General features: G+C 39.2%; 1 protein-coding gene across 4 annotated transcripts; it reads right to left on the bottom strand.

Annotated features, from left to right (window-relative positions):
• Positions 1 to 16,897: 16,897 nt before the first annotated feature.
• MTAP (methylthioadenosine phosphorylase) lies at positions 16,898 to 98,530 on the bottom strand. Of its 4 annotated transcripts, none has more exons than XM_054256725.2 (8): positions 98,385 to 98,530; positions 87,330 to 87,437; positions 86,127 to 86,185; positions 84,716 to 84,883; positions 61,717 to 61,819; positions 46,759 to 46,998; positions 41,876 to 41,998; positions 16,898 to 29,183 (listed from the first exon to the last, which is right to left on the bottom strand). In XM_054256725.2, the coding sequence occupies exons 1-8, from the start codon at positions 98,415 to 98,417 to the stop codon at positions 29,043 to 29,045; spliced, it is 975 nt and encodes a 324-aa protein (XP_054112700.1). In that variant the 5' UTR covers positions 98,418 to 98,530; the 3' UTR covers positions 16,898 to 29,042. The 4 variants fall into 4 exon arrangements, with proteins under 4 accessions (XP_054112700.1, XP_035162587.1, XP_054112702.1 ...); XM_035306696.3 differs by having other exon boundaries at positions 87,351 to 87,437; XM_054256727.2 differs by lacking the exon at positions 16,898 to 29,183 and adding an exon at positions 36,004 to 39,601.
• Between the last annotated feature and the right edge of the window lie 16,029 nt (positions 98,531 to 114,559).

Raw genomic sequence — 114,559 nt, 5'->3', positions numbered from 1 at the left:
GACGCTAGCTTTGCAGGTGGGAATGGTAGTATCTGTGGCACTGGAGGAAACTGTTTTATCTCCAGATCAATTCTAAAACATGCTTCAGTGTGTCTTTCCTAGTGGCTTAGCCTTGACCCTGTACTTCTGTTCCTCCTAGTTGATTTTGTGAGCTATTGCAATATCTGTTTAGTGAATTAGTTTTTTGCTTAACTCAGCTGGAGATGGCACCTGTTCCTTGCCTGTAAGAATCCAGACTGAGAGCTATTTCTTATACATTTTACTTAGGGATTTCATGTGAACTTAACATGTTGCCTCATTTCCACTTTTGAACACTGTAATGCTTGTCATATTTTCCTTTTTGTTTTTTCTAGCAGCTAGAAAATTCAGAAACAAATTTAGAACTTGATCATAACATAGAGAGTAATTTCTACAATCAGTCAAATTAGCTTACTTACCTTTGTTTTTCTTCAGTTTTAAAATTATTTGTATTGTGATGGCATTGGCTATAAAGAGCCTTCGAGAAAATGTCACAAGCTTCTTCAGGCCCATATGGGTTCCTCATATTCTCATTCTTCTTTGTGGCCAACCCTTGAGACTCAGTTTTTTCCTTTGCCCTTATAGCTGCTATTATCAAAAACAAACAAACAAACAAACAAAGAAACTCCCATTTTTAAACTTCTATCCTATTGTCCTTTTTTTTTCTTTCAACTCCTACACCTGGCAAAGGACGTTGAGGTAGCCTCCGTAGCCCTTTCTTTGATTCCTAATAAAAGCTCATTTATGGGTTTTATAGTTAATAATCATAGAAAAAACTAGCAAAATACAAGTAGCCAAGAATCTAAAATGTGGCAGTTTTGTGTGCCTGATGTCTGATTCTTTATAAGATAGTCAAAGTGTCATTAGGATTCTGTATCCCTTTTAATTTTCAAGTTTCATTAATCTTCCTCCAGTGCTATTAAAATTGGTTTAGTTATGAAATACTAAAAAAAAATTAAAAGGCTTATCTCTTCAAACTTTTTAATTGGAATTGTATTGGATAGTTTATATTAAGGATAAAAGATTTTTTTAACTTTAGCCTTTCCATCTATGAAGACCTCTGTTTATTTAGGTTATCTTTAGTATCTTTTTCTTTTGTGAATGTGTGCTTTGGTATTTTCTTTCCAACTTTTGTTTTAGGTTTGGGGGTACATGTGCAAGTGTGTTACATTGCTAAACTGTGTGTCATGGGGTTTGGTGTACAGATTATAACATCACTCATGTAATAAGCATAGTACCTAAGAGGTAGTTTTTCGATCCTCACCCTTCTCTCACTCTGCATCCTCAAGTGGGCCTTGGCATCAGTTGTTCCCTTTTTCGTATCCATGTGTACTCAATGTTTAGCTCCTGCTTATAAGTGAGAAACTGGTTTTCTGTTCTTTAGTTTACTTAGGATAATAGTCTCCAGCTATAGCCTTGCTGCTGCAAAAGACATTGTTTTGTTCTTTCTTACAGCTGCGTAGTATTCCATGGTGTATATATATCTTTTTTTTTTTTAATCCATTTCACTGTTGATGGGCATCAATGTTGATTCCATGTCTTTGCTATTGTGAATAGTGCTAGTGATGAACATATCCATGCATGAGTCTTTATGGTTCAACAGTTCATATTCTTTTAGGTATATACTCAGTAATGGGATTGCTGGGTTGAATGGTAGTTCTGTTTTCAAATTCTTTGAGAAATCTCCAAACTGCTTTCCACAGTGGCTGAACTAATTTACATTCCCACCAGCAGTGTATTAGTGTTCCATTTTCCCTGCAATCTCACTGGCTTCTGTTATTTTTTGACTTTTTAATAGCCATTCTGAGTGGTGTAATGTGGTATTTCATTGCAGTTTTGATTTGCATTTGTTTAATGATTAGTGATGTTGAGCATTTCTGTCATATGCTTGTGGGCTACAGGCATATCTTCTTTAAAAAAGTGTCTGTTCATCTCCTCTGCCCATTAAAAAAATTTTTTTTCCCTTGTTCATTTAAGTTCCTTACAGATTCTGGATATTAGACCCTTGTCAGATGCATAACTTACAAATATTTTCTCCCATTCTTTAGGTTGTCTATTTAATCTTTTGATAGTTTCTTTTGCTGTGAAAAAGCTCTTTAGTTTAATTAGGTCCCATTTGTCCACTTTTTTGTTGCAATTGCTTTTGGAGTCTTCCTGATGATACATTTGCCAGGGCCTATGTCTATAATGGTATTTCCTAGGTTTTCTTCTAGGGTTTTTATAGTTCCAGGTTTTACATTTAAGTCTTTAATGCATCTTGAGTTAATTTTTGTATATGGTATAAGGGGTCCAGTTTCGATCTTCTGCATATGGCTAGCTAATTATTCCAGCACCATTTATTAAATAGAGAGTCCTTTCCCTATTGCTTGTTTTTGTCAATTTTGTCAAAGATCAGGTGATTGTAGGTGTGCAGCTTTATTTCTGGGTTCTCTAAGCTGTTCTGTTGATTTGTGTTTCTGTTTTTGTACCCGTACCAACATGGTTTGTTTCTGTGTTCCCAACCAAATCTCATCTTGAATTGTAATTCCCATACCCAAGTGTCAAGGCAGGACCAGGTGGAGATAATTGGATGGAGGTGGTTTCCCCATGCTGTTCTCGAGATAATGAGTGAGTCTCACAAGATCTGATGGTTTTATAAGCAGCTGGCATGCCCCCTACTTGCACTCACTGTCCTGCCACCCTGTGATGAAAATGTCTTGCTTCCACCTCACCTTCAACTGTGATTGTAAGTTTCCTGAGGCCTCCCAAGCCATGCTGAGCTGTGAGTCAACTGAACCGCTTTCCTTTATAAATTATCCAATCTTGGAAAGTTCTTTACAGCAGTACGAAAATAGACTAATACAAGTATCATGCTATTTTGATTACTGTTGCCTTGTAGTATAGTTTGAAATCAGGTAGCTTCAGCTTTGTTCATTTTGCTTAGGCTTGCTTTGGTTATTCTGTTTTTTTTTTTTTTTATATTCTGTATGAATTTTAGAATTTTTTTTCTAATTCTGTGAAAAATGTCATTGGCAGTTGGATAAGAATAGCATTAATCTGTAAATTGCTTTGGACAGTATGGCTATTTTAATGGTGTTGAAAGAAATGCAAATTATTGGGCTCCACCCCAGCCCTACTAAATCAGAATTTTAGGGATGGTGCCCAACCTCTTATCATTATATTGGTGTATAAATGATTCAAAGAAAAGCTTTCTCCCACAGTATTCTTTGGAAATAATTGCATAAAATTAGAATTATTCCTAAGATGTATGATATACTTTCCCTATAAAATCTCTGGGTGGGCCTGGCTGGATTTTGTTGTTTCCTGGCATGAACTGTTTTTCTTTTTAAAAGATGTAATATATATATAGAGAAAAGCACATAAAATTTATATATATGTATACTATGAATCATAAATAAGCATTTATAAAGCAAACATCAGCTTAACTATCATCAGATTGAGAGAGAGAACAGTTCTCATACCCTGAAAGCCACAATCACCATATATTCTTTCTCTATCATAACCCTTTTCCTCCCCTTTTAGGGTTAGTATAATCCTGAATATTATGATAGTTGTTCCCTTACTTTTCTACAGTTTTACTAACTGTATATGCAACCTTGAATATAGTTTTGCCTATTTGGGGACTTGATATAAAGGGAATCATGCAATTTTATCGACTAGGTGGTTTGTTTCCCCCGAAGTTAATATGTTGAAACCTTAAGCTCCAATGAGATGGTATTCAAAGGTGGGAACTTTGGGAGGTAACCAGGTTTAGAGAGGTCATGAAGGTGGAACCCCCGTGATGGGATTATTCTTGTAAGAAGAGAGGGAAACTAGAGTTTACTAGTGGCTATGGGAGGCTACCGCAAAAAGTCTACAAGCCAAAAAGTGGGGCTCCACTACAGACCAGATCTGCCAACACTTTATCTTGGACTTCCCAGTCTTTAGAACTGTGAGAAATAAATATTTGTTGTTTAAGCCAATCAGCCTATAGTATTTTTACTATAAGTAGCTTGAATTGACTAAGCTATGTAATTTGTATTACAAAGTGTCTTACTTTTTGTCACTTAACATTATGCTTGAATGGTTCAGCCACATTGTTGCACAAGCTCTACTCTGATTTTAATTGATGTTATTATTCCATTATATAAGTATACTACAATCATTTATCTATTTTGAGCATTGTGTTGTGTCCATTTTGGGGCAATTAAAACAAAGCATCTATCACCATTTTAATATATGTGTTGGTGTATCCAACACAAATTCATGCATTTCAAATTTCAGGGAATTTCCATTAGCAATTGATCCCTCCTCAGCTCTAAAGGTACCCTTTAATATATGGCCTATGTTTAATAATGGAATTCTCTCAAGTACTTTTCTTTTAAAGTGAGCATTATGTAATTTTTTTTCAGTAAGGATGTTGAAGAGACATTTCAGGATAAAAAAACTTCTTGCAATTTTTTTCAGAGGTGTGGATGTGAAGACATCCATTAGAATCCACTAAGTCCTGAGATTAGTTTGCAATACTGCAGCCTTAGCTTGATGATAACCTTTCCACAGCCCTCTGGACATAAAAACCAAAGCTCCCACATGACCTTCACAACAGCCCCCTGTGGCATAGAGGCTCACAACACAGAGCTGCCACTTCCTGTGTGGGTTCTCGGGTGTGGGTATGCTCTGGTCTCCTACTTTCATCCCCAGCGTCCTATTGCAGGCCACACTAGGTATTGCTGATAGCCTGTTTCCCTACCTGTATACTAGAGAGTTGCGTATTGTTTGCTCAGACCAGCTGTAATCTGGCTACATAAGAAGTTTTGTTTTGTTTTTTTGGTTTTTTTTTTGCTATTTAGTGGCCAAACAGATGTTCTCCAATGAGGTCTGAAACTCTTTCAAGTTTGTCTTTCCTTGGGTACTCTTTCCTCATATTTTACAGTTGATATTTAATCACAGGTACTAAGTCTGATATTTAGACTACTGTGGGGTTTCTGTCTCCTAACTGGATTTAGACTGCCACAGTAAGCTTATCTTCAATATAGTTGGATAATGTCACATTATTTTCTCCAAGTGGTTATATCAATTTATGCTCTCACAAACACTGTATGAAGTCTTGACACTCCACATCTTTGTCCAAACTTGGAGTTGTCAGACTTATTTTTTTGTTCAACTGATGAGGTGTACAGGTATGTGGTGTTTTAAATTTTCATTTCTCTTATCACTAAAAAAAGTTGAACATTTATTAATATAGTGATTGGCCATGCAGAGTTTCTCATTTGTCAAACTGACTATTTAAGTGTTTTACTCCCTTTTCTAATTGATTGTCTGCCTTTTTGTCAGTGATTTGTAAGGGTGTTTTTGGATATTCTGGATACCAGTTTTTTTTTTCCAGTTATAAATAGTACATATATCTTCTCCTGCCCTGTAACTTATTTTTAAATGTATCCTCCTTATTTTCTACTTCATTAACTTAATTGTTTTTCTTCCTAAATCATTTCTTGAGTTTGGGGACTCACATCTTAATTTTTTGTTTTTCTTTTTAAACATAAGCATTAAAAAGTATAAATTTCCCTCTGAACATAATTGGCTGCATCTCCTAGTTTGATAGAAAATCAAAATTTCCAGTGACACTTTATTCTTTGATATATGAATTATTTAAAAGTGTATTTCATAACTTCGAAATAAGATTATCAAAATTATTTTTTACTATTAAATATTAATTTTGTATTATAATTAGAGGATAAAAACTCAGTATTACCTAAAAATTTCTTGAGACAATGAGTTCCAAAACATCAGTTCTTGTAAATGTACCATATGTCCTTGAGAGAATGTATACAGATATTTTCTGATTCTTGCATATAAAATGTTTACTTAATCAAGTTTGATAATTATGTTGTTCAAATCTCCTATATCCAAACTTAAGCTCTCTGACACATCAATTTCTAAGAGAGAAAAATAGAAATCTCACGTATATTATGGTTTTTGTAAAGTTCTCCATAGAATTCTGTGTTGAATATGTAGATCAGTTACAATACTGCCAACCTAACAATTTAATATTAACTTTTCTGATCAATAAACATAGGATGTTTCTCTACTTATTTAGATATTCTTTAATTTCAACAATGTTTTATAGTTTTGAGAGTAAAACTTTTTTAAGATTATAGCAAAACTCACATAATGTAAAATTTATCATCCTAACAATTTTTAAGCAAACAGTTTAGCAACAGAGGTAAGCATGCAAATGTGGTATAAAATAAAGTATTATCTAACCTTAAAAAGGATTTGCTTCTTTTATAGTTGTTGGTCTTATGTTTAAGTTTTCAATCCATTTTGAGTTAACTTTTGTATATGGTGGTAAGAGTCCAACTTCATTCTTTTGCATTTGCATTAAAAAGGAAGAAAATCCTTTTTAAGGTTGAATAATATTTTGTACTACATTTGTATGCTACACTTGCTGCTAAAGGAAGGAAATACATTTTAAGATTAAAAGATATTTTATTTTATACTACATTTGCATATAAATTGCATTTTCTTTATTAGTCCATCTCTTGATGAACATCCATAGGTTGGCTCTTAACAATGCTCCTGGGAACAAATGGAGGGGTGGAGCAAGATGGCGGTTTAGGAGCAACTCAGGATTGCAGATCCCAGTGGAAGCACATAGGGTGAGTGGATGCTGCACTTCCAGATGGATCTTTATTGCCCACAGACCAGGAGATCCCCAGGCAGAGGAGCCCCACGGGTCACCAGCATGGCTGATTTGGCCAGCGTGGCTGTTTTGCCCATGCCCTGGTGCAGTGGTTCTCCGTACAAAACATATTGCTCTGGTTGTCCTTTTAAGCTGGCAATTAGAGCTGTGGAAAGGCAGATTCACCCATTCATCTGATTAAACAGGAGACTCAAACAGGGAGCCAGGCCAGGAGATTCTCAGGCAAAAAAGCACCATGAATCTCAGCACCATTGTTTCAGCTGGCACAGTGGGTCACCGCATGGGAAATCACACAGATCCCGGCACCTTCTCAGCAGGTGACTGGAACACCTGGGAGAGAGTCAGCCATTCAACTTAAAAAAAAAAAAGCCGAGCTAGAGAGCCAGGTAATCAGGCTTGGCGGGTTCCACTCCCCACAAAAACAAAAACCAAAACCCAGCAATTGGAAACACTTTGGGTTGAGAGTTTCACGACAACCACAGCTGAACCTGGGACAGTGCAGGTCTGTGGGGAGGGTCGTCTGCCAATACTGAGGCACTCCACCCCTATGGAGGTAGTCCGCCATTGCTGAGGCAGCATGCCATTGCCAAGGCAGCCTGCCATAACAGAGAGAGTCCACCATTGCAGAGGCGGGCCACCATTGCCAAGGCAGTTCTAACCACACACATATAAACAGGACTGCAGAAAAGTTCACACGGCAGCTGGGCAGAGCCCACAGCAGCTCAGCAAAGCCTCTGCAGGCAGACAATGACTAGGCTGCCTCTTTGCTGGTCAGGGCAGCCCCGAAAAAAAAGGCAGCAGCACAATGGAAACTCATAAATAAAGCCCTAACTCCTCAGGACCGAGCACTCCTGGGGGAAAAAACAGGGGGTTTATGAGTTCTGCTGCAGCAGACTTAAACGTACCTGCCTAGCAGCTCTGAATGAACAACAGAGCTCACAGATCAGCACTTGAGCTGCTATAAAGGACAGACTGTCTCCTCAAGTAGCTCCCTGACCCCCGTATATCCAAAGAGTCATCTCACAAAGAACTGATCAGACTAACATTTGGCAGGCATCATTCTGGGACAAAGATAGCAGAAGAAAAAACTGGTAGCAACCCTTACTGTTCTGCAGCTGCTGCAGGTGATCCCCAGGCAAGCAGGGCCTGGAGTGGACCTCAGCAGTCCTAAAGCAGAGGGCCCAGACTGTTACAAGGAAAACTAAGAAACAGAAATAACGTCATCATCAACAATCTGGATGTCCACTCAGAGACCCAATCTGAAACTCAGCAACTACAAAGACGACACATGGATAAATCCACAAAGATGGAAAGAAACCAGCACAAAAAGGAGGAAAACACCCAAAACCAGAACACCTCTCCTCCAACAATGGATCACAACTCCTCACCAGCAAGGGAACAAAGCTGGATGGAGAATGAGTGTGATGAAATGACAGAATCAGACTTCAGAAGGTGGGTAATGAGAAACTTCCATGAGCTAAAAGAACATGTTCTAACTCAATGCAAAGAAACTAAGAACCTTGCAAAAAGATTTGACGAAATGATAACAAAATGAACAACTTAGAGAGGAATATAAGTGAATTGATGGAGCTAAAAAACACAACACGAGAACTTCACGAAGCATGCACAAGTTTCAACAGCTGAATTGACCAAGCAGAAGAAAGGATATCAGAGGTTGAAGATCAAATTAATGAAATAAAATGAGAAGGCAAGATTAGAGAAAAAAGCGCAAAAAAAAAATGAACAAAGTCTCCAAGAAATATGGGACTATGTGAAAAGACCTAACCTACCTACCTTTGATAGGTGTACCTGAATGTGATGAAGAGAATGAATCCAAGCTGTAAAATACTCTTCAAGATATTATCCAGGAAAACTTCCCCAACCTAGCAAGGCAGGCCAATATTCAAGTCCAGGAAATACAGAGAATACCACAAAGATATTCCTCAAGAAGAGCAACCCCAAGGCACATAATCATCAGATTCACCAGGTTGAAATGAAGGAGAAAATGCTAAGGGCAGCCAGAGAGAAAGGTCGGGTCACCCACAAAGGGAAGCCCATCAGACTCAAAGCAGATCTCTCACAGAAACCCTACAAGCCAGAAGAGAGTGGGGGCCAATATTCAACAACCTTAAAGAAAAAAACTTTCAACACAGAATTTCATTTCCAGTCAAACTGAGCTTCATAAGTGAAGGAAAAATAAAATCCTTTACCAACAAGCAAGAACTCAGAGATTTTGTTACCACCAGGCCTGCTTTACAAGAGCTCCTGAAAGAGGCACTACACATAGAAAGGAATAACCAGTACCAGCCACCGCAAAAACATACCAAATGGTAAAGAGCATAAACAAAATGAAGAATCTGCATCAACTAACGAGCAAAACAGCCAGCTAGTATCAAAATGGCAGTATCAAATTCACACATAACAATATTAACCCTTAATGTAAATGGGCTAAATGCACCAATCAAAAGACACAGACTGGCAAATTTGATAAAAAGCCAAAACCCATCGGTGTGCTGTATCCAGGAAACCCATCTCATATGCAAGGATACACAAAGGCTCAAAATAAAGGGATCGAGGAACATTTACTTAGCCAATGGAGAGAAAAAAAAAAAAAAAGCAGGAGTTGCAATTCTTGTCTCTGATAAAATAGACTTTAAAGCAACAAAGATCAAAAGAGACAAAGAAGGACTTTACATAACGGTAAAAGGATTGATATAACAAGAAGAGCTAATGATCCTAAATATATACGGACCCAATACAGGAGCACCCAGATACATAAGGCAAGTTCTTAATGACTTACAAAGAGACTTAGACTCCCATACAATAATAGTGGGAGACTTTAACACTCCACTGTCAATATTAGACAGATCAACCAGACAGAAAATTAACAAGGATATCTAGGACTTGAACTCAGACCTGGAACAAGCAAACCTGATAGACATTTACAGAACTCTCCACCCCAAATCCACAGAATATACATTCTTCTCAGCACCACATCATGCCTGCTCTAAAATTGGCCACATAAATGGAATTAAATCACTCCTCAGCAAATGCAAAAGAACGGAAAACATAACAAACAGTCTCTCAGACCACAGTGCAATCACGTTAGAACTCAGAATTCAGAAATTAACTCAGAACCGCACAGCTTCATAAAAACTGAACAAATGGTTCTTGAATGTTGACTGGATAAACAATGAAATGAAGGCAGAAATAAAGAAGTTCATCGAAACCAATGAGAATGAAGACACAACATACCAGAATCTCTGGGACACATTTAAAGCAGTCTCTGGAGGAAAATATATACCAGTAAGTACCCACATGAGAAGAAAGGTGACATCCAAAATGTATACCCTATCGTCAAAATTGAAAGAGCTAGAGAAGCAAGATCAAAAAAACTCAAAACCTAGCAGAAGACAAGAAATAACTAAGATCAGAGCAGAACTGAAGGAGATAGAGACACAAAAAACCCTTCAAAAAAAATCAATAAATCCAGGAGCTGGTTTTTCTAAAAGATCAACAAAATAGACCAATAATCAGATTAATTAAAAAAAAAGAAAAAATAACCAAATAGATGCAATAAAAAACAATAAAGGGGAAACAACCACAGATTCCACAGAAATACAAACCATCATCAGAGAATATTACAAAGAACTCTATGCACATAAATTAGTAAACCTGTAAGAAATGGATAAATTCTTGAACACCTGCCTTCTCCCAAGTCTAAACCAGGAAGAAGTTGAAACCCTCAATAGACCAATTACAAGATCTGAAGTTGAGTCAGCAATTAAGAGCCTACCACACAATAAAAGCCCAGGTCCAGATGGGTTCACAGCCGAATTCTACCAGACACACAAAGAGGAGCTGTTACCATTCCTTCTGAAACTATTCCAAATAATCCAAAAAGAGGGAATCCTTCCCAAATCATTTTATGAGAACAACATCATCCTGATACCAAAACCCGGCAGAGACTCAACAAGAAAGAAAACTTCAGGCCAATATCCATGATGAACATAGACACAAAAATCTTCAATAAAATATTGGCAAGCCAAATGCAACAGCACATCAAGAAGCTTATCCACTATTATCAAGGAGGCTTCATCCCGGGGATGCAAGGCTGGTTCAACATATTCAATTCTGTAAATGTAATTCACCACATAAACAGAACCAAAGACAAAAACCACATGATTATCTCAATTGATGCAGAGAAGGCCTTTGACAAAATTCAACAGCACTTTATGCTAAAAACCCTCAATAAACTCGGTATCGATGGAACGTATCTCAAAGTAATAAAAGCTATTTATGACAAACCAACAGCCAATATCATACTGAATGGGAAAAAACTGGAAGCATTCCCTTTGAAATCTGGCACTAGACAAGGATGCCCTCTTTCACCACTCCTATTCAATATAGTTCTGGAAGTTCTAGCCAGAGCAATCAGGCAAGAAAAAGAAATAAAGGGTATTCAAATAGGAAAGGTGGAAGCCAAATTGTCTCTATTTGCAGACGACATGATAGTATACCTAGAAGACCCCATCACCTCAGCCCAAAAACTCCTGAAACTGATAAGCAACTTCAGCAAAGTCTCAGGATATCAAATCAATGTGCAAAAATCACAAGCATTCGTCTACACCAATAACAGACTTAAAGAAAGCCAAATCAAGAACAAACTGCCATTCACAATTGCTACAAAAAGAATAAAATACCTTGGAATACAACTCACAAGGAACGTAAGGGACCTCTTCAAGGAGAACTACAAACCACTGCTCAATGAAATAAGAGATGACACAAACGATTGAGAAACATTCCATGTTCATGGTTAGGAAGAATCAATAGCATGAAAATGGCCATACTGCCCAAAGTAATTTACAGAGTCAACGCCATCCCCATCAAGCTACCAATGACCTTGTTCACAGAACTGAAAAAAACCACCTTAAACTTCATATGGAACCAAAAGAGAGCCCACATAGCCAAGTCAATTCTAAGCAAAAAGAATACAGCAAGGCCGGGCGCGGTGGCTCAAGCCTGTAATCCCAGCACTTTGGGAGGCCGAGGCGGGTGGATCACGAGGTCAACAGATCGAGACCATCCTGGTCAACATGGTGAAACCCCGTCTCTACTAAAAATTACAAAAAATTAGCTGGGCATGGTGGCGCGTGCCTGTAATCCCAGCTACTCAGGAGGCTGAGGCAGGAGAATTGCCTGAACCCAGGGGGCGGAGGTTGCGGTGAGCCGAGATTGCGCCATTGCACTCCAGCCTGGGTAACAAGAGCGAAACTCCGTCTCAAAAAAAAAAAAAAAAAAAAGAATACAGCAGGAGGCATCACACTACCGGACTTCAAACTATACTACAAGGCTACAGTAATCAAAACAGCATGGGACTGGTACCAAAACAGAGATAGACCAATGGAACAGAACAGAGGCCTCGGAGGCAACACAATGTATCTACAACCATATGATCTTTGATAAACCTGACAAAATCAAGCAATGGGGAAAGGATTCCCTGTTTAATAAATGGTGTTGGAAAAACTGGCTAGCCATGGACAGAAAGCAGAAACTGGACCCCTTCCTGACACCTCACGCTAAAATTAACTCCAGATGGATTAAAGACTTAAACATAAGACCTAACAGCATAAAAACCCTAGAAGAAAATCTAGGCAAAACCATTCAGGACATAGGAGTAGGCAAGGACTTCATGAACAAAACACCAAAAGCATTGGCAACAAAAGCCAAAACAGACAAATGGGATCTAATCAAACCCCACAGCTTCTGCATGGCAAAAGAAACAGTCTTTAGAGTGAACTGGCAACCAACAGAATGGGAAAAAATTTTTGTAGTCTACCCATTTGACAAAGGGCTGATATACAGAATTTATAAAGAACTCAAACAGATTTACAGGAAAAAAACAAACAAGCCCATTCAAAAGTGGGCAAAGGATATGAACAGACTTTACAAAAGAAGACATACATGAGGCTAGCAAATATATGAAAAAATGCTTATCATCACTGGTCATGAGAGAAATGCAAATCAAAACTACACTGACATACCATGTCACGCCAGTTAGAATGGTGATTATTAAAAAATCTGGAGACAACAGACGCTGGATATGATGTGGAGAAATAGGAACACTTTTACACTGCTGGTGGGAGTGTAAATTAGTTCGACCATTGTGGAAGACAGTGTGGTGATTCCTCAAGGACCTAGAAATAGAAATTCCATTTGACTCAGCAATCCCATTACTGGGTATATACCCAAAGGACTATAAATCGTTCTACTATAAGGACACATGCACACGAATGTTCATTGCAGCACTGTTTACAACAGCAAAGACCTGGAACCAACCGAAATGTCCATCAATGATAGACTGGACAGGGACAATATGGCACATATACACCATGGAATATTATGCAGCAATCAAAAACGATGAGTTCGTGTCCTTTGTAGGGACATGAATGAACCTGGAAACCATCATTCTCAGCAAACTGACACAAGAACAGAAGATGAAATACCACATGTTCTCGCTCATAGACGAGGGTGTTGAACAATGAGAACACATGGACACAGGGAGGGGAGCACTACACACAGGGGTCTGTTGTGGGGAGGGACAGAGGGGAGTGGGGAGTTGGGGAGAGATAGTATGGGGAGAAATGCGAGATATAGGTGAAGGGGAGGAAGGCAGCAAATCACACTGCCACATGTGTACCTACGCAACTATCTTGCATGTTCTTCACATGTACCCCAAAACCTAAAATGCAACAAAAAAGAAAAGAATGGAGGTATCTTGAGTGAATGATCAATGGTGTGTTAAGGTGAAGACTAACATAAAAGACAACTTCTATTTTCAGCATTATAGCAGAATAGTCTCCCACTCAAAGCCACAAATATTGTAAATAAAATGTGAGGAAACTTCAAAAAGTTCATGGAAATCAGAAAAAAAATGGAACTAAAAGGCTAAAACATAAAATATTGTAACTGTACTTGGATATAGGGAAATTTAGAAATAAGAAATAAAAATATATTAAAAAAATAATGCTCCCATAAATATGGGTGTGCAAATATTTCTTCAAGATCCTGATTTCAATTATTTTAGAAACATACCCAAAGGTGTGATTGCTGAATCATATGGTATTTCTATGTTTAATTTTTCAGAAAACTCCATACTGCTTTTCATAGTGGCTGCATCATATTATATTTTCAATAAAAGTGTAGAAGGGTCCCAATTTTTCCACATCTAAAGTAACATTTATTTTCTGTTTTTGTTTTTGATAGTAGCCATTGTAATGGGTGTGAAGTGATATCTCAATGTGGTTTTGATTTCTATTTCTCTAATAATTACTGATGTCAAGCAGCAATGCATGTTTGTTGGTTATGTGCATATTATCCTTGAAAAATAACTATTCAACTCTTCTGCCTACTTTTTAATTGGATTATTTGTTGTGGCATTACAAGAGTTCTTTTTATATTCTTTTAAATTGGATAATTTGTTGTAACATTATAAGAGTTCTTTTAATCCCTTATCAGATACATGGGTTGCAAGTGCTTTTTCTCATTCCACAGGCTGCTGTTTTACTTTGTTGATTGTGTCCTTTCATGCACACAAGTTTTAAAGTTTGATATAGTGCCATTTGTCTATTTTGGCTTTTGTTGCCTGTGCTTTTAATGTCATATCCACAAAAATAATGCTAAAGTTAATGTCATAAATCTTTCCCCATATGTTTTCTTCCTTCTAGTGCTTTTATAGTTGCTGGTTTTGTGTATAAGTTTTTAATCCATTTTGAGTTAATTTTTGTATGTGATGGTAAGAGTCCAACTTCATTCTTTTGCGTTTGCATATCCAGTTTTCACAACAGCATTTGTTAAAGAAACTGTCTTTTGCCTGAGTGATTTTGGTACCCTTGTTGAAGATCACGTGACCGTATATACAAGCATTTAATTCTGGGCTCTCCATTCCTTTCCATTTGTCAATACGTTTGTCTTTATGCCAGTACCATAGTGTTTTGATTATTATAGTTTTGTAATACATTTTGAGATCAGGAATTTTCAGACTTCCAACTTCTCTCTTTTTCAAAATTGCTTTGGCTTCTGAAGGTCCTTTGAGATTTAACTGAAATTTTAGGATGGACTTTTATGTTTCTGCAAAAAAAAAAGAATGCCATGGGGATTTTTAGAGGGATTGTGTTGAGTCTGTTAGATCACTTTGCATAGTACTGACATCTTAACAATATTAAGTCTTATAGGGTATGAACACTAAGTGTCTTTCCATTTATTTGTGTCATCTTTAATTTCTTTCAGCAATGTTTTGTAGTTTTCAGTGGACAAGCAGAGTGTATGTTTTTCACTTTTGTTAAGTTTATTCCTAAGTATTTTATTGCTTTTTATAATATTTATAGTAAATAGGATTATAATTTCATTTTGGATTGTTCATTGGAAATGCATGAGAATACAATTGAGTTTTGTATATTAATATGGTATCTTACAACCTTGTTGAACTTGTTTATTAGTTCTAGTTGTTGTTGAGTGGATTCTATAGGATTTTGTAAATACTGTATAAGATTATGTTGTCTGGGAATATAGAAATAGTTTTACTTATTTTCCAACTTAAATGGCCTTTTTTTCTTTTTGCTGCCTAATTTCTGTCTTAGTCTTGCTGTAACTAAATACTACAAACTGGATTATCTACAATAAACAGAGGTTTATTTAGCTTATGGGTCTGGAGGCTGGGAAGTCCAAGAGCATGGCACTGGTATCTGGTGAGGGCCTTCTTGCTATATCATGATATGGCAAAAGGCATCACACGGTGAGACAGAACAAGTGTGCTAACTTCCTCTTCTTATAAAGTCACCAATTCCTTTATGGGGGTTCCACCTTGACGACTTCATCTAATCCTAATTACATCCTAAAAACTCTACCTCCAAATACCATCAATATGTAAAGTTAGAAATTAAGTTTCCAACTAACTGAATTTGGGGCACACATTCAAACCATACCTACTTCCCTGGCTATTAACAGAACCTTTAGTGTTATGGTAAATAAAGTGATGACAGTTAACATCTTTGCCTTTTTTGCTGATCTTAGAGGGAAAATATCCAGTCTTTGATTATAAAATATGATGCTAACTGTGGGTTTTTAACAATTATTCTTTATCAGATTAAGACATTTCCCATCTATTTCTAGTTTATTGAGTGTTTCCGTCACAAAACAGTGTTGGCTTTTGGCAAGTGCCTTTTCTATAGCTATTGACATGATCACATAGATTGGGTTTTGGTTTCAGTTTTTTTTATTCTGTCGCCTTTATTAAATTAATTCACTTTTGGGTCTTAAGCCAACCTTGCATTCCCGGGATAAACCTACTGGGTCATGTATAAAATTATTTTTATATGTGCTGGATTCAGTTTGCAAGAGTTTTGTTTAGGCATTTTGCATCCATATTTATAAGATATTAGGTCAGTAATTTATTTTCCTTGTGATGTCCTTGTCTGATTCTGTCATCAGGATACTACTGGCCTTCTAACATGAGTGGAAAGTGTTCCCTCCTTTTCTATTTTTTGGAAAAGTGTAAATAAAATTGGTATTAAATATTCTATATATATTTAGAATTCAGTGTGAGGCCATCTAGGCTTGGGTTTTTATTATGGGTAGTGTTTTTATCACTAATTTAATCTTACCCCTTGTTATAGATCTACTCAGATTGTCTCTTCCTTCTTGAATCAGCTCTAGTAGTTTGTGTGTTTCTAAAAATTAGTCCATTTCATTTAGGATGTCTAATTTGTTGGCATATAATTGTTTGTAGTACTCTTTTACAATCCTTTTTATTCCTGTAAGATTAGTAGTGATGTCCTCATTTCATTTCTAATTCTAGCAATTTGAATCCTATCTCTCTTAACAGATTTAGCTAAAATTTTGTCAATTTTGTTGTTACTTTTTTAAAAAACAGATTTTGTTTTCATTTGCTCTTTTGTTTTTATATTCTTTATTTCATTAACTTTAATAAATGATTTAATTTCTTCCTCTTGCTTTCATTTATTTTGCTCCTTTTGCCACAGTATCTTAAAGTGGAAGGTTCAGTTATTGATATTCTTCTTTCTTAACATAGGTATTTGTAGCTATAAATTTCTCTTACAACACTGCTTTTGCTAAAACCTGCTACACAGGTTTTAGTATGTGTTTTCATCACAGAGTACTTTCTAATTTCTCTTTTGATTTATTCTGACCCATTTGTTCTTAAGAAGTATGTTGTTTAATTTATACATACTTTTGAATTTTTCAATTTTCCTTCTGTTACTGATTTGTAGTTTTTTCCATGTGACTGGAAAACATTTTACAGTACTTCCATTATTTTAATCTTTTAATTATTTCTATATTCCATACTTTAAATTTATTTAAGTTTGTTTGATGGTCTATGGTTAATTCTAGATAATAATCCACGTATACTTAAACATGTATATTCTGCTTTATTCCTTGGAGTGTTCTATAAATATTTCTTAGGTCTAATTGGTGTATAATTTTGTTCAAGTATTCAATTTTCTTGTTGATATTCAGATTAATTGTTCTATTCATTACTGAAAGTGAGGCACTGAAATCACCAACTATTTGGCAGTAGCCAAGATGGATGACTAGAAGCAGCTAAGGTATGTGGCCCTCACAGAGAGGAACAGAAGGGGCGAGTAAATACAGTAACTTCAATGGAAATATCCAGGTTCCTGTACTAGGACTAATTAAGGAAACAACTTGACCCACAGAGAATGAGGAAAAGCAAGTCAAGACAATGACCCACCGAGGAGCGACATGGAGTCAGGGGAATTTTCCCTGCCCAGGGATGCGTGAGTGGATGAGTGACCCTGGAAACCCATGCTTCTCCTACAGATCTTTGTAATTCATAAGAATTCATGGGAGACTGCCTCATGAATCCATTCTACCAGAGCCTTCAGTCTGATATGCAGAACTATATTAAGTCTGGCAGAGCAGCCATTCAAGCACACATGGAGCCTTGGGAGCCTTACATACCTGGGCTTCCTGGCAAAAGTGGCTGAAGCTCAATCAAAACAGGAGGTTAAACTCCCATCGGTACCCCTAGGAAAGGTGCTTAATCCAGAGGGCTGAGCAGTGACATGCTGCAGGCCCCACTTCTACAGCACTTTGCAGTATAAGACCCATTGGCTTGGAACTCAGACCTGTCACCAGTATTAGTTTTACGCCTCCCTGAGACAGAGCTCCCAGGGGAAAGGTGGGCTACTAATCGTTGTTGTTTCATAAATTCAGCCATTGTTGCCTTAGGGATCTAGGGAATCTGAAGCAACTAGGGACTAGAGCACTCCCTCAGCATAGCCCAGCAACTCTATGGAGAAGTTGGCAGACTGCTTGTTTACATGGATACCAAATCCTGTTTCTCTTCACTGGGCAAAACCTCCTAACCCTGGTTGTTTTCTAGCTGACGGTGGTTTCAAATCTCTCTGGGATGGAGTTTCCAGAAGGAGAGGTGGGCCATCATCTTTGTTTTTTTGTCAACTTAACCATTCTTGTCTTTGGGCTTTGGAGGAAGGTGATCAGGGGCTGGAGCGGATCCTCAGCAAAGCACAGCTGTTCTGTAAAAAAACATGGTCAGACTGCTTTTTAAAGCAGGGCCCCAATCCTGTCCCTCCTTAATGGGCAAGACCTCCTGATTGGGGTCTCCAGTAACCTCCTATAGGTGCATTTGGGCTGGCAACAGGTCTGTACCTCCCTGATGAAGGTACCCACAGTGAAGGACAGGCTGCCATCTTTGCTTTTTTGCAGTCTTCACCATTGATACTTTCAGGTAAATATTTCTGGAAAATATAAGGTGAATAGAGACTAGAGTGGACCCCGAGCATGCCACAGCAGCCCTATGGAAAAGTGGCCAGACTATTACGTGAGCACCTGTTCCTTCCCATGTCTCCTCACTTGGTGGGTCCTCCAGGCCCAGCCCTCCAGCCACCACCCCACTGGGGCTGTTGAGCCAGTGGCAGTTCTGTAAGTCCCTGGACAAAGTTCCCGGTGGGAGGGGTGGGTTGCCATAATGTCTTGCAGCCTTTGCAACATTGCTGTTTCCAGGCTTGGGGAGTCTGCAGGGACCAGAAGCTGGTCTGGGCCCTCAACACAGAGCAACCACCTCACAGAAAATTGGTCCAACTATTCATGCAAATCTGGTCCTCATTTCTCTCAATGGCAGAGTCGCCTGACCTGGAACTCTAGCACAACCACCCTGCCCTTGTGTGATCACCTCAATGAGAGGCAGCCTAGTATTTCTCTGAAAAGGAAATCCTAGAGCCAACACACAACCCTTCTACCACTACAGTTGCAGTGGTAGTCCTAACAGCCCTCAGACTTGGGAAGCAACAAAGGGCCTAGTCATTATACTGGCACCTCTGGCACACCAGAGCCACCAAATGAAGAGGAGTCCAGCTCCTTTTCCTGAGGAACCCCCAGCCTTACTCTTCACCAGACAGGGCCCCCCACTTACAAATGCAGAACAGTTGTCCCACCCACAGCTGAACATATCTCTTGTTGTAGCCCAGAGTTTCCCTGAGGAAGGCTCTCAGATGTATGATAGCCCCTCTGCCACTGCCACAGTAACACTTCTATCCCTGCTGCCCTTGGTCTGGGGAAGATACAAAGAACCTGAAGGCTACACCCAAGTTTACAGCATGCCATACCCACCATACAGAAAAGAAACCAATCTTTCCTCCCTGTGAGCCTTTGAACCCCTGCTCTCCAACAAGTGGAATCCCAGGCTCAGGCCAGCAGTGCAGCCACTCACCACACTGCCTCAACACTTCCAGTAATGATGGCTCTGTGTTTCATGGAGCCTCCAGGGAAACCAAAAGGCTCTCTGCCACTGCCTCTGCAGTGGAACAGCCCTTGATACCCTCAGACTAACAAAGGAACAAAGATCTTAAGTGCCCTATCCACACCTCCAACATGCCGGAGTTGACACAAGGAGAGAAGGCCAATCTATCTCCTGTGGGTCTCATCCATCCTCCTGCTCATTGCCAGACAGGATACCCCCAGCTTGGGCCCACATCATAGACCATCTATCCTGGGCTGATTGTACTGAGTGATTGCTGACCTGCATCTCTGGGGTGGAGCCCCCACCAGGAGACAAGCAAAAGACCCTTGGCCACAGCCACTACTGAAGTCTCTTCCTCTGCTGCCTTCAAGTTGGGGAGGGAACATAAATCTTGAGATCACCCCAGAGCTGTGTTATGAGGCTCAGGAGCAGCAAGCCACTATCTACAGCCAGTACTCAAGAGGGAAAGGAGCCCACACTTTCAGATCCTTGAGAGGAACCATGACTACAGCTTTGAGGAAATATAGGGGAGCCATAAAAATGAGCAAGATTCTACCAACTCACCAGTACACCAATGCACCACCTACTGGATCAGACCCCAGAACCTCAACACCAAAAACACCTCACTAATATATCCCCTTGTGAAACCAAAGACAAGAAGTCAACTACAAACAATGACCCCACACAAAGCATTGGCCCTGTGAAAACATCCAGAAAAGTCTATCAACAGCATTCAATCTATATTGTAGTTAAAGGAACACCCCCATGCAGAGATGAGACAGAACCAGTGCAAGAACTCCAGTAACTCAAATGGTCAGAGAGTCATGTCCTCCAAGTGATCACATCAATTCTCCAGCAAGGATTCCTAACCAGGCTGAGCTGGCTGAAATGACAGAAATAGAATTGAGAACATGGATAGGAAAAAAGATCATTAAGATTCAGGAAAATGGTAAAACACAATCCAAAGAAACTAAGATTAGAATAAAATGATACAGGAGCTGAAAGGAAAAATGCCAGTAAAAAAAAGAACTTACCAGATCTGACAGAGCTGAAAAACACACTACAAGAATTTCACAATGCAACTCCAGGTATTAACAGTGGAACAGAACAAACTGAGGAAAGTGTCATGAAATTGAAGACTGGCTCACTGAAATAAGACAGACAAAAATAAATAAAAATAATGAAAAGGAATGAAGAAAACTTCTGAGAAATGTGGGATTATATAAAGATGCCAAATCTACGAATCACTGGCATCCCTGAAAGAGATGAGGAGAAAGCAAACAACACGGAAAACATATTTCAAGATATCATCCATGAAAACTTCCCCAACCTTGCTAGATAGGACAATAGTCAAATTCAGGAAATACATAGTACCCCTTCAAGATTTTACACAAGAAGATCATCTTGAAGATGCATAATCCTCAGATTTTCCATGACTGAAATTAAAGAAAGAATGTTAAAGGAAGGTAACTACAAAGGGAGCCTCATCAGGTTAACAGCAGACCTCTCAGCTGAAACCCTAGAAGCCAGAAGAGATTCAACAGTCAAAGAAAAATCTTCAACTAAGAATTTGATATCCAATGAAACTAAGCTTCCTAAACAAAGGAGAAATAAGGTATGTTACAGATAAACAAATGTTGAGGAAGTTTGTTACCAACAGACCTGCCTTACAAGAGATCTTGAAACACGAAATATAGAAAAGACCATTACCAGCCCATACAAAAACACACTTCAGTACACAGACCAGTGACACTAAAGCAGTCACACAAGCTGGCATAGTAACCAGCTAACAACACAATGACAGGATTGAATCCACACATATCGATACGAATCTTGAATATAAACAGGCTAAATGCCCCACTTAAAATGCACAGAGTGGCAAGCTGGATAAAAAAAAAAACAAGACCCAGTGGTATGCTGTCTTTAAGAGATCCATCTTACATGTAATGACACACATAAGCTAAAAATAAAGGGATGGAAGAAAATCTACCAAGCAAATGGAAATCAGAAAAAAGCAGGGGTTACAATCCTAATTTCAGACAAAAGACACTTTAAACCAACAAAGACAGAAAAAGATAAAGAGGGGCATTATATAATGGTAAAAGGTTCAACTCAACAAGAAGCCTAAATATCCTAAATATATATGCACCCAACACAGGAGCATCCAGATTCATAAAGCAAGTTCTTAAGAGACCTACAAAGAGACTTAGGCTCCCACATAATACGAATGAGAGACTTCAACACTGTACTAACAGTATTAGAAAGATCAAGGCAGAAAATTAACATATTCGGGACCTAAACTCAACATTAAACTAAATGGATCTGATAGACCTCTACCGAACTCTCCACCCAAACCCAACAGAATATACATTATTCTCATTGCCACATGGCAAGTACTCTAAAATTGACCACATAATTAGACATAAAACAATCCTCAGCAACTGCAAAAGAACCAAAATCATGCAAAACATACTCTAGAACTATAGCACAATAAAAATAGAAGTCAGGATTTTTTAAATTGCTCAAAACCCATGCAATTAAATGGAAATTAAACAACCTGCTCCTGAATGCCTTTTGGGTAAATAATAAAATTAAGGGAGAAATCAAGAAGTTCTTTGAAACTAATGAGAATAAAGATACAACTTGCTAAAATTTCTGGAACACATAAAACAGCATGAGTTCGTGTCGTTTGTAGGGACATGGATGAATCTGGAAAACATCATCCTCAGCAAACTGACACAAGAACAGAAAATGAAACACCACATATTCTCACTCATAGGTGGGTGATGAAAAATGAGAACACATGGACACAGAAAGGGGAGTACTAAACACTGGGGTCTATTGGGGGGAAAAGGGGAGGGCCAGTGGGAGGGGGAGGTGGGGAGGGATAGCCTGGGGAGAAATGCCAAATGTGGGTGAAGGGGAGAAGAAAAGCAAAGCACACTGCCATGTGTGTACCTACGCAACTGTCTCGCATGCTCTGCTCATGTACCCCAAAACCTATAATCCAATAAAAAAAAAAAAAAAAGAGAAGAATTTATAGCATTAAACACCCACATTAAAAAATTAAAAAGATCTTAGCCAGGTGCAATGACTCATGCCTGTAATCCCAGCACTTTGGGAGGCCAAGGCAGGTGGACTGCTTGAGCCCAGGAGTTGGAGATGAGCCTGGGTAACATGGTGAATCCCCAACTCTACCAAAAATATAAAAATTAGCCAGTCTCATAACTTGAACTCTAAATAAATAAATAAATAGAATAAAAATTTTAAAAGTTAGAAAAATCTCAAATTAACAACCTAAAATTACAACTAGAGAAACTAGAAAAACAAAAGCCAACCAACCCCAGATGTAGGAGAAAACAGAAATTACCAAAATCAGAGCTAAACTGAACAAAATGGATACATGAAAAAACATACAAAACATAAGCAAATCCAGAAATTTGTTCTTTGAAAGAAAAACTAAGATTGATAATCTACTAGTTAAACCAATAAAGAAAAACAGAATATCCACATAAATACAATCAGAAATGACAAAGGGAACATTACCAATAATCCCACAGAAATAGAAAAAGAAAACCTCAAAGATTGTACAAATGCCCCTATGGCACAACTAGGAAATCTTGAAGAAATAGATAATTTCCTGGAAACATACACCCTTCCAAGACTGAACCAGGAATAAATTAAATTCCTGAACAAAACAATAAAGAGTTCTGAAATTGAATCAGTATTAAAAGGCCTTCCAACCATAAAAAAACACAGGACCAGATAGATTCACAGCCAAATTATACCTGATGGGTAAGTAAAAGCTGGTACCAGTTCTAATGAAACTATTCTAAAAGCTGAGGAAGAGGAACTCCTCCCCAACTCATTTTATGAGGCCAGTGTCATCCTAATACCAAAGCCTGGCAGAAACACAACAAAATAAGAAACCTTCAGGCAAATATCTTTGATGGACATTGACGCAAAAATCCTCAACAATATAGTAGCAAACTGAATCCAGCAGCACATCAAAAAGCTTAGCCACCATATTCAAGTTGGTTTTATTATTGGGATGAAAGGTTGGTTCAACATATGTAAATCAATAAATGTGATTCAGCACATTAACAGAAGTAAAGACAAAACCCACATGATTACATTAAGAGATGCAGAAAAAGGCTTTGGATAAAATTCAACATCCCTTCATGTTAAAACTCCCAATAAACTAGGTATTGAAGGAACATACCTCAAAATAATAAGAGCCATCTATGATGAACCCACAGCTAATATCATACTGGATGGGGAAAAGCTGGAAGCACTCCCCTTGAAAACTGGCACAAGACAAAGATGCCCTATCTTACCACTCCTATTCAACATAGTACTGGATGTCCTGGCTGCAGCAATCAAGCAAAAGCAGGAAATATAGGGCATCTAAATAGGAAGAGAGGAAGTAAAACTATCTGTTTGCACATGACATGACTATATAGAAAACCCCGAAGTCTCTGTCCAAAAGCTCCTTCACCAAATAAACAACTTGAGCAAAATTTCAGGATACAAAATCAACGTACAAAGATTACTAGCATTTTTATACACCAACAACAGTCAAGCAGAGAGCCAAATCAGGAATGCAATCCCATTCACAACTGCAACAAGAAGAATAAAATACCTAGAAATACAGGTAACCAGGAAAGTAAAAGATCTCCACAAGAATTACAAAACACTGCTCAAGGAAATCAGAGATGATACAAACAAATGGAAAAGCATTCCATGCTCATAAATAGCAAGTATTCAGTATCATTAAAATGACCACACTGCCCAAAGCAATTTATAGATCAAATGCTATTCCTATCAAACTACCAATGACATTCTTCACAGAACAACAACAACAACAACAACAACTAAAATTCACATGAAATCAAAAAAGAGCCCAAATGGCCAACGCAATCCTATGCAAAGAGCTGGAGGCATCATGTTACCCAACTTCAAACTATACTCCAAACTACAGTAACCAAAACAGCATAGTACTGGTATAAAAATGGACACATAGACCAATGGAACAGAATAGAGAGCCCAGAAATAAGGCTGCATATCTATGAACACCTGATCTTTGACAAAGATGACAAAAACAAGTAATGGGGAAAAGATTCCCTATACAATAAATGGTGTTGGGATAACTGGTAGTCATATGCATAGGATTGAAGCTGGACCCCTTCCTTATATCATACACAAAAATCAACTCAAGATCGATTACAGACTTAAATGTACAATTCAAAACTATAAAAACCCTGGAAGACAATCTAGGCAATGCCATCCTGGACATAGGAATGAGCAAATATTTCGTGACAAAGATAACCAAGAGCTATTGCAACAAAAGCAAAAATTAACAAGTGTGATCTAATTAAACTTAAGAGCTTCTGCACAGCAAAACAAACTATCAACAGAATAAACAGACAACTTATAGAATGGGAGAAAATATTTGCAAACTATGCATTTGATAAATGTCTACTAACCAGCGTCTGTAAGAAACTTAAACAAATTTACAATAAAAAAACAAGCAACCCCATTTAAAAGTGGGCAAAAGACATGAACAAATACTTTTCTAAAGAAGACATACATGTGGCCAACAATCATATTTTTAAAAAGCTTGATAGCACTGATCATTAGAGAAATGCAAATCAAAACCACAAGATACCAGCCCACAGCAGTTAGAATAGCTATTACTAAAACGTTAAAAAAAAAACAGATGCTGGCGAGGTATGGAGAAAAGGTAACGTTGATACACTGGTGGGAGTATAAATTAATTTAACCATTGTGGGGAGCAGTGTGGTGATTCCTCAAAGAGCTAAAATCCGAATTACCATTTGACCGAGCAATCTCATTACTAGGTATATACTCAGCGGAACATACATCAATCTACCATAAAGACACATGCAGTGCTATTCACAACAGCCAAGACATGGAATCAACCTAAATGCCCACTAATGATAGAATGGACAAAGAAAATGTGGTACATATGTACCATGGAATACAATGCAGCCATTAAAAAGAACGAGACTGTGTCTTTTGTGGGAACATAGATGGAGCTAGATGCCATTATCATTAGTAAAGTAACACAGAAACAGAAAACCAAACACCACATGTTCTCACTTATAAGTGGGAGCTAGATGATAAGAACTAACAGACACAAAGAAGATACAACAGACACTGGGGCTTACTTGAGGGTGGAGGGTGGGAGGGGGTGAGGAGCAGAGAAAATAACCATTGGGTACCAGGTTTACTACCTGGGTGATGATACTGTGTGACACGGGTTTACCTATTTAACAAACCTGTGTACCCAGAACCTAAAAGGTAAAAAAAAAAATTGTAACTATTATTGTTGACTTACATATTTCTCCTTTCATCTATCCTAGTTTTTGCTTCATGTACTGTAATGGCTTGCAATTATGTGTATATATGTTTATAACTTTTATATCTTCCTCATGGATTGACCCTTTGATCATTATACAGTGTCCCTCTTTGTATCCAGCAACATTTTAAGATTTTTAATTTTTCCTGACACTATTATCATCACTCTCTTTCTTGTGGTTACTGGTTGCATGGTATCTTTCCTTTTTTTTTTTTCCTTTTTTAAAAAAGATACAGGGTCTCATTCTGTCACCCAGGCGGAAATGCATTAGTGTGATCCTAGCCCATTGAAACTTCAAACTCATGAACTCAAGCAATTCTCCTATCTCACTTTACCAAGTAGCTAGGACTACAGGCGTGTGCCACCACATCTGGCTAATTTTAAAAATCTTTTTGTAGAGATGGGGGTCCCACTAGGTTAATCAGATTGGTCTCAAACTCTTGGTTTCAAATGATCCTCCCACCTCAGCCTACCAAAGTGCTGAGATTACAGGTGTGAGCCATTGCACTTGATTCCTTTAACTCTTTTTGTATTTAGAATCTAAATAAAGTATGTCTCCTGTATACCACATATAGTTGGATCTTTTTTTTTTCAATCCAGTCTGACACACAATGCCTTTTGATTGTTTAATCTGGTCATATTTAATGTTATTACTTATATTTAATTTTTCTTTTGTTTTCCATGTATCTTGTTTTTGTTCTTTTTTTCCTCCTTTACTGCTTTGTTTTTTAGTAATCAATATTACCTAGGTAGCATTTCAATTTCTTTAAATATATATATATGTGTGTGTGTAAGTTTCCTTAATGATTGCTCTAGGGCTTACTACATACATTGTAACTTATCAGAATCAGCTTCAGATTTATATTAATTCTTGTGAGATTTAGAAACACTACTCTTGTGTAGCTCTATTTCTTTTCTCGTTTTGTGTTGCTATACATATTAAAATTTAAATGTTACAAACCCAAAATACACTGCTATAATTATTACTTTATATAATTTAATATCATTAAGGTTGCTGAGAGAACAAGTGTGTATTTATAGATTTTATCATATTAAATTAATTTACTATTTCTGTTTCTCTTCAATTGTTCTTGTCAATATGTGTTAGCCTGGAGTAATTTTCTTAGCTCAATACAACCTTGCTCCCATCTACCTCCTTTGTGCTGTTATCAGCAAAATGTATTTCATTCATATATGTTAAAAGCCCAGCAATACAATATATATATCTTCTTTTATATAGGTGCCTTCTAACTTGGCTAAGGAGAAAAAATATTCATTTATACTGTCTTTTAACATAACTACCATTACCAGTACACTTTGTTTTTTTGTGTGTGTGGAATTGAATTGCCATCTGGGTCACTTACTTTCAACCTAAAGAACTTCTTTTAGCATTTCTTGTAAGGAGGGTCTGTCTGTTAGCAACAAATTATCTGTTTATGTTTATCTGGGAATACTTCCAATTTTCTTTTGCTTTTGAAACATACTTTGCACTAAATATTGGATTGGTTAAGTTTCTTTCTTTTAGCATTTTGAATAGATTCACTCTGCTTCTTGGGCTACACTGCTTCTGCTGAGAAGTCAGCTTTTAACAGTGGTTTTGGCAGGGTTCTTTTTGGCTATCTTTTCCCCTATACATATCTAGTTGTTAAGCTCCTCTAATTGCTAGATGATTGCTTTGTCACTTCCAACAATAAAACTACCTCATTGAGAGTACACACTGTGTTGCAATGGAGTCAGTTCAATTTGGAAAAGATAAAGAGCTCTCTGATTTGTGGCCTTCATCTCCTTCCAGGTGAGATCTCTGCTGTGGTTTTGAAACTGGGAGCAGGAACAATGACAGCTTCACTCTAAGTGACACTCCCAGTCTTGTCTTGGAACTGAGTGCCCAGTGGGGTGTGGGGGAAGGGAAGAGTAAGTTCAGAATTTTTGTCGTCGTTGTTTTTGGCTGGCTTATCCTAGCATGGAATTAATGCCTTACAAGCTGAAACCAAAGGTGACTGGGGCCCAGTGCTTTCAGTGGCAGCACATCCAGAGTAGATCTCTCTCTCCACATAAATGGTACCTGGGCATAAGAAAAGAGCCGTGATTTCACTTGCACTTGCCTGCAATGTAGCCTCAGCAACAGGTGGAGGCGGGATGAGAAATACATCCTGTCCCTTCTGGATTGATAGCCCCTCAACTGGAGCTGAGTGAAATGGCGCTTGTGTTCTTGGCTGCACCAGTCTGAAAGATTCCATCTTGCTGAGTTGGGAGTGAGAAAGGAGGATGCAGATAGTTCAAAATCCTGCAGATTCTCACTGTTCTTACCAAATTTTAGTAAATGCTCTTGAAAGTTTCTTAACTTGCTGTGTGTCCACCGACCATTTTCAGAGACTTTGAATGGTTGTTTTAAAATAATTTTCACTAGTCTTGCTGGGAACTGAATCCAGCGTTCCTTACATTATCACGCTGAAATTCAGAAACACGTATGTTTCATTTCCTCTTTTTGGGACATGTAATAAGATTTATGTCAGAACTTCTGCTACACTTTTTATGTGTTCAGCTCCTTATACTTACCATCTTTTTCTCTGTCCATCCCAGGCTACTTCTTGAGTTTGTTATCCAGCTCTCCAATTTTTTCAACCTTAATGTTCAGATTAACCTTCTTTCTCATTTTATTGATATTTTACATTTTCAGTGCTATTTAGTTTTTTAAAATTTGTCTAGTATTTAAGATAGAGTCTTATGTTTTCCCTTCCTATGGCTTTGTTCCTAATTATGACCTGCATATTTGATGTCTCTGATATGTCTATATGACATACATATGATCTGTTCTTAAATACTAATGAATTTTGATTCTTTGTTTACTAAGCTTTTCATTGAATGTGTTAAATTTCATGAGTTGTGTATATTTAGATGTTTTAAATCTTAAAACATGAAGGCTGTCTTGCATTTTCTGTTTTTAAATGGAGGTAACTTTGACATAGAATACTATTTTTTTGCAACTCATATTAAAATGGACAGAGGCATTGAAAGTTAATGGCTGCTAACATCAAAGAGAGGAGACATTATTTGCCTACTGATGGAAAACACATTACATCCTCTACAGCAGCCTTGAAGAAGAAAAAAAAAATGACTAGGTTTAATGCATAAACTTAGAGGAAATACAGAAGGAGATTTTAAATTATACTTGCACTTTGGGATGCTGTTAAAAGAATCTGGACTTTAGGAAGCTCTCCAGGACAAAAAAGCCGGGTTTCTTCAATAAGTGAACTAGAGTAGCGGGGAGGAGAGTTAGAGAGTGTGAGAAAAGAGATGGCCTAGAATAAAAAAAAACACAAAATATGCATTAACCAACTGCATTGTATGGACTCTACTTGGATCCTAATTTAAATAAACAACATCTAAAAAATAGCATTTATATTTTAAATTTTGAATATTCACTAAATATTTTGACATTAAGAAACTTTTATTCATATTTTTATGTGTGCTAGTGTTATTGTGGTTATCTTAAAAATATTTATCCTTTAGAAGTATCATGGAAATATTCATAGATGAAATTATACATGAGAAATGCTTCAAAGTAACATCGGAGGTGAATACTTGGTGGGATTATAGAATAAACAGATTGTCTATGAGGTAATTCTTGAAGCCCAGTGGCAGACAGGGGCTCATTATATTGCTCTTTGTATTTTTGTATATATTTGAAGTTGATTTTCCTATTATTTACTGCCTTAGCCTTGTAATCTTGATTCTTAAAGGGTGGGAATTTGTAAACTAAAGTGAAGGTCAAAGAGAGCAGCTAATGAACACATCATCACATTCCGATGTGTCAAGTTTTTAAGACTGAATCATCTATAAAACTGAGGGTATAGTTGACAACACTATTTCCTGTAAATCTTCCCTAAATGAAATAATCAAATGTTATTTTTTATTCTGAAAAAAAAAGTGCTCTGCAGCAAAATGCTTATTAAACCAAGAACATGTCTCTTTTTCAGTCATATGCTGAATTCTGAAACATTTTCATGTTGATATTTGTACTTTTTCAAAAACAACTTCCTTAGGATCCAGTTAGTATGACTGGTGTTAAACTTCCACGGCTGTTCCTTTTAAATTAATGATTAAGGTAAAAATGAACATTTTTTAGTGGCTGATGTCTTAGTCCATTTGGGTAGCAATAACAAAATATCTTAGACTGAGTGAGTTATAAAATAAATACTAGAAAGTTGTTTCTCACAGTTCTGGATGGTGGAAGTCCAAGGTCAAGGCACCAGAAGATTCAGTATCTAAAGAGGGCCCACTCTACTTCATAGACGGCACCTTCTAGGCGAGTTCTCACATGGCAGAGGGGTTACAAAGGCCTTATTTATAGAGAAACTAATCTCATTCATGAAGGAAAATCTATCATGACCTAATCACCTCCAAAGGCTCCACTTCTTGATATTACTGCACTGGAGATTAGATTTCAATATATGGATTTACGAGGACACAGAAATTCAGACCATAGCAGCTGCTCATTAAGTGCAAATCATGTGCCAGGTCCTCAAAAGTGGCATCTAAATTAGTCCACAATTTATAGAAGCCTACAGTCTCAAGAAGACAAACTATACAATAAGATAAGAAACAAAGTAAATAACTGTCAAGACAACAGAATTCCAAAAACCAGAAAAGAACATAACAAAATAACAACAGACCAACATCCCTGATGTACATAGATGCAAAAATCCAAACCAAATCCAACAGCATATCAAAGATAATACACCATGATCAAGTGGGTTTCATAGCAGTCTTCCAAATGGAGGGGCAACAGTTACAAAAGACCAGAGGCGAGGAGGAGCCTGGCCTGCTTGGAGCTGGAGTTAAAGAGTTGTGCTAATACATCACTAGCCAAGTGTGACTGTTGAACACTTAAAATGTAGCTACTGCAATTGAGCAAATGAAATTAACTTTATTTAGTTTCAATGAAGTTAAATTTAAAAGTTGATAGCCACTTGAATATAACTGGAACAACTCAGGTATGTGAGTCTACTTTTTTAAAGTAAATTTTATTCAGTTTAAACACAGAACATTTCTCATAAAAACTTAGCCTCACAGTGAGGTGCGGTGGGTGATGCCTGTAATCCTAGCACTTTGGAAGGCTGAGACTGGTGGATCACTTGAGGTCAGAAGTTTGGGACCAGCCTGGCCAACATGGTGAAACCCCATCCTACTAAAAATACAAAAATCAGCTGGGTATGGTGGCAGCCACCCTGTAATCCCAGCTACTCAGGAGGCTGAGGCAGGAGAATCGCTTGAACCTGGGGAGTGGTGGTTGCAGTGAGCTGAGATCATGCCACTGTACTCCAGTCTGGGAGACAGAGTGAGATTCCAACTCAAAAAAAAAGAAAAAAAGAAAAAATTAAAATATCCAATTAAATATCCAATGTTAGTATAAAATATCCAATTCCAAAGGTTTAGTATTTAAAGTAGAATATAAAATTTCATAATTTTTAAATATTACATATCTCCATATTTTGGATATATTACATTAAGTAAAATATATTACAATTAAGTTCAACAGTTTTTTACTTTGTAAATGTGGCTGCTGGAAAATTTAAAATTACACATTGGCTCACATATTTCTATCAGACAGCGCTGATCTAGAGTGCCATGAGGTGTGGGAAGTGAGAAAAAGGCTGGAGTAAGCCAGAACATGCAGGGCTTTGCAAGCCATGTGTATTGGAAAGTTGTAGATTCAAGACAGTATTGGCTGGAAACCTACTAAATGCCAAGCACTAGTCTGGTCATTTGGGATCTCAGTGAATGACAAGTTTCCTGCTCTCACAGAGGTTCTACATTTTGGAGGAATTGTGTTGGGGGGGGTCACAAAACAATAAACAAATATATACAAATACTACAGCATGTAGGGAGAAGAGCTATGGAAGGGAAAAAAAAGTTGTGCTGGTAAGAGTCTTTAGGGTACTTTGGGCATGGAGTGAGGGGAATTACCATCTGTTAAAACAGGATGTTTGTGGTTGACCCACTAAGGTGATTTTGAAGCAAAGATTTGAAGGAGATGCTGTCATGAGGCAAGCATCTGGGGCGAGAGTTCTCTAAGTAGAAGAACACAGCCAAATACTCTAATGTTAAAGGCAGGAGGGGCCTGGTATGTTCTGGGGAAAGGGCTGGAGCAGAGTGAGCAAGAGAACAGTAGTAAGAGGATGTCAGAGAGAAAGGAGGGCAAGTGCAAATCACATGGGGATTCATAGGCTATCATAAAGATGTGGGATTTTAATATGAGTGAAGTAGCATTTTAAGCAACTCATTCTGCTTCCTGGGTTGCTTACTTTAGGGAGCAAAAGTAGAAGCAGGACCTGTTAGGAGGTTATTGCAGTATCCAGATGAGATGAGAGTGGCTCAGACTAGGTTGGAAGCAGTAGCTGTAGTGAGGAATAGTCAGTTTCTTGACATATTTGGATGGTAAACATATTTTTCTTGGTTTGAACATGGGTTTTGAAGAGAAGGGTCAAGCAGGACTTCAAGTTTTTAGTCTCAGGAACTAGAGGGATGGAACTGCCAAAGACTGAGATGGAAAAGCAGATGTAGGGGAAATTGAGGAGTGACTGCCAAGGAACAAATGAAGATGGTGAAGTCTGAGGATTGAGCCCTGGAGCAGGCAACATTAAAAGATCAGGGAGAAGATAAGAAACCAGCAAAGGAGACTAAGAAGCAGCAACCACTGATGAAGGAAGAAAATCAACAAGAGTGTGGTGTCCTTGGAAGCCAAGTAAAGAAAGTTTCTCAAAGAGGAAGGGGTCAAATGTATCAAAAGCAGCTGCTAGAAAACGAAATGGGAAGTCTGAAAACTGACAGATTTAGTAAATTGGTGATCTTGAAAATAATTTTGGTGGTGCTGAAGGTGGGGCATTGGCAAAATCTGAAATGAAGAGGACTAAGGAATGATTGGAGAAGAGAAATTAGAGGTGTGAAAATCAGTAACTCTTCAAGGAATTTTATGCCAATGAAAAGCTTAAAAATGAGACAGCATGTAGAACTGGGTCAAGAATTTTAGTAGGAGAAATAAAGCATATTTGTGTTCTGAAATAAGTGATTCAACAATGAGAAGAAAAATGAAAGGGGTAGTTATTAGAGTGATGTCCTTACTAGGTGAGAGGTATGGGGTCTGGTGCATAAGATAATGATGAGGGAGAAACACCTGTGACGGTCATTCTCAAAGTAGACCAGCATCATCTGGAACTTGTTAGAAATGCATATTATGAGGCCCCACCCCAGATGTCCTGAATCAGAAACTTTGGGGGTGGTGCCATGCAATCTGTTTTAATAAGTCCTCCAGGTGATGATGATGATGCATGCTCACATTTGAGAAGCACTGTCACAGATAGTAACAGGAGGGAAAACAGCTTGGGAGAGAGCAACAGAGGGAGGTCTTAAAAGTGTTCTGTTGATGCTTCAGTTCTGTCCATGAAGAGGGAATTAAAGTCACCTGCTGAAAGTGAAAATGGGGAGATGTTTGAGAGAGCTGATGAAGGGTTTTAAGTAGGAAAGAAATGTAATCAGATTTTTATTTATACAAATATTTGTTGAGTTTGTACTAAATACAAGGAAAAGAGGCTCCTAAACAGATGAGTTAAAAAAAAAAAAACCCACAACTTCCTGTCTTTACAAAAGCTTACAGAATAGTGAGTGTCTGTAAGAGAATGACAGCCCTAAAGTTCTCATTCTAAGTTTTTCTTTTAAATAGTTAGATATACTCAATCAATTTAACTATTACATATGTGGCACGGTTTTCCCAGTCCCCTCAACCTTCTCTTGGTGCTTTTTAGATAGTCATCCTCCTGAAGGCATTGTGCCCAGAACTGGATATAGTGCCCCAAGCATAACCTATCAAAAGTTAATGCCAAGAATCAGATATTTTATATCATGTTACATGAACCACTATGAAGGTAGGTCTTCTCTAGTATCCACTCCTTAAACTACATAAATTAAAGAAACAGTTGCCTATGGTGAAAAGTTCAACTACAGACAGGTATGAAGTAGGCAGTTTAAGTCTCTTGATGCATCCCTCAGAAGCTATCAATAAGTTTCTTTCCAGAAACTCTCTGGAAACATAAACATCTTATCTATACATCAACACAAACTTATACTCATTTTACTGTACATATTTTTGATTTCCACTTTTACCATGAACATTGTTCCATACTGGTGCATAAAAGATATTATTTTTGACAACTGCACATTACTTATTTGAATTGATGTACCTTGGTTTATTTAGAACATCCTACGAGACGAAGAATTTTAGCCATTTCCAAGTAACAAACAGTTCCAAGATGCACTTATATCTGCAAAATATTTTCAGGTATCAAATGTAACCTACTGTTCCAGCCTTTTTCAATCTTTTTCAGTTAACATTCTTTATATAAACAATTCAGGCTGTCATTGTCTTAAAAAAAATAAGATGTTTATTTTTATATTAAAAATGAATATATTTATAAATGTGTCAAAATTAAACAAGCCCTGAGACCTGACAAGACTTACAAGGAAAATCATAGACCAATCTTTCTCATGAGCATAGATGTATAAATCAAACAAAATGTTTGCAAACCAAATCCAGCATCATATAAAAAGGATAACATATCATTACTAAGTAGGGTTTATACCAGAAATGCAAGATCAGTAAAGAATCTACATTAACAAAATAAGAGAGAAAAATCAAGATTCTCTCAATAGATCCAGGAAAAAGTATTTGGTGAAATTCAACATCATTCATGACATTCTTGGCAAAATAGGAATAAAAGGGATCTTCAATCTGATAAAAACATGAAATGGAAAAAACCTATAGATAACATATTTTAATAGTGAAAAACTAGATGCTGTCTCCTGGTGTTGAGAATAAGACAAAAAGAAAGGCTCATCATGCCACTTCTATTCAACATTAGCCAAAACAACAAGGCAAGAAGAAACAAAATGTAAAGACTGGAAAGAAGAGGTAAACTGTAAACTGTTCTTATTCATATATGACATGATTGTGTACACAGGTATCCCTAAGGCACTTGCAATAAAATATAAGTAAGAACAACTACTGAACTAAGTGAATTTAATAAGATTACAGAATACAAAGTCAATATACAAAAATAAAATGTATTTCTGTATACCAGCAATATACTTAAAAAAATGAAATTAAAGTACCATTTATAATAACATCACCACAAAATATTTAGGAATGCATTTAACAAAAGATATACAAGACTTATTCTCTAAAACTACAAAACATTGCTGAGATAAATTTTAAAAGACCCAAATAAATGAAGAAACATACCACATCCATGGATTGAAAGATTCAGTATTGTCAATTCTTTCCAAATTGACCTAAAAATTCAGTACAATCCCAACAGGAATTCCAGAAATTTTCTTAAAGAAAAATTGACAAGCTTAATATAAACTTTATAAGGAAAGGACCTGATAGCCAAAACAATCTTGAAAAAGACTACAGAGCTTAACAACACTTAATTTCAAGTCACTATAAAGCCACAATAATCAAGACAGTGGGATACTGGTATAAGAGACATGTAGATCAACGACATAAATAGATCATTCAGATCCACAGATACCTGGTAAATTGATTTTGACAAAGGCACAAAGGTATTTCAAAGAGTAGGCAAAGATTGCTTGGAACACACAAAAAGCACCAGCCATAAAAAAAGTGATAAACTAGACTTCATGAAAATGAAAAACTTATTTGAAAGACACCATAAGGAAAATGAAAAGGCAAGCTAAAGACTAAGAACAGACATAATACATATATCTGAAAGAGTCTGTATCCAGAATATATACATAGTTCTTACAATTCAATAATAAAACAAAACCTAATTTTTTTAATGAACAAAAATATTTGTACAGATAGTTCACAAAATATGTGAATGGCCAGTAAGTATATTAAAAGAAGTTCAATGTCTTTGATCAGAAAAATGCAAATCAAAACCACAATGAGATATCAAAATACATCCAATAGATGGCTAAAATTAAAAACACTGACAATACCAAGCTTTGGAAAGAATACTGTACAACTGGAATTCGCATAAATTACTGGTAGTAGTGTAGGCATTTGTACAAGTAGAAATAGGTTCACAAAAAGACTTGTAATTTCATGCTTATAGCAGCTTTATTCATAAAATTTCTCAAATGGAAACAATTCAAACATTCATCAACAGGTGAATAATCAAACTGTAAGACAGGCATATGACAGAATACTACTAGGCAATAAAAAGGCACAAGTTACGGATGCATGAAACAACATGAGTGAATCTCCAAAACAAAGAAATAATGCATGCTGAGGTTGCCTTTCTGAAGAAATTCCCCTAATTCTTCGAGATCCCCAGGTTCTCAAAGGCACAGCTGGCAATAGGCCCTGAAACAGCTTCTTCTGGACTACCCTCCTAGTCTTGCTAGATTTCCTCAATCTTTGGCATTTCTTCTTTTCTTCCATGGTCTTCATTCACTGCTGTTCTTCTTGCCTATCTTCAATTATTTTATATTATTATGAGGACAACATAGGTTCTTCCATCTTGAAACTTTAGTTCTTTGCCTGGCTGAGCCAACACATTTCCTGAGCAGGATTCTGTGCACACTGATAGTTCCAAGGTGCAACAATCTCCAAAACATTTGAGGAGTATATTAGTCCATTCTCATGCTACTCTAAAGGACTGCCCAAGACTGGGTAATTTATAAAGGAAAGAAGTTTAATTGATTCACAGTTCCACATGGCTGGGAATACCTCAGACAACTTACAATCATGGCCGAAGGGGAAACAAACACATCCTTCTTCATATGATGGCAGGAAGAAGTGCCAAAAGAGGGGAAAAGCCCCTTATGAAACCATCAAGTCTTGTGAGAACTATCACAAGAACAGCAGCATGGGGGTAACCACTCCTATGATTTAATTAACTCCCATTGGGTCCCTCTCATAACACATGGGGATTAGAGGAACTACAATTCAAGATGGTATTTGAGTCAGGGCTCAGCCAAACCGTATCAAGGAGGGACTCTGCAAATGAGGCACAAACTCCTCAGTTTATGACTTCCTAATCTAGCAGATGCTCCTCAAAACCTTATCAGGTTGTTTCAATGGATAAGTGCTGGCTAAATGCTTGTTGAAAAAATTAAAAACATGTTTGGGCTACTGTCACAAGAATGAACAATGATTTATTTGGAAAATAGGTGTTGGTGTGGCCACCACACCTCTGAGGGAACAGCCAGAGGAGAGGCTCCAGGAGCATCCTGAAGATGCCAGAGCAGGCTCACATGGCACCTGCAGGGTGGCTGGCTGGGGGCAGTTCGGAGGTCACCTCAGTCACTCCCTCTTCAGGGAAGTTCACTATCCTCTGCTCATGAGGGTGCCGCTGTCCTGGAGCTTTCTTCCTTGATACAAGCCATGGTAGCTACTTCTGGCCCTGCATAGTGACTTGTGCCAGCAAAGGGGACAGTGAACAGGGGCCAGGTCACAAGAATTGTGACCTTTAGGGACCACAGGGCCAGGCTGTCATTCTCAAAACCATGAAATTCAATGGCAAACACACCAGCAAATTATAATGCCAACAAAGACTTCTATGTACATGCAAATCTATTAATCAATAAGTGGCTAAGTCATTAAACTACAGCTTTCCCATCATGCTCACCATCCATCCTTTGGGGAAACAAAAATGCTCACAACTAACCATGGTGTTCACTCAATTTACTAGCTTAAAAAAAAAGTAGCACAGCATCACAAGTGAGAAGTGTTCTAGGAAGTGTTCTTCAACAATATCCTTAAGCATAGGTATGAGGAAAATTATATTGGCCTTGTATAAGGAATGAATGATTGGGAACAAAGAAAAGAGTATACTGCATTCAAATGATTAGTCTGAAAATGATGTTGCTAGGGAAGGCTATAATCAAGAAAAGTACTTCTGCAAGTTGGAGCAGACTATACTTTCTGAACACAAGAAAAATGCCCATATTTTTGCCGTGACATTCTTAGACACCCACTAAGAATGAGGGAAAGTAAGGTACCATCTACGTATATATCATACTGTAGTGAAAACAATCACAGGTCACAGCACTAGCGAAGTCTGGGTTCAGGTTCATTAAGGTCTCTAGGGATCACTAACGGACAATCAGAATTGAAATTTAATACTATATCAGGGAATCCAAGGGTGATTATCATACTTGACCCAAATGGCTCACACTAATGACTCAGATTAGTACTGGAGGGTAACTGTTTTGTTTACAATTAGCAGCTTATTATCTTGAAGTCAGTCTCACAAACACAAACACATTGACTTTACAAACTCTTTAAATAAAAGGTTCCATATCCTGATCTTAAAGTATGCTGTAATAGTCCACAGTGAAAAGAAAATAATTCTGAGGAAAAAGATCTCCCCATGATAAACTGAAGAAAACTAAAAGCATTTATATAAAAGTAACAATAAAAAAGGAGTTTAAAAAGCAAGCTTCCACTTTATTAAAAAGCAAAAATCAACTCATGTAAAATACTTTAACTCATGAAAAATAGAATCAAACATGACTTTAAAAAAATCAGAACCGTAATATGTGCATTAAGTCTTTTAAATAGTTTAACTACTTTACTATTAAGCACTTAGTTTTTCTCAGAAAGCTGTTGCAAACCCAAGTACTGTTCTGACTATAGAAATCAATAATTCTTGAGCAGAATAAAGATGTAACTTCCTTAAATGACATTCATCTTAATATTACCATCTTAAATTCTGCTTCATTACCAAAAACAGTGTTTTCAAGAACTGGATTTTTCTAAATCCATTTTTATTTTTACAACAACTTTACTATTTGACTATATTCATTGTAGAAAAATGTGAAGACACAGAAAGAGTCAAAGAAAATAAAAACTATCCCAGTATCCCTCCCCCAAATACAATAACAAGGTTTTATATATATTTCTTTTGAGGGTTTTTTTTGTATATATATATATATATATATATACAGCATTTTAAAGCAAAACTAGTACTATAAAATGCTACCATATCCATTTTTTCATTTCATATATAGAGCAACCATATCTTTTTAGGATAGTAAAATATTCAAAAAGGATTTTCAGTTGGCTGATTCACAATCTAATTATAACTAAGACATAATTTATCTCCAGTTGCTTGGTATTCAGATTGTTTTAATTATTTGCTTTTATCACTATCGTTATTAAACACGCTTCTTTATACATAATTGTTTGTATCTCTGATACGGTTTTAAAGAGAAATTCCTAGATGTAGAGTTCCCAGCACAAAGTATGCCAGTATTTTTAAGCCTTTTGATGCATTTTACCAAATTGCTTTCTAGAAATAATGTACCAATTTACAGTCGCATCACTAAATAACCAAAAAGTCCCATTTCTTCCTCATATTCTTTGGCAGGATAGGAAAATAGAGATTACCCTCTACCCTTCATTGTTGCGAATTTAAGAGCGGGGAGAAGAAAATGGTGTGTTTTTTGTTTTGTTTTTCCTAAAATGTAAAATTTTTTTCCCATGTTTACTGGTCATTTGCTTTTCTTCTGTATTTTGAAGTTGTCCAAGTCATTTAGGAGTCTCTAATACACATAATGTCTTGTCTTTCCCATATTTTTTTCAAGTTAAGCAGGAATTCCCAAAAGGACTGAAGTTAGAATGTCTTCTTTTCTCCTGGGCAGTCATGCTACTTTAATGTCTTGGTAATAAAACAGAAAACTGGGCCATATTCTGAAAGGAAGAAAGGAGGCAGTGATATTCACATGTGGGTGTAATTACGGAGATGTTTGTTTAAAAAATGGATTTTCATTTTATAGATCAAAGTGAGGACTCAGGAAAAACACACTTTAAATTTAAACTCTCCAGATAATTTTCAAGTTCACTAACCAGATGGGAGATGTTACGTACTCTCAACTCTCGGTTCCTCACCTCCCTTTTCTGTAAAGTGTGGTCAATAATGCTTATTTCAGAGCATTGTTCTGATAATCACTTATTCCCATATCAGCCCCCAGCCTGATTATTGTTTATGCAACCTCCATCCCTTATCCCACTGCAAGAAGGGAAATTTTTATGTGTTTGTACCTCCAAACATCATAGGAGCACCATCACAAGTCTTTAAGTAACTTTGCAAACTAGACCTTGACATATAGTGGGTGCTTAGTGTTTCTGAAATGAGTTAGTGAGTGATGAACGATAAACATTTCAGTGCTTAGAGGACTAAAAATACTACCCCAAAATAAGGGATTATTAGTATGGTGTTCCTTAATGCTACAGAATGAAGGCCAACATTCTCAGTTTTGACTAGAGCAGGAATTCTTCATTTTCTCTCTTTATGTCATATACATGTATCATATCCCCCTTTGAGAATCTGATGAAAACTACATAAACTAACCCTCTTTAAAAATGCATATAAATAAAACCATACAATTTTACACACAATTTCAGAAGCTCCAAGAAAAGAGAAAACTGATTTCTAACCTTCAAGCATTTTTATTTAAAAATGACGCTTAAACAGTAAATTTATTACTTGAGAAATTAACTTCAAGCTTGAAAGACTATGGTCAAAGTGGGGTCAGTTGGGAGACTTAAAAAAATAAATGTCTGTAACATTTTGCTAGTAACAGTACAAATATAAGTCACATTTCTAGCAAACCAACATGCACTTTTTATGCAAGCTCCAACTGTGCCATCTGACTGCACTCAGACTTTATTTTTTCCCTTTTTATTCTAATAATAAGGGTTTCCTATATCCTATTATGATAAACACTTCATGGGAAAAATGAATAAATGATATCATTTATTCATTAAATAACAACATTTAGCTCCTAGGTTTCAGTGTTGAAACCAATAGATTTGTTTCTTAGCAGAGAAGATACAAAGTCCAGCATTCCTATTAGTCCTAATTGCTGAGAGACACCTTATTTACAGTGGTGTGCTTGATCCTGTTCACATCAGCTTACAAGAGCTCACTGTGTATATCAATTCTCAAAACATCAGTGGTTTCACATTAGTAGTGTGAAATAGGCCATACTGGAGCACTTGTACCACGTAAATCAGCAAACACTACAAATCAAGACTCTGCCATGTCCAGTCATTATCAGTCACTTACCACCATACAATGTCCTCATTACACTAAAACTGTGGCTCTCATTCCAGAGCTCCTAGGCAGTAATTCAGGTAGGGAGGGCTTACATCAACCTTTCAAATCCTCTCTCCACCACTGCCAGAAGACCCAAAACTACAGGTGTATTCTACGAGACTTCAAGGTATGAAGTCTCTTTGGATAGTAGGAGAATGCAGTATCTGATCAGTATGAGGCAAGTCTTTACTTATGTGGTTAAGAGTCACAAAGTGCCCAAAGACAAATCCTGCAACACCGAGGGATTTGTATTAATTCTTTCTAAAATAGCTTTCCAACATCTAGTATTAATTCCCAGAATATAATTTAAACTGATTGAAAAACAGTCCGTTTAAATTATATTCTGGGAATTAACACTAGAGTTGGAAAGCTATCCACCTGCAACCATCCCATGCTTATCATTAAGTACTGTTTTAGTGTGATGCAAGTTTAACCTTAAGCAGATATTTTCTGGCACCATTTTGGTACTACTGTCAAGAGTTTTGGCTTTAAAGAATTGCCACAAATTTAAATGGATCTGCCAAAGAGAAAATAGCTTTGTCAACAATGTAAGCAATATGCAGAAAAAGCACTATCAATCTTCTGAAGACTTTGGGATACATTACAGAGCAGGAGAATGTGAAGAACCTGGTATACTAGATAATATAACTCTCTCAACCCCAGCTTTCAATAGTCTTGCATTTCCAGCCAGAAAATATGACTACTCAATTTCACAAGTGGTTGGTATGATGGCAAATGTCACAAAAACTTTTTGAAAACATCTAAGCTGGCATAAAATACATGAGGACCAAAGGTGAAATGCGAATAAGAAAAGAAGGCAATGGAGGGTCTATGGACAGGCCTGCTTGCACATGGCTGACACTTACCTTCAGGCTATGGAGGGTTTCTGACCATTCCATGGACCCTATCTGAGGTATGGTAGTGAGCAGTAAACTTTTGGCTTTATTAGCATTTTCTTTCAGAGTCTTTAAGACCCGGTCCACCGAAACCTAGAGAAATAACAGCACCGGAGGTTACTTACAAAATTCCACTGCTTGTCATAAAACATCTTCCTGAGTTCCAGCCTGGCTATGGTCTAAATGTTTGTGTCCCCCTCAAATTCATCTGTGGAAACCTAATCCTCAATGTAGGGTATTTGGAAGTTCAGCACTTGGGAGGCAATTAGGTTATGAAGGCAGAGTCCTCATGAATAGGATTAGTGACCTTACAAAAGAGGCCCCAGTGCCATTCTTCGAGGGGCCCTTCCACCTTGTGAGGTTCCAGTGAGAAGATGGCTGTCTCTGAGAAAGCAGGCTCTCACTGGACACCAAATGTGCCTGTCCCTTTATCTTGGACTTTCCAACATCCAGAAATGTGAAAAATAAGCTTCTGTTATTCAGAAGCCACCCATGCTATCGTATTTTGTTACAACAGTCCAGACAGACTAAGAAAAACCTGACTTGTGAAGTCTGTTTATTCTACGTTTAATCCTCTGAGTTTAAGCTCTGCATTTATCAAGATGGTCTTAGTCCTAGCAGGGAGGTCCTAGAGAAACTCAGTGACATGTCTGAAAAGCACTGATGAATTTGTATATGATTTGGATCTGTGTCCTCACCAAATCTCACGTTGAACTGTTGGAGGTGGGGCCTGGTGGGAGGTGGCTGGATCACCAGGTTAGATTTCTCATGAATAGTTTAACAGCATCCTCAGGTGCTGTTCTACTGATAGTGAGTTCTTGTGAGATCTGATTGTTTAAAAGTGTATAGCACCTCTCCTCACATTCTCTTGCTCCTGCTCCCACCACGTGAGATGCCTCACTCTCCTTTTGCCTTCCACCATGATTGGAAGTTTCCTGAGGCCTCCCCTGAAGCTGAGCAGATGCCAGCATCACACTTCTTGTACAGCCTGTAGAATCATAAGCCAATTAAACCTCTTTTCTTTATAAATTAGCTAGTTTCAGGTATTTCTCCATAGCAACGTGATAACAGACTAATACAGATTTCAATATGGTATCTGAGAAAATATCTCAGATGAATAATGGGTTAGTATGGTCTAGAAAGATGTGGCTGTTCTCTTCATGTCCACAGTCAAATGGATTACAGTGTTAAAACTATTGCTACAATGAATAACCAAACAGAATTGTTTCTCCTTAGAAAACTATTCCAGCTAATAAAGAAAAATATAGAGTTAAAATACCACCATTTTTATGGCTCCCAGTGAGTTAATGGATTGGCTGCTAACATCACAAACAGAACTAAACAAACAAAATCTCAAATAAACCACTCATTATGTGCTTCCTGATGGAAAAATAAAATGCTACCTTAAGATACCTAAATCTGATCGAATCTCTAAATCTAGCTACCATTTACAGACAATACAGAGGATAAAGAAACCTATTAAACTACTCTAAGGAGATGATTTCCGCAATTTAGACTATGGGAAACTCAACAGGACAAATGACTGGGCTCCTTCACAAAAAGTTTGCATCCAACAAAATACTTTAAGGCATTTAACTAGAAATTTAAATTTTGGCTGGGTATATTAAAGAATTATTACTGAAGAATGAAAATGATAATTTGGTCATGTTAGATACCTCCTGAAGTGTTTATGGATAAAATTACTGATGGAAGTAATAATTGTATTGGTTTTAAGTTAATATAATGGTTGAAGCTAGATGTTGAATTCATGGACATTTGTATTATTGGCTACTTTTGTATATGACTAAAATAGCTTCCTAAGAAAAAGTTGAAGAAAGTGAATATAAAATTACCATCAGAGATAGAGTACTTGACATGCCTTACTATGCTTTGAAGAAATCCAACATTCAGGGCCATAATGATTACACCTTTCTATTTCCTTAAGTATAGTCCAGATCCTGCCCAAAAACACCAAGATGTGTTTAGGAAAAAATGATGAACACTGTAGCAGAGGGGCATTCACACTACTAGGGGAACACAAAGCAGTGACAGGCTGGGTGTCTGCCAGGTACATGTAAATGATATGTTTTAAGCTGAGTATTTGAATGCAGAGACATGAAGCAACCAAGAAATTTGCCTTGTATTTACTCATTTCTTTATATGTTTTTCCTGTGAGTGATTATTTCTGTATAGACACTGACGTCCCTTCTCTTTGTTCCAGCTGTTGGGCTCCACCCAAAATGTCCTTCCTACTGACCTTCCCATAATAAACCCTCTGTTCAAGGTGCAGCTCAAATGCTACCTCTCAGGCCCCCACTCCATCAGAGCCACCATCTGTTAATCACCCTCCTATGAGCCAGCACTATACTAGTTGTTTCACATATATCATTTGGTTTAATTCTTCCAGTAATCCTTCAAGGTCAGAATAATAATGACTAAACAACTTCCACTTCTCACCCAGAACCCTGGCTTCATTCTGCAGAAGAGTAAACAACTGAAATAACTCGCCCAGTGTGACAAGTAAATGGAGCAACTGGAATCTGAAGACGGCTTTATAGAACTCAAACCCTTCTTGCCATGCCAGGCTGCACATCTGCACAAAGCACAATGACACACACGATTGGCTGAAATAATGCCATCTTTATCTGTGCCTTCCTTGTGGTATTTAACACTATCTTCAAGCCTTACCATTTATAGAGCTTAGTTTCTCTGCTTTTCAACAAAGTAGCTCCAGCTGACTGTTTCTCCAACCTCATTTGGCTACTAAAGGAAATCACTGCTGGTTCTACAAAGGAGGGGACATATGTTATTAGACTGAGCAGAAAGTCACAGGCAGGAAGCAAACTGCTCTCAGGGTGTGGCAGGGGCTGGAATTTCCTACTAATTGGAAGCAGCTTCTTGACATCATAAGGCTGAGTTGTTCCTTAGGTTACCAAAGCTGCCAAATAAGATATTATGTTGTGACTTAATGTAAGAATTGGCAAATCTCTTACAGAAAAGGCATCCCAGTACTAAGCAGTTTATTACACTGAGGAATCATCATAAGGAACTCACAAAAAAACAAAGAACCTGTGTTCATCTACGACCCAAAACACTGTACACATGGATGGACAGGTGGCAGGAAGATCTAACCCAGTTTTATGTAAAATTAGATCATAAAACAACTTCTAAAATGGTGGTAAAGGCCTCTTTGGAGATGTCACTTACCCTAAATGCAGTTAGAAAGGTCACCCCTAATTTTTTTCCTTACTTCAAAAGTGACTGCAGTTTTGTCCTTTTCTTTATCTTAAAATGAGATAAATGACAGGACAAATGTTCTTTAAGTAACACAAGGAATACAAAGAGAAGGAGGTGAAAATCAGATTGTGATAAAAGGCATTTCATTAAAATTCAACGTATGGATTGTAAGGGATTCTGATTTGATCAAATGGTTAAAAATTATGAGACTGAAGGAAAAATCAATAGTCTAAATATTTGATTATATTAAGAAATTAATATCACTATTTTTGTACAATGATGGTATGGTTATAATTTAATTTTTAAAAAGACCCTTTAGGAAAAGATTAACTTCAAGATGAGGGCCAGGGAGACAGAAATAGGTAGGGACATACGTATGACATAAGACTGGCCATGGCCAATTGTGGAACCTGGGTGATGGGTACCTGGAATTCATTATACTCCACCCTGTACTTATGTAGATGTTTAAACATTTCCACAAGGAAAGTATTTGTTTTGGAAGCTGACCTCATTTTTCCAGTGTCCTCAAATTCCAGCTGGATCCTACTGCCTTCGCTGCCTGAACCCCTAACTGACCTTCCATTTGAAACCCTTAACACAGTCTATATGGCCTGGCTCTGCCGTATTGCATCCCTCCTCTCTCTCCCTTCTCCCATCTCTTTCCTTTCCACTCTACTCAATCATGCCCTTTTTGCCCATCACACTTAAAACAGGAAGGCTTCTCATACTACAAATATTTGGTCTGGCCAACTCAATAGATACCCTTTTACCTCACCATTCTATTTCTTTATAACCATTAGCTTTCTTATATTGGTTTACTTGACTTCTGTCTCCCATAACAGAACACTGGCTCCTTAAGGACTTGTCTGTTTGCTGTCACATTTCTTTTTCTTTCTTTTTTTTTTTTTTAGATGGAGTTTCGCTCTTCTCACCCAGGCTGGAATGCAATGGCGTGATCTCGGCTCACCGTAACTTCTGCCTCCTAGGTTCAGGCAATTCTCCTGCCTCAGCCTCCTGAGTAGCTGGGATTACAGGCATGCGCCACCATGCCCAGCTAATTTTTTGTATTTTTAGTAGAGACAGGGTTTCACCATGTTGAGCAGGATGGTCTCGATCTCTTGACCTCGTGATCCACCCGCCTTGGCCTCCCAAAGTGCTGGGATTACAGGCGTGAGCCACCGCGCCTGGCCTGCTGTCACATTTCTATGCTGAACATAGGATCCAGCCGTGGTAGGTTAAATAGATGGGTGTAATCATACAACCCTCTCACCAGGAAAGGGTTTTTGAAAACAAAAACCAGTGGCATATCAGAAGAAATTGGCAATCAAAATATACCTATATCCTTAAGATAAGGCCCAAGTCTCAGGATGATTCCCAACACATCTACATGCCTACAATGTAATACTCACTGTTGATTCTTAGGTAAAAGCATCTCTTTCTTTCCTATGATCTTTGTTCTTACCTTCCAATAGGACCTATAGAAAATATTGACAACTTCCAAACCTTGTAGAAAGGCACTTTCAGAAACTAGTGTAAAAGAAATAAACAGTTAAGACACCCTCTTATTGGCACCCAGAAACCCACACCATATGTGCTCAGAAGGGAATTCTACTTACTGCTTCCTCATGCTCCTTCCAGCAGTCATAATCTGTCGCCATGGCGATACTTGCATAACAAATTCCAGCCTCCTTAGCAAGAACCACCTCTGGAACTGTAGTCATGTTGATAACATCTGCCCCCCAGGTGCGGAGCATGAAGCTTTCTGCCCGGGAGCTAAAACGAGGTCCCTCAATTGTGACCATTGTCCCCTTTGAGTGGCACCGGAGTCCTAGCTTCTTAGCAGTCTCTATAAGAACCTATAAAAGAAAAACCAGAAACTTCAAAACATACAAGTACATGTACAACTTAAGGCTGCATTTTCCTCCAATGTTTAACAAGTTAATTTCTTAAAGATGATCTGTCAGTATAATAAATGCCTAGTATCTGCCAGGCTCTCAGAAAAAAACCTAGAAGACCACAGAAGGGTGTTTTCTGGACCCTTTCTCATTTACATAATCCTCTGTTCCCCTAGCCATTTGCACATAGAAACTAATAGCTACACAAGCAAGCACTGAGCTCTTTCTACTCACCAGGCATTTGTCTATATGCTTTAATCTCATTTGCTTCTTAACAACTTTAAGAGACTAAGCTGGCTTGAGAATACAGACTTGAGTCTTAGCCTTAGCCTTAGCCTTGCAGGCTAAGCTAAGGTGTCTGTCGTCGCTTATCTTCTCAAACAGGTGTGTTGAGTTCTATTTCCAGGCTTCTGCTAAGTTAATTCTCATTACTTTTAAAACTACAGAATTTGAAGACTTTTAAAAGAGCTTTTTCTGGTTAGAAAGTGATTTCTCTTTTGCCTACTGCCTTTCCACAGAGTTGTGCCAATATTCTTCTGTTCAGGGACAAACATCTTGTAATTCCTTTAGTGGCAAGGGTAGGCATGGATTTTTAGAAACATCATTAAAAAGTTTGATCATTTTCTCCAGTGTTTTATTTAATACTGTACATCTGATCTTCAAGTTGACTTCACTTTTTCTTAGCTCATGCTTCAATGTACACTTTTAATTTAAAAAAGTCTTTTCAACTTAGCTGTTAAGTTACTGAAGCACTGTTAAAAAATAATCTAATCTCTGTATGCCTTAGTTTTCTCAAGTATAAACTGAGAATAGTGGTAATGCATAACTCAAACTTATGAGGAATAGTAAATGAACTAAGGTATATATCAGCATAGAAGCATGCCACATATGCTGTAAACACTGTATGCACAAATGGTAAGCTGGTCTTCTAACGATTATTAATACTGGCAGCTTCTACACATAGTTGGCTAAGGTTACAGGGATACTATATAAATAAAGTAAAGTGACTCAAAGTAAAAGTCTCCAATCTAGGTAAAGTCTTACCTGCACATGTGTTCATCACATAAACAAATTAACCTATTTCCTTTAAAAAATAACTTACACTGTGCCTCTCTGCAATGGAAAACAGAATTTTAACAAGAGCCTTACAACTCAAAATTTAGCAAGCTATGGACAATGAACAGTTGACGCTACATCATGTTTATCTTACAAATGTTGAAAACAAAATTTTGCTTAACTAACACATTTTCCTAAAAAATGTATGTTATAAATGCAAAAGCCTAAATCTCTACCTCCTCTTTTTTCCCCAAAATTAAGACATACCAAGCCCACTCCTGCTAGTTCAATAATGTCTTTAAAGATCTTGAATAACTGAGCTGTATGTCTTAGCTAAAGTTCAGAGTGCTTCTAGAAATGAATGGCCCTTGATAATTAAATCCTCACCACCACTCTGGCACTTTGGGAGATAGGAATCATGCTTGTGAGGAAGAAGAAATGGAGGCTATGAATATGTGTTGGCCGCTTGAACTAGCATGTTGCACTCCCTCAAGAATAGCTAACATTATCTTAAGGTAGCAAAAATACCAAATACAGGGTCAAGGTCCAGGTCTGGGGTTAAAATGATTTCATTTTCTTATTTCATGTAAGTACTGTGAACTACTAGACAGATGTGATATTGAAACTACCACAACCCTCACCAAGGAGCCAGCAATATTAGATCACCAGACTAAATAGATTTAATGTCAGGACTTTCATGAGTTTCAGATTAACTCCTAAAATGAATAGAAGTAACACTGCTTTTGGAACACATATTTGTACATGGTGCAAAACTTAAATAATAAAACCACTGTCCCTTCCCAAGGGAAACCACTATTACTAGGCTTTTTTTCATTTCAATAGTTTTTGGGGAGCAGGTGTTTATTGTGATATGTGTAAGCTCTTTAGCGTGATTTCTGATATTTTGATGCAGTTGTCACCCAGGACCCTCCTCTCTTACTTCCCCCTGAGGCCCCAAAGTCCATTATATTGCCTTTGTATATAGTCCAATCTTATGCCTTTGCATCTCCATAGCTTAGCTCCCACATACAAATGGGAACGTTTGGTTTGTCATTCCTGAGCTACTTCACTGAGAATAATGGTCTCCAACTCCATCTAGGTGGCTGCAGTGCCATTATTTTTTTTCCCTTTTTATGGCTGAGAGTATTCCATTATATTAGTCAAGTACCATTGGATCTGCTGGGTCATATGGCCCAAATGGCACAGCAGTTTGCACAGCAGCCTGGAAATACTGCAGAGCCTTCTCCTGTTCTGGACTCCATTCAAAACTGGCAGCCTATTGGGTCACTTGACAGGAGGGCTAAAGTAACACACCCAAATGAGAAATGTGTTGCCTCTGAAATCCCAACAGGACCAACAGGCATTGTGCCTCTTTCTTGGTGGCAGGAGGGGCCAAATGCAGCAACTTATCCTTCACCTTAGAAGGAATATCTCAACAGGCCCCACAACACCACTGGATCCCCTAAAAATGTAGAAGGTCCCTGAATTTTAGTCAGATTTATTTCCCATCCTCTGGCACACCAATTTCTTGCCAATAAGTCCATTGTGTTTGCTACTTCTTGCTCACTGGATCCAATCAGCATACTGTCATCAATGTAATGGACCAGTATAATAGCCTGCAGAAGCACAAAGCGATCAAGGTCTCTCTGAATAAGATTATGACACAAAGCTAGAGAGTTGATATACCCTTGAGGTAGGACAGTAAAGGTATATTGCTGGCCCTGCCAGCTGAAGGCAAATTGCTTCTCATGAGCCTTATGGAAACAAATGGAGAAAAAAAGATTTGCCAAGTCAATGACTGCATACCAGGTATCAGGAGATGTGTCACTTCGCTCAAGCAATGAACCCACATCTGGTACAACAGCTGCAACTGGAGTCACCACCTGGTTAGGCTTATGATAATCCATGGTCATTTTCCAAGATCCATCTGTCTTCTGTATGACCCAAATGGGAGAGCTAAATGGGGATGTGGTGGGAATCACCATCCTTGTGTATTTCAAGTCCTTGATAGTAGCACTAATCACTGCAATCCCTCCAGGGATGCAATATTGTTTTTGATTTACTACTTTTTTAGGTAGAGCCAGCTCTAATGACTTCCATTTGGCCTTTCCCACCATAATAGTGCTCACTCTACCAGTCAGGGAGCCAATGTGAGGGTTCTGCCAGCTGCTAAGTATGTCTATGCCAGTTATGCATTCTGACATTGGGGAAATGACCAGAGGATGAGTCCGGGTACCCACAGGACCTACTGTAAGTCAGACCTAAGTTAAAACTCCATTAATTAATTACCTGACCTCTATAAGCCCCTACTTTAATTGGAGGACCATAATCACATTTTGTGTTCCTTGGAATCAACGTCAGCTCAGAGCCAGTGTCCAGAAGTCCCTGAAATGTTTGATTATTTCCCTTTCCCCAATGCAGTTGCTCTGGTAAAAGGCTGGAGGTCTCCTTGGGGAAGGATGGGAGAAATATTCACAGCATAAATTGTCACTAATATAGTGGGATCCTTCCTCAAGGGAACCCAGCCCCCACTTCAATCAAGGGGTTCTGGATCTGTAAACTGGCTCAAGTCTAGAAATTGGTTGAGGGGCTGTGATTCTCTATTTTTATAATTCAAATTAGTCTTTTGTCCATTTGACCTAGAAGTTTTCTGCTTGTATAAATTAAGTAGGAATGCAATAGGCTTCCTATCAATTTTACTTCTAGGAATGCTGTGATTAATCAGCCAATGTCAGAGCTTTACATGAGTCAGAATATTCTGAGTGCCATTTTCCTCTACTGCCCATTACAGTAGCTATGCCCACCTTGCCTTTGATGGTTGAGTGCCACCACATGGCCCCTGCCACCTGGGAATCCACTTATTCCCACTGCATTTAAATTTTGTAGTTGAGTGACTGTGGTTCCCAAAGTTAGATCTGACATGCAGCGAAGAGCAATTACAGGGCTCTTCAAAGATGCAGATGCTATCCCCACAAATCTATTTTGCAAGGTATTGGTCAAGGGTATATCTTCTGGACCCTCCCAGCAGGGGTGAGTAGGTCTAAAGTGATAAATCCATTCCACCATCCCAATTTCTATAAGCCTTTGGATACCTTCCTCTAAATTAAGCCAAGGTAGAACAGATATTTCCAGCTTGTTCACAGTGGGCCATCTTTTAATCCATATTTCAGCTAACCAAGCAAGTAAACTATTTTTTCCAACTCCCAAAGCTGCAACATTAAATGTAGAGTCTGTACTTAGTGGGCCCAAATCAATAAACTCAGCCTGATCCAACTTCATGTTCTTTCCACCATTATCCCACACCCTTAGTATCCATTCCCATGCCTGTTCTCCAGATTTCTCTTTATATAAATTGGAAAATCCAAGTGGTTCTGAGTGTAGAACACCTCCTTATGTGTAACAATCTCAGCCTCACCTCTAGGGGCCTATGGGGACTTTAGTTATAGGTCTAGAAGCAAATGGGGGTCTTGGGGGTGGCTCCTGGGAAGAATCAACATTATCTTATCTGGCAACTGCCTCAAGGGAGGCCATCACTGTTGCCTCAGGCAGTGCAGGGTGTATCTCCTCAGACAAAGGTGAAAAGGCTGATGATAGCAGCATAGGTCAGGGAGAGGATGTTGCCACTTCTGGGTATGAGAAAGCTATTTCTTCTGGCAAAAAAAGTTCATCAGAGTTTACAAACTCAGTGACCCCAGCTTCATCAGGGTCCCCACACACATCCCAATTCCAAGTTGCAGGGTATCATTTGTTTTCAATCAACTCTCAGTTTAACAGTAGACATATGGCGAGGCTGTGCATGTACCTTTCATTGCAGGTCAGCCACTCACTTGATAGTCTGTTTTCCCACAATTTCAGCTCTTTCTCTAGAGGAGATAAGACTCTCATTCAGCGCAATGTTAGCATATTTGAAGTTCAGTATCTGCTTCTGAACCTGGGAGATGGAATCCCTGAGTTCATTATTTTTCTTCATCACTTTGTCCACTGAACTTAGGAGCAACCAACCAGCTTCACTGTGTTCCCTGGTTCTCCACATATGGTCAAAGGTATTATGTAGATTCCTTGCCTCTCACGAATGATGAATCAGGAGTATCAAATGCATTTATTTTGCGTAACTCTCTAAACAGTTCAAGTCAAGGACTATCAGTGTTCTCCATACTATTAGAAGTAGAGGCCTTAGCATCTTTGGGTCTAATCATATTAAGCAGCCAACTCCAGAACCCCCCAAACCAACAAAAGAACTCCATCCTTAATATTCTGTTCCTTTAGAACCACTCCTGGTACCAAAATCTGTATTAGAGTTCTGTGGAGGGACAGAACTAGTGGAACAGATATATAAAGGGGAGTTTATTAAATATTAACTCACATGATCACAAGGTCCCACAATACGCCATCTGCAGGCTGAGGAGCAAAAAGAACCAGTCTGAGTTCCAAAACTGAAGAATGTGGAGTCCAATGTTCGAGGGCAGGAAGCATCCAGCACAGGAGAAGGATATAGGCTGTGAGGCTAGGCCAGTCTCTCTTTTCACATTTTTCTGCCTGCTTATATTCTAGCCATGCTGGCAATTGATTAGACTGTGCCCACCCAGATTAATAGTGGGTGTGTCTTTCCCAGCCCATTCACTCAAATGTTAATCTCCTCTGACAACACCCTCACAGACACACCCAGAAATCATACTTTGCATCCTTCAATCAAATCAAGCTGACACTCAATATTAACCATCACACCATAATGTATATATATATACCACATTTTCTTTATCCACTCATTGGTCGATGGGCATTTAGGTTGGGTTCATAGTTTTTACAATTGTAAGTTGTCCTGCTACAAACATGCATGTACAAGTGTCTTTTCCATATGACTTCTTTTCCTCTGGGTAGACCCCCAAGAGTGGGATTGCTGGATCACATGACAGTTCTGTAAAGAATCGCTATACAGTTTTCCATTGTACTACTTTACATTCACACACCAGTAGTGGAAGTGTTCCCTTTTCACCATATCTACACCAACATCTATATATATATTTTTTTAATTAGGGCCATTCTGCAGGACTAAGGTGGTATCTTGCTTATTTTTGTATAATGTAAGAGATGAAGATTCTGTTTCATTTTTCATCTACATCTGGCTTGCCAATTATCACGCATTTGTTAAATAGGGTGTCCATTCCCCACTGCTTTGGCTGTGGGTTTGTCATAGATGACTTTTTTTTTGTCATAGATGACATACCTTGAAGTATGTCTATTTTTTTGCCAATTTTGCTGAGGGTTTTAATTATAACTAGATGCAGGATTGTGTCAAATTCAAAAGCTTTTTCTCTGCCTACTGAGATGACCATATAATTTTTGTTTCAAGTTCTGTTTATATGATACATCACATTTATTGACTTGCCTATGTTAAACCATCCCTTCATCTTTGGTATGAAACCCACTTGATCATGGTGTGTTAGCTTGATAGGCTGCTGAATTTGGTTAACTAGTAATTTGTTGGGTGTTTCTGCATCTATGTATATCATGGATATTGGCCTGTAGTTTTCTTTTTTTGTTATGTTCCTTTCTGCTTTTGGAATTAGGGGGATACTGGCTTCATAGAAAGATTTAGGAAGAATTCCTGCTTTCTCTCTCTTTTGGAAGTTTCAGTAAGATCGGTACCAGTTCTTCTTTGAATGTCTGATAGAATTCAGCTGTGAATCCATCTGGTCTTGGATTTTTTTTGTTGTTGTTGGCAATTTTTTAAAATTACTGTTTCAATCTTGCTGCTTGTTAGTGGTCTGTTTGGGGTTTCCATTTCTTCTGATTTAATCAGGGACAGTTGTATATTTCCAAGAATTTACCCATCTCCTCTAGATTTTCTAGTTTGTATGCATAAAGCCATTCACAGTATCCTTGAACAGTCTTTTGTATTCTGTGGTATTGGTTGTTATCTTCCATTTCATTTCTCATTGAGCTTATTTGGATCTTGTCTCTTATTTTCTTGGTTAATCTCACTGATGGTTTAGCAATTTTATCTTTTCACATAATCAGCTTTTTGTTTCATTTATTTTTTGTATTTTCTTGTTTCAATTTCATTTAGTTCTGTTCTGATCTCTGTTGTTTCTTTTCTTCTGCTAGGTTTGGGTTTGGTTTGTTCTTGTTTTTCTAGTTCCTTGAGGTGTGACCTTAGAGTGTCTATTTGCCCTCTTCTAGACATTTTGATGTAGGCATTTAATGCTATGAACTCTCCCATTAGCACCACTTTTTCTGTATCCCAGAGGTTTTGATAAGTTGTCACTACAATCATTAGCTCAAAGAATATTTTAATTTCCATCTGATTTTATTGTTGACCCAAAGATCATTCAGGAGATTTAATTTCTATGTATTTGTAGTTTTGAGGGTTCCTTTTGGAGTTAATTTCCAATTTTATTCCATTGTGATCTGAGACAGTACTTGATATAATTTTGATTTTCTTAAATTTGTGGAGACTTGTTTGTGGCATATCATATGTTCTATTATGGAGAATGTTCCATGTGCTGATAAAAAAAAATGTACATTCTGCAGTTGATGGGTAGATTGTTCTGTAAATATCTGTTAAGTCCATTTATTGTAGGTTATAGTTTAAATCCATTGTTTCTTTGTTGACTTTCCATCTTGATGACCTGTCCAGTGCCATCAGAGGAATACCAAATCCCCCACTATTATTGTGTTGCTATCTATCTCATTTCTTAGGTCTCTTAGTAATTATTTTATATATTTGGGGGCTCAAGTGTTAAGTGCATATATATTTAGAACTGTGAAACTTTCCTGTTGGGACTACTCCTTTTATCATTACATAATGTCCCTCTTTGCTTTAACTGTTGTTGCTTTAAAGTCTGTTTTTTTCTGATATAAAAATACCTACTCCTACTTGCTTTTGGTTTCCATTTACATGGAATAGCATTTTCTACTCCCTTACCTTATGTGAGTCCATGTGTGCTAGGTGACTCTCTGGAAGACCACAGATGCTTGGTTGGTACCTTTTTATCCATTCTGCCATTGTGCAATTTTTTTTAAGTGGAGCATTTAGGTCATTTACATTCAACATCAGTATTGAAATGTGAGGTACTTTCTAGCCAGAGCAATCAGGCAAGAAAAAGAAATAAAGGGTATTCAAATAGGAAAGGTGGAAGCCAAATTGTCTCTATTTGCAGACGACATGATAGTATACCTAGAAGACCCCATTGCCTCAGCCCAAAAACTCCTGAAACTGATAAACAACTTCAGCAAAGTCTCAGGATATAAAATCAATGTGCAAAAATCACAAGCATTCGTCTACACCAATAACAGACTTAAAGAAAGCCAAATCAAGAGCGAACTGCCATTCGCAATTGCTACAAAAAGAATAAAATACCTTGGAATACAACTCACAAGGAACGTTTAAGAGACCTCTTCAAGGAGAACTACAAACCACTGCTCAACGAAATCAGAGAGGACACAAACAGATGGAGAAACATTCCATGTTCATGGTTAGGAAGAATTAATATCGTGAAAATGGCTATACTGCCCAAACTAATTTACAGAATCAACACTATCCCCATCAAGCTACCATTGACTTTCTTCACAGAACTGGAAAAAACCACCATGAACTTCATATGGAACCAAAAGAGAGCCCGCACAGCCAAGTCAATTCTAAGCAAAAAGAACACAGCGGGGGGCATCACACTACCGGATTTCAAACTATACTACAAGGCTACAGTAATCAAAACAGCATGGTACTGGTACCGAAACAGAGATATAGACCAATGGAACAAAACAGAGGCACCGGAGGCAACACAACATACATACAACTATACAATCTTTGATAAAGCTGACAAAAACAAGCAATGGGGAAAGGATTCCATGTTTAACAAATCGTGTTGGGAAAACTGGCTAGCCGTGTGCAGAAAGCAGAAACTGGACCCCTTCCTGACACCTTACACTAAAATTAACTCCAGATGGATTAAAGACTTAAACATAAGACCTGGCACCATAAAAACCCTAGAAGGAAATCTAGGCAAAACTATCCAGGACATAGGAGTAGGCAAGGACTTCATGAACAAAACACCAAAAGCATTGGCAACAAAAGCCAAAATAGACAAATGAGACCTAATGAAACTCCACAGCTTCTGCACGGCAAAAGAAACAGTCACTAGAGAGGATAGGCAACCAACAGAATGGGAAAAAATTTTCGCAGTCTACCCATCTGACAAAGGGCTGATATCTAGAATTTACAAAGAACTCAAACAGATTTACAGGAAAAAGACAAACAAGCCCATTCAAAAGTGGGCAAAGGATATGAACAGATACTTTATGAAAGAAGACATATATGAGGCCAACAATCATATGAAAAAATGCTCATCGTCACTGGTCATCAGAGAGATGCAAATCAAAACCACATTGAGATACCATCTCACGCCAGTTAGAATGGCGATCATTAAAAAATCTGGAGACAACAGATGCTGGAGAGGATGTGGAGAAAAAGGAACACTTTTACACTGTTGGTGGGAGTGTAAATTAGTTCAACCATTGTGGAAGACAGTGTGGCGATTCCTCAAGGCCTTAGAAATAGAAATTCCATTTGACCCAGCAATCCCATTACTGGGTATATATCCAAAAGACTATAAATCGTTCTACTACAAGGACACATGTACACGAATGTTCATTGCAGCACTGTTTACAATAGCAAAGACCTGGAATCAACCCAAATGCCCATTGATAATAGACTGGATTGGAAAAATGTGGCACATATACACCATGGAATATTATGCAGCAATCAGAAATGATGAGTTTGTGTCGTTTGTAGGGACATGGCTGAATCTGGAGAACATCATCCTCAGCAAACTGACACAAGAACAGAAAATGAAACACCGCATATTCTCACTCATAGGTGGGTGATGAAAAATGAGAACACATGGACACAGAAAGGGGAGTACTAAACACTGGGGTCTATTGGGGGGAAAAGGGGAGGGCCAGTGGGAGGGGGAGGTGGGGAGGGATAGCCTGGGGAGAAATGCCAAATGTGGGTGAAGGGGAGAAGGAAAGCAAAGCACACTGCCATGTGTGTACCTAGGCAACTGTCTTGCATGCTCTGCTCATGTACCCCAAAACCTATAATCCAATAAAAAATTAAAAAAAAAAAAAAAAAAAGAAATGTGAGGTACTTTTTTATTCATCATGTTAGTTTTTGCCTAAATACCTTGTTCTTTTGCCATTGTATTATTGTTTTATAGGTCTGGTGCAATTTATGCTTTAACGATGTTCTATTTTGGTGTATTTTGAGGTTTTGTTTCAAGATTTAGGACTCCTTTAAGCATTTCTTGTAGTGCTGGCTCAGTAGTGGCAAATTCAGCATTTATCGAAAAAGATTCTCTCTCATTTATGAAGCTCAGCTTTACTGGATACAAAATTATTGGCTGAGAATTATTTTGTGTCAAGAGGCTGAAAATGGGAATCCAATCCCTTCTGGCTTCTGGTTTGCTGAGAAGTCTGCTGTTAATATAATAGATTTTCTTTTATAGGTTATCTGATGTTTCTGTCTCACAAGATTCTTTATTTCACCTTGACTTTAGATAGCCTGACTAATATGTGCCTAGGTGATCATCTTTTTGCAATAAATTCCCCAGGTGTTCTTTGAGCTTCTTGTATTTGGATGTCTAGATCTTTAGCAAGGCCAGCGAAGTTTTCCTCAGTTATTCCCTCAAGTAAGTTTTCCAAACTTTTAGATTTCTCCTTTCATAGGAACAGCAATTATTCTTAGGTTTGGCCATTTAACATAATCCCAAATTTCTTCAAGGCTTAATTCATTTTTTAAAGATTATTGTTGTCTGATTCAGTTAATTCAAGAGCCTTGTCTTAAAGCTCTGAAGTTCTTTCTTCTACTTGTTCTAGTCTACTGTTGAAGTTTTCCATTGCATTTTGTATGTCTCTAAGTATGTCTTTCATTTCTAGAAGTTGTGATTGTTTTTTCTTTATACGTATCTCTCTGGAGAAGTTTTCATCCATATCCTATATTGTTTTTTAAAATTTCTTTATGTTGGTTTTCACCTCGAATAGCTTAATAATCAGGCTTATGAATTCTTTACCTGGCAATTCAGAGATTTCGTCTTGGTTTGGATACATTACTAAGGAGCTGGTGTGATCTTTTGGGGGCTTTACAGAACCCTATTTTGTCATATTACCAGAAATGTTTTTCTGGTTGTCATTTTGGTAGACTATTTCACTGGAGAGGTCTGAAACTCAAGGTCTGCTGTTCAGATTCTCTTGTCTCATGGGGTGGTCCCTTGTGGTGCTCTCCCCTTTCCCCTAGGGATGGGGCTTCCTGAGAGCCAGACTGCAGTAATTGTTATTGCTGTTCTGGGTCTAGCCACCATTGGGGGTACCAGGCTCTGGGCTGGTGCTAGGGGACATCTGCAATGAGAACTGCAAAGTGATCCATCTTCGGGTCTCCAAGCTGTGGCTACCAGCACTTGCTCTGGTAGAGATGGCAGGGAAGTGAAGTAAACTCTGCAAGAGTCATTGGTTGTAGATATGTTTAGTGTGCTGGCTCTCTTGAATGCTGCTTATGCTAGCAGTGAAGTTGTCATGTGGACACACTCAGGACCTCTGGTTACCCAGGATGTTGTAGGCAGTGCAATTAGGTCTTGTCTGCTCCTTCCTGGGATCAGGGTTATTCTTTCATGAGTTGCTGTAATGGCCTGAGTACCCAGCCAGGAAGTGGTAATTTCCAGAGAGCACCAGCTGCAGCAGTAGCAAGGGGCTCTAAGCTTGACCTAAGATGCCCAAGGTAACTATTTTGGTTTCTTGGGCAATAGGCAGGGCCATAAAGCTCTAAAGAGTGTCTGTGTTTTGAGTTCAGCAACCAGGGTAGGTAGGGAGTTACCATCAGGTGGTGGCAGGGTTAGGTGGGTCTGGGCTCAGACTCTCTTGGGCAGGTCTTGCTGCATCCACTGTGGGAATTAAGGGATGGGGGTGGTTTGTCAGGCCAATGGGTTTATGTTCCAGAGGGGATCTTGGCTGCTTCTGCTTTATCATATATTTCGCCAGGGTAGTGGGGGATATCCAGCAGCAAGAGGCCTCACCCAGCTACCATGCAGTTGGTGAGGCTAGTCTCATTCCCAGAGTGCACTGCTCAGACCTTGCCCCAGGCTGTGAGCTACCCCACTGAGAAAGCAAGCATGGCTTTTGGACCTCACCCTTTCCTGTTTGCCCACTCCACTGACAGAAGCATCCTCTAGTCCACCCAAGAAAATTTGTGCCCAGTTGAAACCACTAAAATTTCATTCCATCGCCCTGCGATCCCTCTCCAATTCCAATGGCTGCCTTTCCTGAGGGCCATTGTGAGATATAGTCAGGACTGGCTTTCCTGGACTCAAGGTGGAGACTGGGAGTACATCCAAGGCACTTCCTGCTGCTACTTCTACTTTCATATTTCACATAACTCCCTAAATCCATTTCATCTTTAGGTAAGGTTAAATCCATCTCCCAAGATCTGGATTTTTAGATTTCCTCAGTGGGGATGTGTGTTTAGAGGTAGGTTCTCCCCAGCTCACACTTTGGGAACTCAGTTTTTCGCCTGTTTTGCTGAATTTGCAGTGAGGTGCCACTTCTTTCAAAGGATCTTTGAATTCTTTTGGTTTTCCTGGTAAGTTCCTACAGTGGTTCTTGGAGCAAAAGGTCACAGTGTCTCTATATGCTGCTCTGTCTGTCCATCTGGGAGTTGTATGTTAGCCCTGTCTCTTATCTGCCATCTTCCCTATTTCCTGTTACCAGTTTTTTTGTTAACTTTCCAAAGATATTTTATTTGCATACATTTACATATTTACTTCTTTGTATATATACATTTTTAACATAAATGGTAGAATATGGTGCAACCACTGAGTACCTTGCTTGCCACTTGACAATTCATCATGATCGTCCTATTCCATCAGTACATGAAAGATCATGTGGATGTTAAAAGCTAAAATTACCAAGCGGCAGCACCATTTACTCTTCAGGTTTTCAGACAATATTTAAAAATCTCTTTCTGAAGGCTTATTTTTGCCTTTTTCTTAAATTGCCTTCCCCAGCATTCTCTCAGCCTTTATGTAGGGTCCTTTAGCTGAATTAATTTGGCTTCAAGGGAGGCTCACTTGTATTACTGAAAATTATCACCCCAGACCCACATTTGCATGTGCTCTATATAGCTTCTTTGTGCTTCCCCCACCTACTTCTAATACTAGTTCCCCAAATCACTGTATTTTGCCTGATAACTGACCTCAGATTCATACAAGCATGCATATTCTCTCCTTAGACTATTTCTTCCCAAGGTGTCCCCATTTTGAAGTGGACAAGAATTTTATCCATACTTAATTTCCCCAGGATAGCAAATTATGTGGACAGATCTGTGTTTCAGAGGTAAGACCAGTAGCTTTCTGATATATTCTGTGGATAACTATCCAGAAACATGCTATACGTACATATACAAACTTCACCTGGCACTGAAAAAAAAAAAGTAAAAAATGTACTTTCCTAAAGTCAGAGAGAATCAATATGCAGTGATAAATGTGAAATGGCTTCCCCCAGTAGTCGGTTTTAGACGCCAAATTCTCATTTGAGACTTGAAATATTTAACCCATCCCTGTGTGCTCAGTTTAGGTGTCCTTGCTATTAACTACAAGGAAATGGGTTTTCTGTGATTATGTAGGGTAAAACATAAATGCTAAAAGAAATCATCTACACTCTATATGCAGCTGTTAACATTATCTGAATGATTAATATGTTTAGGCATTTATATTCTCTAAGTCAACTTATAAGGCAGATTTTATGAGGCAGTTCATCTCTAACAACACCTCTGATCTTTCGAGTTGCATATGACATTCAAACCTGGGACTGTAAGAGAAGTAGCACATGTGGACCAAGCCACAGACTTCTTAGTCATGGTAGCCATTTTTGTCCCTTGGGAACTAATGCTGTGATTCCACACCTTATACCACCACTGGTCTTTGTGGGGCTATCCCCACAGTTCTGTGATTTGGCTGTAACAGTAGACAGAAGCTGGGTAGTAATGGCCAAACTAAGCAAGAAGGCAACAGTTGCCAATCTGACCATTTTTAGATGATCAGTAATTTAATTCATCAAAGCAGTTACCAGCCATTGGATGTTCCATAACTGAAAGGCATGGTTCAGAGACTTACATTAAGTATTAACTTTCTCATCCCTCACACAGTCTTATAAGGCACATGCTATCATTACCTTCATTTTACAATAAGATAATCGAAATGCACAGATGTCAAATAATTTGTCCTCTTGGATACAGCTACTTTGTTGAAGAGCAGAGATTTGATCCCAAGTAATCTGTCTCCAGACTGTATACTCTTGAGTAATGTGATATTCTATGTTAAATCATTTAAAAGGTATCCAGACAGCAAAATCAAAACTTATTAAAAAGGTTGTAACTTTGAGTGGTTCAGCTCAAAATGAATGAGAGTAACAGGGCATTATTAGCAAGAGGAAATAACTCTTCATAAGACTTTGTATAATATAAAGCAAACTTGGGTGAGGGTATGGGGCCACCTGCTCTGCCAGTTAACCAAATGCCAGATGCCACTCCAAGTCCATACGATTTATGCTGGTACACCTTCTAGAAAGACTACCTACCTCTCTCGTTTTGGGGCAAAACGGCTCGGCCATTGGAATATGGCACACTCCTCTGGCACAAGAATGACTTCCATCATAGAAGGACTGTGGTCTCATAGTGGTCCTAGAAAATTAAGCAAAAAAGGTTTTTGTTGTTTTATTTTAAGGCCATCTTTCCATCTTCCAAGGGCCAGTGAGTCAACTTTATCTAAGTCCATCTTTTCGTCTTTAACGCCAGACTCAATTGCTCTGGATAAGCTGAAGACAGTTTGTTTATAAAAGCTTCAGGGTGATATTCAGCTTTTTTGGCCCTGAGCTGGCAGCCACACACCATACGCACAACAAGAATTAGTGTCTGTGGTCTGGCAGCCGTGGTGCAGTAACCACGTTGGACTGCAGGTACAACTCAACTCTGGGCTCAGAAAGGCAGGTAAAACACTTAAGAAGTCAATACGAAAATGTTTCATCATCAGAGATGTGGAAAACCACATATTGAACATATGCATATCACCATTTACACATTACCCAGATTTCAACAGTTTCTGAAATTTTGTTGAACTTGCTTCCTCTGTTAGCTTTTTCACAGACACAAACCCAAGGCTTTGACTCAGAGCAGATGCAAATTTCCCCAATGTCTTAAAACAATTTTTTAAAACAGTTGTTTTGTTAGTTTCAGAGTCCAAACAAGGGAATTACCTTGCATTTAATTATCATATTTCTAAGAGTAATTCTTGCCTGTATCCCCAACTATATTTTTTAATGCCAGTGAGCCACCGAAATAGCCACTTGTCCTGCTCCATATTTAGGAATCTTTCTGTTTGCTGTCTTAGATTTTTTCTCCCTAGCTGTAATTAATTCTAAAGTATCTTAGTTCAAGTTTTATGACAAAACAGTTCTGAATCCATAAGAGAGGCTAATATTAATCTAGCACCAAGTTACCTAAAAATTTCTTGCTAGAAGTTTTCAGAACAAGCCACTTTCTCTATGCATTCAATTATTCCAAATTTGAACTGATGAGTAACACAGGGAATAGGGGACAGCATGGGAGATAAGGGTCAGGGGCAGTCAACAGGGGCAGGTAGATAACATGATGTCCTCTCCCAGGGGTGGGAGACAGCACTGAGAAATAGTTTCACTGGCTCCATTTACACAGCTGGCATGTATACTCGCCAAAATTAACCTGTTATTTCCAGTCCACCACACACTAAACAGTGGCACTGAAGCTACCTCACTCTGAGATAAGGCTTCAGCGTTCTAGAGGAATGAAAACCCTATCCAAGATTCTCCCAACCCTGTCATATGTGCTTTAGGGGAAATGCTAAGTTAACCCCAAAGCAATTCCAGATGGAGTTGAAGAACAGGTCAAATGACTGTTTGAGCCTGTATAAACAGAGGCTTTTCTCATTGTCAAAGATTAACCAATAAAACAATGCCACGTACTCAACTTTAGCTCTGGCTTTGTTTCAGCCTTTGATGAGTCAAGCATTAGCAACATCCCTACTTATAACTGTGATATAAAATCAAAACAGGGCCACAAAAGCCTCCAGTGGCTATACTCCAACTAACTTCCACACTATAATGCCTGCATCTCATCTACCTCTGCCTATCTCCTGTCTATCCCCACCCATTTGCCTTGGAACACCCCCAACCCGCCACCTTTGCTTTGAACTTTTTAACCTTAATAACATGTACTTATGTTAAGCTTCATGCAACGTTACTATGCACAAGATACTTATTAACTATAGTCTTAATTTCCTCTCACGGGTGGAACATTTTGCATTTTTCTTTCTCAACAAAGCTCCCCAACTACTAGCTATGTGACTTATACCAGACTGCCCTTTTCGACTCTTCATTTTCCAATCATTAAACACAGTATTCACCCGTCTATTTTACAAGTGTGTTAGGAAGATTATATCAACCAAGACGTCCAGATATCCCATTGCAGCTCACAATTGTGGGTCTGGGATAGAGACAGAATTGGAGTCAGCACCCAATGGGGCCTCACAACACTCAACCTTTTAAAAGGCAAGCAAAGAGGGTAGCCCTGGGGAAGAAGCAAGGACTTAAAATCATTTTTGGGCTATACTATCAAGATACTAGAAGGGAAGGTACAGATGAGAAACACCTCTTACAGTTTGCCCACCTGTTTGTGGTTTTCTGCGTCAACTTAAGTGTCAATATATTCAGTATTGAAACGTTTAATGATCTAAACTTAAATTCCTACAAATAGCAACATACCTGCACAGCATAACATGATGAGGCACTGTTTATGCTGAATGAAATTCTGACCAAGAGCAATGGGGTTTATAATCACAGTTGAGGACAGTAGATTATGCTCTTAAAAGAAATTCTAGAATGAAATGTGTATAATTTTAATAGCACCCACCAGTCCTCTTTCTCAAGGTATCTATCAGAGAAATCAGAAGTTTTACAACTTAGCAAGAAGCCTGGAATAAGCCTGCTGTCACACTCCACAAAGTGGGGACTGCTGCCCAATTGAGCCTGCCTGCTGCCTTCCAAGTTCCGGCCAAAACAGCTCTTCTATATTCGGAATCATATTTCTCCCTCGTGCTGAGTTTTCTGAGTGACATGGAGAAAACACAGGAAATGTAGTTTTGCCCCTGGATTTGAATGAATTTTTGGGTGGTCTTGGGCAAATTACTCAGCTTCTTCAAGTTCTTTCTTCGTGAGGTATTAGCAACATCCCTACTGCTATGATCTGAAGGTTGCGTCCTCCCAAAATTCCTATGTTGAAATCCAAACTCCCAAGAGGTGATGGTATTAGGAGACAGAGCCTTTTGGAGGTGATTAAGCAGATTCTTCATGATTGGGATCAGAACCCTTATAAAAGAGACCCAAGAGAGCTAGGTCATCCTTCTACCACCATGTGAAGGTGTCATCTGTGAGAAAGTGGGTCCTCACCAGACACCAAATCTGCTGGCAACTTTTTTTGGACAGCCTCCAGAACTGAGAAATTTCTGTTGCTTAGAAGCTACTCAGTCTATGGTATTCCATTATATCAAACAGAACAGACTAAGACACACATGTATACCCTTGCTTGAACATAAAAACAAGGCTGCAAAAACCTCCAGTGGCTACCTCCCGATAGACTATAATACAATAACATGTCCATTTTAGATTTCAAATATGCCCCCTCCAAAGATGTCCATATGCTAACCCTTAGAACCTATGAATATTACTTTAGATAGCAAAGGGGAACTAACATAGCAAATGGAATTAAGGTTGCTAACAAGCTGATCTTAAAATGGAAAGGTTATACTGGATTAACTAGGTAGGTGGCATGTCTTCACATGGGTCCTCACATGTGCAAGAGGGAGGCAGAAGAGTCAATGTCATCATGATGAGAGGTGAGGACTCCATTGCCATTGCTGGCTTTGTAGATGAATGAGAGCGATAAGCCAAGGAACGTGAGTGGCAAAGGGCAGGGAAATTGATTCTCCCGTCTCCAAAAAAGAATGCAGCCTTGCTGACAACTTTTTTAAATTCAGTGATACCCATTAATACACTCCTAACCAACAGAAATAAAAGATAAGGTCTGCCCCTTACTCTTGCTTTAGGCAAGGGGATTAATTTTTATCTCCCCATTAGCTTGGGATCCTACTGGAAAACATGGATTTCAGGAACTGACTGATCTACTGGTTTTACCACTCATTAGCTGCGTGCCTCTGGGAGAGTCACTCTCATCTCTATGCACCTCAGTTACATCAATCAGTTTCCTTAAATGGGAGTAATCCCACTTACCTTATAAAGTCCCCAGTGAGAACTGAATAAGACAACATGAAGCAAGTACTTGGCACTAGTCACTATCATTTATGGAAAATATGCTTCTGGACATTTCTTCTGCCAACCCAAAAGAATGACACTTTGATGGGCCTCAAGTCAAGGGTATCCAACAAATTGCTTGAGGCTGTCAAGCACGGATATGCGATACGAAAAGTTAGTAGACAAAGAAAAACTGCTTATGGAAGAGTAAAGGAGACAAAATAATGTGTGTTGGCAAGAGAAATGAGTTCAAGACAGTCAAAGAGAGAACAGTGGCACCTTCAGACAAAGAAAGGGAGAAAAGTCTAGAAACAGATTGACTAGTAGGTTGTTTCTTGAATCAAGATTCTTACATTGGCTTAAAGACAGCCGTTAGTTAATATATTTCCTTTGAGGAAATGTGGTGTTGCAAACAAGCTGAGGATAAACACCCATCCCCCAGCAGAAGCACACACAATCATCGACTTCTGAGGAGCTTTCAGAATATGGTCTGTATCCACAACAAGACCAACACGCAGAATCGTGAGTCAATTAATTTACTGGCAGAGCAGAATAACGGCTGCTCATAAGGAAGATGGTTTACGAGAAGTGAATCTACCCATCATTTAGAGTATATCCCAAGAATCAAACAGCAGCGTGAATGGGCAGTTCTGTCAGAAAAAATTCTGACAGAAACAACATCAGACTAAGAAGTAGAACAAGTCTGTCTTCATAACCAGAAGGAAGTCAGGCTCACACCGGTATTTCCAGCACTTTAGGAGGCCAACGTGGGTGGATCCTTTGAGTTTAGACATTCAAGACCGACCTGGGTAACATAGTGAAATCCTATCTCTACAAAAACATATGAAAAATTAGTTGGGTGTAGTGTCACATGTTTGTAGTCCCAGCTACTTGGGAGGCTTAGGTGTCAAGATCACCTGAGCCTGGGAAGTTGAGGCTACAGTGAGCTGTAGTGCCACTGTATTCCAGTTTGGGTAACATAGTGAGATCTTGTCTCAAAAAAAAAGAGAAAAAAGTAAAAAGTTATGAATTTGAATCAATATCATTAAGATCCTCCTACTGCTCTGATATCAAGAGTGCTCCTAAGTGCTCATAGTGGCATAAAAAAGGAGAAAAACCAGTGGATGTTTATATCCCAGCCAGGTAAGGATGCTTAATTAACAAGTACCATAGTTTTCCCTTATTTTCTATTATATTTAATGAGATCATGCTAAACAGTCCACAAGAATAAAAATTCTAGCTCTACATAGGTGGTGACAATATTCTCTTTGGGCTTCAGTTTTCTCACCTTTTGTAAAAGGGAAGGATAAGGTAGATAGAAGATGTCTGCTAGAACCATAATAACAGCAGTGTCAGAAACATAGTAAGGGCCTAAGTTTCCTCGGCTATAAACTGGAAATATGACTACTGTATGCAAATAGCGGAATTAACTGATTGTGACACCTAATAAAAACACAAAAACTGGTAGTATAGGATTTTTAATAACAGGATGTATGATGAGAAGTTAATACACAACAAAGTCATGAAACAGAACCTAAGAATGAACCTCATCCAGGGGAGTGGTGGACACCACTTCAAGGACAGCTACAGACAAGAGGATGACAAAGAATGGGGACTCACGTAATTGGGGAAAGGGAAGGTGAAGGAAGGTGGTGAGTTTATGCCTAAGTTTCTATCTTCTCTATAAAGGTGGAGGTGACATTCTCAGCTCAAGAGTGAGGGAAATGAGCAAGAAGAGGTAAGAAAAGGAAGGGTTAAAAATAGCTGCTGACAGGAATGAGAGAAAGAGCTAAACAAAGGCTTCTTGTATAACTATTAGTCATAAAACACTTTCTAGTCATCAAGAGATAGAAACTCCCAACCTCTGGGTCCAGAGCTTTATGCTATGAAATACAGTTCTAGGGGAAGCCCAAGGCAGGGCTGTCTCTGGGAGAAGGAAACAGACTGACATAACTGATCCCTCAGCACTGTGTTTACAGTGGGACTTTCCTGATGAGTAAGAATGCATGACAAAAGCACAGTTGAACCTCTCCCAGTTCTAATAAGAAAATAAGTTGATGAAATAATCTGGGGAGGGGAGGATACCACAGCTTTTAGGAGTCAATTCAACACACTCATTTAGCAGGTGAGGACAGTATATGACAAAGGAATTTCACGGCACAGCCAGGAAAGAATTTTGGATGTCCTCACTTCTAAGCTGGGATTCTTTCACTGCATTCTTCGAGAAGGAGAGAACCCAAACACGGGCCTTAGAAACTACAGGCCAACAGTTAACCACATTTTATACAAACTACTTAGCACCAGGAATCACACTATGTTTCCTTTAATATTCAGTTTTTGGTTGCATTTTTCTCATTGAAAATAAAATCACCATCTGCAAAACATTCCTGATAAACAACCCTATTAAAAAAGAAATCTCATCCTTCTCCTTACTAGTATGCTTGCAAGTTTCACCTTGAGCTATTTTTGACAGTGATACCAGTTGAGCAAGTCCTACTCAACTAATCCTTTTTTTTTTTTTTTTTTTTAATGCAGCTGGGTGCAGTGGCTCATGCCTATAATCCCAGCACTTTGGGGAGGCCAAAGCAGGAAGACTGTTTGAGGACAGGAGTATGAGACCAGCCTGGGAAACACAGCGAGATCCCTATCTCTACAAAAAAAAAAGTAGCCAAGCATAGTGGCATATTCCTGTAATCCCAGCTACTGGAGGGGCTGAGGTGTGAGGACTGCTTAAACCCAGGAGGTTGAGGCTGCAGTTAGCCATGATCAAGCCACTGCACTCTACCCCAGGCAACAAAACAACTTAAAAAAAAAAAAACAACAGAAAGGAGGATCCAATAGGGCCAAATAGGAATAGCTCTGGAGTGCAGGTCCCAGCAAGAACAACACAGAGGGTGAGTGCTGCCCGCATTTCCAAACAAATTTTCACTGCCCACGGACCAGGAGATCCCCGGGCTGAAAAGCACCAGGAGTGTTCAATATGGCAGTTACAGTGGGTGCAGGGTTGGCACACAGAAACTCACACAAATCTGGACAGCTGTTTCAATGGTGCCTGGAATGCCTCGGAGACAGAGAGACAGAGCCCCCCATTCAACTGAAAGGGAGGAGGCAGAGACAGGGAGCCAGGCCATCTGGCTAGATGGGAACCACCCCCACAAAACAAACAATCTGAAACACTCTGGATTGAGAATTTCGCAGCAAGTGCAGCTGGACTTGAGGCAGTCCGCCACTACTGAGACAGTTCACACAGCAGCTGTGCAGAGCCTGCAGCAGCTCAGCAACACCTCCGCTGGCAGACTGTGACTAGGCTACTCTGTGTGGGGCAGGGCATCTATGAAAAAAGGCAGCAGCACAACAGGAACTTACAAATAAAGCTGACCTTCCTAGGACAGAGCACCTGGGAAAAGAAGTGGTTATGAGTTCCACAGCAGCAGACTTAAAGTACCTGCCCAGCAGCTCTGCATGAAACAACGGAGCTCCCAGCACAGCACTTGAGCTCTGATAAGGGACAGACTATCTTCTCAAGTAGCTCCCTGACCCCCATATACCCAAAGAGACCATCGTAAAGGAGAGCTCAAGCTGACATCTGGCGGGTACCATTCTGGGACAAAGATAAAAAATGAAGAAGAAACCGGCAGCAACCCTTACTGTTCTGCAGCTCCTGCAAGTGATCTCCAGGCAAGTGGACCTCCAGAAGTACTGCAGCAGAGGGGCCTGTTAGAAGGAAAACTAAGAAACAGAAAGTAACTTCATCATTAACAAAAAGGATGCCAACTCAGAGGCCCCATCTGAAAGTCACCAACTACAAAAACCACAGGTAGATAAAGCCACTAAGATGGGAAGAAACCAGCACGAAAAGGATGAAAACACCAAAAACCAGAAAGTCTCTCCTCCTCCAAAGGATCACAACTACTCACCAGCAAGGGAACAAAGCTGGATGGAGAATGAGTCTGATGAATTGACAGAAACAGGCTTCAGAAGGAATAATAATAAACAGGGTAATAACAAACTTCTCAGAGCTAAAAGAACATGTGCTAACCCAATGCAAAGAAACTAAGAACTCAGAAAAAAGGTTAGATGAAATGCCAACTAGAATAAACAACTTAGAGAAAAATATAAATGACTTGATGGAGCTGAAAAACACAGCATGAGAACTTCACAAAGCATACACAAGTTTCAATAGCCGAATCGACCAAGCAGAAGAAAGGATATCAGAGATTGAAGATCAACTCAATGAAATAAAACAAGAAGGCAAGATTAGAGAAAAAAGAGTAAAAAGAAATAAACAAAGCCTCCAAGAAATATGGGATTATGTGAAAAGACCTAATCTACGTTTGATAGGTGTACCTGAATGTGACAGAGAGAAAGAATCCAAGCTGGAAAACACTCTTCAGGATATTATCCAGGAGAACTTCCCCAACGTAGCAAGGCAGGTCAAGATTCAAGTCCAGGAAATACAGAGAACATCAAACAGATATTCCTCAAGAAGATCAACCCCAAGGCACATAATTGTCAGATTCACCAGGGTTGAAATGAAGAAAAAAATGCTAAAGGCATCCAGAAAAGTCAGTTACCCACAAAGGGAAGCCCATCAGACTCACAGCGGATCTCTTAACAGAAATGCTACAGGCCAGGAGAGAGTGAGGGCCAATATTCAGCATCCTTAAAGAAAAGAACTTCCAACCTAGAATTTTATATCCAGCCAAACTAAGCTTGATACACAAAAGAGAAAGAAAATCCTTTATGGACAAACAATTGCTGAGAGATTTTGTCACCACCAGCCCTGCCTTACAAGAGCTCCTAAAAGAAGCACTAAATAAGGAAAGGAACAACCAGTACCAGTCACTCCAAAAACGTACCAAATGGTAAAGCCCATTGAAATGATTAAAAAATGCATCAACTAATGGGCAAAACATCCAGCTGGCATGAAAATCGCAGGATCAAATTCACACATAACAATTTTAACCTCAAATGTAAATGGGCTAAATGCCCCAATCAAAAGACACAAACTGACAAACTGGATAAAAAGTCAAGACTTGAGAGAGATCCAAGATGGCTGATCGCTAACAGCTCGGGATTGCAGCTTCTAGTGAAAGCGCAGAGAACAAGAGGATGCCACACTTTCAGACAAATTTTTGTCACTCACGGACCAGAAGATTCCCAGTGGAGGAGTCTCATGGGTCACCAGCGCGACTCTTGTGGCTGGCGCAGTGGTTTTGCCGGTGCCTCGGTGCGGCAGCACTTGGTGCAGAGTAAACAGGACCGGTTCCCCTTCTGACCAATGTTTGGAGCTCCGGAAAGGCAGAGTTGCCTATTACGGACTCAAGAAGGAAGCCAGACCAGAGATTCCCAGGCAGAAGAGCAACATCAGTCTTAACGCCACTGTTTTGGCCGGCGCAGTGGGTTGCTCAGATTCCGGCACTGGGAATCAATAAATTGGACGTCCACTCAGAAACCTAATTAGAGAGGCGGTAATTGTAAAGATGACAGATGGATAAATTTATAACAAAGGGAAGACACCAGCCTAAAAAGGCTGAGAATACCCAAAATCAGAACACCTCTCCCTCTACAGGGGATTACAGTTCCTCATCAGCAATGGAACAAGGCCTGATGGAGAAGGATTGTGTTCCATTAACAGAAGTAGGCTTCAGAAGGTAGATGATAAGAAACTTCTGGGAGTTAAAAGAACTTGTTCTAACCCAATGTAAAGAAACTAAGAACTTTGAAAAAAGGTTTGATGAAATGCGAACAGGAATAGACAATATAGAGAGGAATACAAATGAATTAACGGAGTTGAAAAACACAACACGAGAACTTAGCAAAATATGCACAAGTTTTAATAGCCAAATTGATCAAGCAGAAGAATGGATATCAGAGGTCGAAGACCAACTTAATGAAATAAAATGAGAAGACAAGAATAGAGAAAAAAGGATAAAAAGGAATGAGCAAAGTCTCCAAGAAATATGGGACTATGTGAAAAGACCTAATTTACGTTTGATAGATGTACCTGAATATGACAAAGAGAATAAATCCAAGCAGGAAAATACTCTTCAGGATATTATTCAGGAAAACTTTCCCAACCTAGCAAAGCAGGACATTATTCAACCCCAGGCAATACAGAGACCACCACAAAGATATTCCTCAAGAAGAGCAACCCCAAGGCACATAATCGTTAGATTCACCAGGGTTGAAATGAAGGAGGGGCAGCCAGAGAGAAAGGTCAGGTTACCCATAAAGGGAAGCCTATCAGACTTATAGCAGATCTCTCAGCAGAAACCCTACAAGCTAGAAGAGAGTGGAGGCCAATATTCAACATCCTTAAAGAAAAGAACTTTCAGCCCAGAATTTCATATCCAGCCAAACTAAGCTTCACAACTGAAGGAAAAATAAAATCTTTTTTGAACAAGCAAGTACTCAGAGATTTCATTACCACCAGGCCTGCTTTACAAGAGCTTCTGAAAGAAGCATTACACACAGAAAGGAACAACCAGTATTAGCCTTTCTAAAAATATACCAAAAAGTAAAGAGCATCAACATAATGAAGAATTTACATCAATGAACAGACAGAACAGCCAGTTAACATCAAATGGCAGTTATCCTAAATTTAAATTGACTAAATCCCCCAATCAAAAGATAAAGCCAAAACCCAATGGTATGCTACATCCAGACCCATTCCACATGCAAGGATACACAAAGACTCAAAACAAAGGGATGGAGAAAGATTTACCAACCAAATGGAGAGCAAAAATAAATAAATAAATAAGTAAAAAGCAGGAGTTGCAATTCTCGCATCTGATAAAATAGATTTTAAAGCAACAAAGATATAGTGGTTAAAGGATCAAGGCAACAATAACACCCAGATACATAAGACCTATAAAGAGACTTAGATTCCCTAAACTCCCACACAATAATAGTGGGAGACTTCAACATCAATATTAGATAGATCAATGAGACAGAAAATTAAAAGGATATCCAGGACTTGAACTCAGATCCGGAACAAGTAAACTTAATAAACATTTATAGAGCACTCCACTTTAAATACACAAAATATACATTCTTGTCAGTACCACATCACACCTACTCATAGGTTTAAATAAAATATTGATCAGCCATTATTAAGCACAATTATTGGCATAAAAGAGGTTTTCAATACCCATTTTTAGAATAAAGCAATATTCCTGTTCTCTCTCCCTCTTTTTCTTCCTCTTTCTTCCGCTCCTTCATTCCTTTTTTTTTCTTTCCTTCTCTCCTTTCTTTAAAAAAAAAACAAACCTGCATTGTTCAAGGGTCAACTGTATAGAGAAAAAAAGAAAAAAAAAATCTATAATCTAGTTTAGAAACTAGCTTACTTAATGTGACAGAGTCTGCTCTACCAAAGGTTACAAGGCAGGCATTACAAACTTATCTACAAAGACTAGATGGTAACATAAAACTGTAACTCTATTATACTCAGTGATACAGTAGCTCCATGATAAATATGGAGCTCCAAAAAAAAAAAAAGCAAAAAGTCAAGACTCATCGGTATGCTGTATTCATTCAGGAAACCCATCTCCCATGCAAGGACAAACATAGGTTCAAAATAAAGGGATGGAGGAAGATTTATCAAGCAAATAAAGAGCAAAAAAAAAAAAAAAAAAGGCAGGAGTGGCAATCCTAGTCTCTGATAAAATGAACTTTAAACCAACAAAGATCACAAGAGACAAAGAAGGGCATTACATAATGATAAAAGGATCAATGCATCAAGAAGAGCTAATGATCCTAAATATATACACACCCAATACAGGAGCACCCAGATATATAAAGCAAGTTCTTAACAACATACAAAGAGACTTAGAGTCCCACACAATAATAGTGGGAGACTTTAACACTCCACTGTCCTTATTAGACAGATCAACGAGACAGAAAATTAACAAGGAAATCCAGGACTTGAACTCAGATCTGGACCCAGTGTACCTAACAGACATCTACAGAAATCTCCACCCCAAATCCCCAGAATATACATTCTTCCCAGCACCACAATGCACCTACTCTAAAATTGACCACAAAATTGGAAGTAAATCACTCCTCAGCAAATGCAAAAGAATGGAAATCATAACAAACAGTCTCTCAGACCACAGGGCAATCAAATTGGAACTCAGAATTAAGAAACTAACTCAGAACTATACAACTTCATGGAAACTGAACAACTGCCTCCTGAATGTCAACTGGATAAACAATGAAATGAAGGCAGAAATAAAGGTGTTCTTTGAAACCAACGAGAATGAAGATACAACATACCCGAATCTCTGGGACACATTTGAAGTAGTGTCTAGAGGGAAACTTATAGCAAAAAATGCCCACATGAGAAGCTAGGAAAGATCTAAAATTGACACCCTATCATCAAAATTGAAAGAGCTAGAGGCGCAAGATCAAAAAACTCAAAAGCTAGCAGAAGACAAGAAATAACCATGAACAGAGCAGAACTGAAGGAGACAAAGACACAAAAAACCCTTCAAAAAAATCAGTAAATCCAGGAGCTGGTTTTTTGAAAAGACTAACAAAACAGACAGACCACTAGCCAGATTAATAAAAAAGAAAAGAGAGAAGAATCAAATAGATGCAATAAAAAATGATAAAGGGGATATAACCACTGATTCCAGAGAAATACAAATTACATTCAGAGACAAACAACTCCATGCACATAAACTGGCAAACCTGGAAGAAATGGATAAATTCCTGGACACTTGCACCCTCCCAAGCGTAAATAGGAAGAAGTCGAAACCGTCAATAGACCAGTAACAAGGGCTGAAGTTGAGGCAGTAATTAATAGCCTATCAACCAAAAACAGTCCAGGTCCAGACGGGTTCACAGATGAATTCTACCACATGTACAAAGAGGAGCTGGTGCCATTACTTCTGAAACTATTCCAAACAATCCAAAAAGTGGAATCCTTCCCAAATCATTTTATGAGACCAACATCATCCTGATACCAAAACCCAACAGAGACTCAACAAAAAAAACTTCAGGCCAATATCCATGATGAACACAGATGCAAAAATCTTCAATAAAATACTGGCAAACCAATTGCAACAGCACATCAAAAAGCTTATCCATCACAATATGTAGGCTTCACGCCAGGGATGCAAGGCTGGTTCAACATATGCAAGTCTATAAACGTAATCCACCATATAAACAGAACCAAAGACAAAAACCACATGATTATCTCAATAGAGGCAGAGAAGGCCTTTCACAAAATTCAACAGCCCTTTATTCTAAACACTCTCAATAAACTAGGTATCGAAGGAACATATCTCAAAACAATAAAAGCTACATTTGACAAACCTACAGCCAATATCATACCGAATGGGCCCAAACTGGAAGCATTCCCTTTGAAATCCGGCACTAGACAAGGATGCCCTACCTCACCACACCTAATCAATATAGTACTGGAAGTTCTAGCCAGACCAATTAGGCAAGAAAAAAAAAAATAAAGGTTATTCAATTAGGAAAGGAGGAAATCAAATTGTCTGCATTTGCAGATGACATGATTGTATATTTAGGAGACCCTATCATCTCGGCCCAAAATCTCCTGAAACTGATAAGCAACTCCAGCAAAGTCTCAGGATACAAAATCAATGTGCAGAAATCACAAGTATTTCTGTACACCAATAACAGAGAGTCAAATCACAAGCAAACTCCCATTCACAACTGCAACAAAGAGAATAAAATACCTAGGAATACAACTAACAAAGAATGTAAAGGACCTCTTCAAGGAGAACTACAAACCACTGCTCAAAAAAATAAGAGGACACAAACAGGTGGATAAACATTCCATGCTTATGATTAGGAAGAATCAAGGTCATAAAAATTGCCATACTGCCCAAAGTAATTTATAGATTCAATGCTATCCCCATCAAGTTACCAATGACCCTCTTCACACAAATGGAAAAAAAACACCCTAAACTTCATATGGAGCCAAAACTGAGCCCACATATCCAAGACAATCCTAGGCAAAAAGAACAAAGCTGGAGGCATCATGCTACCTGATTTCAAACTACACTACAAGGCTACAATAATCAAAACAGCATGTTACTGGTACCAAAACAGAAATACAGACCAATGGAACAGAACAGAGGCCCAGGAGACAACGCCACAGATCTACAACAATCTGATCTTTGACAAACCTCACAAAAACAAGCAACGAGGGAAGGATTCCCTATTTAATAAATGGTGTTGGGAAAACTGGCTAGCAGTGTGCAGAAAGCAGAAACTGGACCCCTTCCTGACATCTTACACTAAAATTAACTCCAGATGGATAAAAGACTTAAACGTAAGACCTAACACCATAAAAACCCTAGAAGAGGGGTCCAAAGTGGCTCCCGCCGGAGGTCATGGCGCTCGCGAAGGCGAGGTCATCAGTTCAAGGCTAACCTGAGCAACCTCATAAAGCTCAAACTGACTGGCAAAAAAAAAAAAAAAAACCCCTAGAAGAAAACCTAGGAAAACCATTCAGGGCATAGGCATAGGCAAGGACTTTATGACTAAAACACCAAAAGCATTGGCAACAAAAGCCAAAATAGACAAATGGGACCTAATTAAACTCCAGAGCTTCTGTACAGCAAAGGAAATAATCATTAGAGTGAACTGGCAACCAATAGAACAGGAAAAAATTTTTGCAATCTACCCATCTGACAAAGGGCTAATATCCAGAATACACAAAGAACTAAAACAGATTTACAAGAAAAAAACCCATCCAATGTGGGAGAAGGATATGAACAGACACTTTTCAAATAAGACGTATAAGAGGCCAACAAACATAAAAAAAATGCTCATCATCACTGAGTATTAGAGAAATGCAAATCAAAACCTCATTGAGATACCACCTCACACCAGTTAGAATGGCGATCATTAAAAAATCTGGAGACAACAGATGCTGGAGAGGATGTGGAGAAATAGGAACACTTTTACACTACCGATGGGAATGTAAACTAGTTCAACCATTGTGGAAGACAGTGTGGCACTTCCTCAAGGACCTAGAAATAGAAATTCCATTTGACCCAGCAATCCCATTACTGGGCATATACCCAAAGGATTATAAATCATTCTATTATAAAGAGACATGCACATGTATGTTCACAGCGGCACCATTTACAATCACAAATACCTGGAACTAACCCAAATGCCCATCAATGATAGACTGTATAAAGAAAATGTGGCACATAAACACCACGGAATTCTATGCAACCACAAAAAAGGATGAGTTTGTGCCCTTGTAGGGACATGGATGAATCTGGAAACCATAATTCTTAGCAAAATGACACAAGAACAGAGACTCAAACACCACATATTTTCACTCATAGGTGGGTGTTGAAAATGAGAACACGCGGACACAGGGAGGGGAGCATCACACACTCGGGTCTTTTGTGGGGGGCCAAGGGAGGGATAGCAGTGGGGTGGGGAGGTCAGGGAGGGATAACATGGGGAGAAATGCCAGATGTAGGTGATGGGGAAATGGAGGCAGCAAACCACATTGACATGTGTGTACCTATGCAACAATCCTGCACGATCTGCACATGTACCGCAGAACCGAAAGTTCAATTAAAAAAAAATCACGTGAAACAGAATTGCGGAGCAGAAATACCAACTGCATTCCTGAATAACACCTTTGTTGCAATTGTTTCCTCAGGTACAAAGGGAAATTGTATCTATATCCAACTTATAGATATGTATTTGTAATATATATGTATGTAAATGTCAATGTACTTATTTATATTTTTGAATGAACATCATATGTAATATACATTCAAAGAAAGATGAGATTCATTTGTATATAAAAGTTTTTAGCTTATCTGAAAAGAATGTGGTTTAACTGTACCATTCTTACAAAGGCATTGATTCATTCAACAAGTACATTAAACAAATATTCTCGGTCAAACATGAAAAAAATATGTGGGCATCTTTTCAGTTTATAGACCTAGTTGTTTTTCTTAGATTTCATAATAAAATGGTGTACTGATTTCCTACAATTATCAGGATTGATGGTAAAAGGGAAGAAGAGCAAGTGTAGAAATTGCTAGAATCCCCTGCCCATGTACCTTTAACGGCATGGAGAGTTAGTACCTGGGGGTGAAAGAAAGTCCGTATCATCAGTTCTCCCATACTTACAAATCAATGTGTAGAGGTATCTAAAAAGGACTTGGCTAGAAAATGGAGGGCCCATGTACCCCAAGTACAGGAGAAGACAACAAAGTATCTCACACTTTGAATAAAGCAGCTGGTGGGGAAACAGTCTTGCTTTGCTCCAATGGCAAAAATCTTATTAGAAACCAATCCTGTGCACCACTTTATAATGCATCATTGAAGTTGAGTTTTAAAAGTAGATTTGATGTGGGAGGCAGGAAAGAGTCATGCCTTTCTTCTGCAAGGCTGATGAGTAAAAACTAAGCAAAGGCCCAGCGATGCATAGTCACGCTTCTAAACTTCTCTAAGTCTCATTTACTTTGGCTCTTTTATGAGGTCATTTTCCCCCTATTAACAGAACATCTTGCTTCAGTTTCCCATAAGTGACTCAGTGAGAGCCAGGTGTGCATACATACAAGGGTGTGTACCACAGGAAAGAAGTTTCAAAATTATGAATCTTGGAGTACATATCTTATGAGAGCTTTTTAATGTATAAATATCCTGATGACTTTCTTCTAGGACAGACCAAAGGTCAAATACTTTCCCCAGTTCAAATCGACTGTTTAATCACTGCAAAGAGGTGGAACAAACCCCACTCCTAACCATCTTTTGTCCTCAGTGGCAAATGACTGTGGCTGTAACAATGGGGACCTCATACAAGTCAAAAGAAATGGATTAATCTAACAGAATCCAGCAGGAGCCATAGGCACTGAAGAAACCTACTGCAGACAAGCCTCCTAAAAGTTCTTGGTATAGATTCCTATTTTCCTATTTTTAATTTCTGGTTTGTGAAGAACACTGCACAGAGAACCTATGGCCTATGGCAGGGAAGAAACAGTAATCCCATCCCTGTGCAACAAACAGGAGAAAATGAAAAATATAACACATTCTTTTGGAACTTAAGTTCTAGACCAAGATACATGTTGCTTTCTATGGGTGCTCTACTCACAAATGAAAGATGATTATTTTCACTTCAACTGCTATGGAGTTTCCTTGAATGTTTGAGAAAGACATAAAGACTAACTGCACATACCCAAACACACTTGGGCCCATTGCACTCTCTACCTCTTTTTCCAGGACAGTCACATCTGGGACTCCCCTTTTCTCATGCCCAGGTTTTTAAACTTCAGCTATAATGCAGCATGAGATAAAGGAGACAAAGAAGATTTTCAGAAAAGAATGACATTTTTTGTAAAAGAGCTTCCAGCATAGTCAAAGTCCTTCAAGAGAAATCTAATGTTTCTAAAAACAACCCTAAAAATGAGAGCCACATGTCTTTCTTAAATCTGATGTTGGTCCCCTGCCCTGCTCATGCTGCATTGAAGGAAAAGAAAGTGATGTGCTTTAGCTTGGCCATCAATAAAGTAAGAATAGCCATATTATTAAACAATTTCACTACCCTTTGAAAAACACTTTAGGATGAGGATTTTTTTTTTCCAGAGACAATGTGCTGACAAAGTTATGGCAATAGGCCAATGTGCGTGGTTCTAGATAAACTCTGGAGAGAATATACGGGCAGTGTAGGGAAAAGGATCCTGGGCCAGGCACAGTGGCTCACACCTGTAATCCCAGCACTTTGGGAAGCCAAGGTGAGTGGATCATTTGAGTCCCGGAGTGCGAGACCAGTCTCGCCAACATGGTGAAACCCAGTCTCTACTAAAAATACAAAAATTAGTCAGGCATGGTGGTGCACACCTGTAATCCCAGCTACTCAGGAGGCTGAGGCACAAGAATTGCTTAAACCTGGGAGGTGAGGTTGCAGTGAGCCGAGACTGCACCACTGCACTCTAGCCTGGAAAACAGAGCGAGACTGTCTCAAAAAAAAAGAGAGAGAGAGGGATGGTGCAATTCAGCCCTCCATCTGGAATAAGGAACCAACACGCTGTGGGTAAAGGGATTGCCCAGGGCCAAGAGTCAAGATGAAACCTCCACCTGATTCAATGCTCCTGGCCCAACTGCTCTGGAGGGTGGCTTTACAGAATGTCACAATTCTATTAAACAACTTGAGGCTGTAGGTATGACTCTGGGAAACCCCAAGCTAAAAATGGCACAGCCTGTAACTCACTATTTTTGTCTGATGTCATCAACAAGTGAAGGTAGGAGATGCCTGTTTCAACAGAACAAAATTCACTTTGCTAAGAAATGTGCTAACAGGAAAACATATACAGGGCATTACCCACAAGGCAAAACGTTCTGATTTTCTTCTACTATGAGATATTCAAACCTATAATGAATCATATACGTGCCCAAGCCTGGTTAACTGGAAGGCACTCTGCTCAATCAAAGGCAGTAGCACTTAGAAGATAAAGTAATATAATATGAGCCACCTACCTATGTAATTTTAAAATTTCTAGTGGTCACTGAAAAGGTAAAAGTAAAACAGGTAAAATTAAGTTTAAAATCTTGTCTAACCTAATATATTCAAAATGTTATCACTGCAAATATGCAATCAATGTAAAAACTGAGATTTCATGCTAAATTATGTTCTCCTAGGATCTTTTTTTTTTTTTTTTGAGATGGAGTTTCACTCTTTTTGCCCAGGCTAGAGTACAATGGAGCGATCTCAGCTCACTGTGTAACCTCTGCCTCTTGGGTTCAAGCGATTCTCCAGCCTCAGTCTCCCAAATAGCTGGGATTACAAGTGCCTGCCATAACGCCCAGCTAATGTTTTTGTATTTTTAGTAGAGATGGAGTTTCACCATGTTGGCCAGGCTGGTCTCGAACTCCTGATCTCAGGTGGTCTGCCTGCCTCAGCCCCCAAAAGTGTTGGGATTACAGGAGAAAAGAACCTGTTAAAAGAAGGATCCTTGGCTGGGCATCCTTCTTTTAACAGGTTCTTTTCTCCTGTTGTTGTAAAGTAGTGTCAACTAGTGCGCCCTCCAGTCAGTATGCCCACACTCTCAATAATGACACTCAGTTATTGAGCAGGTTAACTAACACATGCAAGTCCACAAAACGCACTTGTTAGAGACTTTGAACTTCCAAGGAAACATTAAGATGGCAGGTTATCCATATGGCTCATAAACAGACAAATACTAGAAGATCTTAAGGTTACCTGGCTAAGATGTGCTACGACAGAATGAAACCAGATCTGATGGAAATACCTGTTGTCTTTCTAGTCTCCATCTTCTGACCTAACTGCTTTCTTGAAAGAGCCAGTATGTGAAACATCTACATTTAAGACACGTGAGTACAAAATCTGGGAAACGCATCAGTGTATAGTTATACCATTTAAGTAACAAACTAACCCAAGGCTCAGTGCCCAATTCACACTTTACAGTATCAACTATAATACTTTATAAATTTGGATCACCTTGAATATGGAGTTTGATATTCTGCTCTATTTGGCAATCATATTATAATCATTTTCTTAAGCTATTACCTCCAAACACATGGATGTTGACAGCTACTGAGATTTTGATCAAGATGTCTCCAAAACACAGACTCCAGCCTGCCCCCTATTCAAATGACTATGTTCAATCCCTCAAAAAATACTGACAGAGCAAAGAAAGGCCAGGAACTGTTGTGGGTGTTGGTGATATGGTGCAAACAGGATAGAAAGGGCCTCTGACCTCACATGGCTTATATTCTAGAGGGAAACAGGTCATAAATATATAGTATCAGGTACAAATAAATGAAAAGAACATAATGCAGGGTGAGAGACATGTAATCATTTTAGTCTAACCCTATTATTTATTAAGTTGCACCACATGAAACTGCTGATTTTCAACTATTTCTGACCTACAGAATGGGCAATTTCATAAGTTTCATTCCGTCAGGAAACAACCAAGAATGCTTCTGATGGACCAGAAATTACAATGAATCCCTGGAAAGGCAAAAAGATACAGTGGCCTGGACTGGACAACTCTCTCTCCCATAGCAGAAGCTCTAGGAAAAGGCTGTGAATGCAGAAAGCTCCAAGAGAACTGATGGGAGGAGCAGTATGGACTGAGGTGGTAGGCAGGGTGATTGGATGGGGGATCCTGGAAGGAGCCTCAGATGATTTAACTCTGCACTACACCCCATCTCCACCCAGCCCTGGGGGCTCTGTCTTCATCCAGAGTATTCTGAGAGGCAAATATTTCTACCAGGAATGGGGGAAGGGGTGGCCCTAGTATAGTAGCCCGCAACCTTTTTAGCACCAGGGACCAATTTTACGGAAGACAATTTTTCCACAGAGAGGGACGGGGGATGGTTTCAGGATAAAACTCTTCCACCTCAGGGCATCAGGCATTGGATTTTCATAAGGAGTGCAAAACCTAGATCCTTTGCACACAAAGTTCACAATAGGGTTCCTGCTCCTATGAGAATCTAAGGCTGCTGCTGATCTGACAGGACGGGGAGCTCAGGCAGTCATGCTCACTCTTGCCCTGTGGCTCACCTTCTGCCATGCAGCCCGGTTCCTAACAAGCCACAGGGGTTGGAGACCCCTAACCTAGAGACCACCACTTTCCCCTGCGAATTCAACTACTTCTAAACCCAGAAAAGGTCCAAGAACTTGGTGGTCTATTATTGTTGTCGTTTTTTCTTTTTTTGGGGGGGTGGTGGCGTAAAGGAACAATATATATTACTTGTGCAATTAAAAAAAAAACCCTACACCTCTGGCACCTGATTGATCGTATTAGGAAGACAAAACTGGACACATCACATGCCTCCTGACAGGATGCAGAAAGAAAGATCCTTGCCAAGAATTCAAACCTGGTTATGATCAGAGCTAAATCTAGTTTACAGCAAACACAGGGGACACGAGAAGTCACTAAATGACACTTACGGATACTATTAGTAAAATCCAGAATGTGGATAAGCACTGAAAGACAAAAAGAAATACGAAAAACGAAGGCGGAATCCTCCAGACTAGAAGGCCTATTAAATCCACATGCGTAATGAATGGACCCTTATTTGAATAAATCAACTATTTTAAAAAAGTTCATGAGACAATAAGGTGGAGAGAATTTCCTATATATCTAAAAGTAAGAAAATATTAATTTAGGCTCTTAAAAAAATGTCCTTTTGAAACAAGATTTAGGAACTTAAAGAATCCATGATTATTATTATTCTTTTGTGTATATGTTTAAAAACTCCCATAATATAAAGAGACAGTCTACAGACTGGAAAAAATGTTTACAAACCACACCTCCAATAAGGGGTTAATATCCAAAATACATAAGGAACCTAACTGAAAGAAAGTTCCGAAAACACAGCCCGATTAAAAAACAGGCAAAGGATTTGAATAGACATTTCTTAAAAGAAGACATACAAATGGACAAAAGCTGTATGAAAAATGTTCAACATCACTAATCATCAGGAAAATGCAAATGAAAACCAAAATAAGATACCACCTCACACCTGTTTGAATGGCCTTTTGCTCTGTCACCCAGGATGGCGTGCAGTAGTGCATTCATGAATCACTCCAGCCTTGACCTCCCACGCTCAAGTGATCCTCCAACCTAAGTCTCCTAAGTAGCTGGGACTACAGGTATATACAAACATACCTGGCTAATTTTTTTTTTTTTTTTTAATAGAGGCAAGGTCCCACTATGTTGCCCAAGCTAGTCTCAAACTCCTGGGCTCAGGCAATCCTCTTGCTTCAACCTCTGGAAGTGCTAGGATTACAGGCATGGACTACTGTGGCAGGCCACAATGACTATTATCAAAATGACAAAACATAATGAGTGTTGATGAGGATGTGAAAAAAAACAGGAACTTTTTATACTGTTGGTAGGAATATAAATTAATATAGCCATTACTAAATTCCTCAAAAAAACTAAAAATATCAACTACCACATGATCCAATCCCATCTCAGGGTCTATAAGGAAATGAAATTTTTTTTTTGAGATGGAGTCTTGCTCTGTCACCAGGCTGGAGTGCAGTGGCGCAATCTCAGCTCACTGCAACCTCCGCCTCCTGGGTTCAAGCGATTCTTCCGCCTCAGCCTCCTGAGTAGCTGGGACCACAGGCACGTGCCACCACACCCAGCTAATTTTTCTGTATTTTTAGTAGAGACAGGGTTTCACCGTGTTGGCCAGGATGGTCTAAATCTCTTGACCTCATGATCCACCCTGCCTCGGCCTTCCAAAGTGCTGGGATTACAGGCGTGAGGAAATGAAATTTTACGTCAAGAAAGATACCAGCACTTCTATGCTCCCTGCAGCATTATTCACAATAGCCAAGATATGGAAGCAACATAAATGTCCATCAACAGAAGAACGGATAAGAAAATGTGGTATATATACACAATAGAATACCATTTAGCCTTAAAAGAGAAGGGAATTCTGTCAATTGCCACAACATGGGTGAACCTGGAGGATATATTATGTTAAGTGAAATAAGCCAGCCACAGAAAGACAAATACTGCATAATCTCACCCATATGTGGAATATAAATAAGTCAATGCATAGAAGTAAAGAGTAGAAAAGTTACCAGCGGCTGGGGTTCAGGAAGGTGTTGATCAAAGGACAAAATTTCAGTTAGACAGGAGTAGTAAGTTTTTGAGATTATACTGCATGGTGATTATAGCTAATGCCATATATTATGTATCTCAAAATTGTTAAAAATCAAAGGTTCTCCAAAGATAATATGTGGGGTTATGTTAATATATACATTTATCATTTGTCAACTAAAAAAAACAAAAAAACATGATGAAAAGCTTAAAGCAGGCGGGGCGTGGTGGCTCACACCTGTAATTCCAGCACTTTGCACTTTGGGAGGCTGAAACGGGTGGATCTCCTGAGGTCGGGAGTTCTAGACCAGCCTGACCAATATGGTAAAACCCTTGTCTCTACTAAAAACACAAAAATTCACTGGGCTTGGTGGCATGAGCCTGTAGTCCCAGCTATAGAAGGCTGAGACATAAGAATTGCTTGAACCCAGGAGGTAGAGGCTGCAGTGAGCCGAGAAAGTGCCACTGCATTCCAGCCTGGGCAACAGAGTGAGACACCATCTCAAACAAACAAACAAAAACAGCGAGCAAGCCTGTGGGCCTGCCCTCCCAGTTTCCCTGCTGGTTCCCACACAGTATCCATTTGAGCTGGAAATGACCAGCTACAACAGCCTAAATCATTTTGTATGACTGCTTACCTGTCAATGAACTGATCAATAATGACAATATCGCCGGGCTGAATCTCCTCCCTCAAAGAGCCACAAGCTGTGGTCACTATGACATGTGTACATCCCTCTTCCTTCAAAGCCCAGATGTTTGCCTGGTAGTTGACTTTTGAAGGCATGATGGTGTGCTGCCTCCCATGCCTAAGGAAGGAGAGAAAAAGATCATCAACCTGTGATGAGCACACCACCACCTGTTTTCTCCTAGAGTCTAGAAAAGAAGTGATTCTCTAGCAATCACCACAGACTAACACAGGGGGTCTCCTAGAACCCACTCCAGTGACCAACTAAAATTAACATTTTGGTTCACTGGATTCTGAAAAGCCACTTCTGTCTCAAAAATGTAGGGTGACAGATAGACCGTAGTGTGGTCCCCACTGTCATGTGCTGTATAAAGTGTGGGTGAATCTGAGACTTGCATCCAGTCATTAGAAAATGGCGAACATGCTGTAAGTGACTTCCATGATTAGGCTCTACCTTGCAAGCATGCACGAGAGATTCTCCTGCCGGCCTCCTGCATGCTTTCAAGGTACAGCCTAACCATGGAGGCGACTTCTAGCACCTCCACCACATTCTAATGGCAGGAAGCAAGCTGCTGTCAAGTGAACGGCCTGTGGAGCAGGCCACACGGCAGGGAATGTGAACCACCTCTAGAAGCCAAGGGCCTCCACCCTGCAACTTCCAGGAAATAAATTCTCCTATAACCACATGGGCTTAAACAAGGACCTCAAGCTGCAGTTGGGGACCCAGTCCTTGAATATGCCTTGCAGGGCCTGTGTAACCCCAAGCAGACATCCTGCTAAGCCGTGCCAGACTCTTGACCAACAGGAACTGGGAGACAACGTGTGTTCTTTTAAGCTGCTAAATTTGTGGTAATTTGTTATATAACAGTAGAGAACTCGTACATGTATCTTGAATAATTTCTAACTATAGGATAAAAATGACTTTGCCTCCTGTGATAAAGAGCAGCACCAGCCTCCTTAAGGAAACAACAATGTAGACACAAGTAACCCACTTCAGGAGCCCTAAGCCCACTCCCCAGAGACATATAACTTCTACTATCAAGAGGTCATTAATGATGCATTGTTTTTCTTTATCTTCATAAGAAGGGGGAAAATGATCAAAACATTTCTTCTTGCAGTTAGAACTAAAACCAGAGCTTTGATCTTAGTCGTCTCATCTACTTTCCCAATCTAAGGGGCAAGGGCATGAGATCTTTGATCTCTAAGTCAATATAACTCAACCCAAAATGATATACTGTAAATAAGATGTTCTGATTCTGCCAACATATAAAAACTCATACTTGCATCTTTACTCTTTGCAGAATTTAAGTTAAATTTAAATTATCTTTTAGTAGTAACATCCAAAAAGCTTAAAATAACCATACCTTGCAAGGAGGACGCAATCAACGTTTTTTATCTTCCCCAAAATTAAGGCATCAGATGGCTGCATGCAATGGAAAATGATAATTAACTCAGAGATTTAAAAACAGATATGTAAATTAAAATTGTTCAACTGCAATAGGACTCATGGAATCTGAAGAGTCTGAGGATACAACTTAGAGAAGAGGCAAGATCTGATTATCAATATAATCATTTAATCAATTACTTACCCCTCTGCAGGTTACACAGGTTACCATGGGTGTCTGTGTAGGTACCATTTAGTCAGATCTATTTGTAACGAGTACCCCAGGGGACTCTGACAGTAGACTGCTCAAATTTAGATATGTCAAAGTTATTGGGCAGGTTCAAGAAGAGGTGTGAGGGTGAAAGGCAGAAAGGGTAAGAAGCCACTGTCATGATATTAAGAACTTAGCACTGGAAATGTCTGCTTGTGTTAACCAGGTCTAAGATAGTTATGGAATGACTTGAGCTAAGGAAGGCTAGAAAGACCTTTACAACCAAGGGGTTTAAGACAATGAGCCAAGATGACAGCAGGACTGCGGGGACACAAGGTCAATGTAAGAATTTAGCTTAAAAGGAGGGTTTGATTGGGACAGCCAGATACAGAGATCTTACAGAAGGATCAGAGGATGCAGCAATACGGAATTAGGAGAATGCAGACACCCTCACCCTGGCCTAGGTTGAGTGACATGTGCTTGGAGAAGAAGCAACCTCCCCTACAAAAGGAAGAGTGTTTTATTTTTAGCTCAGTTATCCATTCAACTAACATCACGTATGTTCTCATTCCCCAGGACAATCTCCCTGCTCAGAAAATACCACTTGGTTATAATAATTCATCCTATTAGTCATCAACCTGTCCCCTAAATTAGTGTGGTGTGACCTATTGGCCCCAAATTAGACAGTGATTTGAATGCAGATTTGAAAAGTGCAGTTTCTGTGCCTGAAATGAGCATCAGCCTTCTAGCAACAGATTTTGAGAAGTGATTTACATATTCAGTACCCATCTTCTCAAAACATCAAAGTCTGGGGCATCCGTCAGACACCTTCTCAGCTAAAGGAACCTAACGGCAGAACTACTGGCCCTCTCTGCTGGGAGCAGACGACCCTGGGCCGCCAAAACAGAAGCAATATTTTTTTCTTTAATTTAAAAATCAAGCCAGCAAGGAGAAAGGAAAAAGCTAACATGCCTCCTCTAGTTGGATATTAACCTTGCCAAATGGAGTATCCACATATTTTTCAGTTCTTCCTTCTAAAATTTCTGGATCATCCAGGCCTGTTCCACCAATTATTCCAATCTAAGAGAGAAAAAGAGAAGATTATTGTATTTGGTAATTTTTTATTAGAAAAAAAAATTTAAGCAAACTCATTTATTCATATGCTCTTCTCCATTCTGCCAAGGCCTAGTTATCTTTTTAAAATCTGAAAATTACTGAAAAATCAACAAATATTTGAAAGTCTTCTATAAAAATCAACAAATATTTGAAGGCCCATTTCTATACTCTAAAAAGAGCCAAAAGGCCACCTTTTTGGACTCTATCACATTTACTTCTGACTGACTTATGAGTCAGCACAGAGAGGTACTTTAACCAACTCGGCGTAGAAAATCAAACTTAAAAGTAGTCAAATATGGTAGTGGAAAGTACTTTTTGATCAATTTTATTTCTCTACCAAATGGACTATGGAGTAAAGAATGTTCAGAAGACTGCTGAACATCTGGTAATTATTTCTCCTCATATTCTATTTGATAAAGAAATGAGAGGTTATGTTTCCTGCGCCATTAGAATCACAAAACTAGGAGAGAATGCAGACAGAGGAGACTGAAATAGCATGAAAAGTTATCCTCATATATATTCATGAAATCGATCATTCATATATGTATGCAAATTCATATTTATATACTGTAACTACATATATAGCATACCCATATATTAGTAAATAGATTTATGTAACTAAAAATAAGTAGTTCAAAAGGTAGTTATAAGTTTTTTTAAGTTCATGCATTGTGTTGCATTTCTCAGAGATTATCTTGAAAATCTTTGTCTGAGTTAAAGAAACCTCGCATTACCCTCTGAGAGTTGATCTAATTTGATGATTAAAAAATAGAAACAACAACAATTACAAAAATAATTATTAACTAAACGGTTAAAACTAAAAATTAAGTAACAAATCATTAGGTAATTTCCTTGGGCTGGTACTTCCTAAAGGAGAAAGTAAATAGTGCAAAGCTAAAGACACGACACTACTAAAACCTAATTAATGCAAGGTCACCTGAGCATTGTTAGTCTTCATTGAAAAGCTTTACATCTATTGTCACTTGAGTAACTAAATAAAAAGCAGGCTTCAAGAAAAAATTCCAGATTTAAGAATTCAGTGAACATGAATTAAATAATTTTCAGGTCAGGTTACACAAGCTGAGTCCCATCAACACATAAAAAATGGTTACCTTTCTGGCTCAGTTTCCTGAAAACAAACAAACAAGAAAATAAGGACTATTTGGTGAGGTTTTTAACTGAAGAACTGTGCCTGTTACACATGACATGATTTTGTAATTTGGGACTGTCCGCCACGAATTCCTTAAGTGGCAAAGCCAGGCTTTGATGTTGGCGCCATCTTGTGGAGGTAATTATTAAAATCACAGCAGGTTAACATATTTTATGTCACAGAACCTAACATTATTGTTAAAGGGTAACCAGTATTATAGTTTTCGAATCAACAGAAGTATTCACTTAAGTCAATACATTTAAATAATTCCAGTTCAATAGAAAAGAACAAAAATTCATACAGTTTTAGGAAATCCCAATCCTTCCTGAGCCTGGCTTCTCCACCTTATCCTTCATTCCATGGACCTCTGAAGCACCACAGGTCATGAGAAGGATAAGAAACCATCAAGCCTATGTCCTCACCTGGGACACAGATATGAACTGCTGACACTGAAATTACTCTCGGCCGACTCCCTGGGGATTCAGCTACTAGCTTTTTAACTTACCACTTTGACTTGGCTCTTTCTGGGTGTTCCCTGAGCCATGCCATCTCAGATTCTGGATTCAACACTGGATGCTCAGGCTCAAATACACAAATCAAGCTGCTTTGTTTGGAGCCACCCTCTCAGTTTAGGTGAACTTTCCCAGCATTGTAGCAGTTGTTGAGAAATGCTAACCAGGTTTACCGCTGAAATTCACAGGCCCTGAGCTCACTCTCAGCAGCCCCAAACTTGAGTCTGCACCACCTGGCTGCATGATGTCTGCACTAGGTAGGTGGCAACTCAGCCCTCAGCAAGGAACATGCAGTAGCCCTGGACATGAAAGCAAGAGTAGCTACTGTTCTGGAATAATCTGCAGGCAAGTCTATCCAGTCACTTAACTAGCTCCAGCTGTTTATGGAAACCCACACTGTGTGAGGGATACGGGGACAAGTGTAGCAATGGAGTCCCGCCATCCCAGGGAACTGGACCTCTAAGATGGAGGCCAGCAGGGCCAAGATGTGGCCGATGTCGCCACCTGCTGGTCCTACAGCAAAGTACAACTGGGATGAAGTATCCAAGCACTGATGGCCCAATTCTGTCATACTCCCTTGAGTCTCTAAGTTTGAGTCAAGTCAGTACCTGCCTTAGTAACAAAGTAACTGTGTCTGAGCACTGACATGTTACAGGCACTGTGCTAAGTGCTTCAGCAGCCTTACCTTATTTCATCATCATGACCATAAAATGGGCCCTATAGAATGTTACCCGTTTTACAAATGAGGAAAGAGAAGCACAAAAATGAAAAATCTCACCCAAAGGCAAATCATAAGGAGCAAACCTGGGATAGAAATCTAGGTCTTTCAGACCTAACCACTATGATGTGCCATCTCCCAATATACCCTGGAGTCCTTCATAACATCACACCCTATTGGAAAAGGTTTTTTTCGCCATGTTATGAGACAACATGGTCAGAGAGGTCAAGTTCATGACCAAGGTCACAGAAGAAGCACAGAAACAGTGACTCAGGGTATATAAGTGAATCACCTCAGAAGGAAGACTCTCAATGATGTCACCCATCCTTAGGAAACGATGACAAGATCTTGCCAGCCCTCCTAGCCCAGAAGCATCAGTCCTCAGTCCAGTTAACTCTAGACTGTGTAGGAAATGTGTTCAAGACCTGAGATGGAATTTCTGCCCAGCCAGGACTTCTTTATTACACAAGACAGAGTTCTGAAACAGGGAGTCAATCAAGGTCCTTAACAGATTTTAAAAGCTAGTGGCTCATGCCACACTTTTCCACTGGCTAACCACCAAACCAAACTTCTCAAAACTAGAACTTCTGCAGTGATAATAAAGCTATGACATCTGCTTCAGAAACCTAAAGCTGCCCACACCTACTTACAGTGACCTGAACTACCTGGTGTCTGCAACCATGAGGGGGGTCACCATCTGCCTGTGCTTCCCTGGCCAACTCAATGCCGACTTGCAGAAGCTGGCTGCGAACATGGTCCCATTCCCCCACCTGCACTTTGTGTCTAGCTTTGCCCTGCTGACCAGCCAGGACAGCCACCAGCACTGGACCCTGATGGTACCTAAGCCTACCCGGCAGATGTTTGATGCCAAGAACATGATGGCTGCCTGCAACCTCTGCCGTGGCTGCTACCTAACGGCCGCCATGTTCAGGGGCCACATGTCCATGAAGGAGGTGAACAGGCAAATGCTTAATGCCCAAAACATGAACAGCAGCTATTCCCTCAGTGTGGAAAGTCACAGACAGCTGTTTTACATGGTTGGTTGGGTCCCCCACTATGTAAAAACATTGTGACTTCCCACACTGAGGGCTAAAGATGTCTGCCACCTTCACTGGCAACTACACAGCTATGTAGGATCGATCAAGTGCATCTCAGAGCAGTGCACAGGCATGTTCTGGTGCAAGGCTTTCTTGTACTGGTACACGGGTGAGAGCATGGATGAGAGGGCACTCACCGAGACTGAGAGTAACATGAACGACCTGGTGTCTGAGTACCAGGAAGCCACAGCTGAGGAGAAGAAAGACTTTGAGGAATGAGCCCAGGAGGAGGTGGCCTAGAGCCTTCTGTTACTGTGTAAAGGGTGGAAGTGGTGTGAGCTCTCTATTCATGCACAGTCTGTTCTCTGACAGTCATGTCTTACTGTATGTGCACTTGCTGTTCTTTGTGTCTTGACATCACATGTTCTAAAGACAACCAAATGAAAGCATTTTCATAGTGAAAAAAAAATTTTTTTGTTCAAGAGCAAATCAATCCAAGGGTCTGACTTCTCTGAGACTGTGAAAGCATTTATCCAAATACCAGCTCATCTGGTCAGAATGGTTACTTCTAGCAATGCAGAAAGGGTGCATACTAGCCCCTACTCTGTCTATTTCTGCTAGTACCTGGCTGCAAGAGGTTTTACTAACCCTTCTTAGTCTCAGAAACTATTCATCATCACTTTGAGGTCTGGGCACACTGCTGTAAGGAACCCAGCACTCTATAACAGCATTCTGAAAAAACCATGAATCCAAGCAGTGGAGACCAGATCATGCCAGGGAGACAGGCTGCCTCTGAATGCTGCAAGTTCATGATGAGTTATGTGAACCAGAGCTGGAGCTGGCATAGCCTGATCTAAGCATTGCAGTCTTTTAGCTCTGGTTGCCATAACAATTTTGGCAAGCACAGCAGACAGAAGCCCTCATTATTGGGCTGATGTGGCTTTGAGGCCTGTAAGGGCTTTGCAAAATCCCAGAAGCCTAGCTGTATGGGAGACAGCAGTCAACTGTCTCAAGCTGGAAGGACTGTTAAAACCTGCAATAGGGTCCACAGGAATAGCTGGGGGCTCCATGTCTAACAAGACACCCCCCTCTGTAAGCCACCCTTGTAGGTAACGGTTATGGGTGGAACTGTGTCTCCCCTAAGTTCATATGTTGAAGTCCCAACTCTCAGTACCTCAGAATGTCACTATTTGCAGACAGTTTATAAAGAGGTAATTAAGATCAAATGAGGTCGCTGGGATGGGTCCTAATACAGTATAGCTCATGCTATGGTTTGAACGTGGTCAGCTTCGAAACTCCTGTTGAGGCTTGGACCCCAAATGTAGTGATGCTGGGAGGTAGTACCTTTAAGAAGAGTTTGAGCCGTGAGCTGTGGTAATGATCTACCCCCACATTGAGGGATTACTGTGGTCCCAGGGGAGGGTGTTCTTGCTCTCAATGGGTTGGATGAATTCCAGTAAGAGTGGGTTGTCACAAAGCAAGGTTTGTCTCTCTCTTTTTTGTGTTTCCTTTTTGTACCTCCCTGGTTCCCCTTTAGTTTCTTTTAAATAAACCTCTTTTCTTAATAAATTACCCTGTCTCAGGTATTTTGTTATAGCAACAGAAAACAGACTAAGAAAACTGTTGTCCTTATAAGAGGCAGGGATACAAACACATACAGAGGGAAGACCATGTGAAGAGAAATGGAGAATGTTGCCATCTACAAGCCAAGGAGACTGACCTTACAAGAAATCCACCTCAATCTCACCTGGATCTTGGACTTCTAACCTCCGGAATGGTGAGGAGATAACATTTCTGTCGTCTACTACCCCAGCCTGTATTGCTTTGTTATAGCAGTCCTTGCGAACTAATACAGTGACTCTCCATTTCAGTTAGAGAAGCTTGGGTGACCCACGGGCTCAGAACATTTATGGTTTTTATTTGACCAAACTCCCCTTGCAAAGAAAAGAGATAGTCTAAAGGGCAGACACACCTGAAGACACACTTCACCTGCTGCAATGCCCAGGTATTTTTAGAGGAGGATTTTCCCTAACGCATACTGTGTTTCTTAGAGCTCTCCTATGCTTATAGAACAGCAGCAGGACCTGCCCACCCTCCTGAGCCAGCTGCTGGATACCAGGACATTTCTCCTCTTCAGCTTGCAACACCAAAGCCCAGGCCCCAGGGATTCTGATTAGTTGGGCAAGGAGTAGTTTGTTTTTGAAGCTCCTCAGTTGATTCTAAAGTGTACTTAGAACTGAGCAATCTGCTCTAGGGCCTAAACCACAAATTTCTAAAATGTGGGCTGAGTGTGGTAAGCTGAATAATGCCCCTGCGCCAAAGACGTGCTAGCTACATCCTAATTCCCAGAACCAGGGAATATTACCTCAAATATGATTAAATCCAGGATCTTGAGATAGGGAGATTATCCCAGATTATCTGTGAGACCTAAATAAACTCACAAGGAGGCAAGAAGGTCAAATGAGGAAGAAAGTGGTATAACAACAGAAGCAGAGGGAGAGAAAAAGGGACATGATGCGGGGCCACGGGCCAAGAAGTGCTCCAGAAGCTGAAAAAGGCAAGGGAATGGATTTTCCCCATAAGCAGCAGAAACTTATCTCCTCACGGTTCTGGAGGCTAGAAGTCCAACTTCAAGGCGAGACTGGGATTGATTTCTCCTAAGGTCAGTCTCCTTGGCTTGTAGATGGCAGCATTCTCCATGTATGTGCCTGTGTCCCAATCTCTTAAAGCATAACAGTTTTCTTAGTCTGTTTTTCTGCTGCTATAACAGAATACCTGAGCCAGGATAATTTATAAAGAAAAGAGGTTTATTTAGCTCCTGGATCTATAGATTGAGAAAACTGAAAAGGGCACGGAAATGGATTTTCCAAGAGGAATCGGCCCTATAGACATGCTAACTTTAGCCTTGTAAGACTCATTTTGTATTTGAGGACTCCAGATCTGTAAGAGAATATATTGTATATGTGGTTTTTTTTTTTTTTGGAAACAGGGTCTCACTTTGTCACCTAGGTTGGAGTGCAATGGTGAAATCTCCACTTACTGCAGCCTCAACCTCCTGGGATCAAGTGATTTTCCTGTCTCAGCCCCCAAGAAGCTGGGACTACAAGTGCACATCACCATGCCTGGCTAATTTTTTGTGATTTTTTTGCAGAGATGGGGCTTCACTATGCTGCCCAGACTGGTCTCGAACTCCTGAGTTCAAGTGATCTACCAAGCTCAGCCCCCCAAGTGCTAGGATTACAGCCATGAGCCACTGCGCCTGGCCAAGTTTTATTATTAATCTGCTGGAATGAAAGCTGGGAAGCTGCTCAGGGGAGCCATGGTACACTGCAGGAGCCCTTCAGAAAGTCCTCTATCTGGGTGCCAAAGACTGGTTCGGCCCTCTATATAGTCACAAATACTGCCTACCCTTGGCTAATGCTGCAGGACAATGTCTCCCTAAGGTCCTCTCAGACAGGGGCAGTGTTAACCTCATGGCCTCTGGCTCCTGCTGCCTCTCTCCATGGCTCCCCACCAAGTAGTATCCTCACTTTCTGCCTGGACCACCTCTCACTGGAGTGAGCCACAAAAAAAGGACTGTTTCAATTACTCTCACTCCAGGTGGCTCCCTCTCTCCCTCCCTCAACCTGCCACCCACTCTGCTCCTGCAGCAAAGAGGCCCTTCAGCATCTCAGCCTCTGGCCCCCTAACCAGCAGTATCTGGGAGGAAGGGATCCTACACTCACCCTCCTTGGCTCCAAGGAGTCACTTGTGGCCCTTTACCTCCTACTCTGAAATGATCCACCAATACCACCATCTTTTTGGTTTTCCAGGTCAAAACCAGAAATCATCCTGTTCTTCTTCCTGCACTCTCCACATCTTACCCATCTCTCTGCTCTACCTGCAAATTCTATCCCCAATCTGATTATTCCTCACCACCTCCATGGCTCCTACCCCAGACTTCAGCACCAGCACCAAGACTTCTGGCCTGATCTCTTAGCTCTCCCCTCCCCTGTCCCCCACAGGCTATTCTGTACTTGGCAGCCAGGGTAATCATTTTAAAATGTAAATCAAATGCTGCCTCCTGCTTTTAACCCTTCAACAGCTTCCAAAACATTTAAAATAAAATGAAATTTCTTGATCATGGTCTACAAGAATGGCCTTATGAGCTGCATCCACCCAATTCTCACTCTGCATCTGTGATTTCCATTCCTACCGTATTGAGCTCACTTTCGTGAATCCTTGGTTTTTGCTGTCCTGACCCTCATCTCTATCCTCAGGTCTTCACTTGGATCTTTATCCTTATTTACACTATCAGCTTGTTTAAGTCCATTCAAGCTGCTATAACAAAATATCTTAGGACTGGGTGGCTTATAAACAGCAGAAATTTCTCAGTCTGAAGGCTTGGCAAATCCAAGGTCACAGCAGATTGTCTGGTGAAGGCCCATGTTTGGCTCATAAATGGTGTCCTCTTAGTTAATGGAAGGACCAAGACAGCTCTCTAGGGCCTCTTTTGTAAGGGTACTTATTCCATTCACGAGGGCTCTACCTTTATAACCTAATCACCCCCCAAAGGCCCGATCTCCTAATATAATCACATTGGCGATTAGGTTTCAACATACAGATTTTGGAGGCAGACCACTGCAGAGCTTAATATCTACCTCCCTAGGAGTGTTTTCTGACACCCCTTACCCAACTGACTCTTACTGCTGTTTTGCTTTCATGCCAGTTGGTTTTGCACCCTGACTACAATATGAACTTGAAGAAAATAGAGGCCTCGCTTATTCAAAGATGCATCCCCAGGGTCTGGCAGGTATTCAATAAATATTTTTGAATTGGATTCACCAGTAGATGGCTAGATTTGAAAGATATGCCAAATATACTGCCAATCCAAAACTCAGTGGAATCTTTCGCTTGCATGAGCTAACTGCACCTCTTAAATTGAGAATAAATTTAAGATCCATCCCCTGTTCATATCTCAATTTTAGAAAGAGAAGTACTTGGGCTGACATTAAAGGAGGACCTAGAACTGGGCTAAGTGTGTTACACGTTACTGTATTTAAATCCAGCAACCTCTCAAAGTAGTTATTACTAACTCTAGCCTCACAGCTGAGGACCCTAAGGCTGAGGGGTTTATTTGCTGATGAGGAAGTGATGGCACTGGGATATGAACCTGGGTCTCTTGTCCCTACAGTTTTTTCTTCCCCTCACCACCTTGAGCTGAGCTGCAGCCCCTCCTCTTCCAACTGAACTGTTGTTTCATAAATGACCAGATGAAATGATGGCAGTGAATCAAACCACACACACCACCTGCCTGTGACACCAGTGGGGCTCAGACACACACATGCCTCCCACACCTAATACTTACTTGGGTGTGGGAATACAGGGCGGCCTGCTTCATGCATGCACTCTGCCCCCCTCTTCAAGACGGACATTCTATAAAGTGCTCATCTTTTACTGTACATTCAGTCACAAGAAAACAGGGCAGAGAGATCACACTTCAGATTTCAGAAATGCCGCACATCTAGTTGGTGGAGTGCCGGGCTCTAGGCCCAATTCTGTCATTCTTTAGGTCCAGCTGTGTAATTCTGGACCCCTTAGCTGACCTTTCTGGGCCTTAACTTTACACTCACAAAAGGGCTTTGTGTGGCTATACGATGGTCTTGAAGGAACACTCCAGCTCCATAATTCTATAATTTGGGAATAGGTCGTGGTTTTAACCTGTTTTACTCTGGACACTGGCACCTCACATTTTCCATATAGAATGTTGCCTTAGAAGTCTGGGGACTATGGTGTTGGCATCATGGAATCTCAACAGCAAAGCTGTCATCTGTTCTAAACTAAAAGAAAAATCAACAGGCAGTCCTAGCACCATATGTACCTCTTAATTTTATATCCAGAAGCTTGCCAAGACCAAAAATACACATTATTCAATATTTACATCAGGCCTCTGAGAATCACATTGCCCATTCTGCACTTAAATGCACTGTATTAATTTGAAAGGAAACGGTGTGGCAGGGGGAATGTTAACCAGATTAATCACCATCTCTCTGTTTTTAGTGGCACTTTAAGTGTATTCCTATAAGGAGAAGGTGAAAAGTTGTGGCCTAATGACATCTAACACAATAACTTAATAATTGTTGGGGAAAAGATCATTCCAAATTAATCTCAGTTCCCCCTTATAAGCACTACCACTTAATAAGCTTCAACCATGTGCAATACAGACAACATAATTTTAGCCCTCCTGGCAAATTCTGCAGTAAAGTTCTCAGTTTATACGTGGGTACCTAAGTTTCACGAAAACCATTTCTGCCATGACATGAAGGCAGGGGTGAGGCCTTCTATATATATTTGCTGGATGTAAGATTCTTTTCAAAATGACAACATAAGTTTCATACATAACTCTGGCTGCAACACCCTTCATCATTCCTCTCATTTTAAGGGGCTCATTTAAACCTTCAAGGGCTTAATAAATTAATCTGGCTGATTACACATTGACCACAGAGATTCGCCTTCTCCCTGGAAAACTGCAGTCGAGCGTAGGGAACTGAGATGATTTGGAGAAGACCGCAACCTTCCTATCCCATAGGCCAAAAATTTCTAAAAGTCAAATAAGTTAACTGAGTTGCTTAGCCAGTAATAAACTGCCTGAAAAAGTTCTTAAGTTTTATCAATGTTTCTTTATGTGCTGTAATTCTCTCTCCGGACACTAACCAGGAGAGAAGTATTTAAAACCCCAGGGAAGCCAGCTTCTACTCTGAGAACTCGTGCCCTCCTCTGCACAAAGCCTCCCACCGCACAATGATCCCTTGTATCAAGGCCCCTGAGGGCCTAGGGCACAGGGAAATCGAACTCAACTTGCAAGGCTGCAAAACAAAGCAGTTTCAAGCCAGAGGCCTTCAAATGGTGAAGCCCTAAAATGGGACGCCTGTACTTCTTTTGTATGTTTTTTTAAAAAGTCTTGGAATCCTAGAGCATTACGCTGCTGGGAAAAACTTCAGAACGGAGAAGGCCCAGGTTTAGAGGAAAAAGAAGCCGGAAGCAAGCAAAAGAGCAAGTAAGCAGTTCTCCCACGTGGGCCTCAGGCAGCGAGCGGAGTCAGAGAGCGGAAACTGAAGTCCCTCAAGGCACTAAGAGACAGACGGTCACAGAAGCTGCAGACGCCCAGACACCTGGGACACCTGCTGGCTCCAGCCGGGTGCCTTTCTTGGAAAAAGAGTGGTGCTCGGGAATGGTGGCGGCAGGGGCGCAGCTTCTCACACCCACGACCCCTCTCTTCAAAGGGGTGCGGGTGCAGATGAGCCAAAAGGTGGTGTGTGTGTGTGAGGGGGTCGTTTGCAAGCATACCCTCTCCTCGCGCGGCAAGTGAGTCCCGAGTGCCGCGTCCCCGTCCCTCCCGGCCACTGCAGGGGCGCAAGGGCAGGGCGCACGGCCCCCCGAGGCGCGGTTCCCCGGGGCGGAGGCGAGAAGGCACCGGAGAGGGCGGACCGCTGCAGCTGGGAGGGCTCATCTCACCTTCACGACGGTGGTGGTGGTGCTTGAAGCCATGTCTGCACGGGAAAGGAAGCTGCAGTGGGTGAGCACTCGGGACTAAGGGAACCAAGCGAGCCAAAGAGCGGCAGCTGTGCCAACCTCACAGCGCGGGAGTCAGCAGTGCGGAGACCCGGGGCGGGCCCTGGCTCCTCCTCTTCCTCCCCGGGACAGCTGGATTGGCTGCTTGTGTGGGATCTCCGCCGCCACCCCTTCCCCAAATCGAAGTTCCCGCGTTCCGCCCCTTTTGCAGACCTTTCCGGTTCTCCAGATTTGTGTTGTTTTTATTCATCCGCTGTTACAACTAACGGATAATGACCATAATGGAGCACATTTATGGAGCTCTGTATTGTTCCAGACTGTATGTCTGCACTTTAATTGGCCCACTTAACTTTCACAAAAACCCTATAAGGAAGAGCAGCTCTCTCTGCTTGGCCCAATATTAGCGGCGTCGGAGGCCTCGGCTGCAAAATCAGGCCCCGCGGCGTTCCAGAAGTTCTCGCTGGAGGGAGAATCCTCATCAGGAAGGAACCGGCGGGCCCCTGAGAGTCTCTGGGGCAGTTAACGCGGGGCGGCGGTCGCGGGGACGTGGTTTGCCCTCCCTTCGGCTGCGAACCCACCGCGGGTTTGCGCATTTCCTTCATTCCTAGAGGACAGAGCTGGAATGGACTTGACCCAAGGCACTGGGATGACGAAAGGGAAATACGCAGAACAACTGTTATAATCTTTCTGGTTTACGAATTACGATTTACTAATTTTCAGTTTGAGGGGCGGCTCTTAAGGGGTTGAGACCCTGCGCCAACTCCTGCTCTAACCCGGCAGGGGGCATCGTTAATCCTTTCTACACCGCAGCGGCATCCAATACACCTGGATTCAGGGTCCAGATTAGGGTCTCCATCATTAAACAGTAGCAGGACACACACACACTCCCTTTAGAAGGATAATCTCTCACACACACTAGCCTTTTAGAGGGATAATCTCTCTCTCTCTCACACACAGACACACACACAAACACACACACACCATCAGCCCTTTAGAGGAATAATCTCTCTCTCTCTCTCTCCCTCTCTCTCTCTCTCTCTCTCACACACACACACACACACACACACACACACACCATCAGCCCTTTAGAGGGATAATCCCTCATTCTCAAAGCCCCCATCCCTTTCCTACTGGGATAATCCAATTTAACCTTACTGGACGGATTAAGCACTATGAGACCAAAATAATGGGTGGCAAGGATCTTAAGGGGGGAGTCTGAGATATAGAAATGCTGCAAATTAGCTTGGAGATGGGAGGAGGGCCAAGAAAGGAGATGCTTTCCTCTTTCCTTATAGCAACAAAACACGGACTAAACACAAGTACAGTTTAATTCAAAATACCAGTGTGATGTTAGCCTGGAAATTGCTCATAGCACCTGTTTACTTAAATAGTATAGACTTTTGTCCTCTCATTACTATATGCTTTAGGTCTAAATTTTCTCGCAATGTAAAATTTTCTTTATTCTGTTACAACCATCTATTTCTTTTTTCTTTCTTTCTTTCTTTTTTTTTTTTTTTTTTGAGACGGAGTTTCGCTCTTGTTCTCTTGTTACCCAGGCTGGAGTGCAAAGGCGCGATTTCGGCTCACCGCAACCTCCGTCTCCTGGGTTCAGGCAATTCTCCCGCCTCAGCCTCCCGAGTTGCTGGGATTACAGGCGTGCGCCACCATGCCCAGCTAATTTTTTGTATTTTTAGTAGAGACGGAGTTTCACCATGTTGACCAAGATGGTCTCGGTCTCTTGACCTCGTGATCCACCCGCCTCGGCCTCCCAAAGTGCTGGGATAACAGGCGTGAGCCACCACGCCCGGCCTCAACCATCTATTTCTTTTACGTTATAAAATGAAATGGCAAAAGAAGAATAGAAGTAGAATCCGGGTGCTCCTTTGAGGAATAGGAGACTGGGAGCCCTTGGATGAAGAGAATGTAGCTTTCTAGAGGCCTTTCTGCTGATTGCTCGGTTGAGGAGCAGGAAGCCCACCACTCAGAAATGAACCATTGAGGGCACAGGGATGCCCTGGGCTTTATGGCCGCTACCTAAGTAGGGGATCCTAGCCAACTTAAGTGCCTTGATATGACTAGCAAGTTCAGTTTCTACTCAGCACTGCGTCTCTGCTAAAACTTAGACACTGTAACTAAGTTAGACCCTGTAAGCATAAAATATCCCGAGGCATAGGAGTTGGAAACTTGGGGGAGGACCAGGCTGGACTTTTGGAGAAAATTTTCTGCCATAACTTGAAGATAAGGGCTCAAACATTTGCTCTTGAAAATGTGATGTCTGTGAAGAGGAAAGTCTTCTAAAGTTTGAATTTCACATAAACTTCACATGTGACAAAATATTATTCTACTTTTGATATTTTTCCAACTACTTATGGTTGTACAAAAGCATTCTCAGTTCAAAGTTGTTCAAAAACAGGTGGAGAGCTGTTTGGCTGAAATCTTGGGCCACTGTTTTCTGCTCAAGGTAGCGCCTGAATCATGACCCCTTGCTACCCAAAGGTCATTAGATGACCTTTGCGCAGGCTTGTAGGACAGTGCTTTCTTTAGTACAGTATCTTTGAAAAGGTAGGTATTACTGTTTTTGCCTTATTTCCAAGTTTTGGGTCATGTTTTTTCTTAACAAGCCCTAAAATAAAAGGAAGATATTTTTTTCAATAATCAGTGGTCTCATTTTTTGATTACTATGTCAACAAGACAAGGAGAGTCTCAAGGGTCTATCTATGAACATAGATTTTGCCCTGCCCATCTGTTCTTATCCTACAAATCCACCTCTGTTAACCTGTACCCTTGCTTTTCTGAAGATATTTGTAAAAATCTAGGTCACCTTGCAACAACAACACTGATGATGAAACAATATAAAGGTTTCAGCAGCATCCCTCCTTTATGATAATCTGTCATCAATGTCTTCCCACCTTCTAGGTCCTAGCTAACAAAGTACTGAAATGGTATCAACAACAGCTGAGTATATTGGGTCTTGAGCAATGGTTCTTCAGTATCCTACAGTTCCCTCTTATTAAAGATTTTATTTTTGAAATCTTCTCCAAACCATTCCAGAATTATCAAATATTCAAGAGGAAGTATTCACACAAATGCATGGACTGTATTACCTCAGCCAACCATACCAGCTTTCTCACCGAATCGTTTTATTTCTGCCCCGACCAGTGTCTGTGCTGGATGGGTACTACAAAATGGGCCCAATCTGGCTGGTAACCATCCTCACCTGGAGGTATTAAAGCTGGCAAGTTGTCATGGGTTAAGAAACTCACCTAACTCTGTGTGTGTGAAGTATTTAAAAGCTATTTGGGTTTTTAATTGTATTAAATGTACATGGATTTTGAGTTTGATTTTATGCTGAAAGACCAAAATAATTTGACCAAGTTTCTGTATATTATCAGATTATTTAAGGTATTTTGATTTGTTATATTTTTTGAATATAAATAATTTTATTTCAAGCATTATCTGAGTCCTTGGAAACATCTTGTTTATAGGAATTGTAAATTTGTCCTGTCAGGTATTTGAAATGCTTAAAACTTAGAATCAAAGTTTTGAAAAACTGTTTAAAATATTTAATGGAATATAATTAAAGTACTGAGGAAAATTATTCTGTTCAATATAGAAATGTTAATCCAAAAGTAGCTAATCCAGAAATCAATAAAAAAGTGAAGGTGATACTTCTCATTATACTCAACTCTAAACAGAATAACGAGATTTGTAAATCGAACAGAAATGCTTAAGGAAGACTTGTTTTTAAATTTTGTGACTTTTAATACAATTAAAAACCCAAATAGCTTTTAAATACTTCACACACACAGAGCTCTCACTCTTATTTTACCCTGGAATATATATATTTTTAACACCCAATACAAAACTCACATGGACTATTTCCTTAAGAACAGAAACTCTGGCAAATTGGAGAGGATGTGAACAGCCTGTGGATGAGGGGGGGAAAGGCCAAACATGTCCTTTATAAAGTCTGGATGAAAAGGGAGGAGATATTGGGAAATGAACAGCAGAAGTTATGTAGTCAATGGGGTAGTTTTTTTTTTTCTTTTACTAATGAGAGATTTTTAAGCATGTTTGTAAGCAGGTGAAAAGAATTTCACAAAAATAAAAAAGTGGAAGACACTAATAGAGAGTTATGACTAATGGTGCAAGATCCCAGAGGAATGGGATCAGAAACTCTGACAGAAATCATAGTCCTCTATTAGAATGGAGACATGGGCCTGGAAGAGAGGTGTTAAGAATGGGGCCTCTAGATAATTTAAGAGTAGCTGATGTGATCCTAAGAAAAACCATTCCTGGTGGTGTGATTTTCTCAACAAAGTAAGATATAAGGGTTGCATAATGAGTTTGAGAAAACATGACAAAGATTTGACCATGTCAGATTAGGGATCATGAATTAGAAATGCTATGATCTGCAAGGGTGTATAATTTTTTCTGGCAAAATGTGTTAAGGTAAAATCATGGTGATTAGCATATTTATCACCTCGAATATTTCTCATGCTGTTCTAATTACTATAACTTTGTAGAGTATTTTGAAATCAGGTAGCATAATGCCTCCAGTTTTGTTCTTCCTGCTTAAGATTGTTAGGGCTAGTTAGGGTCTTTTGTGGCTGTATATGAATTTTAAGATTGTTTTTTCTATTTCTGTGAAGAGTGCTATTAAAATTTTGGTAGGGATTAGATTGCATTTGTACATTGCTTTGGATAGTATGGAATTTTTTTTTTTAACAGTCTCGCTTTGTGGCCCAGGCTTGAATGCAGTGGCACAATCTCAGCTCACTGCAACTTCTGCCTCCCAGATTCAAGCAATTCTCGTGCCTCAGCCTCCAAAGGAGCTGGGACTACAGGTGCACACCACCATGGCTGGCTAATCTTTTGCATTTTAGTAAAGATGGGATTTCACTGTGTTGCCCTGGCTGGTTATGAACTCCTGAGCTCAGGCAATCCACCTGCCTCAGCCTCCCAAAGTGCTGAGATTACAGGCGTGATCCACCATGCCCAGTCAGACATTTTAACAAGATTTAGTCTTTCAATCCATAGACACAGGATATCTTTCCATTTATTTGCGTAATCTTCATTTGTTTGATAATTTTCAGTATACATATATTTTATCTCCTTGATTAAATTTACTCAAATATTTTTTATGCAATTGTAAATAGAATTGTTTTCTTAATTGCTTTTTTAGATAGTTTGGTGTTAGTATAAATATATACTGATGGTTGTATGTTGATTTTGTAACCTGAAACTTACTGAATTTATTAGTTCTAACAGTTTTTTTCTTTGGGTATAATTTTAGGATTTCTATATATACACCATGTCATGAGCAAATATCAACAATTTCACTTTTTCATTTCCCATTTGGATGCATTTTATTACCTTTCATTTCTAATTGCTCTGGCTAGGACTTCCGGTGGAATGCAAGTGATAAGAGACATCCTTGTCTTGTTCCTGATCTTAGAGGGAAAGCTTTCAACTTTTCAACATCGAGTATGATGTTAGCTATGGCTTTCTATATGTATGTGGCCTTTATTGTTTTGAGGACTATTTCTTCTTTACCTAATTTGTTGATAATTTTTTTTTATCATGAGAGGATGTTATATTTTGTCAGATGCTTTTTCTTCATTTATTGTGATGACCGCATGGTCTTGTCCTTCATCCTGTTAATGTGGTGAACCACCTGCCAGCAAACTGAATTCAACAGCCCGTTGAAAGGATCACTTACCATGATCAAATGGGATTTATTCCTGGGATGCAAGAATGGTTCAACACATGTAAATCAATAAATGTGATTCCCCATATTAACAGAAGCAAGGAGTGTTAAGGACATCAATATCTTGGGGAGAATCAGGGAAAACTTTCCAGAGGTGATACGTGATGGGGATCCAAAGAATAGTTCCTTCGGATCTATTACAGTCGTGGGGAGAGCCGGGAGAAGTAAGTGCCAAATTTCAAGCAAAGGAAAAGTATTTCCTGGAGATATGGCAATCCTGTGGTACTGGTGATTGTTTCAAGTGGCTAGATTGATGCATAAGCATGGAGTATTGGTGATCATCTAAGAAGCTTCTTGTGCAACTGTGAAAATATCTCTTGCTGGCCAATGGAGCAGAGCTGTGAAAAGGGAAATATGATGTTGCTGAGAGCTTCCCAGAGCTCCCCAAAGGTCATGTACCAGATACAAAATTTTATCCTAGACTGTCTGACAAAAATATTGCCACAATTAAGTTAAAGCATTAGACACACATCTTGCTCCTAAAGTAATATATTTCCATTAACATCATTTATCTCTTTATTTAAAACTGTTATGTTTATAATGTACTTACAGAGAAAGGAACAAATTGTTCTGTGTGTCATGACTATATTATGTCATATTCACTGAGCCAGCCCACCCTCTCCTTCCTCCCCTCTCTCCCCTTCGCCTTCTGCTCTCTTTTCCTCTCTTTCTCCACTTACTTTTAAGGCCAGTCATCACAGATTTGGTACAACTAAACTGAAACACTTGAAGGAAACACTTCAAAACAAATTTCAATTTAATTTTTTCTTGAGATTCTTCATTTTTCTTTCCTTGTCATGTTGGTCATAATTTGGTATCCCATTATCTCAAACAGAGCGTAATTCGTAGTTTCATGGTATAGTTATATTCATTAGATGAATGAATAAGTGGCTGAATGAATGAATGAATGAACACATTATTATGTTTTTAGTTTTAGCAAGAGGAAGTTCAGAAATACTACAGAACCTGAACACCAGGGGGCATCAAAGGTTTGCTTTTTTTCCCCCCTCAAAACTGCCGATTAAAATTGTTTAAAACTTGAGTCATATTGGCTTCATAAGAGAAAGAACGAGAGAGAAAGGGGGAAGAGGAAGAGAGCAGTTGTAACTTAAAAGTTAATTCTAAAGTGGTAAGTGTACTCTACTGTAGTTTACTTAAGTTGCTTCTAGAACAGTGCATGTGGTTTTTCTCATATAATTATGTATCAATGACCAGCAGATGGCAGCACTTCTCATGGGTCAAGGAATACAATCTAGGACCGGATTTTGGAGGAAAAAGAAACTATACGTAGGGGATGAAATCTTTCACAAACTTTCTGTACAGAAACTACTAAAGTAAAATAAATATTAAGCAGAGGATTAAACCCTCTAGGTCTCAAATATCTTAATTTTTAAAAAGGTAGAATTTTAACCCCACAGGTATATTATTCATTATGAAACAAAGTAATAACGAAAATGTTTTTAAATGCCAAGTTAAAGCCTCACAAAAAGTGAACTGCAATTGATAGAAATAATTTGGATTTCACTGTGTACTTTTAGAATAGTCCCTTGTCAGATTTTTCAATGACCAATTAATTCACAGGTATTAGCCAAAAGAAAGACAGCTGCACACGGACACAATACTTTCAGATTACTGATTAATAGCACTAAATGATTTCCTCTATTGTCCTTGGTTATATAATTTAAGAGTCAACAGAGTACTTCAGGTTCTCTTATGTATTATCAGTTATTTACCTTTCCTAAACATTTAACTACTTAAGTTGGATACTTATTATCAGATAAAAACTGCAACAATATCTGTAGTTAGAGTACTTGTAGTGCAAAGGAAAATGCAGACCCACTGGTTTTTCAGAGTGACAGCACTTGACCCGAAACTTCAAACATGCTTGTGAAACTTCCATCTGGGTGAAGGAGCAGAGGCCAGACTAGCACTTAGTTTCTTTCTAGATCTTCCATTCCTTAGTCACGTAGATAAGTAGTAACTGCTTGAATGGGAATAAAAAGCATTCAGTTAGGTTTCTGTGTATAATGAAAAGTCCCCCTCTTTGGCTCTTTGATTTCCCACTTGAAGCCCAACTTGGATATTACTACAATAACAAAGAGCACTAGAAGAAACAAAAGGGCATATTTGCTTAAATTGCTGTTTGCATCAAAAGAAACTGCCTAATGGGGTTATCACTGGGTCAGACTGCACTCTGTTTTCACCAAGACTGAATCGAGACCAGATGAATTCAGGAGGGCTGGGTGAGATTACAGTCTTTGAGCACCAGTATTTTAATAAAATCCTGCTTGGCAAAATTATCTCTGAGCCCTTCTATTTGATGCAACTAAACGATACATAAGAAAGAGATTGAAAATACTGAAGTGATCAACTACTAGGAAATGATCCTTCGGTTTAACTTTATTTCCAAAAAATAACACTGTGCCATATGTGAGAAAACCTGGTAGAGAAGCAAGGTCTAGGCCCATACTCTCTGACTCTACACTATTTGATGTTGAAGCTGGTGACACTCTGCTTCAGTTTCTTCATCTGTAAAATTAGGGTGATTATCCAGGGTTTGTGTGAGAGTTCAAGTTAATACTTGTAAAACACTTGGAACATGGTAAGTACTGAATATACTTAATTACGATGATGATGATGATGATGGTGTACTAGCTATTGCATGAGGTGCTGAGAATACAGAGATTGAAAAGATACTGTCTCAGCCTTTGAGGAACTTAGAGTCTTTTAGGAGGAGTCAAGAAAATAAATAAGAGCAAAATGTTATATAAGGAGGTTACGTAGAGTTTTGGGATGGTATTATGAGTTTGGCCTGGGTAGGGGTGAGGGCTGCCTTGAAGAAAGGCCCTTGAGCTGAATTGTGTAACGTGTATTTTCAGGCAAGAAAAATGAACAAGGAAGAGCTTCTGGACATGTGGCTGAAGGCAGGGCTGGACAACACATGTTGAAGGGCACCAAAGTAGGAACCAGTGTGGTACATTCAAAGAGCTGCCCTTCTTAGAATATGATCAGAGCGTAGGGTATGTCTATAAGGGGGCAGAGTGAGAGATGAAGCCCTTCGGGTGTATATAGGTCAGAGTCCAGCATTGGAAACAGGGAATAAGGGGTTAATTTGGAAATTAGATAAATTCTTTTGGCTCATTCAGTATTTATTTGTTTACTAGAGACAAGGTCTTACAGTATTATCCAGGCTGACCTCAAACTCCTCGGCTCAGGGGATCTTCCTACGTCAAACTCTCAGGAAGCTGAAACTACAGACTTGTGCTATCATGCCTGGCTAGTATTTTCAAAAAATAAGGTGTCAAATTTACAACTTAAAAACTTTTACATGAGGGATTTCCAAGCTTTTTAGAAAATTTGGAGTGTCTCGTGACATCAGTCTCCAATTCTAAAACAGTATCAGCGGATGACATGCGCACTGCCCAGTTTGTCCCTGACTTTTTCCCCTCACATTGAGTCGCAGCCTTGCATCTAATTCCATGAGCATTGGTGTCTCTGATCTTTACATAGCATCCTAAAGATTTCTGATTTTATTCTATGGGGCATGCAGAGCACTGAAGTGTTTTAAGCAGGAGATTCTACTGTAATCCAATTTATATTTTTGTGTGGAGGAAGGATTGAAGGACAAGATGCTAAATTGCTTTAATCTTTTAACAAAATTTCTATCATAAGCAATGACTGGACACATATGAGGACAATTATCATTGGATTTTACTATTAAAATTTCATTAGAAAATAGAATCTATTCTTTGAAAATTGGAATCTTTATCTTATTATGAAAGAATTACCAATCTTCTAGTCAACCTGTATTATTTTTATTTTTAAGGGTCAGCAAAAGGCCTAAAATTTTAAGAGGAAATCCTGTCCTTCTTTGGCAACTCCTTTAAGGATCAACAGATAGTCCTCTTGGAACTGATAATGAAATACAATCCAATCTTAACACACCTGGAAAAGGGCTAAAGGGAATGCATACATTTCAATAGGGGAAGAACTGGTACAAAACAACAGTTACTAAGAGGCAACAGAATTTCTGGCAGAGTAGGCTTTGCTATCTAAAGCTTGCTTTTTCTGATAGAGACAACATATCATCTCCAGATACTTCGTGACTTTCTGGAAGAAAGGCATATAACTTAAAATGAAGTGACAGATAAAATAAACCCAGGGCCTTTTGGGCTTGTGGGCCAGGCTCCTGTGAAGTTAGCAGAGGCAGCAGAAGCAGGTGTGCTTGCATCAGAGTACAGAACGATGCCCATCCTCAGGAAGCATCTCACACCCACTTCCTTTCATCCATGGAGTAGGGGGACAGCAAGTTAATTATGAGAAGGGGGATGAACTAACCCTATACTCATTCTCTGGTTTTCTGTAAAAACACTTGATGATTTTTAGCAGGAAAGTTATGCCAATGTATTAGTCAGGATTCTCCAGAAAAAAGAACCAGTAGGATGTGTGTGTGCATGTTTATGTCACATATACACATGTATGTATGTGTGTAACTGTATGTCACATACATGTACTTATATACATATGCATGTATATATCTATGTCTAAGTCTGAAATCTGTGGGGTGGGTTAACAATTTGGAGTTTCTGGGAAGAGCTGATGCTGCAGTCTTGAGTCTGAGACAGTCTGGTGGGCAGAATTCCTGCTTTCTTAGGAGACCCTAGTCTTTGTTATTAAGCCTTCAGTTGATTGGATGAGGCCCACTCATGTAATAGATGGTAATCTGCTTTATTCAATCTATGGATGTAAATGTTAATCACATCTAAAAAGTACCTTTGCAACAACATCTAGACTGGTGTTTGACCAAAGTACTGGGTTCCATATAGCCTAGTCTGGTCTGCATGTTGTAGGCTGGAAAGGAGAGGAAGACCCTGCTACTGAGCTACGCCCATCTCTGAGAAACCAAATGTCATCTTGCAAGTTATGTCTGATATTCATTGAACAAATGCAGGACACCTGCTATGTGCAAAGTTTTGGCCAATTATTGTCTGCTTTTAGGGGGTCTTTTGCTGTTGTAAGTTGGAGGAAGAGTACAGATGCAGACAGACACCCTGGGAAGCAACTTAGCATGGTGGAAAGGGCACTGGGTTGTAGAGACAAGAGTACCAGTTTTGGCTGTGTGACTTCGTGCAAGTTTTTGCCATTCAACACTCATTGATAATTCCATTTTATCAAGATCTGCAAACTGTCCAAACCTAATATTTATCTATAAAACCATCATCATCATCGCCCCAGGATTTAATGGGATAAAACAGGTAACCATTTCTGATATATTACAAGTCACCAACAATTGTTCTTTGCCTTCTTTCTCTATCACATTGCTAAGTAAAATGGAATGTGAGAAACTATGATATGAGAAGCAGAGTGAGGGAAATAGCACCAGGCATGATATTGCAGTCTTTAGCATGAAGGTAGACTGGAGGCAGAAAATTGGAACCTTTAATCAGGTGTACCCCATAATCAGCTGGCCAGCTGACTATATGAGGCGGGTCTGTGGTACAGGTGAGGCTCCACATTTGTCTATGATTTGGTAAAAATGAGATGCTATTCCTGAAATCTAGAATCATGATGGTATGACTAGAACATTTCAGAATTATTCTCACGCTTTTCAATCCCTTATGCCACAATCTCCATTTATAGTTTTGAGTAATTTTAAGCCATGTTCTAAAAATTCCAAAGTTTAACTCTTAGAAAATCCCAAGTAGTCTCTGTGTTTTGCACCAAAATAGTCACCAGATTATATTAGACAAGTTAAAATACATGCATTTTCGTATATACTTAGCACAACCTCTCTGAAATTTCTTGTTCAAAACCAGAAATCTCAAACTGCTCAAATGTTTGCTATAGTCTCTTAGTTTGCTTGCTGAAAGTGACAGGCTATCCTTTTTCCATAGGCTCCCACTCCAATTTGTGGGTTGGACTAACATCATATTACTTTTCTCTCACTGCATTCTCTGGCATGTGTGTGTTCTACAGAATACCTATATTAGGTCTACAGATGTCCAGTGAAAAGAAAAAGAAAAGTTTATGGTTTTCAATGCCTTATTAAATATGTGCACAACAACTTTTCTAGTCTGTATAAGATGGGAAAGGGATGGCAATGGAATCACATATATTTTCGTAGTCCTTGTGATTTCATTGAGGTGGATGTTATTATTTTAACTTGGTCATCAGTTGCTAGTTAATAGTATCTGCACATATTATCACTAGTGGTAGATAACAATGGGAAAGCTAATACTAGTATCTCTGTAACTTTGTTAGAGCTTTGGGCAAGTGGGCCAAACCAAGTTCTAACCCCAAGTAGATCTTCACTTATCCTTAGAGACACCAGGCTGGTGAGATTGGAGAGGACCAGGTCATGATTAGAATCTGGTGTACTTTTCCCCTTTTTATAATTATGAAGGGATGACATTATACACATTTGGTTGGTTCAGCTGTTCATAACTGAGGGTGCAGCAAGATGAATGTGTAGCTGATCAAACTGGAATCCTACACTTACTGGTGCTGTGCCAATCTAGGGGCCATTTCCAAACATGAACATAAGAATTCAACTGAAGGGAGTCAGAATTGTATAAATGTCAGGCTATCATATATGGGAAATACAGGCTTTAAAACAAGGTACTTAGAGAAGGAATTGGAAAAACCAGGGAGAGATAAAGATGGAGGTACAATAAGAAATAAAGTTAAAAAAAAAAGCTTTTTGGCACATTTTCATTGCCACCTTGAGCATATAATAAATCCTCTGAAAATGCTCATTGAATGAATGAATTGAAAGGTATCCCTCTCCTCCTGCCAAAATAAAAGAAAACAGAAAGACAAAACTCACAAGGCCCTTAAAGCAATTCAAGAGAAAAACAGAAAGAAGTTACCTAAAGATCAGATAGGAGGGGAAATAGGAGTTGAAAGAAAAGTTTAAAAATTGTTTAAAAAGCAAGAGGTTTGATTCAATTGAAGGATTCAACAAACTTTTCCTCCCCAAATTCTCCCTACATATAATGGCATAATACAGAGCTAATTGTATTTTATGAATTCTCTTATTTAATTCTCAAAGTAATATGAGATGTACCCATTGTACAGATGAGATCAGAATCAAGTCTGTATCAAGTCTGTGTGAGGCCAGAGGTACACTTGTAGCTATGGTCCAGGATTTGACATAAATTATGTGACACCCTAGTTGTAGGGTACAATTGAATGAAGGAGACACAGATTTTGACCTCTAAAGAGCTTATAGTCTAGTGGAGGAAATCAACCTGCAAACAAATAATTTTAATACAAAGCAGAGTGACATGAGAGTGTACTTAAGAGGCAAAGTGGGAAGTTTATGGCCCAAAGAAGAAACACTTAATTCTGATTTGTGAGTGGGTTTAAACAACCAGTGTTGGGAAGAAATAAGTGAGAGTGTAGTTTTCCCCACCAACTTTCTGTGTGTGTCCTAAAAATTATTTAGGGACCTTACAGTTGGACAGGAATGATTAGAGATCAATATATTCTAACCCCTGCCTACAGAGAAATTAAATCCTAGCAAACCCTCTATAGATTTAAGGAAGTAAATTTCTATTCCCATGCAAGGCAGCAGGTACTTCCTAGTCATTTCACATAATGATAACTTTAAGGAAAAACAAAAACACTGACTGGAAAAAAAAAAAAAAAAAAGCACTTTCAACTGTTAAAACTGAGGTCTGTGAAATCTTTCCTAAATTTTTGTTTAAATTGCTATAAATTTTACACTGAATCATACATTTACAAAATGTGTGTAACAACAATTTTTACCTTTTCATAAATAAAACAACAATTGTTTTTACCTTTTCATCCTGTGTCTCAATGAAATCTTTCTTTATGCCATTTCCAAGTAGACCTACTTTCTTAAAAATAAATTTGTAACAGTTTTTTAGGAGAGAATTCTCAACTACCAGATGTATATTATATACAATCAAATAACATATCATGTCATTTATATAATACTTAAGTTTTCTCCTTCAACACAACAATGCCTCTTTATATATATTAAATTTATTCCTTTATAAAATAAAAATTTTCCTCAGCATAGCATTGGAGATGGTTAATGTAATCTAGTATTTTGCACTTAGTAGAAAAAAAATATCATTAGGAGAAATTCAAAATGTTTTACAACTATGCCATAGGGTAGGTTTTAATCATTGCAGTCTCTTCATCTGGTCAGTAAGTGAAAGCAAGACTGTTGGTTGAAATGACATATGCAAAGATGAGAAGCACTAACAAAGTTTAGCCCTGACTCTGGCTGCTAACACCATCATTCTATCCCAGAGGCCATATCATCTAACTGCTGGTCAGTCATGAAGAAAGCATTTCTGGAGCATCACCCATAAGTGAATTTGCTTGTCAATAGGTAGAGGGGATACATTAGTGACTTCCTCTTACCTATTGAACCACTTGCTGAACATCTCGTACACGACCAGGTCACTGAGATACAATCTAAGGAAAAAAGCACATTCTAAAGAGAATGAAAGCAGTTTCTATTCCAAAGATAAATCAATGGAGTTGTCATAGGTGGAAATTAGCTTTTGTGTATTTGTTGTTTCCTTCTTTTGTCTCAGGTCTCTTTCATTATTGCTGAGGACTTATAGGAAAAGCCCTTAAAATATATAAATTTTTATTATTGGAAATTTTTTTAAAAAGAATATTGATCCTTAGGAATGAACTAGATAAGAGGACTAATTTGGAGAGATTAATCAGTATTTGGGGTTTACTGAAAATGTCATCACAATCTGGTGGCCCCAAGCTATGCAAGACAAACCAGTATATTATTTCTCTAAAAGGAATCTAAACTGAGTGTATATACATAATGACATCCAGATTTACCTTTGCTCTTGAGTGAAAGCAAAAGAGATTGGTATATCAATGCTCAAGGTAGACAATTCCCTACAGGCTTTAATTTATGAAAAGGTAAAAAAAATTGTTATTACACGTTTTTTTCTAAGCTATGCCTCTGCGATCAAGGAAAGCATGATTTTCTGTAATTTGATTGTAGTTGTTTCTTTAGCGTGGGAGTGTTCACCTGCAGCAGAGTGCAGTGTGTTCACCAGGTAAATGAGAACATATGATAATAATCTTTGTCCCAGCAGGCACGGTAGAGCTGATTGTTCCTGGGAGCTGGAGGTATTAACCCTCTTTAATCAAGTTATAGCTGAAACTGGTTTATCAGAAATGATACTACAATGTAGAGTGCTGATCCTTGTTTTCCCAGGTGCTTTTTAAACTTAGTAATTTTCAGAGTTACAGAAATCACCACAGACTTTGGTAAAGCACTACAGAGCTGTTTTCTACATATGTAGCCTTTTTGGAGTGGAAAGGATTACAGGAATTTCCTTCTTTTTAAAATAATGCGAGCAATATTTCAATCATAATGGGACAGAATGAAAAAGAAAAATGATTATCGTTCTATGATCATGAGGTTAGAGTGCATAGGTATGAATTCCACCTATTCTCTTTTGTAGTTGAGTGAACTTAAAAAAACTTATTAAGCTTCTTTGCACTTTAATTGCCTCACCTATAAAATGGAGATATTAATAGTAGCTACTGGATGAGGTTTCGGGATAACATTATATTAAATATACAAAACACTTAGAACAGTGCTTGACACATAGTAAATGCTTAATAAATATTAGCTACTACTATTATCAATTTTTAAATGAATATATTAAGAATGTAGCTCCTTTTAATCTTAATCCAAATTCTATATGTGTTTATGGGGTGTAATCTCAATATGCCTACAATTTTAAACTTACTTTTTGTTTTATCTGCATAAACATCTTTTTGATGTGGCTATATAGACTTTACAAGTGTTACTTTTAATAGCTCTATGAAGTTGTTACATCATTATTTCCTGCAATTGTGCAAGAATGCCACATACCTTTTATAATAATACCTTTGCTGTAATATGTACAGGTTGTTTCTATTATTATTTTATTATATATGCTGAGATTTACCCTTGTTTTGAGTGAAGGCAAAATATAATTATATTTTATAACTGTAAAGTAATATCATAGTGAACATGTTGGAAAATTTGTATTAACTCTTGAGTCTTTGCTTAAGGAATAGAATTGCTAAAGATAAAATGTAAACTTTTAAAAGAATGACACTTCAATAAAACTTTCTAAAATGGTTGCTCTAAGTTACAATACTGTAAGTATTATGTGACTATTTTACAACATGTCCTCACTAGAATTTGTATTATTATTTGATATAAACAAATGTTTATGTTTATATCTCATCTTGTATGAAGTTTTATTCATATCATTTGAACTAATGAAATTCTTTTCTTTTCTTTTTTTATTGAGACAGAGTCTCATTCTGTCATCCAGGCTGAAAT

This window comes from Callithrix jacchus, chromosome 1 (genome assembly GCF_049354715.1).
Source record: "Callithrix jacchus isolate 240 chromosome 1, calJac240_pri, whole genome shotgun sequence".
Classification (NCBI taxonomy): domain Eukaryota; kingdom Metazoa; phylum Chordata; class Mammalia; order Primates; family Cebidae; genus Callithrix; species Callithrix jacchus.
The sequence above is the reverse complement of the archived record's forward strand: the minus strand, read 5'-3'. Positions and strand labels throughout refer to the sequence as shown.

Excerpts from the sequence above, each read along its gene's own strand:
- MTAP (XM_054256725.2), bottom strand. The coding sequence starts at position 98,417 with ATGGCTTCAAGCACCACCACCACCGTCGTGAAG. Across the intron at positions 84,884-86,126 it reads GATTGCGTCCTCCTTGCAAG|GCATGGGAGGCAGCACACCA; the intron begins GTATGGTTATTT and ends CTCCTTCCTTAG. Across the intron at positions 29,184-41,875 it reads AAACCCTCCATAGCCTGAAG|GCCATCTCTTTTCTCACACT; the intron begins GTAAGTGTCAGC and ends TTTTTATTCTAG.